General features: G+C 37.0%; 2 protein-coding genes across 4 annotated transcripts; both read right to left on the minus strand.

Annotated features, from left to right (window-relative positions):
• Positions 1 to 55,485: 55,485 nt before the first annotated feature.
• On the minus strand, positions 55,486 to 63,534 carry LOC117316770. Of its 2 annotated transcripts, none has more exons than XM_033871538.1 (3): positions 63,335 to 63,534; positions 56,435 to 56,911; positions 55,486 to 56,051 (listed from the first exon to the last, which is right to left on the minus strand). In XM_033871538.1, exons 1-3 carry the CDS (start codon positions 63,474 to 63,476, stop codon positions 55,579 to 55,581), a joined length of 1,092 nt encoding a protein of 363 aa, XP_033727429.1. In that variant the 5' UTR covers positions 63,477 to 63,534; the 3' UTR covers positions 55,486 to 55,578. The 2 variants fall into 2 exon arrangements, with proteins under 2 accessions (XP_033727429.1, XP_033727428.1); XM_033871537.1 differs by lacking the exon at positions 63,335 to 63,534 and adding an exon at positions 59,358 to 59,534.
• Positions 63,535 to 79,537: 16,003 nt separating this feature from the next.
• LOC117316615 (lens fiber membrane intrinsic protein-like) lies at positions 79,538 to 114,982 on the minus strand. Of its 2 annotated transcripts, none has more exons than XM_033871288.1 (3): positions 114,611 to 114,982; positions 94,750 to 94,896; positions 79,538 to 82,632 (listed from the first exon to the last, which is right to left on the minus strand). In XM_033871288.1, exons 1-3 carry the CDS (start codon positions 114,819 to 114,821, stop codon positions 82,481 to 82,483), a joined length of 510 nt encoding a protein of 169 aa, XP_033727179.1. In that variant the 5' UTR covers positions 114,822 to 114,982; the 3' UTR covers positions 79,538 to 82,480. The 2 variants fall into 2 exon arrangements, with proteins under 2 accessions (XP_033727179.1, XP_033727180.1); XM_033871289.1 differs by lacking the exon at positions 114,611 to 114,982 and adding an exon at positions 103,934 to 104,257 and having other exon boundaries at positions 82,229 to 82,632.
• Between the last annotated feature and the right edge of the window lie 10,556 nt (positions 114,983 to 125,538).

Here is a 125,538-nt window from a genome sequence, read left to right on the forward strand (position 1 = left end):
ATAAATTTATTCTTTCCTGGGGGTTGTTTTACACCGATGAGAATGGCACACTTAGGCCAATGTACAATCTTTTTTTTTCTTCATTTTTTCAATATTTCATTTTTCGTTTCGTTTGATTTCGTTTCGTTTCGTTTTGCTTTCGTTTCGCACTTTATAGGCACCCCAAATCTTTGCTATTTTTAAGGAATTTCTTTTATTTCTTTTTCTGTGTTAAGATTTCAGTGGGGTATTTTTCTATGACAACTATCAATTTCATTTCTTTTAATATGACGATAATGATAAAATCTTTACAAAATACACACACAGTGTTCTCTCGTCCTAACTTGTGGACTTACACGTTAATCCTGATTCAAGTAAGCATATCTTATGGCTAAAATGTTATTATAGTTACTTCATTTTTGTTAGTTAACAGCCTTAAATTCTAATATAAATATTAATTACCTTTAAGTACCATCAGTCGTGCAATATTCGACTTGTGGGTCATGGTACGGAGAATATGACCATTCTCCACACGGTGAGGCGGTGTCATCTTGACGTGGATTATATAGGGCACACGACGAACCAAGTATTTCAAGTATGGTCCTGTAGGCACGGCGTCTCCGTGAATAAGTATCAGACACGGTTTCTGGAATTTGTGGACACTGAGGAAACTCACCAACTGATAAAAAGTCATATTTCTGATACCAAACCAAATATAATGGACTATATTAGGAACTCTCTTTCCGTTGGTTTCTGGACAGTAGTTCCGAACAGCGCGTGAAAAACATTTGTCCTCAAAGTTTACTGAAGGGACCCTTTCGTCTTTGAAAGAGGTAAAATACAACGTAGGTTTCCTGTCCTCACATCTGAGATTCAGTTGGTCATGGATGGAGAATATGGCGGATTCTCTTTCTGTAACAATGACAGTGATAATCTAGAAATGTAAACAAATTAAATTGAAATATAGTTTTCTTTAATGAATTACAGATTCTAGGAGTCGCTTTCGTTTATAGCAAACCAAATATTTTACAGATCGAATAAGATTTGTTTGACATAAGGATGATATATTTATCTTATTTTGGTTTTTGACAGGCTTTAAACACACTTTGCTTGTTTGCTTTAAAATCTACAGATATGTCAATGTTAGTCGACTTTTAACATTTAAAAGATGAATATTTTTTTGTTCCCACATTTGTCAAAAACATTAGTAGTCCCCTCAGTCTATTATTTAGTAAAAATCTAGATTCAGGAATATTACCGAATGGTTGAAAACAAGCAAATATAAATGCCATATAGAAAAGGAATTGTTTATGTAATGTTGTTCTGAATTACAGACCAATCTCGATAACTTCATGTTCCAGTAAACTAATGGAAACATTGTATCAAATATCTATCTTAATTGAAAATTTTACCTTACCAGGCATCTGTCTTGCTTAAACCGGATGATTTAACTGTTAATCAACTATGGTTTATCTATAATAGAATTGTTGATAATCTCAAACAGGGAAGGGAGCTTAGACATAGTTTTTTGTGATATTATTAAAGCTTTCGACAAGGTATTGTATAAAGGCCCAAATTGTATGAAACAGATGGAAATTCGCTTATATGGTTTAAACATAGCCGCATGTTCCTCCATAGGGTTTATATCAGCTGTACATATATGAATGTGCTGAATTCGTAATGGAACGCCGGGTATCAGTAGAACCGAAACGGTTCGAATGGTTTCCTGAGGAACTCAACAGGCTTTACATCTTTTAGATTCTGTCCAGTTAGAAGCAGCTACAATTATAACAAGAACACCTCACAATATACTCTATGAAGAACGTGGTTGGGAAACACTATCTGTAAGAAAAATGTATAAAATGATGCACGGGCTGTCAACTCAGTACTTGCAAAATGCTGTAAATCATTGTATTAAAAATCAAAACGAAAACCCTCATTCCCTCGGAAAAGCAAGAATTTTCATTCCATCAATTTGCAGAACTAAAAAGTATTTCGATAGTTTCTTCCCTCCAATGTCGCACTTGTAACACTTCTGAAACTGACCTCTTTAACTCCCCTACTCCTTCGGTTTTTAAACACCAACATAATAAAGATGCCATTATTGAAAGTGAATTAACATAATTTTCAAAACAGAAGGGGAAGAATGGCTAATATTTTCTTTGTCATATTAGAAAGTATTGTATTGATTATTTATTTATTTAACAAACACTCCATTTTGTGCCTACTCTTTTGAATATGAAACGATTATCTTAGACTTTCTTCATATTCTTCATTTGTAGTCATTGAAATGCTAACCATATTGACACCATATTCTTTTCTACAAGGCTGTCCTGACAGTGGCGGAACTACAAACAGACAGTTACTTTATTGTTAAATTCAGCCGTTTTAATTTCTATATGATGTAATCAGCCATGCCTTTATGCTTTTGATTTTATTTTATATATCTTATTGTATACTACACAGGGAGCCTGAACTCGGAACCAACTTCAGGATCCCTACTACACAATAGAAAATATGCTCTGATAACTTTTAGGTAAATTATATTCTTATAAGGATATATTTAGAGTCTTGTTTGTGACTTTGCTTAATCATTTTTTACAGCATATACTTTATCCATTGAAGTATAAACTTGTTTTCTGTTTTAGATTAAATATTAAATAACTTAACATAAGTGTCCGCTATTGCAAGTGGGCAATGTTTGTCAATAACTGAGTGGCATGTAGTTAATACAATATTATCTTAATAGTAAAATAATACCTGTTATTGTATCATGTGTATGTCACATTTGTAAGTTATTATTAAGATATATGAAAAGGTTATCTCCCTTCGACTACTGCATTTTATTATTTTCATATCAAAATTCAATATCTGTAATTAACACAATGTCAATCTATTACTAGCCAACGTCGGAGAGAATTTATTTAGGCTTTGCCTATTATTCGATGATATTGATATTAATAATCTTTCTAAATAAAATTAGCTGAAATGAAACCTGACCTTTTTAAACGCATTTCTTTTAAAAGTGAAAACACATTTTGCGAAAACATGCAAGAATGTAACGTTTACAATGCATAAATATTGTTTTTGTAACTCTAATATGCTTTTAACTATCTATGATTAATATATGAAGCTTTTGTGACTTATCGTATTTTGAAATAAGTATAAAAACAATACATGTTGGCCATTTTCTGAACTGTAGCCGAGATGTTTTGAACAGTTTGATCCCGACTATCTTCTTTCAACAAATAACTTTAAAAATATATTCCCACTAATGTCTAAAATTTATAATTAATCGACCCGACATGATAATAACAATCGTGGTAAAATAAGAACGAGACTTTATTACTTAATCGAAGTGAATTGGCAACGCTGGTGTTGGTGAAAACCCCCCATTTATATCGAAGATTAGACTCCTCAAAATTAGTTGCATTCATACCCCGACGTAGAGTATGTTAAGTTTCCTCGTGGACATTTAATCTGATTGTATGCTACGGCATATATGTACAGTTCACATAGTATTAAATACAACCGTGAACAAGGGCCCGAATCGCTCACCTGCTATCCAGTGATCCTTTTCATACATAAACATAACTAAGAACAAGTGCATCAGAGACAATATATAAGATCTCAGGGTCTCGGAGTTATTTGAAAAGAAGGTGTCTTTTAAATATTGTGGCCAATTTAACTCTTTCAAACTTACATTATGATCAAGGTCATTCATTTGAACAGACTTTCTAGCCGTCATCCAAGAATGCTACAAGCCAGATATAAGGTCTCTGGACCTTTCAGTTATTGAAAATAAGTCATGGAAATATTTTAGTCTATTTAACTGCTCTCACCTTTAAAGGTCAATGTCATTCATTTGAACAACATAGTAGCCATTCAATCCAGCATGCTACAAACCAAATATCAACTCCCTGTGACTCTTGGTTATTGAGAAGAAGTCCTTTGAATATTTCAGCCTATTTGACCCCTGTGACCTTGAATCAGGGTCAAAGTCATTCATTTAAACAAACTTGGTAGTCCTTCAACCAAGCATACCACATGACTAATATCAACTCCCTGTGACTCTTGGTTATTGAGAAGAAGTCCTTTGAAGATTTCAGCTTATTTGACCCCTGTGACCTTGAATGAGGATCAAGGTCATTAATGTGAACAAACTTGATAGCCCTTCAACCAAGCATGCCACAGGCCTAATATCATCTCTCTGGGACCCTTTGTTTTTTTTTAGAAAGACAGTAAACAAAATTGTTTTGCTGCAACGTGAGGTTACGTTGATTGATAAGAGGAAGAACGTGTGATTTCAAGACCTGATCTCGCTATCTAACTGCTGAAAGATTACCATTGCTAACCACGAGGAGTGTTTTAACGCCATAAGATATTCCTGCCCATACCATAACCGACCCTACCCGAATCTGACGATTTTCGTTACGCATGCGTCAGAACATCGCTTACCACGACGTTGATGGACACGTTGTCGTCCATCTGACATGTAAAGCGTCAAACGAGACTCGTCAGTGATCAATACGTGTCTCTAATGGGCCAAACAAAACCGATTAAAATTCGGTGAAAATGACAACCCTTATTGTTCATTTTATAGTCAAGGAGGGAACACACTCTGTGACAGAAATTCGTTACCACCAACGTTTGTTGATGAACAACATATTTCTGTTGAGTGTAGGAAAACATGCTTAAAATCCTTGAAAAGATTGATAGTTTTTCTTTCAATAACACCCTTTATACACGTAGAATATATTCTCATTCCGTCGAATGCATCTTGGTACTCACATGTGTCGTAGTGACCAATAAGATCTTGAGATATACTGGATCAGAGGTCCTGATTCAAATCCATATTTGGTTGTATTTCATTCAGTTTCGAGAAGAACGTTCATTGAATCAATGTCCCATTTCACCCCCAACCCACAATATGCATATACAGATACATCTGGAGATATAATTTTTCCCCTCGAAAGTCTTGTTTTTTTTATTTGACAACCTAAATACCTACCCATAATAAGAATAGTTTGTTACTGATCAGTGAGAAAAGTTTTCTTATTTTTGCGCTCAGAGCCAAAAGATTATGACTACCAGCCAAAACCAAACTAGCTAAAGTCAATAGAGATCTGAGATCTTTACAACACCGACCATAAATATTACATACATAGGTATATACAAACGTACACAAATGCTCATTCAATCACACCGTCCGGCTGAGAGCTACACAGACACAAAAAATAAGACACAAAGACATACGACAAACAGACACCATGTCAGACACTGACCGACTCGAACCCTGTCACTGATAGTTATGAAGACCAACACACAGTTTACTGAGAGTCCAATAAAAAACACCATGTCAGACACTGACCGACTCGAACCCTGTCACTGATAGTTATAAAGACCAACACACAGTTTACTGAGAGTCCAATAAAAAACACCATGTCTGACGTTGACCGACTCGAACCCTGTCACTGATAGTTATAAAGACCAACATATAGTTTACTGAGAGTCCAATAAAAAACACCATGTCAGACACTGACCGACTCGAACCCTGTCACTAATAGTTATAAAGAGCAACATATAGTTTACTGAGAGTCCAATAAAAAACACAATGGTAGACACTGACCGACTCGAACCCTGTCACTGATAGTTATACAGACCAACATATAGTTTACTGAGAGTCCAATAAAAAACACCATGTCAGACACTGACCGACTCGAACCCTGTCACTGATAGTTATAAAGACCAACACACAGTTTACTGAGAGTCCAATAAAAAACACCATGTCAGACACTGACTGACTCGAACCCTGTCACTGATAGTTATAAAGACCAACACACAATTCACTGAGAGTCCAATAAAACACCATGGCAGACGCTGACCGACTCGAACCCTGTCACTGATAGTTATAAAGACCAACGCCACAATTCACTGAGAGTCCAATTAAACACACCACGGCCGACACTGACCGACTCGAACCCTGTCACTGATAGTTATTAAGACCAACACACATTCACTGAGAGTCCAATAAAAAACACCACGGCAGACACTGACCAACTCGGACCCTGTCACTGATAGTTATAAAGACCAACACACAATTCACTGAGAGTCCAATAAAAAACACCACGGCAGACACTGACCGACTCGGACCCTGTCACTGATAGTTATAAAGACCAACACACAGTTCACTGAGAGTCCAATAAAAACACCATGGCAGACACTGACCGACTCGAACCCTGTCACTGATAGTTATGAAGACCAACACACAATTCACTGAGAGTCCAATTAAACACACCACGGCCGACACTGACCGACTCGAACCCTGTCACTGATAGTTATTAAGACCAACACACAATTCACTGAGAGTCCAATAAAAAACACCACGGCAGACACTGACCGACTCGGACCCTGTCACTGATAGTTATAAAGACCAACACACAGTTCACTGAGAGTCCAATAAAAACTAAGGACTCTAATTTTTCTGTTATACTAGTCTTGACTATTTTAATATTCAACACATTTTCGATATTCATTTTAAAAATTGATAGGTCATTTCCATATTTTTCGTTAATTTTGGTACTATTTCCCAATTGGCTGCATTTCCGTTGGTAAGTCTTTTTATCCAACTTAACCTTAACATATCAATATGAGACTACTCCAAATCATTGTATCCCTCCTAACTTTTTCTCTCTGATCATCCCATAACAAAGCATAGATCGTTCAGTGAAGTTCTTTATCTAATCCTTTGTAAATGTTTGTGTACTATGTACATGTTATTTTCTCTCCTTCCCAATTTAAATTATTGCATACTTTTTGTTAGGTCCAAAATAGAATCCTAACGATTTAACTTCATCAGGTGTCCATTTAATTCCTTGTGTATTTTACTTTTGCTTTTGTTTATTTCCAACCATAACCCTTCTGATTTTCCCTTTTTAACTTCAGAGCAAATACATTTCTAAAATCTTCTATAATCTTCAAAGCTTTAAGTATGTCTAAGATTTTCAAAATAATGTAGTGTAGTCTGCCAACTGCTATTCTATTTATTTTAAAACCCGATATATCTATATCATTTCTGATTCTACAGGCCATCATCTCTACTTCTATGACAAAAATGAGACATGAGAGCGGACAGCCGAATTTCTCTTGTTATTTCATAATCTTCCGTTAACTAGTTATTTTTAACGCGACCCTTTAATTTCGAATAAAACGCCTTTACAAAATTGTAATTCTCGGTCATTTGTTATTGAGAAGAAGTTGTTTAAATTGAAAAGTTGACGCCGGACGGACGGACAGGTGAGCTAATAATATACTGTATCATTGATAAACTGTAAAAAAAAAAGAGATACAGTTTCGTGTGGTGTGTATACAGTAATAGTGTACCGGATGCTTTATCTCCTATGAGTGATAGGGTTATGCTTTCATTCGGCGGTGCCATAAATATTTAAATATCCCCATGAACGCCACAAACCGCTGTCACCACATATCGATCATACATTGATATATAGGAGGAAGTGCCTACGTACAGACACCGCGAGACAAGATTTCCAATGTACTGAAGTGTGCCTTGGTGCTCGTTTTGACATATCCAATAGTGATTCAGACACATTTCTAGTCTGCCTTAAAAAAAAGAAAAACAACCCCTTATGATTATCATTTGAAAGCGGTCAGCTTAGTAGAACAGCCAGATGATCAGAAAACACTAGATGGCGCTGCCGTGGTGTCATTAACGAAAGACAGTAAACAAAATAGTTTTCCTGCAACGTGAGGTTACTTTGATTGATAAGAGGAAGAACGTGTGATTTCAAGACCTGATCTCGCTATCTAACTGCTGAAACATTACCATCGCTAACCACGAGGAGTGTTTTTACGCCATAAGATATTCCTGCCCATACCGTAACAGACCCTACCCGAATCTGACGATTTTCGTTACGCATGCGTCAAAATATCGCTTACCACGACGTTGATAGACACGTTGTCGTCCATCAGACATGAACATGTAAAGCGTAAAGCGAGACTCGTCAGTGATCAATACGTGTCTCTAATGGGCCAAACAAAACCGATTAAAATCGGTGAAAATGACAACCCTTATTGTTCATTTTATAGTCGAGGAGGGAAACACTCAGTGACAGATATTCGTTACCACCAACGTTTGTTGATGAAAAACATATTTCTGTTGAGTGTAGGAAAACATGCTTAAAATCCTTGAAAAGATGGATAGTTTTTCTTTCAATAACACCCTTTATACACGTAGAATATATTCTCATTCCGTCGAATGCACCTCCGTTTCATCCAAAACCTTGCGCCATTTCCGCGATTTGGATAACATTCAATTTATTATGACATGACTAATGGTCATGAGGTTAAGCTGTTTTTGTGTTGAATACCGGTATATGTGACCTCTTGGTACTCACATGTGTCGTAGTGACCAATAAGATCTTGAGATATACTGGATCAGAGGTCCTGATTCAAATCCATATTTGGTTGTATTTCATTCAGTTTCGAGTAGAACGTTCATTGAATCAATGTCCCATTTCACCCCCAACCCACAATATGCATATACAGATACATCTGCAGATATAATTTTTCCCCTCGAAAGTCTTGTTTTTTTTTATTTGACAACCTAAATACCTACCCATAATAAGAATAGTTTGTTACTGATCAGTGAGAAAAGTTTTCTTTTTTTTTGCGCTCAGAGCCAAAAGATTATGACTACCAGCCAAAACCAAACTAGCTAAAGTCAATAGAGATCTGAGATCTTTACAACACCGACCATAAATAATACATACATAGGTACATACAAACGTACACAAATGCTCATTCAATCACACCGTCCGGCCGAGGCCTACACAGACACAAAAAATAAGACACAAAAACATACGACAAACAGACACCATGTCAAACACTGACCGACTCGAACCCTGTCACTGATAGTTATAAAGACCAACACACAATTCACTGAGAGTCCAATAAAAACACCATGGCAGACGCTGACCGACTCGAACCCTGTCACTGATAGTTATAAAGACCAACACACAGTTTACTGAGAGTCCAATAAAAAACACCATGTCAGACATTGACCGACTCGAACCCTGTCACTGATAGTTATAAAGACCAACACACTGTTTACTAAGAGTACAATAAAAAACACCATGTCAGACATTGACCGACTCGAACCCTGTCACTGATAGTAATAAAGACCAACACACAGTTTACTGAGAGTCCAATAAAAACTAAGGACTCTTATTTTTCTGTTATACTAGTCTTGAATATTTTAATATTCGATACATTTTCGATATTCATTTTAAAAATTGATAGGTCATTTCCATATTTTTCGTTAATTTTGGTACTATTTCCCAATTGGCTGCATTTCCGTTGGTAAATCTTTTTATCCAACTTAACCTTAACATATCAATATGAGACTACTCCAAATCATTGTATTCCTCCTAACTTTTTCTCTCTGATCATCCCATAACAAAGCATAGATCGTTCAGTGAAATTCTTTATCTATTCCTTTGTAAATGTTTGTGTACTATGTACATGATATTTTCTTTCCTTCCCAATTTAAATTATTGCATACTTTTTGTTAGGTCCAAAATAGACTCCTAACGATTTAACTTCATCAGGTGTCCATTTAATTCCTTGTGTATTTTACTTTTGCTTTTGTTTATTTCCAACCATAACCCTTCTGATTTTCCCTTTTTAACTTCAGAGCAAATACATTTCTAAAATCTTCTATAATCTTCAAAGCTTTAAGTATGTCTAAGATTTTCAAAATAATGTAGTGTAGTCTGCCAACTGCTATTCTATTTATTTTAAAACCCGATATATCTATATCATTTCTGATTCTACAGGCCATCATCTCTACTTCTATGACAAAAATGAGACATGAGAGCGGACAGCCGAATTTCTCTTGTTATTTCATAATCTTCCGTTAACCAGTTATTTTTAACTCGACCCTTTAATTTTGAATACAACGCCTTTACAAAATTGATCAAAAAAATTCCCAAACGAAATTATGATAAACAAGAAAACATGAAATCCTATTATATTGTGTCAAACGCCTTTGCAAGAAATCGAGAAAGAGTATATACGCGTCTACATTAAACTTTCCGAACAATCTTGAATTTGTTTAATATTATATCCAATAGATCTATTTTCATATAACCATTTTGGTATATGTGGACAGTTTTTGGCATTATTTCTTTTAATCTTGAAGCGAATACAAATGCAGCGATTTTACAATTTATGTTTGGTAAAGACAATTTTCAAGACTCAATTCATCATTTTGCTTGTAAATTAAGGAGACTAAACCTAGTTTTTGGGTTTCACTTAACCCTTGATGTTCGTACGCTTCATTTAGTGATTCTGTAAATATTTTTCCAATCTTGTCCCAAAAGAGTCGATAAAATTCTACAGAAAGTCCATCGGCTCCTCAAAGGTTATAAAGCCATCACAATATTTACTTTCTTGATCTATTGATTTATAATCTTATGATGTATTATCGACATATTCATCAATTTTATTTTTACATTATATAAAGAGTTGTCTCTAGGTTCCGATACTAGATATCCTGTTACATCTCTGATACTGCGAATTGCACCTTTAAATTGCCTCTGTTTTTCAAGGCCCAGAATTTTTGTTTCGCCCTGTTCTTACGATGTTCCTGACGCCCGTATTTGTGCTCCTCGTACACTTACCTCATACTATAGATACTATAGCTCTTTTACCTAAATATCAGCTTCTATTTCTTCTGCAGAAACATTATTTTTATTCTTCTTTGTTTCTGTCCTTTTTCCTTTTTTTTTTTTTTTAATATGTTCAATACATTGGTGCATGTTATGTTTCTATTCTTTGTTGTCTAAAATGCTCTGATAATTTTTCCAAATTCCTTTACCAGCTATAGTTTCTTTTTTTTATAAGTAGTTTCATGCTATTGCTAGGTGATCGGTAACTTTTACCTGGGCTGGTCTAACGTCCGCAGATTTCACAAAATTTGTAAATTTTCCTTCTATCAAAAAATAATCTATCCTGCTTGCTAAATATCTGTGTCCTCTGCATGTGTATTTGATGATTTTGCTTTTTCCTCGTCTCTCCATAAGTCTAACACTTTGTATGAGTGTCTTTTCTGTGTTTAACCGTATGAATTTCTTATTTTATAATTCCTTGTGCTACTTTTCCTGTCTTTCTCGTTAAGCACTTTATTTAAATCTTAGCATATTACGACGAATCCTTATTTGAAGTTTTCTATGTCTGTTTTCAATGTTTAGAAGTAAGGATTCCGTTTTTGTTTCATCGCTTGACACATAACATTTACTAACGTAATGATAGTTTTATCTATCTCCAGATTAATCAATACATACCTCCCTTCGTTTGACACTTTAAAATTAATTATTATCTACTATGATCGAATTTACCCCGTATGTAAATGAAGAATCTGGACAGGCTGAGGGTGCAGTTTGAAAAATGGTGTTTTGTTGGAGGAATTCGGCGATATTTTCACGGATTATTGTGTTTTGGATGTAACAATTCGTATTGAGTGACACGGTAGGTTGAAGAAAAATGTTTCTAGATGGCGGTAGTATATACATGTAGTATGCGCCGTGTCAGTTTGAATAAATGTGTTTTTAGTCGATTGAAGTGAGACGGGGTGCCGTTTCGCTCGTTGCGGAGTTGCCAACCTTGTACTTAACTGATTACACATACCACTGTCATATAAAAAATGAAAATCACATTTTCTATGCAAGCGCATGTGTGGATGGCTAGCGACCGGCCCACTAGTCAAAAACGTCAACTATAAGACCCCGACTCAAAGTGACCCTGGTTATTTATGGAGCAATAAGCGCCGAAAAGAAACAAACAAATCCCTAACCAGGAGTAAAACTAGGATTATAATCCCATCAACTTTTAATTAAGTTTGTACAGCTTGTAGCATAGTTTTCATTCCTTTCCTGTCTACTATATTTTTTGGCTAATCAGCTAAAGAGGTCGGTGCAACAGGAATTTAGGGTGGACCACGGGGCTTCACTTTCCCATTTGTAGTATAATGAAGTATTTCTCTATTTTCTTAGTGATCAATATGTTTTCACCAATTTTAGATTGTTGAAACAAGAGGCCTAGTTAGTAAGAAAAACGTTACTGACATTAATTTGAGACCTAGAACTGTTACGCCTACTATAGCGAGTGGGGAAGAAGAGAATTCAAGGATTATATGTTGTGTCAGACGTTATATGTCAAAAAGACATGAATATACAGTTGAAAAGATATATAAAGATGTACACGTGATACATATTCATGTTCCAGTAAGTATTCTACGTCGGTAAAGGCTGGAAACATCGCTGAAAGAAAATCATTTGAATAAATCACAGATAGAAAGATAGATACTTGTATTGGCAGATGTTGTGCTGGTTAGCTAAAACTAGTAGTTTGAATCAGTATATACATTTCTTCTGCTTCATTATGGTAAATCCTCTAAAGACGCACACACCAATTTATTATTAGTGGGGAGAGGCCATGGATAAGAGGTACATGTATATCAAGTATTTCCCTAGTGGAATGTAACCCGAGTTTCCTCTTGCCTCGACACCAAACATTGGACACTTTGATAGGCAGACGTCTGTTACCTTATAATGGTCTGACCATCAAATGTCAGGCATAAGGTCAAGAGGAAACTCTTTTTAAGAGGGTATGTAAAGATTTTTTCGAAATATTCGACATTTTAATCTCGATAGTTATTATTTTTTTCAACAAATATGGGAAAATAGAAACATTCCAAATGTATATTTTAAAAAAGGACCACGGAAAACAGGACTTTGATGCAAAACAGATAATAACTGCATTTATATACAGTTTATTTTGTATTTCATGCACTGCCGTTACTTTTAATGATAAGGTCTTGATTAGCCTCAATTTTACTAACAAGTCTTGTCTAAAACATTGAATGTTTTTTTTGATACCGATCATAATTAACTGCTATGCTATCCACATATATGAGCTTATGTATTGATAAGTTTCATTTTAAAATTTTCAAATTAGCAATATCTTACAACGTTATTCGGAATAATTCTGTAATGCCTTATAAATAAAATATTTTATAAGTGTATATATCTGGATGCTTATGGAAATGATTTTCTTCCATATCAAACATCATGTACATCAGCTCTTATACTTTATTTATATGGATATTTGAGGCATCTTTTGGCTATAATTACCCTCCTCTTACAATTTTCTATATCAATGATTAAAATTGTGCAACCTAATATTTGTGTGGGTGTTGTTTTTGAATTGCTACTTAACTGATAATAGAGTTTCGTTCTTAAGTAAATTGCTTTTTTTTTCAAAAACATGTACATAAATATATCATCCATACCAAAATTAATATAGCTTGCCATGCCAAACATAACAAATGTAGTTCAGACTTCTTTATATTCCATAACAAACCAACCGAAGTTATGGTGTTTATATTGATCGACTTGTTTGTCTGCCAAACTGAATTTTTCAATATGAAAATTTCATCAGTTCTTTTTGGGAACGTCTTAGCTTAGCTACTGTTTTAATTCTGGTACATCTCTACTTGGAAGGCCATAGGACATAGGATCACGAGCAAAGATGGTTTTAACATTTGAGTTGCATGAATTAAATTGTTTTATTTTATATCAGCATATTCTGATTTTAGTATAACATTGGTATTTTCATCTTTTTGATAATCACTTTTATTTTGTAAACAAGTGTCTAATGATGTTGAGTATTGAGAAACTAGAAGAAACAAAACAAGTGAAGTGGATATGAGATATCTAAATTGTAACCTGCTGAATTGGCAGCAATGACAACTAAAATGGATGACAGTGTACATATCGAGAGAGAAATTGCAATTTTACACTTTAAGCATAAATTTACATTGACAAAATCATCTTCATTATCATAATTGTGAAAATATGAATACAACTATAAAAAAAGGGTAATAAAAAGATTTTTCAAAAGATAACTTTACATAAATATACAACATGTTTTTTTATTAACATTCATAACCCTAGTACAGAATTCTAAGCTGCAAACACTTTTATATTGTTATTCAGATATCAGCACATGCACATGTTTTTCTAAGTTAGATATTACATTTTTATATAGTGTTCAATGCTGGTTGACATGGTAACATTTAAAAAAAAACGTCCCCTTTACAAGTTTTTCTATTAATATATATGGACTGCTGACTTAACCATTTTACCTGTAATACACAATAAAAGTTCACACAATAAAGGATAGGAAGATAAAATGGATAAAAACACTCATGCTTACTGATCCAAAATAAAGACCATGGACTTTTTGTTTTCTCGTGACTTGCTCATGCCGTCTCGTGTAATCTGTCATCATGAAGTGATTTGAATTGAAATATAATCCAAATTCGTACGAAATGTCATTGACAATACAAACAATGGTTATAGCAAGCCAATGTCTCTTTCACAGAATTGTATACAAATGACTTAATGTAACGAATGAATATTTTCGTCGTGAAATATAAGAGCAGCATTTCTATTCTGTAAAAGACAATGTTATAAGTGCATTCGCAATTTAATTTAGTGGATGATATCAGCACAATACAATAGAAACAACCCAAAACCCAAATGAACGTGATGTTAATGATGTTTAAAAACGCCAGTCATCACTTCCGGATATTAATTATTTTCTAGTGTGATAACAGTAGTAGAATACAAAAATTAAAAATGCATTAACGATATCCGGACACAATATTCGTTTTTTCCTCTAGTCAGAAATTAGATATAAAACATTACCAGACTGTATATAATGATACTCATCTCCAGCATTCTCTAATGTATCAATTTTTTTTGGAATGTTTTGTGATTTATAAATTCTAACTGAAAATTACAATTTACATGTATTGTGACGTATCCATTAAAGATCCATTCATGTATGTATAACAAATATAATTTATTTATTTTCGGAAATAACATCAGATATTTTTGAAAAGGAAACAGACTTTAATTTTTCAGATATAGGCATTTGGATTTGTGGGTAGCTTAATTACTTCAATCAATATACCTTTGTATACATGATGTGGATTTCCTTTGTTGAAATTGATGACATAATATAAACACCAGACGACTATTCCACCAAATAAAACGTCCACTATACGTGCAGAAATACTCCTTATCATCTCAGAAGTTCAGGGAATACTGTACATACATTAACCGCGCTAGGATGAAAATTAAGCAAACAGGTCAGAGCTTGATCGATTATGTACAAATTGTAAGCCTAGAAATTATGATTGATGTAAATGTAACCTGGGTATATATTATATATTCAGGTCAAAGGGTCACCGGTAGGTTTAGTAATACATATATCGTGAGCATGTGTACGTGCGATTAGCTAAACCACCCCATTCTTCTTTTCCCGCCACCTGTCCAACGTTTACCTGTACAAGTGTAATAGAATGAGTCCGTCCGGACCGACCGTTCCGGGTAAGCGTCGGCGAGACAAAACCAAGTGATCGTATATAGTGTTTAAATTCCAAAACTACCGACACTGGCCAGCGGACGTATTTTATCTATTTATGATAGATTGTAAGATAATGGGTGTTGTAACAATATGTTATAGTTATGTACATCAATAGTAGTCTTGTCGCTACATAGCAATTAGTATAACTGTTGATTCAAGAGTTATTAGGATGTTGATTTAAGCGTCTATGTCATGCTTGAAACTGTATAATAAACCAGTCACAGAGAAGTGGAGCTGACTCAGGTTGTCTGTGTATAAAGGCATAGTGCCTTGCCATCTTGATACATGGTGTCAGAAGTGGTCGCGAGTGATGTTTACGAACATTCAAGGTGAGAATTTGAATGAAAATAGACTGTGTTAAATCACAAGATCTTTGTTAATTCACGGATCGTCGTATGACAACTCGCCCCTTGTTATGCAGTCTGATTCTGGTGAAAATACTAACAGTCGGAACACTGAAAATACAGATATATCCAATATGGCACTTCACCGTAATATACCGATGCCGCCCCAACTACAGATGGGTTCTGGGTCTGAAGCCCCGCAAGCATGGAAAAAATGGAAGCAAATCTGGGACAGCTACGCAATCGTTTCAGATTTGGCGGGAAAAGATGCCAAGGGCCAAATAGCAACTTTCATAACCTGTATTGGACTTGAAGGTCTAGAAATTTACAATGGACTTCCTTTGGAGGATGGTGACAGAGAAAAGTTGGACAAAATTCTGGAGAAAATGAAAACTTACTTTGTGGGTAAAACAAATACCACATATGAACGTTACATATTTAATAACTGTGTACAGGGCCCAGATGAAAACGTGGAAACGTATGTATCAACACTACGGCGTAAAGCTTCTATCTGTGGGTACGGTGAATTAAAAAAGGAGCTTATTAGAGACAGGTTGATATGTGGGCTCGTGATGTGCAGTAAGAAAGAAGCTACTATAGGAACCGGCAGGTTTGACACTTCAAAAGTGCGTTGACATATGTAGGGCTGCAGAGTCAATGAAGAGGCAGAAAGAGAAATGTCCAGCATATCAGAAAACATGTGAAAATTGTGGTGAGAAGAATCACTTCAGGATAAAATGCCCGAAAAAGAAACCTAAGTTTAGGATGAAGGTGCACTATGTAGATGATGATTCAGAATCTGATGAGGAGTTGATGACTGTAACTACTGGAGTTGGACAGTATAAACGGAAAATCTATGCTAAACTTGACATAGAGGCTCAAAGGATCTCCTTTCTTCTCGATAGTGGAGCTACGTGCAACATTTTGACAAGAAAATATGTCAAGAACATTACAATAGACACAAGTCGCACATCTACACTTAAGATGTTTAACAAAACAAAGCTTCTCTCAGTAGGAACGTGTACAACAACGGTAACTTACCCAAAGACTGACCAACAGTACCAGGTGAAATTTTGTGTTGTTGACAATGATGCATTAGTCCCTATACTTGGATCAGAAACCATACAAAGAATGGGAATCCTGGGGATCAAGTATGAGAACATTTTGGCTGTGGATTGTACAGATACAATTCTAGAAACGTACACAGAAGTCTTTGAGGATGAAGAGAAATGGATGGAGAACTACATCTGGAAATCGACAGGAATGTACCTCCTGTACAACAACTTCCACTTAGAAGAGTTCCGATAGCCTTAAAACCACAACTAGAGACCGAGTTGAAGCGTCTGGAGACACTCGACGTCATCAAACGTATTGATGAGCCTTCAGAGTGGGTGTCAAGTCTCGTGGTAGTAAAGAAACCAAGTGGTAAACTGAGAATATGTATTGACTCCAAACCCTTCAACCAGGCACTTAAACGCAGTCATTACCACTTACCGGTAATAGACGATGTTCTACCAAAACTTGCAAATGCCAAAGTGTTCACTGTGTGTGACATCAAGAACGGTTTTTGGCACATTGTCCTGGATGAGGCGTCCAGCAAACTGACTACCTTTGAAACCCCATTCGGTCGTTTCCGTTGGCTTAGAATGTCCTTTGGCATTTCTCCCGCCCCAGAAATTTTCCAACAACGAGTTCATGCTTTGGTTATGGATCTGGAAGGTGTTGAGCCGGTATTTGATGGCATACTTGTGTATGGAGAAGGTCACACTGAGCAAGAAGCTATAGGGGACCATGACCGGAAACTGGAAAAACTGATGCAACGGTGCATTGACAGAGGTGTTAAACTTAATAAAAATAAGCTTACACTCCGAGCAAAGGAAATACCCTATATTGGCCACCTACTAACTTCAACAGGCCTCAAGCCTGAACCCGAGAAAGTGGCTGCAATACAGAATATGCCCTGTCCAAGTGACGTGAAAGGTGTGCAAAGACTTATGGGTGTTGTTAACTATCTGTCTAAATTTCTGAAAAATCTGAGTGATCTCTGTGAGCCTATCAGAAAACTTACAAACAAGGACGTGGAGTTCAAGTGAACATATGAACATGACAAAGCGCTACATATGATTAAGGATGCTGCTTCTCCTATTTTGAGGTACTTTGATCCTACACTGGGCGCAACGGTTCAGTGTGATGCGTCGCAGACAGGCCTTGGTGCTGTGTTAATGCAAGAGAACCAACCGGTCGCGTACGCTAGTCGCAGTCTAACAAAGACCGAACAACATTATGAACAGATAGAGAAAGAGCTGCTCGCAGTCGTCTTTGGGATGGAACGATTCCATCAATACACTTATGACCGTAACGTCACTGTTGAGAGTGACCACAAACCCCTACAGATTATAGCGGAAAAAACATTCATTTCAGCGCCCAAACGTCTACGAAGAATGTTTCTCAGGTTGCAGAAATATGACTTGACAATCATATACAAACCAGGCAAATTTCTGTACATCGCTGATACACTGTCACGTGCCTATGAAAAGAGAGTCGAGTCGAAAACAGTGTCCCGAAAAAGTGTTTGGTATACAGAGTGACATTGAGCGCGAAGTTCAGGATATCAACATGATGGACTACTTACCTATGACGGATCAAAAGAAATCCGAGATCCACAGTGAAACAGCCAACGATCGTGATTTTCAAATCTTAAAATCTATCATTCTACAAGGTTGGCCGGACGACAAAGATGAGGTCCCCTCAGAGATGAGACCCTACTTTCATATTAGAGATGAACTCTCGGTACAGAACGGCATAATATATCGTGGCTCAAGGGCAGTTATTCCTAAATCTCTGAGACATGACGTCATGAGGAAACTGCATGAGGGAACTCATGTATTGGCCGTTTATGAACTCTGAAGTACAGGATTTCATCAGCAAATGTGATACATGCAACACATTCAGTACTAAGCAGGCAAAAGAGCCCATACATCCACATGATACCCCATCTCGTCCATGGGCCAAAGTTGGTGTTGACATGTTCACTTTCAGTGATCTGAACTACCTAGTTACAGTAGACTACTACAGTCATTTTTTCGAAGTGGATCGATTGGATGAAAACACAACATCTCAGCCAGTAATACTCTGTCTGAAGTCCCAGTTTGCCAGACATGGGATACATGATGAAGTTATGTCGGATAACGGGCCCCAGTTTGCATCTGCAAAATTCAAAGCGTTTTCAAGGAAATGGGAGTTAACACACACACAACATCTAGCCCTTGCCATGCGCAATCAAATGGTAAAGCGGAAAATGCGGTAAAAACTGCCAAAACTCTGATGAAAAAAGCAAAACATGCTGGTGCTGACCCCTTCATTGCAATTTTAGATTGGAGAAACACTCCCACACAAGGGATGATGACAAGCCCGTCACAGAGACTAATGAATCGACGAACGAAGACCTTGCTCAACTTTTCTGAGATACCCCTCAAATCTGCTGTCATGGATAGCAAAATCGTAAAGAGAGATATACGCACTAATAAAAAACGGCAAGAGAGAAACTACAATGTCGGCTCGCATAGTCTTCCATCTCTACATAGAGTAGACCAGATAAGGCTTCAACCGTTTACCTAAAAACAGCCTTGGAAACGTGGGGTTATCGACAAACAAGTTGGAATTCGTTCCTATAATTTAGTCATTTCATTTCAACAAATTTTATTTCTCAAAGAAGATATTTCTGAAAGAAAAAGGATTGAACAACAGGCATAGCCTATGTAAGTTCTCTCCATTTAGTAACAATGAGTATATACATGTTAACATCATTCATATAATATATAATATAGTGAGATATCAGTTATGTAGGGACAACTCTGAATCGAGTATAATTTGTCGATTTTATTTAATATATTTCATCCAGTTTATTTTTATAAAAAAATTTAAAATCCTGTAATCAAAACAGGATTCCCTCCGCCTGTGGGATACCGACCAGTAAAGTCCATAACAGCTAGGTAGCTGCTGGTCATCCACTCATAAGCTTTGGGGACCAGTCATGGATACAACATTCTGAGTTTTAATTTGATAATGACAGTTAAGAAAGGCAAAATTAGTTAGATAATATATTTAGTGGATTCCGTAAGGTTGCATAGTTGGAGAGTGATTACTTGAATTTGATAGAAGTACGATTGAGAAATGATTATAAGAAAAATAATTAATATAGGGCACGATTATGAGCAATAGAAATATATAAGCAGTAAATATGCAACCATTTTTAATCCACTAATTAATAAGGTTGTCCATACTATATTTCATCTAGTAAGTGTACTAATTCATAACATTCATACTATCATAATTATAATATAAAATAGAATAAATAATATACGTCCATCGGGGGGGGGGGGGGGGGGGGGGGGGGGGGGGGGGGGGGGGCATGTAGTAAATAACTATAACTATATACTTGCTTGCCGGATAAATGTATATATATGGATGAAAGACAAGTATTTTCAATTTTAGGGTTCAGAATCTATTAGTATCTCTGATATATTCAGTAGTAGCTCCAAAGATAGATAAATTAGTTTGATGATCACACTCACCACAGCCTGATAAGAGTATGTCAAGGCTAAAGTGACTGTGATCTACATCAAACAATTTTTCTTTAAGGATATCTCGAGGTTCACTGTAGTTCCTACAACTTAGAAAAAAGTGAAAAACAGTTTCATATTCATTCCCACATGTACATGATGGTGAATCAATAAGATGATCTCTGTAAAGATCAGAGTTTATATTGCTAGACGAGTTTCGAAGCTGACAAAGTAAGATATTATATTTTCTATTACCTGCATTAATATAAGCAGGGTTTTGAGCAATGTCAAGTGGTATATCACTTACTGTGTTCGATAAAATTTGTTTAAATTGGTACAGCGATGTGATATTTGTCAAGTCAACCCTTGCTGCAAGTTTATTATAGTCATTAAGTGTTGCTGGAATAAAGCTTTTGACATATATATTTGTTCTACTCATAGGAGTAGTGAAGACTCTTTGATTTCGTAACATGTACAAGTCATTCATATTGTTATAGTGTGGTTCTACTAATTCATTTAAATAATTTGGGGCAGTGCCTGTAAGAATTTTGTAAAGAAGAGTAAGTCTATGTTTTTCCCTCCTTGCAGCAAGAGTGTCCCAACCAAGTTCATTATATAATTTATAATGTGAGGTTCCTCTACGCAGTCCGGTAATGGTTCGAGCCGCTTCTAATTGAATAGATTCAAGTAGAGTAGCCTCTTGCTGAGTACAATTATCAAAAATGATATCACCATATTCCAATATAGGCCGAATATAGGCTGTATATATAGTGTTAAGTGTTTTACGGCTCATTTTATATTTTACAGATTTCAATAAGTTTATACATTTATAAGCTTTTGTATAAATATAGTTAATATGGTGATGCCATTTACCATCTTGCGATAAGAATACTCCAAGATGCTTATGATTTGGCACATTTGATATTGTTTCATTTTGAAATATGATATCTGGACATACTATATCCCTTTTCCTGCTAAAGGTTACTGATTCTGTCTTAGAAGGATTGAATTTAATATCCCACTTTTTGGACCATATATTTATGTTTTCAAGATCACTAGCTAGACTATTAGCTGCATCAAGTGAATTGGTTTGTATTACCTTAGAAATTGAAGTATCATCAGCAAATAGCCGTTTCTCATTTGTTATACATTCAACAATATCATTTATATAAATTAGAAACAGAAAAGGACCGAGGACTGATCCCTGGGGGAGACCGGCACTTACCTGTCTATACGTGGAGCTGTAACCTTCTGTCATCACTCTATGTTTACGATTACTTAGATAACTCTTGAACCAATTAAGTAACTTACCTTTAATGCCATACATTTCAAGTTTAAATAACAAACCAGGATGCCAGACACGATCAAACGCTTTGCTCACATCACAAAATATTGACCTAATTTCCATTCCTTTATCAAGTTTGTTTATAATTGTATCATACATGGATAATAACTGATAAACAGTTGAGTCACCTGGAATGAACCCAGACTGGTATTTTGTTAATAATTCAAACTCTAATAAATGATTATATAAATGTTTGAAAATTATTTTTTCTAATATTTTACTGAAACAGGAAGTGATAGAAATTGGGCGATAGTTTGAAACATCATTTTTATCACCTTTGCCTTTATATATAGCATTAATATTAGCCAATTTCCAAGACAGAGGAACAGAACCAGTTGACATGGTTTTATTAAATAACATAGTGAGCGGAGTTACTATAGATGGTGTAAGGAGTTTTATAACTTTAGGTATCATTTCATCAGGCCCTGCAGGCTTCCTAGCATTAAGAACTGAAAGTTGATCTCTCACATCCTGTTCATGAAATAAAATGTTGTTAAGTATATTTGGAGACTCAGGAACAGGCGGCAAAGGATCAATATTATCAGAAGATGTAGAAATAGATGTAAAATAGTCAACAAGGCATTCAGCTTTATCAAATGGGTGAAACAGAGATGTGTTATTGTAGTTTAATGGTGGAATGGTAATTGATTTGTTGTTGATTTTAAGAATAGATTTAGCAGTTTTCCACCATTTTGATGATGAGAGATTTGAGTCATTCAGAGAGTTTTCTAATTTTTCAATGTATAAGGATGTAGAATCACGTATCAATCTGATAGTTTCATTTCTTATATTTCTGAAGCTGGCCCAGTGATTTGGACTATTGGTATGAAGTGCTTTTTTATGGATTCTATTCCTCTGTCTTAACTTTAGCCTTATCTCGTTCGACATCCATGGCTTATCATTAGGACGGATAATTATTTTTTTTTCTTGGTATACAGTCATCTACAGCTTTGTTAATAGTATCAACAAGTATGGTGTTAAGATCATCAACATCCTGCTCATCACTTATACTTACCCAGTTCATATCATCAAGTATTTGGTTCATTTTAATGACATCAGCATTATTATATTCTAAAACATATTTACTGTATGCATGTTGTTTAAATATAGAGTAGGCAATGCTAAAATTGATCACAGAATGGTCACTACATATTGGAGGAGTAACACTTACATTTCTCACAATATTGTCATTGTTGGAGAAGATAACATCAATTGAGGTAGAAGAATCTGGAGTTATTCTAGTAGGATCTTTTACATAACTAGACATACCATATTTTACAAGAAGTCTACTTAAGCGAGAGTTTGGTTGGATATTGCTCATATTTACATTTATGTCACCTGTAATAATTATGTCTGCATTTGATTGTCTAGAATTGTCAGTTACATAATGTAGGGAGTTATCGAGTCTGTTCCAATAGTCAATGTTACTGTCAGGAGGTCTATATATGCAACCTAATAAGGTTTTATTATTACCAACAGTTATTTCTGACCATAATAATTCTAAATCAGGCACCTCAAGATCCAGTCTTCTCCTCATACTGATGTTATCTTTATAATAAATTATAATGCCTCCCCCAGGTCGCAGACAACGGTCCTTTCTGAAATGTTGTTTAGAAAAATATTCAATTAACAATTCATTATCAGGTATAGTGTCATTAAGATGACTTTCAGTTAAACATACTATGTCTTTGTCACTCAATTCAGCTTCGACTATATCTAGTTTATTTCTAACTGAACGGATATTTACATGACCAATATCAAGACTGCATAGAGGACCTGGATTGTTTTCAATATCCATACTCTTAATAATTAGAATCAATAAAAATAAAAGCGAGAAATGATCATTTGAGTACATTGGGTAGATACCTATAATTATATAGCACGAGACATCGGTTCTGTTAATATTATAAACAATAGCTACGCCAGAGAATTTGCAACTGCCGAGAGGTACACACCATACTAGTGACCATATACTCTTAGTATACATCACAAGGGTAAATATATTAATAATAATAATTTAGTCATGGATGATGGATCATTGCTCCGCAGGAACCGGAAATACCTCAGGGCCACAAAAGAACCACCGGTATTTCGGGATCATGAAACAATTGCAGAACCACCAATTTCTGACTCAACTTCAAAGGGAGAGCACTCTGTGAATATTGGTAATGTACCACTGATACCATCAGAACCACCGAAATCATCCGAAACCACCACAACAAGGGAGTCACCACATGTGGTTACCACCAAAAGTGGACGGATATCCAAACCACCACCCAAGCTTGATCTATAAACGCCTGTGTATATAGTGGTGTTTCTGGCACAAAGTTCATTTTATTTGACTTTTCTTGTGGACAATAAGGCTAAATTGTGCACTAGACACAGTCGCGAGTTAATTTTCATTATTATCAATTTGTTTGTTATCCATTTGGAAACATAGCAAAAACTCTGTGAATTGGATAATAGTTGATATAGAATGTGTTTGAATTAGTATCAGAGACATTAATAAATAAGTCTTCAACGCATACCTTGGAATTTATACTTTAGAATTTATTCAAAAGTTCTTGTCTGTTCAGTTAATATATATATATATAATATATATTCAAACATTGATTTTCATAGAAAAAAGTAACTTTCATATAAATATAGCATATATAAAGCAAATTGCTGTTACACTATGTCTCTACATTCTTTCTAACAATTGTTAAACTTAAAAGGAAATTTGAGTTTTTGAAAAGAAAAGGGATGTAACAATATGTTATAATTATGTACATCAATAATAGTCTTGTCGGTAGTTGACGTACCTTGTCGCTACATAGCAATTAGTATAACTGTTGATTCACGAGTTATTAGGATGTTGATTCAAGCGTCTATGCCATGCTTGGAGCTGTATAACAAACCAGTCACAGAGAAGTGGAGCTGACTCAGGTTGTCTCTGTATAAAGGCATAGCGCCTTGCCATCCTGATACAGGTGTGAGAGAAATGTTTGTAAGAGTGTAATCGTGTTTCATTATACTGTTTTAGGTCTCTGACCGGACAATAAAAGGATTGTAACTAACAAAATATGTGTCATCGTTCATATTGGTTACAAAATGGCGCCCATGTAGATTGGTGAAACCAGGGGTTTACAAGAGGCATCCGGCATCTACGCTTATCATAAAAGACAGATGTGGAAGACAGATAAAATGAGCCGCTTGACTAAGAGGAAGCAAGCCGAAGCAACATTATTGTGTTCTACGTCATCACTTCATGTGCTGTACTATGTGTGTATTTTCTTTGTGTATTGAACGTGGGATGTCCAGTCTACAGTGTACGTATGCGGTAAAGGAACTGGTATACTTCTTCTTAGATGAATAAATTGGAACTTATCTGATTATCATTAATATTCATGCAGTAACATTGCCATGGATGGATATTATCGATGCTGAACATTATGCATCTTGATCTATGTAACGCATATACGTAATTTTACCTGAGTGACATTTCTGACGTCGTCGACCAAGTGGATCAGAAATGAACAGACCTTGCTGCTAGATACTTTTTCATCTATAATGATAATATATAGACATTGTGGACATTGTCATTTATCATGAAAATTATCTGTGAAAATTGCTGTGTTCATTTCAATATATACTGTATTTGTTAAAATTTGATTGGTGAAACAGATTGTGTACTGTATACGTAGATTGTGTTATGCCTACCGTAGTGTTAATAATGTTATAATTTCCAATTTCTTGTTTTCATCTGCAGATAATTACCAGGGATCAGTCACATAGAATACCCGTTACTGTTACCAGCCTTTTTTCTATGACCATTGCACTGCACTCATCATCATCACCATGATGAGAATGCACAGTTTAGTGGGTATGTTGAATGCCAGTGAGTGTGTAAGTTTTTTATCACATAAACTGGTGATCCTATGGCCTGATATTTACCTAGTTCTCTGTATTTCTATATCTATGAGTGTATCTAAATTACAAAAAAGAAAAAAAAGAAAAGACAAACCCTTTTCAGAGGTTCCTGCTAAATTTCCTGTAATATTTACAAGCAGTAGAGGATTTTCCTTGAAAAGGAACTTGGATCTTATCCAAGATTTAGGTTATAATGTCAAGTTCATCTGTAAGGCTGGCAGAAGGCTAGACACTGGAGATAAATAGTTGGGAAAAGCCTGTTGTAAGTTTCATATTTGTGTAATATTTGTATGTACAAATATGAAGCTTATGTTTGATAGTGTTTACTAACACAATTAGATATTGCAAATTTACATTATTTCAAGTTACCGCATCTATTTTACATGAACTATACGGCAAAATCTTTGTATACCATGACCAGTTTTAATTTGAGTACGGAGTAGGGATCTATAGATTTGTTGTACAGGTCTATACGATGTAATTGCTACAATCATGTTTTTAATGGATTGGTTTGTTTAAACCGTATCATATAGTTGGTCTCAACCCTTGTAAACTGGACAAATAAGTGTTTTATAAATCATGTACCCTACTATTATGACGTCATCAAACTATGACGTCATAGGATGTACCGAATAAAATTCATAATCCCCTGAAGAGCGCCAGAATGTAGCCGCGAAAGTACTAGGGAGACAGCAGATCTGTGTTTGGCTTTTTATTTTATATATATATAATTATATATATATATTATTTTCATAAATGCCAGAGACATTTATTTTCGGAGGGGGAATATGTAACCTGGGTATATATTATACCGTATATCGGGTTTTTTTAGCGTATGCCAAATTTCGCGTTTTCTGTACAAAATGACAAGTTTAATTTTTAGCGTATTTCATTTTTGGCGTTTTCACAACGTGTAATTCAAATTTTAGCGTACATTTGTTTCATATACAACAAAAAAATAAGAAGTACAGTAATAATAATTTATCTACACGTTTGTTTGCTTCAGCAAACTCAGGTCTGTCCCTGACCGGATTTTCTTTGTCCTTCCGTGTAACGATTACAAATCGTAGCATGGCCATGTTTCACTTGGCAATGCGACTCTCGTTATGATTTCAAATTATACAAAGGGCAAAACATATGGTCAACTGTGAGTACATTTTTATTGAATAATACAGTTCAGTCGAGTCACGGCCAATTAAGCACACCTGTATACGGCATGTGTAAACAGTTGATCGGTTCATGAAAACACCCCTACGAGGGAGCTAACTCTTACTGTCAAATGTGATTAATTTTAGCGATATCTGATAATTCGCGACCGAGTCTGGTCGCGAAAATAGCGAAAATTAGACACTCGCTAAAAAAACCCGATATACGGTATATTCAGGTCATGGGGTCACCGGTAGGTGTAGTAATACATATATCGTGAGCATGTGCGAGTGCGATTGGCTAAACAACCCCATTCTTCTTTTCCCGCCACCTGTCCAACGTTTACATGTACAGGTATCACTCTTTCGATACCTGCCCAGGTGAATGGACATGAGATTAGCAACACTCCCAGGATCCCTGGTAAGTCACTCTTATTTTCTTCTAAAATATTTTATCTATTTATGATAAAATTGTAAGATAATGTGTGTGAGAGGAATGTTTGTAAGAGTGTAATCGCGTTTTATTATACTGTTTTAGGTCTCTGACCGGACAATAAAAGGATTGTAACTAACAAAATATGTGTCATCGTTCATATTGGTTTTTCTAAATGGAATACATCAAATGGCAATGCCATTCCACTAGCTGATGAGAGATACAAGCTTTTTAAGAGAGTATCACTTTGGCTTAAGGAACTTGATTTTAAATACAGGATTATTATGCTATCAGTGAATAATACCAAGCAATACAATATTAATATTTATATAAATATTGAGTTGATTTTCAAGGTTTTTGCATGTGTGGTTATAGTGGTCTTTAATGAAAGTAAAGGTAATTTATTCAAACAAAACGATCGCATATAGTGTGCACAATAAATGTGTTTTTAGTCGATTGAAGTGAAATGGGCTGCCATTTTGCAGTGGATTTTATTTATTTGAAAGACATTTTATATATGTACTTTAATTTTACATTATTTCACAGGTAGCCACCTTGCTTCTGAAAATATATAACTTTATATAAAAAAAAAAACTACTGTATTAGTAAAGTGATGTTCCCAAATCCGGTGCACCTGTGTATAATTTCTGTGGTGTTTTATCATGTAATGGTATATTTTATCTGAGTTAATTACAATTTCTATGGTGTACTACTTTCAATTCTAAGTTTTGAACGTCAGGATGCCTTTGACACTTGCCGTTATAGTCGTGGTGGATAAATTTTGTTAGTCACACACACTTTTGTTTCCGGCTATCAACTTCTCTTTTCTGTAATACAAATGATATTCATCCGCAGCCTAATATAGTCCCTATTTTAACAGCAAATATTGACACGATTTAACTGATGGTTCCCATGTTTACTGCAATTATTTAAAACGAAATATGAATTTATTTTCGGTGTTCTAGATTAGTTTAGAGTATAAATATAAACATTTTCCTCATCAGTATATGCAATTTTGTTGGCTTAGGATTACGTAGTTCTGTCTAAATCCTGCCTTGAAAACGAAAGTTAAAAAATTCAGTTTGTTCGTCGTGGAAATTTACATGCGTCCTCAGAGAACCTATCCACATGTTCTCATATGTGGATCATATGTTCATCCTGAGATCATATGCAGGAACATTTCATATAAGCCTAAAACCAACCGTGTTTACGTAGTCAAATGTTTACAATTCTATAAATAGCTTTGCAGCGAAACAGAGATAACTTCAGCTGTCACATGACTAATCACGTGATCATTAGCCAAAATGGCGGTTATGTCTAATGTAACTAAACAAGCGACCGTTCGCAGTTTCATATTTATTTGTATGTCGCTAGAATGCGCAAGAAATGTTAATAGGAATTGAAGGGAAGTTGTAACAAACTACAATGCCGTTTTTCATGAGGATTTTATTAAATAAGATTATTATTTGTTTATTTGAAAAGAATCTAACGATTATGATTCGTGACTGATGTACCACAGTACTGGCATCTTGGTTGTCAAACCTATAGACCTATATATGTCTTGTCGGACAGCGTGACCGACAGCGCGACCGCAGTTTTATATCGGAGGTGAAATATTTGCATTTTCGATGTTACTAGGGATCATAAAATAGATGTTTGTTAGGCCTAATTAACATCTTACAATATAAATAAAAAAAACTTACGGTGTATACATCTTGGATTTTATCTCTGGTTGTAAAGTACATGTAACTGTTAATAAACCGATTTGTCCTTCACTTGATTTTTTTCAAAGGTTACAAGCAGCTTTACTGATTCAGAAGTATATCAATAAAATAGGTCAGGGAAAGAACTATACTCAGCTATTGGAAAGTTTTCAGCAGATAAATATGTTAATTATACATATTTTCTTAAATATACATAGAATAGGAATAACCAGATTAAGACATTTCATCTGATACAAATGTAGCTGTATGACTATAGATACAATTTTTATTTTCTTATTCTATGACCTCAGACCCTGACGTTTCTCAGGGCCTTTGGCCCTTTGATTCCCTGGCAGTTTTTATGTTAGATTTGTTCAGGACACTTATATGTTTCTGTCCAGCTTGAAATGTAAATCTGTTGGCAATTGATTATGACTGTTGTGAGAGGTCAGTTGAACCATTTACTTTGAAGATTGTGAGGTTATCTAGAGATTCAAATTGAATATCATAAATTATTTCAATTTCAATAATAGCTTGGATTTAATTAGTACTTTTTCGCTCTTTAGTCAAGATATTAGAGTTTAAGGATAGCATCACATACAATATGCTCGGGCATGATTAATGTACCCAGTTTGAAAAAAAAACAACATTGTTATGGTTCAACAGTGTTTTTCTTGTCAGATTTTGTTTTCATTTGACAACTTGAGCATTTATTACCATTTTTTCCAGTTGTCAGGAAGTGTTCTAAAACATACAGATCCACTGTGTAACTGTCAAAGTCTCTAGCTTTAAAAGTCAAATTCTTTGTTTTGAGCATTTTGTTAAGGATCATCTATATAGCAAAATAATATTGAATTTTAAACAGGAACAAACATCAAAATGTTTGGACAAAACTTGTCATATAATATACCAAAATGTGTGTCTTGACATGTAGTTTCTCAATATCTTCAATAAATCGCTGTAGATGCTGACACTTTCTTCTTATAAGTTACTTTGTGATAAGATGTGGCATGGAATGATTTTAAGTCAAAAAAATGGCCAAACCTGAAAAATAACAAGGCAAACATAAACCGTAGGTAATTTTCAAGAGAATAGGAGCAATGTATCAACCAAAATCACTACATCACATGATGATTTTCTGGCGTGTTTATGAGCTAGTTCTCAGGCCAGGAGGCCATTTTATTAATTGCTAAGGGGAATAACTCCCACATATATAAGTGCAACTACTTTTAATCAGAATTGTATGGAAGCCCATATATAACCATGATTTATGTTCTAATTCACCAGTTCAAACGAACATAAATTATTTATCAAATAAAACTCAACACACTGTGTTCAGAATACCGCTTACTGCAGCTGACGCTATTTAATTTTGCACTCATTTTCACACACAAAAATCACTACAATGTCCATAATCACACGCGATACCGCCATAATAGTCCTTGCTCTTCGACCTCATTACCACGTCCTTGTCCAGCTTACAGACCTGTAACACAGAAAACAAAACAACAACATCTTCTTCTCTATCCAAGATAAATTTGGTAGGGGGGGGGGGGGGGGGGGGGGGGGGGGGGGGGACACTATAGCGTCTGTCGAGGTGCGCTGCAAAAGCTCGAATGACCCACGTACCTAGTACACCTGTAGTAAAGCACGTGCATCTCACGCTACGTTACCCAATACACTCAATGCCCCATAGTCACCCCATGGGCGCCCCTCACTGTAAACACAGTGCAATCGTAACATTGATAAATTCAATTATCATAAGGGACATAAAATCAGTTGATACTTAGGGTTAATTGTTGGAGTACTAATAGTGAAACATCATACATGTTCCTTGAGTATTAACACCCATACCACCAAAGAACGTTTTTTTTTACATTTAAAATAAATTTAATGGATGTAGAACTGTACAATTCCAAAAATTGGTCCTGACCTAGGTATTACTCCTCAAAGTGAGAATTCATGAAATCCGCATTACATTACTGCTATAGCTCAACAGTGTACCTGCAAAAAATAGAAAAACTCCTGAACCCATATTAAAACTCCAAAATATTATCAAATTTCAACAATATCCCTTCCTATCCTCATACAAGACTTCAAATAGACTTCAATGGTAGAATTAAGTTTTAGATGATTGCTTTTCTTTCAGAAGTAGCCCTCCAGTGCTAGCGCACAATATGACGTTTGTTTGCAAAGCTCTGGCATCTATATCGACCATAGACACCAAAAAAAGACAGTGTAATCCTTAAATGTGTCTTACATAACAAAAATATTACCTCTTGATCGGCATGCTTCATATGAGCTTACTAAACATGTTTGTTGAATGTAATGTAACATTATTCTGAAAAAGAGCAATAGTATGTTACCATTTAAAACATAAATATATATCTGAATTAAGACTTCTTTAACAGTTTCTTTTTGTTTTTATATATAACTCTCTAAAAACTACCCTCATTTAACCGTTTAATTTACAAAATATTCCACATGCAGCTATTGTGCTTTATGATGCAATCCATTTGAATAAAGAATGTTAATTTGTTCACCTGTGTAAATTATGTTTATTGTATATTTGTAACTTCAATATCAGCTATACAGTTTTCGTGTATTTCCGTAAGTTACATGTGGTAAAATGAAGACTTTTATCTGTCTATCTGACCAGATGACAAGTACAATTGTTTACCTTAGTACCTACCTGTATAACTGAATGAGTCGACAAGTTTAGCAGCCTTCTTCACCACTTCCATTATAGTCCGGTTGCCAAACCCCGATTTCTCTCTTAACCTTGCATTTTCGTCCACATAATGTTTTTTTTAGTAATTTTTGTATGTTGGAGGGGTGCTGATCCCAGAACTGCTAGGTGCCACTCCGGCACCCTTGAGCATTTTGAAATATTCAAGATGGCTGAACAATCTAAAAATGGCAATAAGTTACTCATTTATTACTCCAGAGTTACATTGTCTGTGTCTATACTGGGGTCATAGATACCATTAAAATCATGTAAAATACAATGCAGTAATCAATTATTTAATTCAATCTAAAATAGTCGCCAAAATGGCCGCCGAAACCTCAAAATTGCAATAAGTCATTATTTCCCTAAAGTGGTCTTTGTTGTGTCTTTTTGCAGGTTTTATGAGGCAAGGGACACATTATGAACATATTAAAAACGAACTTCATTATGGAATGAGTCAAATCCAAGATTTTTAATGACCACCACGAAAATCAAAGTATCAAAATTACAATATACGAACTCAGAGCTCGCAATGACAATGGTTGTCGAAACTATAATCATGTTTATCAGTAAAATTATTTGTTTTTAAGTATTATACATTTTTGCGGGGGTATAAGCGTACCTATGACACCACGGCAACCCCAGCCGATACACATAAACTTCAAATGTATTTGGGTATAGGCGTAGTTATGACACCAACCTCAGTCCATACACATAAACTTGTATGGGGTATAGGCGTACCTATGACTACAACCACAGCCCATACACATAAACTTCAAATGTATTTGGATATAAGCGTACTTATGACACCAACCACAGTCCATACACATAAACTTCAAATGTATCGGGTATAGGCGTACCAATGACACCAACCACAGCCCAAAGACATAAACTTGTATGGGGGTATAGGAGAAAATATTTGTGTTACTTCCTCCTTTTACACGACTATTGTCCACTGATTCTCCCAGATGTGTTCCATGGCGCAGTCACAGAAAATTGTGCATGTCAACTGAGGCTTCTGACAGTCACACATAGCTGTTGCACACGTATGATCACTAGTGCAATCACATCTGATCATCTTCAGAATTCCAGGGGGAGTTGGGGGTACGTCGGAAGGCAGTGTAACGGATGAAAGAGCTTTTGACGCTTCATCCCGGATCCGGCCAAAGCCTCTCGTATCAAGATCATATGGGCCTTTCTCTAGTACTGCCTTCTATATGAACACCTGTATATGAGCACGTTTGACGTTTTTAGCAAATGACTTGATGTTGGTGGCAGTGACTTTAATTTCGGCGTTGCAGTAAGTTGTGTCTTTGCCAGTTAAGATACCAATATTAATTTTGATAGTGAGGTTTGAGATGTTATCTCTAATGTGAGCTCTGAAATTACTTAATTTATATCTGCTGCCTGCTCACCAAGCTATCTGAGTGTGTGTTCTTTTTTAAGAATCTTCAGTACTGCCCCTTTTCCAAAACATGTTGGCAATAGTGTCACATCCTGACAAAGCATGTGCTACCAAAAGATGTTGTACTACATTAGCATGTTTTTTTGCCGTTCGTTCATCTACTGATTACCTTCGTGAAGTGGTTGCTTCCATTATGACAGAGCATGTCGGATTCTGGATATAGTACAGGTAAACCAGTAAGATGAATACATAAGTATCGTCACTTTGCACTTTGACTCATTTGCGCCATTGTGTTGCAAGACACGTCATTTGCTGTGGAATAGTCACATTAAAATGTATATATAATGCGTGTGGGAAATTAAATTAGAAAACTTTCTAACAAAATGTATGTTTTTAAAACTGCATGTGTAACCACAGCTAATTTTTATGAGAATATAAGTTTATGAACACTAAAATTATCGGATAGAAGCAAATTTTCACAAGAATATTATGTTGTTTCTCTACAGAGCTTCATTGAGATATGTACATCATAAACAATTTTTGACTACATAAATAGCAACAACATATATGGTTTTTTTTATGAAATATATGACATATGTCCTATTGGGGTGAATACAACTAGAAGGATACGGATATGGAAAACGTATAAGTGTACGCATTTGCCAGGGAGTGTGCATTATTTCGATAATGATACCAAAACTTTTAAACAAAGCAAATGAATGCTTCAACGTGTACCAACTATTCGAAATTGTTATGTGTGAGTAGGGAAACGATAAAATATCTCGCCGTAGAGATGTAGAACCATCTATTGGTCTCATAGTGAAATCTATACACCTGGACTTTATCCGTGGACACACACCCGTATACACTAAGACAGCGAACGTTACACGTGCAGAGCCAGGTACGCTCATTCTATGGATGCTCGTTAGTGACAGTCTGAGACTATATTTAAGTAACGAATGTTTCAGCAATTGTTGTTATAGTCCTATAGCACACATTGCTATTGGTGACAAACATGATAAAGCCTGGTAATACATTTTTGGTCAGCAATACCAATGTGTGTTAAAGGAATGCAACATTTGCTAAAACGTTAAAAAAATCCCGCCTTTTTTAATGTCACACGGCCCACTGGGTGTTATAGCCTGAGGCATTGAGTGTTATAGGCGTATGGTGGCAACTGCCTCTTAGCATTGTGTCAATGGGGAAATGAGGAGCAAATGTAAATATAATCGTATTACAATATTTGCCTTCAGTTCGCATTACATTTGCTAAGGTAAAGTTGCTGGTTTTCCTGTGGAATATGTATCTCATGGGAAGTCCCATCTATACACCCCACAACTTCCGGTGACTTACCCCATCTTCCCCGAAGTTTACGCCACTGTTGGCGTGATGTCCATGTTATGTAACCAGCAAAATGTGTGTGCAATAGCGGCCATGCGTGCGTTACAATACGATGTACTGTTACGTCACTTATTTAAAAAATAACCGCCAATGTGTGATAACACGGATATGTTTAGAGCCACATAGCGTAATTACAATGTAGTAACATATTTCTCCTTGAAAAACTTTGGAGTTCGGTATTTCGGTGGTGAGGCCGGAGACAAATTCCCCGTATCTTCTGATGATTAAAAACTTGCTTTTACATATAAAGTTCGATGAGTAGTTTTGCAATTTTTCAACCAAACATAAAACTCAAAGCAAAAATAAAGCAAAAGAAAACCTATGATGTCATTTGTTCTTTTGTAATTGGCGTAGGCACGTAACAGTCCTGTTGACATTGTCTGAAATGTAAAACGTCAGGGAACGTGATAGAAAACGCATGTTAAAGAACTTCAAGTGCTTTATTTAAAACTAAACACCCTTCTTAGATTAATTGCACCTATAGCAAGGATATTTTAATTATTGTAAATTATTAAAGTCCACATAAATGACATTTTCACCAAAAACAAAAAATCGCTTTTCATCCGAAATAAACATGTAAGTTAAGGCAATTTGTAAACAAACTATGAAATGGAAATGGACATACCTTAAACGTTTTACAATAACTAAGTAATTATTTTACTCGGATAATTGGACTGAATGAACTAATTATTCTAGAGTCGCCAGTCAGGCGGCCTCTGTGAAGCGTCATGTATTATCGATGAGTCGACAGCACAGGAAAATACCATGTGTATGCCTGTACACGTGCGTGAGGCAGAGTGGATGGATACATGTACAAAGCTTAGTATATACACAGTGTATCTATATAATCATATCAATCTACTTGCTTCAGCATTTATTTGTGTTATTGAAAGAAATTAGGTATCATTATTGTAATAATACACGCTCCCTGGTAAATGCGTATACTTATACGTTTTCCATATCCGTATCCTGCTAGTTGTAATCACCCCAATACATGGTACCAATACCTGTTGTGACAAAGTGATGAACTTGGTAAGGACCCAGTACTCGTAGGAATATATTTTTCCTTGGCTTTATCTGTCACCTTGGAAGTATTAGAGGACTTTCGTCTACAGGATGCATTCACTTCATCATTTGACGTGGTTTGCTCACATTCTCGGGCTGTTAACTTCCTTTTTGCGAACTGCAATAAGACAGAAATGAACAAGATTTATATAAGAATGCCTTACTTTAAATGCATGTTATTACATAATTAAACTTGTCAATAAGAGGCCCAATGAGCCTGTAGCACTCATCTTCTTCAAATGTAACTTTGAAATTGATCTAGCTAGGTCATGTATGCTGATGCTAACCTTATAACCACCTGATTAAAATATAAGAATATGCTAACTTTATTTGTTTAAATAAATTGTGTAGCCCTTCACTCCAGATTACTGCTCATCCAATATCAGGTCTCTGGACCACTCTGTTATTGACAAAAAAATATTTAAAAGAGAATTTGATGCCTGACAGATAACCATGGATGGCGGACACAACTCCATGACATAAGCTCACTTGCCCAAATGGCAGGTGAGAAAATATTTGAAATATTGGAAGCTTACCCAAATGCATGGCTCTCTTATTCCAATGATAGTATTGTTTCTTGGTGAGGCTAACTCGGGCAATGATGCTTTGAAGTAAAAAGCTTGTAGTTTTGGTAGCGTATTGTCGGTCCATAGTATATGATCTGTATGTGTATGCGCTCTATATGAATTTGATAAGGATTTGTGGTCCTAACAACAAAGTCTGCCCATGATAATCCTGTAACATTTAACTGGCCTTGAACCTGATAGTAGTAGGGATGGTTGCGTTTCAAACGTAGTTCATTTGATGGTCCTACATGTTCAAGACAAAATGTCTTCAAATGTTTCACAGCTTCATGGAGGTTAACCGGCTTGGAATGTAATAGATTTTTTTTATTTCTAACAATCCCATCACCTCATTGCTGTCATTAACGACTGATATATTATCACCAACTTCTCCTTTTTACTGATGCATTCCTTGATGGTCATTGTTTCTTCTTGTATCCCTCTTCTGGTTAAAGAAGACACTGCACCAACTTCTTAACACCAATAGAGGGATTTCTCTTGATTACAGCTGGCATATAGGAAGCTGTAATTCTTTTTCTCCTCTCATCCATCCACACTGATGATGATGACTGTTGCTTTGTCAAGCATTCAATTGCTTCCAAATTGTCATCTGACAAATTGATGTGTTTGTACAAGAATACTGTCTTCTGCTTTTCCAATTCATCTGGTGGTATATCTGGTATACTATCAACAGCTTCCGGTCCGTATTCTTGTCTTGCCTTTTTAGTCCCAGATTGCTGCTCGCCTTGGTATTTTCTCTTCATCCGACGACTTTGAACATCTGACTTCATTTTGGTTTTTTTTACAGGTTCTCAGTGTACATTCACGTCTGTCATAGAGTTTCTTGAAAAAGAATCCTGCCTGAGTCGATGTTGCTTTCTGCCAGGTAATTGGGGACCATAGTGGACCAAGATTCCTTCTCAAGCAACCACCAAAACATCTTGAGTGCCAAGAACCTCTGTTACACCTGTTGTACAATTTTTCACCATCAAATTCTGCTCTAATAGCCATCCAGGATTCTGCCAAGTTTGTTGTAAAGTTTCCAAGGAGTCTGGTACTTTTTGAGGCTACACGGTCTAAAAGTATGTTAATGTCTTTGATCATCATGAAATCAATATCACATGAATTGAATGTTGATTTACCCCTCGATTCCTCTTGTTCTCTTAAGGATGTGCCTTCAGTCCAAAACGATGATAATTCGTCAATGATGTTTGGAACAGAATTTAAATCATGTGTACATGTGTTCTCATTGTTGTCGCTGCTGAGGTCAACATTGCTATCGTTCTTTGATTTTGATGATATATCTTGACTTCTCGGGCCTTACAAAAATCAGAACATCTATCATGGTTGCCTAAGATATGGTATATTGAATTGCGAATGTCGTGGTCTAACTGCTTAGCAGCATTTTTTTTGGTTTGATTCCTTTTATCTCACACTTATCGCACATCTTACAGCAGTTGTTATTCTTACCCTCTATGCTTTAGTAAGTCTTTGTTTTCTCTTGTGCATAAGGTTTTGATCAACCAGCTTTTCAAGACTGTTCCTTAAACATTTGCAAACATGGTTAGCACACTCCAGCTTTTTCACACCTTTGCCCCATATAGGTACTTGTTGTTCCTGTATCTTGGCATACACAGATGAGTCACCATCTGCTATCACAGTTTTATACCTTAGGCCATGCGTCTTTTCTGCCTGTTGGAAAACCTCTACACTTGATTCCATTGCTTGAGAGCTTTCTGACCAATTTTTATAACATTCATGTGGTCTGGGCTGAGTGTTGTTGGCTTCAGACTGTGAACAAATGTAACAGTGTTTGTTACGGACGCTTATATGCAGCAATTTCCCAGTCTCTGCACCGATGGCATTATAAGAATGTTTATTTGAGCGCTTGCTCCAGCCAACATCACAAATAACAGTAATACATGGGATTCCATTGTGGTGATTTCCCTTCTCTATGGCTATTCGTCTCTCCTCAGCTCCAGCTGCCGACGAATCATCTTTAACGGATAGATACCACAGATCTCCTATTTCTTGTTCTATGTTAGAAGAAGTTACTTGTGATATACCTTGGGCATTTATAGTAGCCATACATTCGTTTAAGTGTGCGGCCCCGCTACGAGTTACCCTACTTTCCCAGACTGCTCTTACGTCTAATAATATGATGATTAGTTCGACCATTGTGAATTTGGGGACTTGTATCCAACCTAAAACGTTCACTGCCTCCTTGACACTTAGCCTCAATGACACGGGCAAGTCCAAGTGTTCTCACTTCTGATGTCGATTTCACCGAGTACACTATCTTACAAACTTTAACACAATTATCAACATGAATGGTGATAGTATCTATGTGTTGCTGTAAGAGTTGTAGGTTCATTAGTCTATAGCCATCATATGAATTGGATGGAACTGCTTATTTTAAAAGCAAATGGCTTGTCTAAAGACACTCTCTGGATGTTGAAAAAAGATGTAGGTTGCTTTTGGAACAGCAACCGATGTACACATTTTGCTAATGATGTACTTGTGTAATATGGAGCGAATGAGCCTAGTTCTGTTGCCAGTGTTTTGATGAACTTTAACATTATGTTTACTAAAGTGATTTAATTTAGAACCGTATGTATGTTTGCGTTGGTAGATTATTTTCTTATTGACAGTGTGTTTGCCTCCTGCTTGACCAAACCTATTGTATCGTCGTCTGTGATGTCTACGGTTGATACCCATGATACAATCGTAAATACAAACTGAGCATGTTCCCTCGATGATTATTATACGCGTGCCACGTATACTGCCTATGGGCTGCTTTACTTTTTGTTTGTGTCGTTATACGAACTAAAAGACATAAAAAACGTATATTTAAGTGAAGTGTCAATAGTTGTATTATACTCGTATGGGAAATATACATATGACCCATTTGAAATGTTTACAAAAAGTGAAATAACATGGTAAACAAATACGACATGCGATGTGTCAACATCAAAATGTAACTGTCAGTACTTACCTAAACATCGACTCTGTCTCAAATGAAACTTAAGATCGGTGAAATCAACAGCTTCGTACAGGTCAAGCAGCACAAATGTAGTTTACCTCCGTAAAGTTATATTTAGAGATAATTACGTGAAATAAGTTTTCTGCGAAAATCTCGAAAAATACATATCCAAACAACACTTCCGGTAGTAACTAGATAAGCTTACGCGTAGAATATAGGACTAATTTGATGATTATATATTTTGAAGCATATCATAAAATGCTGAAATTATCTGATAAATTCAATGGAATTGTTGGTGTCATTCACAAAATATACTATAATATATCAGTTTTGTGTCGTAAGCATGGCTTTCTTACTTGCATATCAGTATGTATTCATCCGCCATCATATTGAGTTTTCGGAAGGAGAGGACGACAGTGTCAGCTTGGAAAGAAATTGCGTTTCTGATGATCTGAATCATCCGATTACGGTTTATTTTGTAAACAATGAAGCTATGACCAGGTCAAATTATTTGCTGTTTCGGTTTGCATATCTGCGGCGCAAAACAAGTTTGTTATCACTTCAAGTTATGCTAAGTGAAGTCGGCCATTTTTTTTGCATTGAGTGGACTATAGCTACTATCGACATTTATTGGTCAACATGTATATTTATGACAGTTTTGTAAACAAATCAATTGCTTCTACATTGTGCTATGGACATCGCTTGGACAATTTGTTGTAGAACGGATGAGAAACACTGCAATTTAAAGACGGGCAGTTTTTACAGCCTTATTCCTCCACATCACATACTATGACCCGCAACCTTTCACAGCCAAACATTATTCACATCTGCTTGAGGGCACCGTATCAGAACATATGAATAGCCTATTTTATTTCAAAATGATATTCATAATATAATAATTATAAGAAATCTGTCACTTTATTCACAAGACAGACAGGAAAGTGTGAAAGAGAAAAGAGGTAAGGAAAGATAGTGGAAAAAAGACAAATAAATACTAGTAATAATAAAGGTGGGGAGGAGACCAGATAAAGTATGTTTGGCTTTGTTAAGGGCTGGGTGGGAGAAGTAAAAAGGGTGCTTCTTTTGAGGTGTAAAAATGATATCAATAATAGTTGTAATAGTAGTACATGTAGTTGAACTTTATTTTAAGTGTCCTTTATTGTGTTGATTAAGGAAATTACATGTATTGGATTGTAAGAACACCTCATTCTATATAGATATTGCTTAATCATAATGGTAATTTCATTATCAATCATATTTATAAGTGAATAATTAACAGAAATCTTTAAGTAGTTTGGAACAATCTTCTAATTAAATTTAATTTTAATTAAAAATCAAATACAGTAATAGGATAGAAGACAAGAATTCAATTTCTTCAGAATTTGTTTCACTTGGATTGCGGAGTGAAATAAAAAGGTGATTGAACTGTGATACCATCAGTGATTTAATTATATATGATATCTAACAACAGTTAATGACCTTCTTCTCCAGGTTTTAATGAATGATTTTAGTTTATTTAAAAAATAAAAATTCAGTTGGTTCAGCAGACCAGAGATTAAAATCACTGGGTCAACAGTCAATGTCACTGTTAAAATGTCTAGTCATCTCTGGTTTTGTTTTTTGTTTGTCCACTGGTACACATTTTGTGTTAGCTGTAGCATGAAACAAAGTTAGTTTGTCAATGTTCAGGTTTTCATATATGCCAAGCTTTCCTTCACCAGCCTAGGAGGCAATTTTCCATCACCTCAATATTTTTATTTTTTTTCTGGTATGTACATTGATGTAATCATATAAAAAATAAAATCCCTTAACTTTAAACAAATAGAAACACAAGAAGATAGGAAAAAACACATTTCTGGAGACACAGAAGAAAATTTGGATGACTGGATAATGATTTACCATTAGTAAACTTTATTCTCTATCATAATATAAAAATAGAAGCATACCAAATTGATATGCTTAGGGGTTAACTATCTATTTTTATGTCTTATATTTTATTTCATCATTCTTAAAAGGATTTTGTATTATTTGAAATAATGTTCCAATATGAATTTCATTTGCTTATTAAAAACAATAACCACATTCCTAAAAATCATCCTGGTCCATTTGCCTTTGTGGATGACACATGGTTGTGTTCTGTAGAATGCTGATGAAAGTTATATAATAGTAGTATAATGGCAAAGTTTGTTAATAATATTGAAACAATATAGACTTTATCAAAGTGGTATGATCCTTACCCTCTATACAATGTATGAGTGCATAATCCAGCTGTGGGAGAACAGTACAGATATTCTGGGTCTGGTATAATATGAATCAGACTATAATCCAGCTGTCGGAGAACAGTACATATATTCTGGGTCTGGTATAATAAGGAATCAGACTATAATCCAGCTGTGGGAGAACAGTACATATATTCTGGGTCTGGTATAATATGAATCAGACTATAATCCAGCTGTGGGAGAACAGTACAGATATTCTGGGTCTGGTATAATATAAATCAGACTATAATCCAGCTGTGGGAGAACAGTACAGATATTCTGGGTCTGGTGTAATATAAATCAGACTATAATCCAGCTGTGGGAGAACAGTACAGATATTCTGGGTCTGGTATAATATGAATCAGACTATAACTGCTGTCACTTCATTTTTATGATTTTCAAGTTAGAGAAAGGAGATCACACCTTTCATGAAAACATATCTCGGCCGTGTTTACTGGAGTTTTCTGGATTTCACTTTCGTGCTGATTTCATGTTATAATTGATATGTATTTACATAACATTCCTGCATACATGTAAATCAGATATTGCAGAGGTACTTTATGTTCTAGTGATAATTTGGATCTACATTGTGTATATCAATTAAAAATTGCTTAAAATATCATAACATTCATGTAAGTTCCTCCATATTATGAGTCTTAAATTTCAGTGTTTTTACATATACATATACATATATATACAAAAATATCATATGTGAAGGTGATAATGCAGTTCTGAAAATCTTGCAATTGATAAAATGTGGCTGTCATAATGAGATGGTAGGAATACCGATGTTTATAGATACCTTGCTATTACACAAAATTTGGCATATATTGATGTACATAATATATTATATCAGACCTGCCACGACAAATATATATATATCTTTAAAGATTAAAGAATCAGGGATTAGATCTGTCGAAACTATTTAAGAAAATTAGGTATTTATTAACAGAAATACCCTACTTGACACTCGAAACAACGATGACAAAACAAAACATAACCTTTCCTTTTACACAGTACATATACTACTGATATCATTTTTTCTAGTTCTCATTTTCTATACAAGCGCATGTGGCTACGATTGGTGACGAGGACTGTGCGTTCGAGGGCTGGACAGGGCAAGGTAAAGAAAAACAAATTCGCTGATAAGAAATAAGCCAATATCTTTGAGCCCGACAGGTAATTTTATAACAATTATCTATTGTTAAAGGTTATATAATTTGGATTCTATAGTGCCAATAAATGTACATAACAAGAGCTGTTGTAGAACAGCATAGCTCGTCTCGCAAATGTTTCTCAATAAATAATCAAAATACAGAGTGTATATCAATTTGTATTGTTTTGAATATTAGATAATAAAGTTATATTGTGTACTTAAAATTAATTTGTGATACTCAACCATAATTGACATCATTCATAAATAGCTGAAAAATATCTGATATCTTCAAAAACATGTCATAAACCAATTTTTTGCTCTCTCCAAAAATCCCTTTGTTTTACTCCGGTAGTGTATGGTCAAATCCCAAAGGGACTCTAATGTCATTTATCAGTATCCTAGTACAATTATAAAGTGATGTGTTAATGCCGTTCAACACTTGCACCAAAAACTTTCTGTTTGAAAACCGACGCCGGAGTGACAACATAAGTTCTTCCTCTTCTTCAAAGAGACGAGCTAAAACACGTTCACGAACAGAAACGACAATGGCGTGCACGGCTCCCCGAGTAAGTGATTAGCTAGTTGGTAAATCGGCGAGAAAAGGGGGATACGCCAAGATAACGAACGTTTTAAAAATCGTATAAATATCGACAACTAGTTGGAAAGATGGAAGAGAGCGAAGGAGACCCCGTCAGTCGAGTCGAACGAGGAATTCGCAATGCTTCTGGAAAGTTCTACGGGATAATTTGAGAGTCGACGCAACAAACTGACAGGTTCGTAGTGAAGCCCTGCTTAAAGTTATACTTGCTACCGTGCTGACAAATCACAGACACTAGAACTAAATATTACCTCATCGAACCACACGTGTTTGCACCCTGTGGCGAGTAATTGAGGTAAAACGGATATTATTTGGTTATTATCATCAACAAAAACGTTATACCTACATATGTACATCGCTGGCTATGTGATATCGCTGTGATTTGTGTACGGTTGTCTGTGGTGTCACATGATATCTGTGGTGTCACATGATGTCTGTGGTGTCACATGATGTCTGTGGTGTCACATGATATCTTAATGAAGCGTAGAAGGCGTGACTGAATCTTCCATTGCAGATGCAGAGCGGCAGAGTTTTGCGTCTTTTCTGTACAAATATAATATTTATTCCATCACAGTTAATCATAAATATGAGTATAAGCTTCTTTTATTCCTAATCTTATAAATTACTGTACAACACACATCTGGCGTTCGAACAAAACAATGCCCCTTTAAGGTAATACATATTAGATTTCCAATCCTAACATTTTTTCCTTCATAATTGGTATAAAATAGGAGTGTTTTATGGGTGTCATCTCCACTTTATTTTGTAGGAATTAGGAGGGTGACCTTGACCTTGAGATATCGCAAGTCATCTATCTATAGAAGTACATTGTATGACGCTATAGGCGAGAAACCCTAGATATACCTGGAATGAATGGAGGGATGCCGTGAGGTAACCTCCCCTTATTGGGACGTATGATACAATAGAAGCTGACGCGGGAAAACCCTGAATATGTCTGGAATGTGTGGAGGAATGCTGCAAGGTAACCTCCCCTTTTTGGGATGTATGATACAAACGGATCGTCCTTGAAATAAACCCGAGGCGTAGGTAAGTTGGGAAAACTCGCCACTAGCAAACGCTGTGTATATCGGTATACTCAACAAATCGTTTAGTCACGGAACATTAGCGAGAATATCACAGCTACCACGGTTTTGATATGATTGTGTTTTTAACGACAGAGAACGCTATGTATAGCAATGCAATAGCTGAAGACAATAATCACCAGTTAGACAAATCTCGTTATTATACTCAAATATACTGAAACGAAAAAGAAACGCAACTTCAAATTGTAGGTTTAATAAAATAATACTTGTGAGCATTATGTTTAAATTTCATATGTAATAGTTAATATTGAATATTGATGTAACATCCTTTAAATGTTTAGAGATTTTTAAGAACAGGTCACTTTGCTAGAAGGTCATGATTGGTAGTACCCTACGTGAATCCAAGTTGAAATGGCAGCAGTTTTGAAACCGTGCCCTAATATCGTGTGTGTCCTCCTCGAACAGTTATCACATCTCTAATTCTTTGTTGCATTGAGTTCATCAGGGCATTGACTTTCCGTATTGGAATGTTATTCCATTCTTGGACGAGTGCATTTGCTAACTGAGGGAGGGTATTTGGGGGGTTACGGCGATTTCGAATTCTTCTGTCTAATTCATCCCACAAATGCTCGATTGGGGACAGGTCGGGGCTATATGGAGGCCAATCTATAGGATTAATGTTCTGTGTCGCAAGAAAGTCTCTACAGACTCTTGCAACGTGTGGTCTCGCGTTATCTTGCTGAAAGGTTAGATGATGCTGCCTAACAAACGGCACAACATGGGGCCTAAGGATCTCATCCCGATAGCGTACGGCCGTTAAATTCCCATTGACTATCACCAAAGGCGTCTTCAAACCATGGGAGATTCCCGCCCAAAACATAACTGATCCACCCCCAAATCGGTCGTGTTCCAAAACACAGGCGTCAGCAAAACGTTCGCCTCGACGCCGGTACACACGTTGACGGCCATCTGCTCGAAATAACGTGAATCGAGATTCATCGGTGAAGAGCATAGACCTCCAACGTCTCATAGGAAAACGTCTGGGCATATGTGCCGTTGCCCATTGCATACGACGTGCTCGACGTTGCGGTGTTAGTGGTAAACCAACGTACTGTCGCCTTGCACGCAAATTAGCCTCACGCAGTCTGTTGATCACTGTTTGGGGATGAATTCGACGGTTATGATTACCAATCGTATTCCTTGCCGTTTCAGCGGCCGTTAATCTCCTGTTACGCAGGTGTGCCAACCTAAGAACCCGGTCTTGACGTCGCGACGTTACGCGTGGACGTCCTGATCTCGGCTGGTCATCGACTCTTCCTGTTGCGTTAAGACGTGAAACTAATCGACTAATAGTCGATTTGTGAACTCTGAATTGTCGAGCGACGTGAAGTTGCGTGTTCCCTGCCAGAAGCATCGCAACCTTTGATAACCGTGGCATAATTGTAAAAGGAATTATTGTTTGCAAAAGTATTGGCGATGATGTGGCTCAATGTTAGTGATGAATTGATACTGGTTTGAATGAAAAAAGAACGCATATGTTTGTACAGGCACGGTTTTTGATGTTTTTACCGCGCCGGAAGTGCATAGGTCTCTAGTCACACTTGGGTGATTTTGAAGATTGGTATGGGTGTTAGGCAGGGTGCATGTTTATTTCCGCGATTTTTATACAGATATGTATATTTAATACAAAATTAATCACAATTTTCCATGTTGCGTTTCTTTTTCGTTTCAGTATATTAAACGTCAGGCCAAATTAAAAGAGAAGACAGAACAAGTATGTGTTATCAAATATTTCTGTATTCAGATTAAAATTAAGGGAACCACACTCCATTCCGAGTCTAGCTTGATGTATCTGACCGTCTGGTAACACTCACTGGGAGACACGAATGTCCTAGTTTTTTCATATTTTCTCCTAATTTAGAATTTTTCACCAATTTAACCAAATAAGCACTAATTTAGCACAGCACAGACTATTTTTTCAGAAACATATCTAATTATGAAATTCACACACTAGTTTTTTGCCTTCAAGCCGAATTTTGTGAAATGTATCTAATACTTCTGTGATAGGCACTAATATTGTTTTCAGTGTCTATTATTTCCCTCGATGTCTAAAAAAAGATGTATACTATCTAATTCTCTCGTTACTGTCTAAAACTAGGTGATGTGTCCTATTATTCTTCAATTTTGACTATTTTTCCTGGTCGGTACTAGAAATATTGGACAGTGTCTAAAATTGGAGAAAACGACTAGTTTTCTTGGGACAAGGACTAATTTTGACAGATTTGCCTCGGGCTATTTTATGGCACAGCAACACCAGCACTGCTAGCTGTATACTACCTTACCTGGACAGCAGTATTCCTTGACCACCAAGCTCAGTGGCTAGCCCTGGCCTGGAGCGCTCATCCATGAAGCTGTCTTATATAATTACCTAATTGATGGATCAGGTCTTGAAATAATTAGGACACAATAGGGAAATATTTCATCATTGTGATAATTTATTTGTGAAAATTAAAACACATACGTCTAAAGTTTAGTGATATGAAAAGAACTACCAAAAAAGCTGATGAATATTTCATCAATTAAAGGATTTATTCAGAAAAATGGAGAACAAACTTTATTCAACATAATCATAGACGTATATATCACAATATTGTATATGTTTTAGTGACTAAATGCTATATCTATCTTTGATAACACAATAGCTTAGCAGATAATGACAATTAGTCAGCGACAGTGATACATGCATGTATACAGGATAATACAATGATGCAGCTCACGACAGAAGTGGATATTTCACACTTTTCAAGTTAGCGTTGTGCCACTGTATTTCATTGCATCATGAACACAATATGACGGCTAATAGCTTATCTATCAACATACTTTATGAGTATAAATAGTAATATAATAGTATATAGTTACGTAGTAACTGTATATATTCAAAGTGGCAACATTTTGCATTCCATGCATAGGACTTTCAGGTTATGATATGCAGTAGGAGAAATTGTCAAAACATCATCTCATATTAAAGTTGGATAGGACATAGTGATAGCATACATATAGTAGAATATAAGAAAATTATGGTAGCAGATAAAATCACCTCTTTCAGATCACAAAGTAACTTATGTCATCACTTTCTGTTAGTAAACAACTCAAAAATAAGACCCTGTTACAAAGTGACACTTTAATCACGAAACAAAAGAAGCCTACCCCTTTCTATCCTTGACTTTTGTTTCAGGTTGGCAAGATATCACACCTTCACGCCTGAGTGAGCCTCCCAAAGTTTTTTTGCTCTATAGGTAAATGCCAACCAACACCAGATAAACAGATAAGGTTTAGACAAATTACCCATTCTAATTTTTTGTTTGTTTCATTTTTCGTTGAAACACTGTGACAAATATCGTAGTTCAACAGTTACACTTAAAAGAAAATATATTCATTGAATTATCATATTGGTCACAATGTTACAGAGAGAAACAAAAAATGAAACATGTTTAATATATATAGGTGTTAATATTTCCCTGTAAAGCAGGGGACTGAGGGAGGCCCACTCAGGCGTGATGGTGTGTTACCTGGGCAAACCGAAGCATGTTTAGCAATTGAAGTGCTATTTTAAAGAGTGTTACATAATATCAATTTTCATTTGCTTTAGGAATTTTGCATTACATATGATATTATATAATACTATCAATTATTTTTAAATAAAATAGTTAAAACTTAAGAATTTATGATTTTTTTTTTTTATTGGGTAAATAGAATCCGGAGTAAATTATTATTCCAAAAATTATTATTAAAAAAAAAATAATCGAGTGTCTATACTGTTAATCCGAAATGTGGAAGAAGGGGGGGGGGGGGGGGGGGGGGGGGGGGGGGGGGGGGGGGGGGGGGGGCTTTTGTCCTACACTCATATAAACGTAAGGCAAAAGTTTAAATATTACTATCAATAATGAATAACCTATCATGAAAAATGTACATGAAAACTTCAACTTTGAATCTTGAAAATGATAAGATGCTGGCGAATGTCGCTTTCCATGAAAAGAACCTGGTGATCATGCAAAAAAAATTTTTCACAAAATTATTTAACGATTAACTACTATTATATTAACTACATTAATATATTATAAAGTTATATTTCAAGCTATGAACTATCAAATTGGTCAGTGTTTTAGAGGGAAAAAAAAACAAAACAAAAAAAACAATTAGAATAAATAATTGGTTTAATACTGATCTCCTTATACTGGTGTTGGTATTTACCTGTAGAGCTAGGGACTAGGAGGGGCTCACTCAGGCGTAAAGGTGTGATACCTGGGTGAGCTGAAACAAAAGCCAAGGATAGGAAAGGTTACACTTCTTTTGTTTATTGACTGAAGTGTCACTTTATAACAGGGTCTTATTTTTGGGTTATTTACTGACATAAGTGATGATATAAGTTACATTGTGATCTAAAAAATATACCTTCACCCTGCTTTTATGTAATACTATCAAAATCTGCTTCTTCATGTATATGGAGAAAAGTTTGATTATATATCTTTTACGTTTATCACTACGTCCTATCCAACTTAAATATGAGCTGATGTTTTGACAATTTCTCCTACTGCATACCATAACCTATAAGTCCTATGCATGGAATGCAAAATGTTGAAACTTTGAATATATACACTGTAAACTAAACTGTTATTTTGACAATTTCTGCTATTCTATTCACAACAATTACTACATACCATAACCTTATACCAAGTCCTTTACATGGAATACAAACCATTATAACTTTTAATATCTATAATAAAGTAGCCTATATCATTGATAAATTAAGTAGTCCAATAGTCTTTTACAGATATACCCAGCTATAAGATACACTTGAAACTAATTATACAGATACTGTAAAGGGAGATGTTTTAGGAACCTGATAGCACCATGTAATCGATCAGTATTGATAAAATACAACTTGTATTATAACACAACTATTTAAAATGAATTATACTACTATTTATACTTTGACGTATGATGACAGATAAGCTATTTGCAGACATATACTTTTGCTTATGATGCAATGAAATACAGTGTCACAATGCAAACTTGAAAAGTGTGAAATATTGTATTATCCTGTATACATGTACCACTGTCGCTGACTAATTGTCATTATCTGCTAAGCTATTGTGTTATCAAAGATAGATATAGCATTTAGTCACTAAAACACATACAATATTGTGATATATACGTCTATGATTATGTTCAATATAACAGTTTGTTCTCCATTTTTCTGAATAAATCCTTTAATTGATGAAATATTCATCAGCGCTCTACCCCGTGATGAAAGAGTTCCGTCAGCAAGGGAAACGGGTAAAATTAGTCCGCGATCGCCTCATTGTCGACGGTAAACTTTATGCATCCTCCGACGCTGGTACAACTGCTAATGACGCCAGCGGGAATCGAAAATACAGTGACGTCACTAGGTCACAGCCCACCGCCGTTGGATCAAAGTCATCTAACCTGCCTAACCAACAGTATCCACCAACGTCATTTGCAACGCCCAAGTCATACCCGACGTCATACGATAAATCTAATAAGTCTACTTATCAGACTCACAAAGTAACACCACCTGCTAAACGTCCCAAACATGGAGGTGACCACGACGAAGTCGATCCTGATGAAACCTGTGTTAAAAATGTATAGTATGCCGCGGAGGGAGTCCACATAGACTGTAATAATAAAAAACAATTTAAAATCCTGAGTATTAATGTCAATGGTCTTGTTGGTAAGCTTAAGTGTCCCGATTTTATTGAGTATCTTTCCAGCTATGACTTAATATGTCTTACCGAAACTAAAACTGATAATGCTGACCCCATTGATATAAATGGTTATACAGCGTTTTGTAAACACAGAAAATGTTTGTCCACTGTGAAATCTGGTGGTATAGTTGTTTACTGTAAACATGAATATATGAAACATGTAAATGTAATCAAAACTGATTGTAGTCACGTTTTATGGCTCCAAATGAAGGGGGACGTCTTTAAACACAAAGGGCATATGCTATTTGGAATCGTCTATATCCCGCCCAGTAGCTCCAAGTATTCCTCACCTGACCTTTTTGATGACGTTGAAAATGATTTATTATCTTTCAAAACACAAAATAACAAGTATGTTTGCCTGCTTGGGGATTTCAATGGTAGGACGGCGGATCTTCCAGATTTCTTTGAACCCGAAAGTGGTGACTATGGCTATTTTTCAGATGTTGATAATCTAATTGATATTAATGTACCTAGAACAAGGTCATCAAAAGATATTTTATATAATGATTATGGGAAGCGGTTAATTGAGCTATGTAAACATTGTAATATATTTATACTCAATGGCCGAATGGGAGATGATAATGGTATAGGAAATACGACATGCAAAAATGTAAGTGTAATTGATTACTGTATAGGTAATATTGATACATTTAGTATTGTGGATGAATTTACTATTAACGAGTTTTCTCCCCTACTATCCGACGTACATTCTCCGATACATATAGGCCTACTATTGTGTGTAACAAATAACGTAGGCGATCACTTTGATACAGATGTTGGATATAATACATGCAAACCCAGAAAGTGGAATGATGATCAGAAAGATGTTTTTGTAAATTTTCTAACTGAAAAAAGCTCCTGTATAAATAAACTTGTAAATAAATTACACAATCATATAACTGTTGACGATAACAATGATTTCATCGACTCTATAGTAGATGATATATGCAATCTTTTTATAGATGGTGCCAAACATGCATTTGGAACTATATACACTAAACCAAACTCTGTAAATGAACATGCATTTAAATTTAAAAAAACGTGGTTTAATAGAGAGTGTCAGTCTGCTAGACAAAACTACAGAAAAGCAAAGCGATTGTATAAAAAGTTTGGTAATGATTACCTCAGAGAGGAAATGTATGTAAAAGAAAAGTCATATAAAAAGACAATAAATCGATGTGTAAATAATCATAAAGTATATATTAAAAATAAACTCCGATCACTGAGATCAAGAAATCCTAAGGAGTACTGGAAAATAATTAATAATGGCTGCTCCAAAAAAAGTAGTTGTAAAGCTGATATTGAAGATCTTTTCAAATTTTTTAAGACATGTTTTAACAAAAATTTTGAAGGTGAAGATAATCACGTGTTGAGCTCTCTACACTTGAAGGTAATGGTTTTATCAATGAACCAATACTACCGAATGAAATAATGAATTGTGTCAAAATGCTTAAAAATAATAAGGCTGTTGGTGACGATATGCTATGTAACGAGTATATCAAATCAACTATTGATTTATTGATGCCATTATATGTAGAATTATTCAATTATATTTTGAATACTGGTCATGTGCCCGAATCCTGGCTTATGGGAAATATTATCCCTGTTTTTAAAAATAATGGTAGTTTGTATGATCCCCATAATTACCGACCTATTACTTTGATTAGTTGCCTGGGTAAATTGTTTATAGCTATAATTAACGAACGTTTAAATAAATATGCTGATAATGTTGAACTCATTCTCGAAAATCAGGCAGGGTTTCGAAGAAACCACTCCACAACTGACCATATTTTCACGCTCTATACATTAATTGAGTTATCTAAACATTTTAAAAAGCAATTATTTTGTGCCTTTATAGATTTTGAAAAGGCATTTGATAGTGTATGGCGAATTGGTCTTTGGAATAAACTTTTGATAAATAATATAGATGGTAAATGCTTTCGGATTATTAAGAATATGTACAATGGTATCAAGGCCAAAATAAGTAAAGATGGTGTATTCTCAAATGTATTTTTGTGTACATCCGGTGTCCGGCAAGGCGATAACCTATCCCCGTTTTTATTTTCACTATTTCTTAACGATTTAGAAGATTTTATTAAGTCACATGATTGTAAAGGTTTGTCTTATATAAGTGACAAATTAGAACAAGAATTGAATATATATTTGAAATTGTATGTATTGTTATATGCTGATGACACTATTTTACTATCAGAAAATGCTGATGACTTGCAAAAGCAGCTAAATATATTTTTGAAATATTCTAAACTTTGGCATCTTAAAGTTAATACCAGTAAAACCAAAGTAATGATTTTTGGAAGGAAAAGAATTCCTAACGATCTGAATTTTATATACGGTGAATATAATCTAGAAATAACCAAAGAATTTAAGTATCTTGGGGTTTATTTTACCCAAACTGGTTTAACACAATTCAATATCAAGCAGCTTTATAAAAAGGGGATTAAAGCAATGTATGGTGCTATTGCTAAATGTAGAGATCATAATTTGTCTATAGATTGTCAACTTGATATATTTGATAAAGCTATCAAACCAATTGTTTTATATGGATGTGGAGTTTGGGGTTTCTGTAACTATAAACTTATTGAACGTTTGCACCTAAAATTTTGTAAACATATTCTTAATGTTAAAACATCTACGCCAAATTTTATGGCATATGGAGAACTTGGTCGGTTCCCACTTGATATTAATGTTAAAGTCAGAATGATTGGATTATGGGCTAAATTGACAAAAAATAATCAGAATAAGTTGAGCAACAAACTCTTAACGATTATGTCATATTATAACTCGTCTTGGTTGAGACATGTGAAAAATATATTTGTAGAATGTAGATTATTAGATATATTTAACAGCCAAGAGTTTTCAAGTATAAATTGGCTGAAGAGTACAATATTTTATAAACTTAAGGCAATTTTTTTTAGCAAACTGGAGAAATGAAATTTTTACTTCCACGAAAGGTATCAATTATAGAATTTACAAGACCGAACTTTGTTTAGAGAATTATTTATTAGAACTCCCTCCCAAATTAGCCAAAGCGTACTGTAAATTTAGAGTAGGTAATACAAAAATTCCAATTGAAAGTGGTATATGGACTAATATACCACGGGAACATAAAATATGTACTTTATGTAATTTAAGAGAAATAGGCGACCAATTCCATTATTTATTTAACTGTGATCAGCAATTTATAATCAATAGCAGACGGAAATATATGTCTAGATATTATTACGAAAGACCAAATACATTTAAATTTCATACATTATTCAATTACGTAACTAAAAATGAACTTATTTCATTGGCTAAATTTATTATTGATATAATTATAAGTAATTCACAATCCTGATGTCCATCCTGTTTTACCATGTTTTATTATTATCCATTTGTCTGTATTATTATTCTCTACACTGTACTGTTTACGAGAATAAACAAATTGTCATTGTCATTGGGTAGTCCTTTTCATATCACTAAACTTTAGACATATGTGTTTTAATTTTCACAAATAAATTATCACAATGATGAAATATTTCCCTATTGTGTCCTAATTATTTCAAGACCTGATCCATCAATTAGGTAATTATATAAGACAGCTTCATGGATGAGCGCTCCAGGCCAGGGCTAGCCACTGAGCTTGGTGGTCAAGGATTACTGCTGTCCAGGTAAGGTAGTATACAGCTAGCAGTGCTGGTGTTGCTGTGCCATAAAATAGCCCGAGGCAAATCTGTCAAAATTAGTCCTTGTCCCAAGAAAACTAGTCGTTTTCTCCAATTTTAGACACTGTCCAATATTTCTAGTACCGACCAGGAAAAATAGTCAAAATTGAAGAATAATAGGACACATCACCTAGTTTTAGACAGTAACGCGAGAATTAGATAGTATACATCTTTTTTTAGACATCGAGGGAAATAATAGACACTGAAAACAATATTAGTGCCTATCACAGAAGTATTAGGTACATTTCACAAAATTCGGCTTGAAAGCAAAAAACTAGTGTGTGAATTTCATAATTAGATATGTTTCTGAAAAAATAGTCTGTGCTGTGCTAAATTAGTGCTTATTTGGTAAAATTGGTAAAAAATTCTAAATTAGGAGAAAATATGAAAAAACTAGGACATTCGTGTCTCCCAGTGACTGTAGTAAAAAGATTTGTTAGCAAGTTTATGCAGATGGGTTTTGAACTGATAAATTAAGAGTTCGTTCATGATATTGTCTGACTATATAAGTCGTCCAGTATTTTAATCACGACAATATTTAATTGTCTAACATCTTGATTGCATGATATACGCCAATTTTAAATTTGACAACACTGATGAAGGCCAAGGAACGCACCATTGAAAGCAAGAGACATCACTTTTGAAGGTTAAGGACAGCCCTGCTGAAAAACCAGGGACATCACTATTGAAGGCCAAGGACAGTCCTGTTGAAGGCCAGTGCCATCACTATTGAAGGTCAAGGACAGCACTGTTGAGGGCAAAGGAGATCACCATTGAAGGTTAAGGACAGCCCTGCTAAAAAACCAGGGACATCACTATTGAAGGCCAAGGACAGTCCTGTTGAAGGCCAGTGCCATCACTATTGAAGGTCAAAGACAGCACTGTTGAGAGCAAAGAACATCACCATTGAAGGCTAAGGACAGCACTGTTGATGGCCCTTGGCATCACTATTGAAGGCCAAGGACAGTCCTGTTGAAGGCCAGTGCCATCATTATTGAAGGTCAAGGACAGCACTGTTGAGGGCAAAGGAGATCACCATTGAAGGTTAAGGACAGCCCTGCTAAAAAACCAGGGACATCACTATTGAAGGCCAAAGGACAGTCCTGTTGAAGGCCAGTGCCATCACTATTGAAGGTCAAAGACAGCACTGTTGAGAGCAAAGAACATCACCATTGAAGGCTAAGGACAGCACTGTTGATGGCCCTTGGCATCACTATTGAAGGCCAAGGACATCACTATTCAAGACCAAGCCATACCTATCGAAGATTAAGGACAGCACTGTTCAAAGCCAATGATATCACTATCTAAGGCCAAGAACACCACTATTGAAGGCCAAGGATAGACCTATCGAAGAACAAGGACAGCACTGTTGAAGGCTAAGGATATCAATATTGAAGGCCAAGGACACCTCTAGTGAATGGACAGTCCTGTCGAAGAACAAGGACTGCACTGTTAAAGGTCAAGGACATCACTATTGAAGGCCAAGGTCAGCCCTGTCACGTAGACCAGGGAAAGCAATATTGAAGGCCAGGGACAGCCCTATTGAAGGCCAAGAACACGCTTGACAAAGGCCAAGGATAGAAGTGATAAAGGCAAAGGGCAGCCCTATTGAAACGTGAAGGCTAGCACTGTTGATGGCCAAGGACAATCATGTTGAGGAAGAAGTTAGCTTACTTATGACCAAGGATTGTGAAGACAATTGTACGTCATGAAAGAGCAGGGAAGTTTTGACATAAAATGGTCGGAATCTGTTAGCAAGATAACGCAAATATTCTTCATTTTTCTTCCAATCAACAAGAACACATCTCTAAAAAACAAAAACCATTAGACAATTCACAAACATAAACTAGACTTTATTCTAAATGTAGTATGGGTGTATGTTTTCGATAGCTTTTAGCTTCGCCTTCACACTGTTCGCAGTAACAGGACAGCTAGTCTTCTAACAATGTCTTTGTATCATACAAGATAAGGCGTGCAAGTGATCCTATTGTCGTGTTCAGCCGACGCACACTTGTGACGTCATCATTTTGTTTGTAATACCTGATATACAGATGCATAGCATAGTTCTGCTTCCAATCGAAGTTTTCATTGAAGATTTGATTAACTTTGTTTCCTGGAGGAGTACAAAATGTCATGTTTTCCACGTGTATCCACGACGGGTGTGCCTTAGCGATTCTAGTCGGCAAGAACAGAGAAAATTCAAAGTATTTCTTAGGGTCATAGTAGTATTGTTTGTGGAAAAGGTTGATCCAGTGTCGAATAAATACGGGATCTCGTTCAGCTATAATGAGGCCGTTCCATAAGTTAGACCAGTATTCCAGGCTCATGGTGACGGGGAAGTCCATCAGCGGATCTAAGGAGCGGAGCAAGACAGTGTCCAGGTCCAGATATACCCCACCGTATTCTGAAAAAAATCTTGAGTACTAGGACCGTTCATCAAACATATTTAACTTAAAAAACATTTTCATATCAACACGTTATTTGACGTAAGGGAATTTTTTTTTAAGGAATTTCGTTTATACCAACTATGTAGTGCTTCTTCTATGTTAAGATTTCAGTGGGGTAAGGTATTTTTCTCTGACAACTATTTGATCGATTTCATTTCTCTTAATATGATGATAATGATAAAATCTTTACAAAATGCATACCCACTCTTCTTCCGTCCTAGCTTGCCGATTTGCACGTTAATCCTGATTGAAGGAAGCACATACAATGGCTAAATGCTAGTATAGTCACTTCATTTTTGTCAGTTAACAACCTTACATTCTAATAATAAATATTAATTACCTTTAAGTACCATCAGTCGTGCAATATTCGACTTGTGGGTCATGGTACGGAGAATATGACCATTCTCCACACGGTGAGGCGGTGTCATATTGACGTGGATTATATAGGGCACACGACGAACCAAGTATTTCAAGTATGGTCCTGTGGGCACGACGTCTCCGTGAACAAGTATCAGACACGGTTTCTGGAATTTGTGGACACTGAGGAAACTCACCAACTGATAAAAAGTCATATTTCTGATACCAAACCAAATATAATGGACTATATTAGGAACTCTCTTTCCGTTGGTTTCTGGACAGTAGTTCCGAACAGCGCGTGAAAAACATTTGTCCTCAAAGTTTACTGTAGGGATTTTATCGTCTTCTGAAGAGGTAAAATATAACGTAGGATTCCTGTCCTCACATCTTAAACAGAGTTGGTCACGAATGGAAAATATGGCGGGCTCTCGTGCAGCGACAGCTCCTGGGCGTTTGGATTCTAGAAGTGTATAGAAAATAAATTGAAATTAAAGTGTCTTAGAGGAATATAATTCTACGGGTTGCTTTCGTTATTAAAATTCTAACGATTTTTGACCGATAGATCATTGAAATAATGATGGGACAATTATCATATTTTGATTTCTGATCAGTCCTTAAAAACACTTTACAGGCCTGTTAACATCTACAGGTCCGTCAAACTTAAGCAAGACATTTTACATTTATAATTACATCAGTGTGACATTGAAGCCACTCACTATACAAACTTTGAAGTTTGTGGTGCGAGAGTCTAATACAGTTTATTTCCTACACAGGATGCTGAATCCCCTCTTGTAAATATTTCAAAAGATTTTGTACAGAGATGCTCAGTTAAATCTAAATACAGGTTTATCTCGTTCTAGTTTGAAACTTAAGCCATATCGAAACGACTAAAATGTTAATGATAATTTTATAAACAACTTATTATTTTAAAGACAGAGGGTAAGTATACTGAATCCAGTAGACATCTATGTATAAAATGTACGCTAAATTGTACAGAAATGAAGATAGTATATAAAATTGCCCTGTCAAATTCTTCATTAAAAAAATTATCTTTTATTCTTTTATCAACTAAATTATTTACAATTACAGGTCGAAGGTAATGGTGAAAAGGTGAGCAGGTCCGCAAATGTTTTACTAATAGGAAGGTCCTATCGAAAGGAACACACATGTAAAATATCTAAGCTATGTCATCATAAGTATTGGCATCAGACTGTTTTATATAATCGATAGCTAACGTCTACGAACACCGACGACGCCGGGGTATAGAAGTAGCTCCACTGGACTTGGTCCCGGCGAGTTCAAACCCAATTTCATACGAAGATAATATCTACAAAATTACATTTTAGAATTGTTAGTCTACATCATAAACTAACGAAAAACAAACTCAAAATGAGAAACAACGTTAAAGTGATACTTAAAATTTGTATTGCATATTTAAATGAAAGAGCTCATCTAAGGGATACCTGATTCATATCATGTCCCTGTGCTATAGCCAGTATTGGTACATCATTTTCTCAGTATTAATGACTAATTACCATGTCCCTGTGCTATAGTCAGTAATGATTTATCATTTTCTGAGTGTTGATAACTAATTACCATGTCCCTGTGTTATAGCCAGTATTGGTTTATCATTTTCTGAGTGTTGATAGCTAATGACCATGTCCCTGTGTTATAGCCAGTATTGGTTTATCATTTTCTGAGTGTTGATAACTAATTACCATGTCCCTGTGTTATAGCCAGTAATGGTTTATCATTTTCTGAGTGTTAATAACTAATTACCATGTCCCTGTGTTATAGCCAGTATTGGTTTATCATTTTCTGAGTGTTGATAACTAATTACCATGTCCCTGTGTTATAGCCAGTATTGGTTTATCATTTTCTCAGTGTCAATAACTAATTACCATGTCCCTGTGCTATAGCCAGTAATGGTTTATCATTTTCTGAGTGTTAATAACTAATTACCATGTCCCTGTGTTATAGCCAGTATTGGTTTATCATTTTCTGAGTGTTGATAGCTAATTACCATGTCCCTGTGCTATAGCCAGTAATGGTTTATCATTTTCTGAGTGTTAATAACTAATTACCATGTCCCTGTGTTATAGCCAGTATTGGTTTATCATTTTCTGAGTGTTGATAACTAATTACCATGTCCCTGTGTTATAGCCAGTATTGGTTTATCATTTTCTCAGTGTCAATAACTAATTACCATGTCCCTGTGCTATAGTCAGTATTGGTTTATCATTTTCTGAGAGTTAATAACTAATAAACATGTCCCTATGCTATAGTCAGTATTTATACATCATTTTCTGAGTGTTAATAACTAATTATCATGTCCCTGTGCTATAGTCAGTAATGGTTTATCATTTTCTGAGTGTTAATAACTAATTATCAAGCCCCTGTGCTATAGCCAGTATTGATACATCATGTTCTGAGTGTTAATATATTTAATTAGCATGTCCCTGTGCTATAGTCGGTATTGGGCTGTCGTTTTCTGAGTGTTGATACATTTAATTATCATGTCCCTGTGCTATAGTCGGTATTGGGCTGTCGTTTTCTCAGTGTTGATAACTAATTATCAGATCTCGGTTCCGAGATAAGTAATTCTCAGTTCCCTGTGGTTAATCGATAAAAAAGTGGTGTCATTCAACAGGGATTCGGCACGATTTCTCTTTCTATATATCATATACATCAAGCCTTTATGTTAAAAGTTACTCAATACTTAGTCAATTTCTTCAAAAAAGAGAGATATAACGATAACAACTGTCCGGTTCTCTTCGGCTGAGTTACCACTGTTTACACATAATACAAATATACGAACCGTGGGTTAGGTATTCGTGTCGAATACCTGTGCTATTTTTAGCGAATGTTTTATCCGACACGTGCACGCTTAGCAGTAAGTTGATTACCTGGTGAAGTTATTAGAGTCGATTTTCGGATGATTTCTGTCAGTCCTCCGTCCTGGCCAAGGAGGTGTGTGACGAGGATCAAAGCAAGGAATGTTACGAGGAATAGTGTTGGACAAACACAAGATAACCGTCGCCACGCCATTTTAACGGAAACAAATAACGAGCGACACGGTTCAGTGGTTTCAACACGAATCGCCGCGAAATGGCATACATTTGTAACTACCAGGACACAGGGGCTTGGCACGATTTTCCAAATGATAGTCTATATATATATGTATATAGTATCAAGGGTAGTAACTACAAGGAGGGGGAAGACGAACGTATTTAAAAAAAAAATAATTTGTCGTATTCTGCGGGTCAAAAATCTTAGTGACACATACATTACCTTAAAGAGAAATGTTTTATCTTTCCAATGAGTGTTCGATGAACAAAATTGGCCAAGTATTATCCAAGTTATGACCTGACGAATTCGGAAATAGATGCTGAAATGGCTAGGTCGGAATCTCCCTGTCCGGTTGAATAGTCGCCTCGCCTCTAATGGGTACCTCAATAACCATTCAGAAATCGAAAAATCGACGCTTGCAGCGGTATACAGTAACCATAACTATGCCAATATAGGATGTCGGTTGGTTATGTTATCCGTCATGTGCCGTAGCCAATTCTATATTACATCAACGAGCTTACCGTCTTCAAAAAGAACGGCCATCTTTCCCTAACCTTTCGTGACTTTGTTTACGATAATGTTAGAAGTTAGCCAGTGGTCGTACATCCAAGAAGCGTTCCGAATGAAGGGAAAGATGGCCGTTCTTTTTGAAGACGGTAAGCTCGGTGATGTAATATGGAATTGGCTACGGCACATGACGGATAACATAACCAACCGACATCCTATATTGGCATAGTTATGGTTACTGTATACCGCTGCAAGCGTCGATTTTTCGATTTCTGAATGGTTATTGAGGTACCCATTAGAGGCGAGGCGACTATTCAACCGGACAGGGAGATTCCGACCTAGCCATTTCAGCATCTATTTCCGAATTCGTCAGGTCATAACTTGGATAATACTTGGCCAATTTTGTTCATCGAACACTCATTGGAAAGATAAAACATTTCTCTTTAAGGTAATGTATGTGTCACTAAGATTTTTGACCCGCAGAATACGACAAATTTTTTTTTTTTAAATACGTTCGTCTTCCCCCTCTTTGTAGTTACTACCCTTGATACTATATACATATATATATAGACTATCATTTGGAAAATCGTGCCAAGCCCCTGTGTACCAGGAGGGCGAAAAAGGCAACATCTCCAAAGTAGCCTTTTCGAATGTTATAAATAATCGAACTATTTGTTTTAATTGCTGTTCTTTGTCTTTTATTTTTGTTTCCTTATTTTCACAGCTATAATTTCTTTTGATATTTAATTTATACTTGTGAAACGGTAGTAGTTTTACGTACGGTTCCGAGGATTCCGGGTAGTTATCATCCGGAAAGCTTTGTAGCTTTTCATTACCCATGTTTTAATCCTCAGTTACCCGACCGTTATAAATACATCGCCACACGATGTCTCCTTCCAGTCATAGTGAGTCTAATACAGTTTATTTCCTACACAGGATGATGAATCCCCTCTTGCAAATATTTCAAAAGATTTTGTACAGAGATGCTCAGCTAAATCTAAATACAGGTTTATCTCGTTGTAGTTTGAAACTTAAGCCATATCGAAACGACTAAAATGTTAATGATAATTTTATAAACAACTTATTATTTTAAAGACAGAGGGTAAGTATACTGAATCCAGTAGACATCTATGTATAAAATGTACGCTAAATTGTACAGAAATGAAGATAGTATATAAAACTGCCCTGTCAAATTCTTCATTAAAAAAACAATCTTTTATTCTTTTATCAACTAAATTATTTACAATTAATGATTGAAAACATACAGTACAGTATACTGAATTGAAGTAATTGATTATTTTATGTTTCTTTCTTATTTAAAGTTAATTTCTGGATTCCAGGTCGGAATTCCTTTCCAATTATTATCAAATTACAACATTCCTCGCCGAGTGGGTGGAAATTCGAAATTTATTATTTTTGTTTTGTTTTTTTTGTTTTGTTTTGTTTAAGCAGGTGAAAAGTCACAGCCAAAGTCAGCAGGTCCACAAATATAGTACCGATGGAAAGGTCATGTCACAAGGTATACACATGTCAAGTACGAAAACCAGATCTCATACGGTTAACATACTGTGGGCAAGTTTTTTTTGTTTTTTTTTTTAAAGGAGGTCGAAGGTAATGGTGAAAAGGTGAGCAGGTCCGCAAATGTTTTACTAATAGAAAGGTCCTATCGAAAGGAACACACATGTAAAATATCTAAGCTATGTCATCATAAGTATTGGCATCAGACTGTTTTATATAATCGATAGCTAACGTCTACGAACACCGACGACGCCGGGGTATAGAAGTAGCTCCACTGGACTTGGTCCCGGCGAGTTCAAACCCAATTTCATACGAAGATAATATCTACAAAATTACATTTTAGAATTGTTAGTCTACATCATAAACTAACGAAAAACAAACTCAAAATGAGAAACAACGTTAAAGTGATACTTAAAATTTGTATTGCATATTTAAATGAAAGAGCTCATCTAAGGGATACCTGATTCATATCATGTCCCTGTGCTATAGCCAGTATTGGTACATCATTTTCTCAGTATTAATGACTAATTACCATGTCCCTGTGCTATAGTCAGTAATGATTTATCATTTTCTGAGTGTTAATAACTAATTACCATGTCCCTGTGCTATACATCATTTTCTCAGTATTAATGACTAATTACCATGTCCCTGTGTTATAGCCAGTATTGGTTTATCATTTTCTGAGTGTTGATAACTAATAACCATGTCCCTGTGTTATAGTCAGTGATGGTTTATTATTTTCTGAGTGTTAATAACTAATTACCATGTCCCTGTGTTATAGCCAGTATTGGTTTATCATTTTCTCAGTGTCAATAACTAATTACCATGTCCCTGTGTTATAGCCAGTATTGGTTTATCATTTTCTGAGTGTTAATAACTAATTACCATGTCCCTGTGCTATAGTCAGTATTGGTTTATCATTTTCTGAGAGTTAATAACTAATTAGCATGTCCCTATGCTATAGTCAGTATTTATACATCATTTTCTGAGTGTTAATAACTAATTATCATGTCCCTGTGCTATAGTCAGTAATGGTTTATCATTTTCTGAGTATTAATAACTAATTATCATGCCCCTGTGCTATAGCCAGTATTGATATATCATGTTCTGAGTGTTAATACATTTAATTATCATGTCCCTGTGCTATAGTCGGTATTGGGCTGTCGTTTTCTGAGTGTTATAACTAATTATCATGCCCCTGTGCTATAGCCAGTATTGATACATCATGTTCTGAGTGTTAATATATTTAATTAGCATGTCCCTGTGCTATAGTCGGTATTGGGCTGTCGTTTTCTGAGTGTTGATACATTTAATTATCATGTCCCTGTGCTATAGTCGGTATTGGGCTGTCGTTTTCTGAGTGTTATAACTAATTAGCATATCCCTGTGCTATAGTCGGTATTGGGCTGTCGTTTTCTCAGTGTTGATAACTAATTATCAGATCTCGGTTCCGAGATAAGTAATTCTCAGTTCCCTGTGGTTAATCGATAAAAAAGTGGTGTCATTCAACAGGGATTCGGCACGATTTCTCTTTCTATATATCATATACATCAAGCCTTTATGTTAAAAGTTACTCAATACTTAGTCAATTTCTTCAAAAAAGAGAGATATAACGATAACAACTGTCCGGTTCTCTTCGGCTGAGTTACCACTGTTTACACATAATACAAATATACGAACCGTGGGTTAGGTATTCGTGTCGAATACCTGTGCTATTTTTAGCGAATGTTTTATCCGACACGTGCACGCTTAGCAGTAAGTTCAGTTCAGTTCAGTTGATTATAATTACCTGGTGAAGTTATTAGAGTCGATTTTCGGATGATTTCTGTCAGTCCTCCGTCCTGGCCAAGGAGGTGTGTGACGAGGATCAAAGCAAGGAATGTTACGAGGATTAGTGTTGGACTAACACAAGATAACCGTCGCCACGCCATTTTAACAGAAACAAAAAACGAGCGACACGGTTCAGTGGTTTCAACACGAATCGCCGCGAGATGGCATACATTTGTAACTACCAGGAGGGCGAAAAAGGCAACATCTCCAAAGTAGCCTTTTCGAATGTTATAAATAATCGAACTATTTGTTTTAATTGCTGTTCTTTGTCTTTTATTTTTGTTTCCTTATTTTCACAGCTATAATTTCTTTTGATATTTAATTTATACTTGTGAAACGGTAGTAGTTTTACGTACGGTTCCGAGGATTCCGGGTAGTTATCATCCGGAAAGCTGTGTAGCTTTTCATTACCCATGTTTTAATCCTCAGTTACCCGACCGTTATAATTACATCGCCACACGATGTCTCCTTCCAGTCATATCACACCACTCCATTTACAACAATTCCAATATTGCAGACTTTCGTTTCTGTATTTTTACATTCTCGTATAAGCTACATTGTTTTATTTTTTTCTTAGATTTAGCCGGCCTTTTTTTGTAATGATCTTAAAACTTTTGTTGTAATCTCGCTTCATTTCTTCAATATTTTAAAAGAGGTATGGCGCATATTTGCATGCTTCGTCCTAATGGTGACCGTTTTCAAAATATAAAAAAAAATGTTTAAAAATGAGTTTTTGAATACAAACCTTATATCTATATCATGTAAATATTCTTATTTGCTAAAAATGTGTGTTTTTATTGTAATGGATATTCATTAAATGACAGTTAAGTGGCATCATCGAGCTATTTGAAAATTTCTAGAGGGGCTTTCCCGCATTCAAATCTTTTTTGATTTATCTATTTATTTGCGCATCGGAAAATCAACTTTTACAATGTCTAATTTAATTTTATGTACCAAAAGACAAGTAAACTTATACTCTTAAAAGTGGTCCTCTAATACACTGGTATTGACAAATTGAAAAAAAAAGTAGTGGATGACATATTTTAATTTAGCAATAACTGTTAAATTTGATTCATTTATTACTTTCAACCTTACGATTTATCGGTACAAATATATACATTACTTACATGACAGATAATTACACTTAATATGGACAAAAGGTAGCTTATAAACACTCCTCCTCCTCCTCCTCCTCCTCCATCATCATCATAAAATAAATTTACATATATTATGTCGATACACAAATCTACATGTTTAACATCACTCGTGCCTTAGACTGACAATACTCGTTAACATCAACTCCACCTCATAGTGTATGGTAGAAGCATTTCTTAGCAGATCGAAGCCGGTTCGGAGTTTGAATCACCATAGAATCTTTTCATATTTTGTTATGTTTCTTAAACCCATTTAATATCTCTTGATCGTATTTGAAAGATAGTTTCAACATTAAATGCATATTTAATATTTTAGTACAAAGATAAAATAAATATGATGACATAAAAATGTTCACTCGGATCAAAAAGAGTAAAAATAACCGATTGATGTATATAAAAAATATAAATATAAAATAATTGCAGCGTCAACAATAAACATGCAGGGATTGTAGGGAAAAAATCCCTATTTGATATGTCAATTTTGCTTTATTTGATATGATATTGATTTACATAATCCGTTCACACGCACAGCGCGCCAATGGACCATGACGATCTATTTCGTTACTGTGGGAATGACTGGTGTCACCAGATAGTTTACCTATAAATGGCGTAGGTCAGCGAAGGCAGAAAACGACCATACTTCAATCGATGTTTTTTATTTGCATTTTGTATCCGACCTATCCAACAAAAGGCAGTGAAATCTCAAGATAACAGGTCAAACAAGTGCAATATTTTTTTTTACATGGCAACAACTTATAAACTATTAAAGAATAAAGATATATATTGTTATATACAACGTAACTTTATCATACAGTAAAAATTATGACCTTGGCCTGCAGGTCAAAATTTTAAAAAAGTCCTAGTTATGTCGGGCAATAAGTTACTTCTAAACCGTTAAACAGATAAAGAAATCTTGATGAAACATAAAACATAGGCGATGTGCAGTGGCCTAACACTTTATAACCGGGTCACTTCTAGAGTGTACCACACTGTTTAACCGGGTCACTGCTACAGTGTACTGCACTGTATAACCGGGTCACTGCTACAGTGTACTACACTGTATAACTGGGTCACTGCTATAATGTACTACACTGTATAACCGGGTCACTGCTATAATGTACTACACTGTATAACCGGGTCACAACAACAGTGTACTACACTGTATAACCGGGTCACTGCTGTAATGTACTATACTGTATAACTGTGTCACTGCTGTAGTGTACTACACTGTTTAACCGGGTCACTGCTACAGTGTACTACACTGTATAACCGGGTCACTGCTGTAGTGTACTATACTGTATAACTGTGTCACTGCTGTAGTGTACTACACTGTATAACCAGGTCACAACACAGTGTACTACACTGTATAACCGGGTCACTGCTGTAGTGTACTACACTGTATAACCGGGTCACTGCTGTAGTGTACTACACTGTATAACCGGGTCACTGCTGTAGTGTACTACACTGTATAACCGGGTCACTGCTGTAGTGTACTATACTGTATAACTGTGTCACTGCTACAGTGTACTACACTGTATAACCGGGTCACAACACAGTGTACTACACTGTATAACTGGGTCACTGCTACAGTGTACTACACTGTATAACCGGGTCACTGCTACAGTGTACTACACTGTATAACCGGGTCACTGCTACAGTGTACTACACTGTATAACCGGGTCACAACACAGTGTACTACACTGTATAACCGGGTCACTGCTACAGTGTACTACACTGTATAACTGTGTCACTGCTACATTGTACTACACTGTATAACTGGGTCACAACACAGAGTACCACACTGTATAACCGGGTCACTGCTGTAGTGTACTACACTGTATAACCGGGTCACTGCTACAGTGTACTACACTGTATAACTAGGTCACAAAGACAGAGTACCACACTGTATAACTGGGTCACAACGACAGTGTACTATATTGTATAACCGGGTCACTGCTACAGTGTACTAAACTATATAACCTGGTCACTGCTACAGTGTACTTCACTATATAACCGGTTCATTGCTACAGTGTACTATATTGTAAAACCAGATCACTGCTACAGTGTACTACACTGTATAACGGGGTCACTGCTGTAGTGTACCTAACTGTATAACTGTGTCACTGCTACATTATACCACACTGTACAACCGGGTCACTGCTACAGTGTACTAAACTGTATAACCGGGTCACAACGACAGTGTACCACACTGTATAACCGGGTCACTGCTACAGTGTACTACACTGTTTAACCGGTTCACAACAACAGTGTACTACATTGCATAAACGGGTCACTGCTGTAGTGTACTACATTGTATAACAGGGTCACTGCTACAGTGTACTAAACTGTATAACCTTGTCACTGCTACAGTGTACTAAACTGTATAACCGGGTCACTGCTACAGTGTACTACACTGTATAACCGGGTCACTGCTGTAGTGTACTACACTGTATAACTGTGTCACTGCTACATTGTACTACACTGTATAACTGGGTCACAACACAGTGTACCACACTGTATAACCGGGTCACTGCTGTAGTGTACAATACTGTATAACCGGGTCACTGCTACATTGTACTACACTGTATAACCGGGTCACTGCTGTAGTGTACCACACTGTATAACCGGGTCACTGCTGTAGTGTACCACACTGTATAACCGGGTCACTGCTACAGTGTACTACACTGTATAACCGGGTCACTGCTGTAGTGTACTACATTGTATAACCGGTTCACTGCTACATTGTACTACACTGTATAACCGGGTCACTGCTACATTGTACTACACTGTATAACCGGGTCACAACACAGTGTACTACACTGTATAACTGGGTCACTGCTGTAGTGTACAACACTGTATAACCGGGTCACTGCTGTAGTGTACTACATTGTATAACAGGGTCACTGCTGTAGTGTACTACATTGTATAACCGGGTCACTGCTACAGTGTACCACACTGTATAACTGGGTCACTGCTGTAGTGTACTACATTGTATAACCGGGTCACTGCTACAGTGTACTAGACTGTATAACCGGGTCACAACACAGTGTACTACACTGTATAACCGGGTCACTGCTGTAGTGTACTACATTGTATAACAGGGTCACTACTACAGTGTACTAAACTGTATAACCGGGTCACTGCTACAGTGTACTAGACTGTATAACCGGGTCACAACACAGAGTACTACACTGTATAACCGGGTCACTGCTGTAGTGTACTACACTGTATAACCGGGTCACTGCTGTAGTGTACAACACTGTATAACTGGGTCACTGCTGTAGTGTACAACACTGTATAACCGGGTCACTGCTGTAGTGTACTACACTGTATAACCGGGTCACTGCTGTAGTGTACTACACTGTATAACTGGGTCACTGCTGTAGTGCACCACATTGTATAACTGCGTCACTGCTGTAGTGTACAACACTGTATAACTGGGGTCACTGCTGTAGTGTACAACACTGTATAACCGGGTCACTGCTGTAGTGCACCACATTGTATAACTGCGTCACTGCTGTAGTGCACCACATTGTATAACTGCGTCACTGCTGTAGTGTACAACACTGTATAACCGGGTCACTGCTGTAGTGCACCACACTGTATAACTGGGTCACTGCTGTAGTGTACCACAGTGTATAACCGGGTCACTGCTGTAGTGTACTACACTGTATAACTGTTTCACTGCTACATTGTACTACACTGTATAACTAGGTCACAACGACAGAGTACTACACTGTATAACCGGGTCACTGCTACAGTGTACATTTGTACTACACTGTATAACCGGGTCACTGCTGTAGTGTACTACATTGTATAACCGGGTCACTGCTACAGTGTACCACACTGTATAACTGCGTCACTGCTGTAGTGTACAACACTGTATAACTGGGTCACTGCTGTAGTGTACTACACTGTATAACCGGGTCACTGCTGTAGTGTACTACACTGTATAACTGGGTCACTGCTGTAGTGTACTACACTGTATAACCGGGTCACTGCTGTAGTGTACTACACTGTATAACCGGGTCACTGCTGTAGTGTACTACACTGTATAACTGCGTCACTGCTGTAGTGTACAACACTGTATAACTGGGTCACTGCTGTAGTGCACCACATTTATATACTGCGTCACTGCTGTAGTGTACTACACTGTATAACTGGGTCACTGCTGTAGTGTACAACACTGTATAACTGGGTCACTGCTGTAGTGTACTACACTGATATATAACTAGGTCACAACACAGTGTACTACACTGTATAACTGCGTCACTGCTGTAGTGTACTACACTGTATAACTGGGTCACTGCTGTAGTGTACCACATTGTATAACTGCGTCACTGCTGTAGTGTACAACCTGTATAACCGGGTCACTGCTGAAGTGTACTACACGGGAAAACCGGGTTCACCAAGTGACACACTTTTATAACGGGTCACTGTTGAGTGAAACAAAACTTTTTAAAACCGGGTCCCTGGTAGTGTCCCAACGGAAACCCGGGGTCACGGCTTAGGGGTACTACACTGAAAAACGGGCACGGACAGTGTACTAATTATAACCGGGTAAATGTTAAGTGTATTTAAAATTTTTAAGGGGGGCACGGCCCCCTTGACTACATTTGTTAACGGGGTCACTGTTTAAAGGGGACACCACTGAAAAAAAGGGGGTTTCACGGGGTTAGGGGTCCCTAACTGTAAAAACCCGGGTCACTGTTTACATTGTACACATTTTTTTAAAACCCGGTCAAACACAGGGTACTACCCCTGTTAAACGGGTAAAACGGCAGTGTCAAACATTTAAAACCGGTCGGGGGGCTACAGTGTACTAAACTGTATAACCGGGTCACTGCTACAGTGAAATTTAAAATTAAACCCGGGTTCATGCTGTAGTGTACTATACTGTATAACTGGGTCACTGCTACAGTGTACTACACTGTATAACCGGGTCACTGCTGTAGTGTACTACACTGTATAACGGGGTCACTGCTGTAGTGTACCTAACTGTATAACTGGGTCACTGCTACAGTGTACTACACTGTATAACCGGGTCACTGCTGTAGTGTACTACACTGTATAACGGGGTCACTGCTGTAGTGTACCACACTGTTTAACTGGGTCACTGCTGTAGTGTACCACACTGTTTAACTGGGTCACTGCTGTAGTGTACTACACTGTATAACTGTGTCACTGCTACATTGTACTACACTGTATAACCGGGTCACAACACAGAGTACTACACTGTATAACTGGGTCACAACGACAGTGTACTACACTGTATAACCGGGTCACTGTTGTAGTGTACCACACTGTATAACTGTGTCACTGCTACATTGTACTACACTGTATAACCGGGTCACTACTGTAGTGTACCTAACTGTATAACTGTGTCACTGCTACATTGTACTACACTGTATAACCGGGTCACAACACAGTGTACTACACTGTATAACCGGGTCACTGCTGTAGTGTACCACACTGTATAACGGGGTCACTGCTGTAGTGTACTATACTGTATAACTGGGTCACTGCTACAGTGTACCTACATTGTGTAATCGGGTCACTGCTACAGTGTCACACTGTATACCGGGTCACTGCTGCAGTGTATCACACTGTATAACTGTGGCACTGCTACATTGTAACTACACTGTAATAACTAGTCACAAAGACAGAGTACTACACTGTATAACTGGGTCACAACGACAGTGTACTACATTGTATAACCGGGTCACTGCTACAGTGTACTACACCGGAGACTGTGTCACTGCTACAGTGTACTTCACTATATAACCGGGTCATGCTACAGTGTACCACACTATATAATCGGGACACTGTCACAGTGTACTACACTGTCTAACTGGGTCACTGCTATAATGTACTACACTGTATAAACGGGTCACTGCTGTAGTGTACCTAACTGTATAACTGTGTCACTGCTACATTGTACTACACTGTATAACTAGGTCACAACGACAGAGTACCACACTGTATAACTGGGTCACAACGACAGTGTACTACATTGTATAACCGGTCACTGTTGTAGTGTACCACACTGTATAACCGGGTCACTGCTACAGTGTACTACACTGTTTAAACCGGTCACAACAACAGTGTACTACATTGCATAAACGGGTCACTGCTACAGTGTACTACACTGTATAACCGGGTCACTGCTACAGTGTACCACACTGTATAACCGGGTCACTGCTACAGTGTACCACACTATATAATCGGGACACTGCCACAGTGTACTACACTGTCTAACTGGGTCACTGCTATAATGTACTACACTGTATAAACGGGTCACTGCTGTAGTGTACCTAACTGTATAACTGTGTCACTGCTACATTGTACTACACTGTTAACGGGTCACAACAAGGTTACACTGTATAACGGGGTCCCAAGGACATGTATCCCCATTGTTTTAAAAACCCGGGTTTTCACTGTTGTAGTGTCCCACACTGAACCCGGGTCCTGCTGAACAATTTTGGTCCTTTACACTGTTTAAACCCGGGGCCCAAAACAACAGTGTACACATTGAAAAACGGGTCCTTTTTAAGTTTACTACATTTATAACCGGGTCACAACACAGTGTACTAACTGTATAACCGGGCCCACTGCTAAACAATGAAAACCCACCCCTTTTATAACCCGGGTCACGTTTAAGTGTACCTAATTTAATAATGGGCCCCACTTTCACAGGTTGGGCCCAAACCCAATCCCACCACTTTTAAAACCGGGGCCCTGTTTAAAAATTTTACCTGTAAAAACCCGGTCACTGTTTAAGGTACCATTTGTATAACTGGGTCACTGCTACATTTTTACACACTGTAAAATAGGTCAAAAAGGCCCGAGTCCCACCTGTAAAATTTGGGTAAACAACGACGGGTTACAAATTTTTTTTAAAAAGGGTTTCACACAAAGTGTACTAAATTAAAAAAGGGGGGTCACTGTTTAACAGTGTATTTAACATTCTTGTAAACTTTTTTTCCCCGCTACAGTGTACACCGAAAAATACCGGGTTTTAAACTTGCTACTTTAAACCCAAACCCCTGTATAACCGGGTCACTGCTGTAGTGTACACACTGTATAACCGGGTCACAACACAGTGTCCATGGTATCCCGGTCACTGCTAAGTGTATTTACACTTTTACCGGTCCCAACGTGTACTACATTGAAAAAGGGTTCCGGGGCTACAGGGGTATCCCCACTGCTCCCGTGTACTCTGTATTTGGTCCCCAAAAGGGAAAAAAACCCTGTAAAAACCGGGTAATGTTTACATGTCCCTTACACTGAAAACCCCCGGGGTCACTGCTTTTAGTGTCCCAAACCCGGTATTAAAAAATAAACCCGGGGTAAACGCTTTTACTTCCCCCTTGTAAAAGGGGTCACCACAGTGTACTAAACGTAAAACCCGGTCATTTTTTAAGGGGTACAAAAGTAAACCCGGGCCCCTGTTAAGTGTCCCACACTTTAAAAACCGGGTACTGTTTAGTGTCCCTAACTTTAAAAACCCGGGTCACTGTTTAAAGTGGCCCAACTGTATAACCGGTCACCCATTTTTACTAATTGTAAAAACCGGGTCACCCACTTGTACTCCCACGGTAAAAAACCCGGGGTTCACAAAAACATTCCCACATTGTAAAAACCGGGGTCACGCTGTATTGTACCACTGTAAAACCCCGGGTCCCCTGCTGTAGTTACTAAAATTTATAACCGGGTCCTGCTTTGGGGTTTTGGGGTGGGGGTTGGGGGTCCAATGTTTTGGGTTTGTTTTGTTTGTAAAATTTTTTATGTGGGGGGATTGGGTGTCGGGGTTAATGTTTTGGGTTTTTGAGGTAAATGGGAAAAAGGGGAAAAGGTTAAAGGGGAAAAAGGGTAATGTTTTGTTTTCTTTGGAAAACCAAGGGTTTTTCCGGGAGCGAGGCTCGAAAGGGGGGGAGTTGGTGAAAAGAAATTGGGCATTTTTTGTTGTTGGGTTTTTAGTTTTTGGTTTTGGGTTTTTTTTTTGTTTTTTTTTTGGGGTTTTGTTAAATTTTTTGGGTTGGTTTTTTTTTGGTTGGGTTTGTTTGCCCCCCGCCCCCACCCCCGGAAAACTTGGCCCCAAATGGGGAGGAAAGAAAAAGGGGGCCATGGGGGGGGGTAGTTTTAAAACCGAAAAGGGGGGTGGGGGGCCCAGGGATGGGGGGGTGTGTGGTTAAAAGGGTTTAAAGGGTATGGCTTGTAGGTTTTTGGGGGGGTATTGTTTCAGGGACCTTTTGGGTTTGGGGGAAAAAAGGAAAAGAAGAGTCTTGGGGGGCCCTTTTGGGACAGGGGGGGTACAAACCTTTAAAAAAAGGGGCAGGGGAAGGGTCTTTTTGGGATGGGGAGTGTTAAGGGAAAAGGGGGGTTGGGGTAGGTAACAGGGGGTTAAAAAAGGGAGGAAGGGTGCCCAATTTTTAAAATTTTATTGTTTTGTTTTTAAAAGGTTTTGTGGGGTGTTTTGGTTTTTAAAAAGGGTTTTTTGTTTTGTTTTTTTGGGGGGCCCCCTTTTTTTCCCCCCCACCCCGTTCCCCCCTCCCCCCCGGGGCCCCCCCGGGTTTCCCCCCCCCCCTCCCCCGGGCCCCCCCCCCCCGCCCCCCCCCCGGCCCCCCCCCTTTAAAGGGCCCCTTTTTCCCCCCCCCGCCCCCCAGGCCCCCCTTTTGGGCCCACCCGTTTTCCCCCCCCCAAAAAAGGGACCCCCCAACCGCCCCCCCCAGGAAACCCCCTTTCCCCGGGTCCCCCCCCCTTTGCCCCCCCCCCGCCCCCCCTTCCCCGGGCCCCCCGCCCCCCGGGCCCCCCCCCATTGGCCCCCCCCCCTTTGGGTCCCCCCCCCGACCCCCCCCGTTCCGGGGCCCCCCTTTTGGGCCCCCCCCGTTAACCCCCCCTTTTTAACCCCCCCGTAAAACCCCGGGGCCCCCCCCCCCCCCCCCCGGGGCCCCCCCGGGAAACCCACGAAATTTTCCCCCCCCGGGAACCCCCCGGGGGCCCCCTTTAGGCCCCCCCCGAACCGGGGTCCGTACGGCCCCCCGTTCCCCCCCCCACCCCCCGGCCCCCCCCCCGCCCCCCCCCCCTCCCCCCAGGCCCCCGGCCGGCGCCCCGGACTCCCCCACCCCCCCCCCCCAAACCCCCCCCTCCCCCCCCCCCCCACCCCCCCCACCCCCCCCCCCCTCCCCCCCCCCCCCAAAAAAAAAAACAAAAAAAAAAAAAACAAAAAAAAAAAAAAACCCCCCCTTCCCCCTTTTTTCCCCCCTTTTTCTTTAAGCTTTCAAAAATCCATAAAAACCCCACCCCCTAATTTTCGAACCCCCCCCCCCCCCCCCCCCCCCCCCCCCCCCCCCCCCCCCCGTTCCCCCCCCCCTTCCCCCCCCCCCCCCCCCCCCCCCCTTATCCTTTTTTCCTTTATTTACCCTGTAAAACTTTTCCTTTTTTAAAATCCCCCTTATTCTGGGGTCCCCCCCAACATGCCAACTTTTTTAACCTCCCCCCCCCGGTTTCCCTCCCTGTTCCGGGTCCCTTGGCCCCCTTTAAATGGCCCTTAGTTTCCCACCTTTATAACGGGTCACCCAGTTCCTACCCCCCGGAAAAACCTCCCCCCCCCCCTAATGCCCCCCCTGTATTAAATTTTCCCCCACCCTCCATTAAAACCCCCCTTTAAGGGGCCCTTCCCCCTTCAACCACCCTTTATTCCCCCTTTTCCACATTCCCCCCTCCCCCCTTCAACCCCCTTCCCCCCTATCCCCTGCCATTTAAAAGGGGTCCCTCCCGCTTGTAAAACACCGGGTCACCACATTGTACAACTTTTAAAACCCAGGTCACTCAAGTCCCAACTGTATAACGGGTCACCCAAAAGTTCTCCATTTTTTAAAACCCGGGGGTAATGTTAAGTGTAACATGTAAAACCCCGGGTCACTGTTTTAAGTGTATTTCCCCTTTTAAAACCCTTCAAACAACAGTGATTTAACATTTAAAGGGGGGCATGGAGTGAAATACAGGTAAAAAGGGGGTCACCAAAGTGCCCTAACTGTTTTAAAGGGGGGTTTCACGGGTTTACGGTCCCACACTGTAAACCCGGGTCACTGCTAAGTGTCCCAAAACTTATAACGGGAAAACTGCACTTGTACTACACTTTTTAAAACCCGGGGTCACCAAATGTACTACACTGTAAACCCGGGCCTGCTGAGTGTCCCTAACTTTTATAACGTGTCACTGCTACATGTCTACACTGTATAACTATTTAAAAAAAGGGACAGATTTAATAACTGTAAAACTGGGTCAAAAACGACAGTGTATTTAAATTTTAAATACCGGTTCCCAACAAACTTGTACGACTTTGAATAAACTGGGGTCACCCCCCGGGTACTACACTTAAAAACCGGGTAACCACAGGTACAACTGTAAACCGGGTCACTGTTTGTAGTGTCCCAACTTTTTAAAAAGGGGGCCAACCACATTGTACTACCGGGAAAAACCGGGTCCGACAGGGTACTACACGTATAAGGGGCCCAACACAGTGTACTACATTGTATAACCGGGTCCCGCTACAGGGTACCCCCACCGTAAAACCCGGGTCACTTTTTTAAGGGTACCACACGTAAAACCGGGTCACTGCTACGTTTTTACTACACTTTTTAAAAACCGGGTCCCCTTGTATACATGTTTTAAACCGGGTACTCCCACGGGAAAACCCACTTTTAAACCGGGTAAAACCAAACAGGGGCCCACATGTAAAAAACCGGGGGTCATTTTTTTAAAGTGTACCCCTTATAAGGGGGCCTCCCCAAGTGTACTACACTTTTAAAAACCTGGTAACTGTTTAAATGATAACGTATAAACGGGTCACTGCTGTAGTGTACCTAACTGTATAACTGTGTCACCAATTTGTATTTTACACTTTTTAAAACCCGGTCACAAGAAGGTACTAAAACTGTAAAACCCGGGGAAAAACAAACAGTGTACACATTTTTTAAAACCGGTCATTTTTTTCAGTGTCCCAAAACTGATACCCGGGTAAATGTTTAAAGGTCTCCATTTTAAAACCGGTCACCCAAAGTGTACTACATGAAAAAAGGGGGCCACTGCTGTGTGTCCCCACATTTTTAAAAACCGGGTCACCCGATTGTACTCCCCTTTAAAACCCGGGGCCACTGTTAAATGTCCCACACTGTAAAAAAGGGTCACGGGGCTTTTGTACCAACTTAAAACGGGCACTGTACAGGGGTATACACTTTAACTGGGTCACTGCTTTGTACTCCCTGTAAAAACGGGTCACTGCTGTATTTACCAAAAATGTAAAAATGGGAAATTTTATTGAAACCTAACTGTATAACCGGGTCACAACACAGTGTACTACACTGTATAACCGGGTCACTGTTGTAGTGTACTACACTGTATAACCGGGTCACAACACAGTGTACTACACTGTATAACCGGGTCACTGCTACAGTGTACTACACTGTATAACTGGGTCACTGCTGTAGTGTATCACACTGTATAACCGGGTCACTGCTGTAGTGTACTACACTTTATAACTAGGTCACAACGACAGAGTACTACACTGTATAACCGGGTCACTGCTGTAGTGTATCACACTGTATAACCGGGTCACTGCTGTAGTGTACTACACTGTATAACTGGGTCACTGCTGTAGTGTATCACACTGTATAACCGGGTCACTGCTGTAGTGTACCACACTGTATAACCGGGTCACTGCTACAGTGTACATTTGTACTACACTGTATAACCGGGTCACTGCTACAGTGTACCACACTGTATAACTGCGTCACTGCTGTAGTGTACAACACTGTATAACTGGGTCACTGCTGTAGTGTACTACACTGTATAACCGGGTCACTGCTGTAGTGTACTACACTGTATAACTGGGTCACTGCTGTAGTGTACTACACTGTATAACCGGGTCACTGCTGTAGTGTACTACACTGTATAACCGGGTCACTGCTGTAGTGTACTACACTGTATAACTGCGTCACTGCTGTAGTGTACAACACTGTATAACTGGGTCACTGCTGTAGTGCACCACATTGTATAACTGCGTCACTGCTGTAGTGTACTACACTGTATAACTGGGTCACTGCTGTAGTGTACAACACTGTATAACTGGGTCACTGCTGTAGTGTACTACACTGTATAACTAGGTCACAACACAGTGTACTACACTGTATAACTGCGTCACTGCTGTAGTGTACTACACTGTATAACTGGGTCACTGCTGTAGTGTACCACATTGTATAACTGCGTCACTGCTGTAGTGTACAACACTGTATAACCGGGTCACTGCTGTAGTGTACTACACTGTATAACTGGGTCACTGCTGTAGTGCACCACACTGTATAACCGGGTCACTGTTGTAGTGTACTACACTGTATAACCGGGTCACTGTTGTAGTGTACTACACTGTATAACCGGGTCACTGCTGTAGTGTACTACACTGTATAACGGGGTCACTGCTGTAGTGTACTACACTGTATAACTGGGTCACTGCTACAGTGTACTACACTGTATAACCGGGTCACTGTTGTAGTGTACTACACTGTATAACCGGGTCACTGCTACAGTGTACTACACTGTATAACTGGGTCACTGCTACAGTGTACTACACTGTATAACCGGGTCACTGTTGTAGTGTACTACACTGTATAACCGGGTCACTGCTACAGTGTACTACACTGTATAACCGGGTCACAACACAGTGTACTACACTGTATAACCGGGTCACTGCTGTAGTGTACTACATTGTATAACCGGGTCACTGCTACAGTGTACTACACTGTATAACTGGGTCACTGCTACAGTGTACTACACTGTATAACTGGGTCACTGCTGTAGTGTACTATACTGTATAACTGGGTCACTGCTACAGTGTACTACACTGTATAACCGGGTCACTGCTGTAGTGTACTACACTGTATAACGGGGTCACTGCTGTAGTGTACCTAACTGTATAACTGGGTCACTGCTACAGTGTACTACACTGTATAACTAGGTCACAACGACAGAGTACTACACTGTATAACCGGGTCACAACACAGTGTACTACATTGTATAACCGGGTCACTGCTACAGTGTACTACACTGTATAACTGGGTCACTGCTGTAGTGTACTATACTGTATAACTGTGTCACTGCTACATTGTACTACACTGTATAACCGGGTCACTGCTGTAGTGTACCTAACTGTATAACTGTGTCACTGCTACATTGTACTACACTGTATAACCGGGTCACAACACAGTGTACTACACTGTATAACCGGGTCACTGCTGTAGTGTACTACACTGTATAACTGTGTCACTGCTACATTGTACTACACTGTATAACCGGGTCACAACACAGTGTACTACACTGTATAACCGGGTCACTGTTGTAGTGTACCACACTGTATAACCGGGTCACTGCTACATTGTACTACACTGTATAACCGGGTCACAACACAGTGTACTACACTGTATAACCGGGTCACTGCTGTAGTGTACCACACTGTATAACGGGGTCACTGCTGTAGTGTACTATACTGTATAACTGGGTCACTGCTACAGTGTACTACATTGTGTAATCGGGTCACTGCTACAGTGTACTACACTGTATAACCGGGTCACTGCTGCAGTGTATCACACTGTATAACTGTGGCACTGCTACATTGTACTACACTGTATAACTAGGTCACAAAGACAGAGTACTACACTGTATAACTGGGTCAAAACGACAGTGTACTACATTGTATAACCGGGTCACTGCTACAGTGTACTACACCGTATAACTGTGTCACTGCTACAGTGTACTTCACTATATAACCGGGTCACTGCTACAGTGTACCACACTATATAATCGGGACACTGTCACAGTGTACTACACTGTCTAACTGGGTCACTGCTATAATGTACTACACTGTATAAACGGGTCACTGCTGTAGTGTACCTAACTGTATAACTGTGTCACTGCTACATTGTACTACACTGTATAACTAGGTCACAACGACAGAGTACTACACTGTATAACTGGGTCACAACGACAGTGTACTACATTGTATAACCGGGTCACTGTTGTAGTGTACCACACTGTATAACCGGGTCACTGCTACAGTGTACTACACTGTTTAACCGGTTCACAACAACAGTGTACTACATTGCATAAACGGGTCACTGCTACAGTGTACTACACTGTATAACCGGGTCACTGCTACAGTGTACCACACTGTATAACCGGGTCACTGCTACAGTGTACCACACTATATAATCGGGACACTGCCACAGTGTACTACACTGTCTAACTGGGTCACTGCTATAATGTACTACACTGTATAAACGGGTCACTGCTGTAGTGTACTATACTGTATAACTGTGTCACTGCTACATTGTACTACACTGTATAACTAGGTCACAACGACAGAGTACTACACTGTATAACTGGGTCACAACGACAGTGTACTACATTGTTTAACCGGGTCACTGTTGTAGTGTACCACACTGTATACCCGGGTCACTGCTACAGTGTACTACACTGTTTAACCGGTTCACAACAACAGTGTACTACATTGCATAAACGGGTCACTGCTGTAGTGTACTACATTGTATAACAGGGTCACTGCTACAGTGTACTAAACTGTATAACCTTGTCACTGCTACAGTGTACTAAACTGTATAACCGGGTCACTGCTACAGTGTACTACATTGTATAACAGGGTCACTGCTACAGTGTACTAAACTGTATAACCTTGTCACTGCTACAGTGTACTAAACTGTATAGCCGGGTCACTGCTACAGTGTACTACACAGTATAACAGGGCTACTGCTGCAGTGCTAGATTAAAATTCATCAAAAATGACATATTTTGTGTTCATTAGTGATTTTTACCAAATTTTAATTAAATTTTATTATTGTATTGGTGAAAGACTTTAATTAGCCATCAAACGGAATATAATTTTGAACTGAAATGTGTAAGATTCGAGGAAGAGCAATATAAATGATAAACAAGGTAGATGAAATATATATTTTTTTTATTTATTTAAAATAAGCATCACTAAGGCATAAATGGTATAGGAAGTATCGATACAAAGCTGTTTAAAATTGTAATGCTTACTTAAAAGCTCTAAACCTCGCACACTTATCTCCCTTAGTATACAAAGTCATCGCCTTCTTTTTTTATTTTTTAAAACTCCTCGTACAATGTACGTCAAAAAGCTCAGTTTCCATTGTTCAGAAGAATGGCAAGACGTTCCTAACACTTAAAACCACGCTTTCAGGCTCTAGATCAAATATTTCCTTAACTTAAAAAAGGTCATGAAACTAAAGGTTAATTCCGAACTTATTATAAGCCATATTTATCAAATTCTGCTCAACGAGTCTCACATACTCGAAAATGTGTTTCCCCCTACAAATGACAAAAGTGGATACATTTTTGGCTACTGTACCCAACAATAGGGACACATTCAGTTTTATTAATCAGCACCAGGTTCATGTGAATGTCTTGACGTTACAAAAAAAAGAATAATTTTTGATTTGTCGTTTAGAATGATCACGTCTTAAAGACATCACGAAGCTGAATAGACGCCCCTCCCGCCCCGCCCCGCCGTTTAAAGTCCTACATGTACATGTAGATGTAGACAAAAGGCAAATATGATTTCACTTAAGATAAGTATCGAGGGTTCTTGCGGCATCCTTATTGTGTAGAGGGGTGGTATATGTTGACAGACTTAGAACACTATTGATCATGTGGTTATCGTTGTGACGTCATTATGTCATCACTGATATAGCTATTCCAAAATCTTCATAAAGTGGCGCTAAACAGATGATACCTACAAATAAAAGCATTTATTACATTTTTACCAGTGAAATATTAAAAATTATTCATTTGATAAAATTGATATTTTTCACTAGTGAAGAATATCATATTTTTCACTAGTGAAAAATATCACTTTTGCTGATTTGACCAATCAAATTAATGATTAGAAAATACCATGCGCACTTGTGAAAAATATCAAAATATTAGCCCCACTCGTGAAATATATTTGGTATTACTGAAGACACTGTTAGATATCCTCTATATCTAGGCTACATTACATGACTCGGAACTCCACGGACGTGACATCGGACATAACGAGGAAGCTTCCACTTTGTCACTAGGGAACTATTTTTCAAAACAACATGTTTCTTGTAGTCGATGGTAGACCTAATACTGACAAAGAATCGTTTCATTTTTATATAAGTATTATGTTTTAATTACATGTAGGGTTTATCGTATAATCATTATTGCGATTTATAAACTATTCAAACTGTTTTTCTCTCCGCGCCATTCGGAAGTAATTTAACGCTTTCCAGCGAACAAAATGTTTGAATTACTCAGATATTCATACACCTCACACCCAAGGAGTTCCGATTGACATATTGGAATGGCAAAACACGACACGTGCATACTAGTGTTATTAATTATAAAACAATGGTGGGCTTCATTAAGTGTGTCAGCAAATAATAACGGGTACTGCAGGACCATACGGTGATTGGCTTACAATATCGCTATTTTATACTATTAAACAAAGAGTAATATCCTTTGCTGCCGTTTTATTTGGTATTGAAAACAACACAATTTACACAATTATAAAAAAAAAAGTTAGATAACAAATATTAAAATTTAATCTAAACTAATGATAAACTATTTCAAAGTGTGTTATTGACAAGGAGACCATTAACGTGTCATTAGCAGACAGAACTGGTGATGGTAGATGAATAGCTCGTCATAACCAGTTGGTAAGTCATGTTTGCCGCTGTTCGGGAAACTACAACATGATGGAGGGGGAACAACTCCGTCAATAATGAGTGTCGCAAGACGATTGGAATGAAAGTGAAAAAACAATTAAAATCGAAGATATAGATGGTCACTATTTCATATTTTGTTTTCGACACCTAATACATGTTTTTATCTGAAATTCGACAGCTATTTTTAAGGGGTCTACACCTGAACCAATACACCAATTTCATCTCCATATGATTCTTCTATTTAGAGAATGGAGTTTTCATCTTCCGGTAATTTTACCCACATTGTGCCTCGTATGTTTTCTAAGAATTGTCCTCGTATGAATAAAAATAATACATGTACTTGTAGTCAAATCTGAGCCAGGTGTCTTGTATTAATAGTTCACGGGTCATGTGAGAGTAATTTATAAGTTCTCAAAGGATACAGCATCACCTCAAAATATTACCGACATTTTTCTGTAGGACCCTGGCTTCTGTGAGGGCGTTATTCCCCAAACGAAGAACACGTGTATGTGTGCCATTAATGAAGTACAAGTAAATACTTAATTGAGAACCACTCTAGCTAGTCAGTACAGCTTGAATGTACGTTGACATAACTGTCTCCCGAACTGGTTATGGGAAATCCCACTACGCCATTGTGGTATGGTTATTGTGGACTAGACAAGCGTTTAAGATTTACCAATTTCCGGTATGGAACTAATTCCATTCGTACAAAGGTGGTCATTCCTTACTTCAATCGTTTTACCATAACGTTCATACCCGTGTTTTGTTGAGGAATTTGAGTAGTTGAGATGATTAAGACACATGGGGCCGCAACACGACTCCGACTTATGTTGCATCACAATTAATAAATTAAGCCCCGTTCAAAACTTGGCTAAATTTATAAAATAAATGAATGAAGATAGATTCAAACATGAAAAATGAATTTCAAGATCATTTTTATCCGTTCACTGGAAAGATCACATTGTTAGGTTTTGAAGATTTGTTCTGCTTAGATCATTAATTACTTACATAGGGAAAACTAAAATATATATGGCAGAAAGCGATGAAAAGACTTAACAGGGAGATAGTTTCTGCAAGAATTACGACGGCAAATGTTTATAAAGATATACTTGATATGTTAATAAAGAAAGTTATGTAAATGTAGATTAAAACATAATTCCGATCCAACTTCTACTGTGGTTTGTTCTGGAATCTGTTGACGCCCATTAGAACTCCTGCGACACCGTGAAATATCATCCCAACGATGGAAAGTCCGAATGACCACGATAGTCCGTTGGTGATCTTAGATCCGAAAATAACCACGGCCAGGAAGATACATCCCGCTGTTAAAAGATAGAACAGAAATCAAAAATTAACACGATGCATTGTGATATGTTCATATACGTCACAAGGTCTTGATACGAATTCCCAACCCACAGTCCGTACATGCAATAAAGCTTCTACATGTATATACTATAATACATATTGAAGAAAGGTAATTCCCACATAAAAAGTACTGTAAACGTATACATTTTAGCGGTTGTCTTAATTTAGCGGTTATCTTATTTTTCGTGTTTTTCGCTCTTGAAGCGTTGCGCTTAATTATGATTGCGTTAATTACATTATATTACATTATATATTGTATCAGAAAATATGATCATGCGCTCATTCTTCCTTGCGCTAATTTGCTATAATTTAGGAAATGCGCGAAAATTTTAGTGCGCCAAAATTAATACGTATACAGTATACAAGCAACAACATCTTCAGTTCAGTTTTAACAGTAAATAGTAACAAACTAGAAGATACATATATATATATATCGTGGGTTGTGAATTCGTGCCGAGTAGCTGTACGGTAATGTATGAAACACAGTCACATAATATAATACAATAATATAACGTCATTTCATACAGTAACATAGTCATCTCAAAGCGGTTCACAAATTATTATCCGTGGTTATTGGGCATTTAGCGCAACCAATCAATGTTTTTTCTCAACTGTCTGGTAAGCATGCCGCCGGAGCTGCCATTTCGGCACTAACAGCTTACACACAACATTTCTTACACTGCCCTACAACATACTCATTTACAGCTGAGTCGACTGGAACACAGCGGAGTAAAGTATCTTGTTCAAGGTTATAACACAGCGCCCTTGCCGGGACTCGAACTAGCGGTCCGTCGGTCACGCGGAAAGAGGATGTACATGTAATACATACACTAGAGGTAAGTTATTATAGTCTAATACAAAATATTAGGCAGGTTTACACAGCAGATATGGAACCTGCCTGTCATCCCAGCACAAACAATTTAACACACGTGCAGGGCTGAAGCTTTGGAGATTTATGGTTCTCCTTGCTGACCAGTACAGGTCATGCCAAGGCTAAATATAAACATCATCACAGGACATCTTATGTCTGCTTGTCAACTGCACACATGTGCAAATCTATACTCAAAGTACCTGCTGGTTTTTATGTTATCTGTCTCTCAGCTATACAAACCTTATCAAAGCAACTTCCCAGTCTGAGTAATGGGTACAGATGGGGGAATCTTATTACCCTTATCACCCAGTCTTGACCAGTCCGGCACCAGTTATGACCTTCATGACCTGACAGTTATATATGAAGGGAGTTTTCACTCCATCACCTAATTCAAATATTCTAATTAGATAGCCCCTTACTTACAGGGTAAGGTTGTCAAGAGATCCAATCAGAAGAACACGCTCGGTCACATGGCTAACTAACATTTCTCCTCAGAAATTCTAACCAAATTGCTATTGTTGTTCTAACTGCTGGAACAAACAGTCAGTTAAAACGTCGAACCGATATTTCACCGCGACAACAGGCCAAAACCACATATTTTTTTACCGCGCAAACACGCCAACCGTTATCAGCCACCATATCTGAATTAAACCTCAAACAAGGAAAACCTACTTATATCCAAAAGTAAACTAGCTGATTATACCGTGGGACATGTGAACATTTACCTTGATATTTCAATATAAAGTTTTAACTGTTTAGTCCATGCTCGATTATCCTACCGTGGATTTTCTGGATAGCAAAACAATCGCCTCAAGTAATTTCTTACGAACCCTCAAAGGGCGTAACAGCTTTTGGTAGTAACAGCTGTATGATACAATTTTGTTATCACATAACCGGCCTATTAATTATACAGTTATACGTCAGTGCAATATTTTGCATATATCAATAGTATAATATACCCTAGAGCGTTTTACATTAGATGTGTCGGTCGAAAATCTATGGCGATATCATGAATTGTGAATGGCACAACCAAACGGCTGTCTCCGTTTGAGTAAGCCCGCCACATTTTGACATCAAAATGGCTGTCTCTGTTTGAGTAAGCCCGCCACATTTTGACAACAAAATGGCTGTCACCGTTTGAGTAAGCCCGCCACATTTTGACAACAAAATGGCTGTCACCGTTTGAGTAAGCCCGCCACATTTTGACAACAAAATGGCTGTCTCTGTTTGAGTAAGCCCGCCACATTTTGACAACAAAATGGCTGTCACCGTTTGAGTAAGCCCGCCACATTTTGACAACAAAATGGCTGTCTCTGTTTGAGTAAGCCCGCCACATTTTGACAACAAAATGGATGTTTTCTGATTTAGGTAATTAAAAGTATCTTCAATTTGTTTTCATTTTCATACGAGATTATATAAAAACTCGACTCGCAAAGGCTCGCAAAAATAATAATAAAAAGAATCTAAGACACTTTCATAACATCTCATATGAAATGAGAGATTATTTCAGATTTTAAGAACACGGATGTATATCTTTTACTTGGCCGATACTGTCAATATTGATTACAACTGTTCTTTAATATTAATCATTTGTGTGACGTTTGAGTAACCGGACCAAGTCAATGTCCAGTATTAAAAATGTACCAGGTTTATTATAAGTGTTTGGGACCTATTCTATGAAATTTTAAGTTTTGTTTACCGCGTTCTAATCTCCTAACTTTTCTTCTGAATTACTGCACTTTGAGCTCCTAGCATCACCAAAGTTCTCTAGAAAGGACTAAGATTAAATGGTTTGTTCATGTACATATATTGCGTCCGAATTGTACTTTCTTGTAAGTATAATGTGACTGAGTGGGTTGTCCTGCTGGGTGTCTTCGGCAGTATGCGTCAGTCAAGATAGCCCTATAATGCTGGCATATGTTCTATGTTATAACAAGGAGACAAAAAACGAATATACCGCAGCCTCCCAAAACACACGTACACACATACAACTCAGACATTCATCTCGCATACACCAGTGGCCGTGTTTAAATGACCTTAGCTGTTGATAGGACGTTAAATGTTTTATACCAAATCGACTCTAAGAACATGATTCTGATTTCCAGGACGCGATATTACCTGAATTAGACCTAGATTTGTATATGGGGCATCGTTGATTAAACCCAGGATGCTTACCCTCCGCGAACACCTGGTCGTGATATTTTTGTATTGTTTCGGTAGCTTTTAACAATTTTAGATTTCAATTTGCCATCGTTTGAACTATTTTGAGTTTCTTTAGATACACATATGGTACTTGTTATTCAAAACTAGTGTTTCATTCTATATGCATGCATGGTTATAGATAATGTAGCTACCTTGGTGCATTGAAGCTATTTATGTTGGAGGGTTAAGGTGGTAAATATCTTATGACATAGAGACCAAAACCAGTAACCCCCTGTAACTGTTATTAAAGACAGACAGGCAATTATTTCGAAGTAATTTGAAACGTGACTGATTACGACATTTAGCAGGACAAATACTGTCAGGTAAACACAAGCCCAAGGTCTTCATACAAAGTAAGCTCAGATTAACGCACAAACTCATATTATAATTTTGTTCGAGATGATTTTTTTTACAATCACTGAATTGCATGTGTTTATTGTGAATTGTAAACTTCAACGCACTGTTAATTCACAGTAAGGCAATCGTACATTAACATGAAAAAAACTATGAAAGAGTTAACAACCAAAACATTTAGAATAATTTGAGAATGTTTTGCGTTATAAGGCCTCACAAAATGATAATAAACCTGCAATAGAGATATGTACATACAACGTAAACCGAGGTTACAAATAGCCCGAGTTTCCTCTGGCCCTGACCCATGGTGTCAGGGCCAGAGGAAACTCGGCCTAGCGTTTAAAATACACATGTTATGTACATGTACGGGGATGGCACTGTACATCAAAGTATTATATTATAGAAAGTTGTTTATGTCCGGGATCTAAAATTATATTTAACATCAGTTAACCATTTACGTACACGTCTCTCCCGCCTGTCAATACGCATACCACCAACAATGTATCAGAAATGTTAGAATGCTGCCGCTTCCTTGAACAGGTCCCATCAGCTATACATGCTGCTTTCTTAGCGAAATTCTAGAGATTTCATTTGTCCATTGGTACAGTAACCCGTTTTAACCTGATTCACCTGGGAGACCTTTTTTCGTTAACAGGTGAGCTGTGTGTTCTGTGCACACTTTATCATATATAAACAATGACGAGAGATTTCCCTTTTATGATTTTTAATTAGCATAGTTATGCACATAATTCAGTGAAAACCAATTATCTTTGTCCAAATAAAAGTACATTGTATGCAAAAATAGTATTAACGTAATGTCGTTTTAATCAACAGAAAACGCTCTATTAATTCCATCAACAACTTTGGACTTGGACGTCAATTGGAATTTCTTAATTTCATATCTGTATGTTCAACTATGAAATTAGTTCATATCTGCAGTATGTGTCTTTTTGTATAAGCCTTTGATATACTTTTGAGTTTTAATAAGCAATAAATAATTTGTAACAATCAAATGCGAACAAATAAGTGTTTACTAAAAAAGTCCCCACAGGGCATCCGTACATGTACCTAGCCAAGCTTCCAAGTGGGACGAACCAGCTGTACGATGTCCCTAACATCACTGACGAGTCCTAGAGGTACGAAACAGCTGTGAGATGTCCCTAACATCACTGACGAGTCCTAGAGGGACGAAACAGCTGTATGATGTCCCTAACATCACTGATGAGTCCTAGAGGGACGAAACAGCTGCATGATGTCCCTTACATCACTGACAAGTCCTAGAGGGACGAAGCAGCTGTGTGATGTCCTTAATATCTCTGACGAGTCCTAGAGGGACGAAGCAGCTGTATGATGTCCCTAACATCACTGACGAGTCCTAGAGGGACGAAACAGCTGTATGATGTCCCAAACATCACTGACGAGTCCTAGAGGGACGAAACAGCTGTATCATTTCCCTTACATCACTGACGAGTCCTAGAGGGACGAAACATCTGTATGATGTCCCTAACATCACTGACGAGTCCTAGTAGGACGAAACAGTTGTATGATGTCCCTAACATCACTGACGAGTCCTAGAGAGACGAAACAGTTGTATGATGTCCCTAACATCACTGACGAGTCCTAGAGGGACGTAACAGCTGTATGATGTCCCTAACATCACTGACGAGTCCTAGAGGGACGTAACAGCTGTATGGTGTCCCTAACATCACTGACGAGTCCTAAGGAGACGTAACAGCTGTATGATGTCCCTAACATCACCGACGAGTCCTAGAGGGGCGTAACAGCTGTATGGTGTCCCTAACATCACTGACGAGTCCTAGAGGGACGTAACAGCTGTATGGTGTCCCTAACATCACTGACGAGTCCTAAGGAGACGTAACAGCTGTATGATGTCCCTAACATCACCGACGAGTCCAAAGGGGCGTAACAGCTGTATGATGTCCCTAACATCACTGACGAGTCCTAGAGGGGCGTAACAGCTGTATGATGTCCCTAACATCACTGACGAGTCCTAGAGGGACGAAACAGCTGTATGATGTCCCAAACACCACCGACGAGTCCTAGAGGGACGAAACAGCTGTATGATGTCCCTAACATCACTGACGAGTCCTAGAAGGACGAAACAGCTGCATGATGTCCCTAACATCACTGACGAGTCCTAGAGGGACGAAACAGCTGCAAGGTGTCCCTAACATCACTGACGAGTCCTAGAAGGACGAAACAGCTGTATGATGTCCCTAACATAACTGACGAGTTCTAGTAGGACGTTACATTTGTATGATGTCCCTAACATCACTGACGATATCTCCAGACTAAACAGCTGTATGATGTCCCTAACATCACTGACGAGTCCTAGAAGGACGGCACAGTTGTATGATGTCCCTAACATCACTGATGTGTCCTAGAAGAAGGGAACAGTTGTGTGATGTCCCTACCATCACTGACGAGTCCTAAAAAGACGAAAAAGCTGTGTGATGTCCCTAACATCACTGACGAGAACTAGAAGGACGGAACAGCTGTATGATGTCCCTAACAACACTGACGAGTCATAGAAGGACGGAACAGCTGTATGATGTCCCTAACATCACTGACGAGTCCTAAAGGGACGAAACAGCTATATCATTTTCCTTACATCACTGACGAGTCCTAGAGGGACGAAACAGCTGTATGATGTCCCTAACATCACTGACGAGTCCTAGAGGGACAGAACAGTTGTATGATGTCCCTAGCATCACTGACGAGTCCTAGAAGGACGAAACAGATGTATGATGTCCTTAACATCACTGAGGAGTCCTAGTAGGACGTTACATCTGTATGATGTCCCTAACATCACTGACGAGTTCTAGAAGGACAAACAGCTGCATGGTGTCCTTTACATCACTGAGGAGTCCTAGCCGGACAGAACAGCTGTATGATGTCATAAACATCACTGTGGAGTACTAGCCGTACTTAACAGCTGCATGGTGTCCTTAACATCACTGAGGAGTCCTAGCCGGACAGAACAGCTGTATGATGTCCTAAACATCACTGACGAGTCCTAGAGGGACGAAACAGCTGTATGATGTCCCTAACATAACTGACGTGTTCTAGTAGGACGTAACATCTGTATAATGTCCTTAACATCACCGACGAGTCCTAGCCGGACAGAACAGCTGTATGATGTCCTAAACATCACTGACGAGTCCTAGAGGGACGAAACAGCTGTATGATGTCACTAACATCACTGACGAGTCCTAGAAGGACAAACAGCTGTATGATGTCCCTAACATCACTGACGAGTCCTAGAAGGACAAACAGCTGTATGATGTCCCTAACATCACTGACGAGTCCTAGAAGGACAAACAGCTGTATGATGTCCCTAACATCACTGACGAGTCCTAGAGGGACGAAACAGCTGTATGATGTCCCTAACATCACTGACGAGTCCTAGAGGGACGAAACAGCCGTATGATGTTCCTTACATAACTGACGAGTTCTAGTAGGACGTTACATCTGTATGATGTCCTTAACATCACTGAGGAGTCCTAGCCGGACAGAACAGCTGTATGATGTCATAAACATCACTGTGGAGTACTAGCCGTACTAAACAGTTGTATGATGTCCTTAACATCACTGTCGAGTACTAGCCGTACTAAACAGCTGCATGGTGTCCTTTACATCACTGAGGAGTCCTAGCCGGACAGAACAGCTGTATGATGTCCTAAACATCACTGACGAGTCCTAGAGGGACGTAACATCTGTATGATGCTGTTTCATATTAATAATTAGCCACATACTGTATTTGAATTCTTAATTCATTTACTTTTTCATTTGAAAATTCGATCATTATCTGATATGATGTATTTGTATTTATCTATTATTTGTACTACATTATACAATCTATGTGTAATGGTACTTTTACAGTTTATCTTTATTGTGTACCTGGGTATGATACTGTGTGCGAGTTTAGCTGTACGATGAATTTGCAATAGTATTAAGAGATGATGACATCTTGACTGACATTTCTACAACATTTGTCTCGTTTGTGGCTCTAAGGGTGGACAACTCTCTCGGTAACGTCGATGTCGTTATATTGGTACTGATATCATTGGCTGTTCCGATCACTACCTTTTGATGTCGACAGGTAAACAAGCACGTGATATTAATGCAAATATACCTCGCCCATTTGACAAGCGATCGATTAAAATGACATTCTTGCTCTACTTCATCTGTGGCTTTATGGAAACCGGGAGATAACAAATGAGCAGGCCTGCAACGGTAAAATCTACAGCTAATCGATATATTTAATATGAAATTGGTTCTATTTCAAAGTTTATAAAACACAGTGACCTGGCATACGTCCATGTATACACTCAGGCGCTTGTATCCGTTATGTATATTTCACGGAAGACTGTCCCTACTATAACATAACGTTACCCACTCTAAAGCCCAGAAGTAGTTCGTCATCTTAGATTCACTTTGAGATCGGGTTATCCAGACGAGTTTTACTACGTGACCCTGATTAATGCTCTTGACTACTTCTGTCGTATGAAAATGAATGTTAGATGTGAAGACGGACCCGCTTTGGTACAGCTAGCGGACGATACGTCGACTGTGTAATTGAAGAAGGAAATCTATATGTAAACGTATGTTAGGGGTGTTAAATTTAAAATATATTATTATTCTTTTTTTATTTTATTTTGTACCGTCCTTTTTGCACGGCTGTTTAATATGCTTTATTTATTTATTTCTTTATTTATTTTGCCAATCGTTATGCAGAAACCCTGCAGGTAACGTGATTTTACCCCATTTCCATATTGCATAATCGTTAGGGAGAAATAAATGTGGGATAAACGATTCTATTCTTCCTTATGTCTCCTTTGACATTGCCTGACTTTTGACGTGGCTGATTCCCTGAACGCCTACATTTTGAAATAACACCCTACTGAGTATGTTTGTACAATAATTATAGTCTGTTCTGGTGAAGTCACTCAAGTCACCTGTATTTTACCTGTGTGTGTTAAATGTACCTGTAGATTGTATAGTATTTCTCATCAAAATCAAAGGTTAATATTCAATGAATAAATACTGCACAAAAATATAATATTTTAGAATTACCTATATGCACATGATATTTGTCAATACTTATTTAAACAAATAAGAAATTATCAAATTAATAAATATCAATAATTATCAAATTAATATTAATTAATAATTCATTGCATTAAATATTAATTAATAATTCATTGAAATTAATATTGTAAAATATTCATTAATAATTCTTTAATTATCAATTTTATCAAACCAAAATGTAAATCAAATACTTTGCTTTGTTCTTAATTACAAGTTATACTCAAACGGCTATCTTTTCTCATTTGAACACCTCTCTGATATCACGAAAACTGAAGATAATGATGTTGATAAGTAAAAATCGCTCACTTTACTGGTCGAGATAAGTAAAAACGATGAGCTGTGATGTAGCCCTGGCTACGGGATGGCATAACACTTGAAGATGATTACCGGAGCTACATGTATGTATCTATATACTACACCAATGAAAAGACGTAAGGTTCCGAGCACAAAAGGATAGAGGGAGACAGAACCGTTGAAACCACTACGACAACGACCAAGGACGACCAAAGAAGCCTGGCACAGGAAATTCAAAAAGATTGTACACCATGCATGTACATCCCAACATCTTCACCATTATACGGACATTAAAGGACATACAGGCTACTAATGAGATGACTAGAATCCAACGTTGTGCTGAAGGTACAGAAACATCGACACTTGCCTTGTCCTTAAACAGAGACTAGATAACCAAACTATTGATATCATATCTTACGCCGATGCAGCCTCCGAACTCCATTTAAGTAAAATGTGTGTAGTGATGTAACATATGGACATTGCTCTATCGTGTATGTATCAAAGACGCTGTCAACAATATGCGATTTTCATGCACGTCGCCTCTCTGCAAGTAAATTATGCCATTGGTACAATGTGTTTTGCATCTATATCTTAATGTATTTTATTACACTGTGAAAATATATTTGTTAATTTGTTCCAACTGCGTACATGTATATTTACATGTCTGTTACAGTTTTCTGTGTCTATTTGTTGATTTTAATTTTGTCCGTCCTGTAACGTTACATTATGTTTCTAATAGTGTTATTCCTATCAAAATATGTTATAGTATAAAAAATGTAGCATTCTAAGATTATGATAGTGTATTCCAAAATGCATTAGCATATATGTACATGTACATTTCAAGTGCTCAATATATTATTAAGATTCTCATAGTGTTGTTTTCAAAATAAGATATAAAGATATATTAACTTGCAGAATTATTATGCTCTTATAACTTATATATCAATGTGATTAATATTATACTATAAAATTCACAATTCTATTTAAATAAAATGTTGAAATGTATATGCTAGTGTCTTGGTTTTCTTTAGTTGTCAAGTGATTTCTACAGGTAAAATACAGGTAAAATATCTCGGGTAAATACAGAACATGTATGAAACAGACTATAATTACCCTTCCTTTGATGTCTCTGTCTATTGTTCTAAATATGTAGGCGTTCGGGGAACACACCTTTGACGTATAGTTGAGCGTTTGTCCCTGTCTCGGGGACATTTGATGATGTCCCAAAGATAAAAATGATATCACAGTATCAAAAAACAGTAGTTCCTACTTCTGATTAACAGTTATGATGGGACAACGTGTTCGCCCCTTGCTTGGCGTCTTCGGCAGTATGTTTCCAGTGGGGTATCACTTTCATTTCAAAATATTTTATTAACAATACACATATAAAATACAGTATTTTCAAAAGAATAAGACAACAGGCTAGGCCTATATAAGTCTTACTTCTGAAGATATTCCGGTTGGACCTGGCAGAAAGATGTTATGTTCCATATTTAGATACTAAAATTAATGATATATTGCTAGAAAAAGCACTATTGGTTACTGAATAGACGTTAGTATAGTATTAGTTATATCAAATTAGAAATAATTACAATTAATGGAATAATTCTCCAAAATAGAATTGGTCAATAGTTAAGTGGAACCATAACATCAATGCCAGACCCAAAAATGAAAACTAGTATGTAATACATAGATACATATTTGTAAACACTAAGAACTCACTCAAACATTCATTCACACATTTGTACTAGAATGGTATAATGTTACAGTATTAAAATATAAGGATAAGAAACTTGCTGCAAATTTTATATGCATAATGACAGAATTTTTACTACATGTAGTTTATTATGTATACATAGAAAACCGCTTTGAAGATTTAATATATAGATTAACATGATAAAGAATAGAATTATTCAAATGATCAGGTGCATTGATGATACCAGATACTAAACAGTGAAGATTTACATAACCTAACAAATTATAAATGGATGTAATATGATGTCTTGAATTGGAATATAAAGAACATTGGAAAAAAAAAGCACTGTATCCTCTTTAGGAGCACCACATGGACAGGAAGCATTATCAATCAGGTGATCTTGGAACCTATCATAATTAAGATTAATTTTAAAATTTCTTAGCTGGCATAAGATTATATTAAGTTTTCTCGGAACAGAATTAATAAAAAAAATCAGATACAGTAATATCAATAGTTGTTTTTAGTTTACGTTTAAAGGAAGAAATTGAGACAGAGTCCCTTAGGGGAACTATCAAGTGCATTCCACATAGTCATATAGCTATTAGTTCGTGCTTGAGGTACATTAAAGACTCTGTTATTTCTGAAGGTATATATATTGTTTACATTTAGAAGTGGTTGTATTATATTGAAAAGATATGATGGAGTGTAATTATTAATAATTTTAAACATAAGCATTAGTTTATGGTTTCGTCTTCTTGTACTTAAAGACTCGAGTTGCGTTTCATTGTATAGAATGTGATGAGAAGTACCTCTTCTGAGACCCGTTATAATGCGCATAGCTTCAAGTTGGACAGATTCAAGAAGGTCAGATTCAGTTTGAGAACAATTGTCCCACACAACATCAGAGTATTCTAAAACTGGTCGTATATATGAAGTATATAAAGTTTTTAAAGTTTTCCTATCAACTAAATTTTTTAGAACACGAAGTATACTTAGCCTAGAGTTAGCTTTATGATAGATATTAGAAATATGATCCGCCCACGTACCTTTACTATTAAAGGTTAGACCTAAGTGGTTGTGGTTATCATTTTGTACAATTGGGTTATTGTTAAAAAAAAATGAGGGTATCACTATGACACAAACTGTAACATACCGCAACTTCCTGAAACAAACTCAACCGACACACGCATGCATTTCGCACAAAGGGATCCGTCCTTAGATAAACTGTTGATAGGGTGTTTAACAATACCAAAACACAACTAAAATAATCTTTAAGCAGATGATGACAATACATATTTTTATATTAAGAATAATCATTGAAGCGTACGATGTATGCCGAATTAGAATCTGTAATTTAACTATCTAACAGATACATTTTGCATTGTATCACATTAAGAGACAAATTAAATACATATCTAGATTAATGTGCATTCAATGCATGTGTAATGCCACAGAAACCTGATGAATGCCCCCTGAACCGGATATGAATGTATTGTGAACGCCCCCTATCGGAAGAATAGGTAACATGTTATATACAGTACTCACCTGCAGCAAGGTTACCTACGGCTGCCACTATGTAAAAAATGTCCTTCCTCAGCTGTTCCACGAACACATACAATATGGCAAGAACTATAGCTGCAAGACCGGCCAGGAATCCTAGTATTGCAAACGCTTGGGCAGCCTCCAACCAACCTAGTAAAACAAGCATGCATTTGACTCATTACCACTGTTATCACAAACATCTAGGTATTCCTATTTATGGAACTAATGTTTAGCCATGTCTATTGCCCTGTATGAAATTGATACTCAATCGTCACATTTGCATGTAACGCCTCAGTTGGGCTGCAACCTCGCGACGCATATAATCTGCGACTGACGCAAACATATCTCCTGATTTAGAGTGACATTGCTATATTGTACAAGGTTTTTCTCCCAAATCTACATACCCAAAAGTTCTATGATGTTTTGTTTGTGGCACCTCATGCGTTAACGATATAATTGTAATTCATTGAAAACACCTTGATTGTTTTGATTAACGCTAAAAGAATACGACAATACTGGCGTCCTTTCGGTAAACAATCTCAAAAGTAGAATCATCTCAGGGCGCATGATGCCTTTAAAATCTACAACATGCTCGAGAACCGTAATGTTAAAAATACACCCTCTTCCAACTAACAATTTTGAAATAAATGCAAATGCCAAGTTAGAAGCCAAACAGCGGCTTTATAAGTATAACACATGTAGTAAAAGTAGTATAGTTTGTGCGTTTCGCGCTCTAAATATGTATTCAAAATGTTGGCACATCTGCTGACGTCACATCCGTCACGTCACGTCCAATTCGGCATATCCGTCACGTCTCTTCCCGTATTTCACCACAAAATGAAAACACCGGATTCTGGTTATTTTTAGGTAAAATACCGATAGACTCATGTATCAGTAGTTTTCTGTTGTGTTAGAATATCGATAGATTCCCGCTTTGATACTTTTCTGTTCGTCCTAGTATTGTCATTTTGGATTAGATAAAACACAACTCTTCAAATGAAAACATATTAATTTAATCAGCTTTTGTAAAACTCTACAGCAATCCACAATAAACGATGCCTGATGCCCTCTGATGATTCTTATTAATGATACATGCTGTATATCCTGCTCTATGCGTATCAAATCCATTATTTATTCGCGAACGGCGTGTAGACTACATCGCCAGTTCCATCCCATTCGAAAAAGTTGACTTCGTTCGCGTATATCTCTCCGACATGCCTGTTGGGCAGGTACAAGGCACCCATTCGTCTTGATAGAAACGCACCACGTCCATGTAAGCCTTCAGTGAGGACAATACCGTTTTAGGGGTCTAGAGCAGAATTGTTTGTTTCTTCACGAGTGAGTCTTACTTTCTATTCTTCTTCACGCGGCGACTCGCCAGGGTTTGAATGATCGTCTTGGAGGGACGCAACTTCCTGACGTGATGACCTCATCCAAGGTGCCAATCTGTTATTCGGTGATGCTCTGTAGTACTACTTTGTTTGGGCGTCCACACGTTGGAAAACTTCGAGATACGACCAGTGTGTCCTCGCGTTCCAACTCATTCTGAATGAATTCATCACGCCGTACTGATATACATCGGACATTAAGTGTTTATAAAGATTACTCCCCCATGTTCTCCTGGAATTGTTGTTTGTATTTCAAAAATTGACATGTATACAGCATTGAGAGTATCATAACCATTTCATCTTTACTTTTCAACACATTCCATAATTTTCGATTGTAATTTTCTACCTTTCAGTCGTACGTGTAAGATATTCAAGAGAGTCTGATCATATTAATTAGGGATCCAATCAGATCTGTCTCTTTCATATTTTCGTCGACTTATCTCTCAGTATCTTTGTTTAAACATTGTTTTCCTTTGTACGTGTCTTTCAGTTTTTCCTTAGAATCCGATTCCTCATCCTCCGCTTCGATATCGGCGGTTTCTGGGTCAATGAAAATATTCATCCTCTGAGTTTTACAGGCGTTCATCTTCATCCTGTTTTCTTTTCACATTCTGCTTTTCTTGACACCGTCGTTTAGCGTGTCTTTGCAAATCATGCACACTTTCACACAGTACACCACAATATTTACATTATATTTCTTCAGTATACACTTTTGGATATTGATGATTGCTATGTGTCGATTGATCCTGAAAGAGTTTTTGAAAATCTTTTTGCTTGTTGTCGACGTCATCTAATATGATGAGAGTATTTCCTGGACGAAAAGAATTCCACCGCTGGTAAAACCGTTGCCTTGATGACGTTAAATATTGGTTGCCATTTTGGTTTGGGTGAAGTCCTTGAGGTGTTTTCATGGAATAACATTTCCCCACAAGCTCCTCCTCCTCCTCCTCCTCCTCCTCCTCCTCCTATGACGACGACGACGACTATACGTAATTTTCACAAGTATTACCTCGGGTTAATTGCTCCGTGCAAACATTACAGTTATGCATGTTACCGCTGTAAGGGGTACTGCCGAGTACAATGGCCGAAATAAGGTAAAAACAGCATAAACGCGGTTTTTTATACAAAATCAATTATTTACTGACGTTAATGGAGGATAAAATAATGAGGAAATGTTGGCAAAAAGGAAATTTGTCGTTTGCATTAAAAGTTGTCACATATTTTGTCGGTGTTCACGGGGCTGCAGTACATGTTTTTCCGTTTCACGAAAGATAAATTATTATCTTAGCTTTACGTATATGATCCTGTCTTATGTAATTTGTCAACCTATCAAGTTTTTTGGGGAAAACTTGGAAAGAAACATCACAAAATCACATTCATTTTACTGTCCACAATTTCCAAAACTGTGACCGAAATTTATTTTGAAAACATTGCAATGATTGTAATATACGGGAAAAAACAAGACGTGATGGATATGAGCGTACTGGTTCTGAGATGACGGAAATGACGTCACCGGAAGTGCCGCTACACTGCATACACCGTGATATAAAGAAGAGCATAACTATTACATGTACGTCAGCTAGCTAATCTTATATAGATAAATGCGCTAATAATTCTCTAATTGGTTTCACCTCGCTTGCTTGAGTAAAATAACGAAACAAATTACACATAAATAAAAATATGAATTAAACAAGCACACGATGTTATTTTATTTCCAGGTAATAGCATTCACATGTTTTAATAATTGTCGAGCTATGTATATGCTACAGTATAATGCTAGGTATGAGGTGGATATGTGCTGATATAAACCTAAGAAAAAACAATAACCGAATTACAGACATGACCTATATAATTTTTTATTTCATAGCAGGTGCATACGTGTTTTTATAAACCTAAGAAAAAACATTAACCGAATTACAGACATGACTTATATAATTTTTTATTTCATATCAGGTGCATACGTGTTTTTATAAACCTGAGGAAAAACATTAACCGAATCAAAAACATGACCTATACATGTATAAAGTCTTATTCTGTATGAGGAGAATATGTGTATGGAAGAAACGTCAACTGAACTTAAGCCATGGTCATAAAGATATAGGTTATAAATCACAGCGAAATATACCGGCGTACTACTTAAACTAGTTATTGATGTAAATGCTGAATCAACATGATGGATTTATCAATAAAGGAATGTAACCATTTTCATTCAGTATTATTCTTTATATGAGTGAAGAGACATTTAATATATTTAATTTGATTTATCATGACGGAAAATGTATATCGGTCTTGGAAACTTAAATTAACCTGCCTTATTTACCTATTGATGATATTCAACTGTACATCACACACTGCATCAATTGACCTTTAAGCGTGTCATTGTATACAGTACAAATCCATCGATGCAAACTATAAGTTTTATTAAGTATGACAAGAATGTTATAAAACCCTCTGCAACAAATGACAACTACCTTATCAGGAAATTTCTCGTATTAACACAGGTACATATCTTAGAGGAAATCAAACACTCTCCAACATAATTTCTATGTTGCATAAACAAATTGTTATTGTACAAATACGTCGTACACAAACATTGGAGAAACAACAAACTTTCTCGCATGAATGCTTCTTTACCAGGTTTTACAAACACGGACACACATCTGGAAGGATCGATAAGCAGAGAAGAAACAGTTGAATTATTGAAAGTAAAACAAGATGATACTGACGAGATAACGAAACCTCCGAATCCTCCAAAAAACCAAAATGGAGCAAGGTATCGAATAAACGATGGAACTTGAAAAGGAACAATGAGAGTAAAAGAAAGGCATTCAGGGAGGTAAGCGTCTTCTTCATCGATGCTGTTGGATTTTGACCATGTACACTATTGTAGGAGCCTCACAGAGATGAGTTCAATTTGGTGCTGAAATGACCCATAACGTACATTGTGTTGGAGCCGGAGTGTTTAGTTTAGCAGCCTAACTGAATATAGACGGGGTTTCAAGGTGACTATTCTATACTGTTACAAGAGATAAGATTTGGTAAATTAAGTTAATGTCTCATTGTCGATATACGAAACAGGGTAATGACAACGCATCATTTAACATATCACTTAACATCGAAAACAAAAGAAAGGCTTGCCTAGGTCTTTGTTCTAATAAGCTCATTGATAGACAAAGTTAGACTTATACGAAAGCAAAACAAAAGTCGGCGAAGATACAGGCGAATTTGTTACCTTGGGTAAGTCAGTGTCTGTCGAAAACTCTTGTAACAAAAGTTAACAAAGGTATTGTTAACAGAACCATTCTTCCGATTTCATCCTAAGTATATGTCATCTGACGTTAAACCAGGTAACTGATATCGCCTTGTATCATTGTTCTAAAAAAAGTCTAAAAACAGAATGGATGTGTTCTCGAGGTTTGGATCTGAGGAAAATAATGACAAAGTGTAGAACATGAAAATTGCAGGGGAGGTTTTTTTTCTTATTAAGAAGATCTTGTAAACAGAAAATGTAATAATGTTTGCAGACAAGAATCAATTAAGATGTTTAATATGCAGCATGTATATCATATTGATCGTTGAGGGTGACGTTGACGTCGATTTGTAAAGTGTGTTCACTTTTATTGCTAAGTTTATAGTCCTTCAATAGATGACGACCAGGAAAATTTTACAAGATCATTTTGAAATATAAATTTTTTTTTAAAATACTTTTTAACTTATTTTTAAAAATTTCAGAATGAGGTTAACCCAGATATGACAAAGATTTGTATGGTGTGTATAATCGATGTAGCAGACGACACTTACTCTTCCGGAATACCTGGTATTATTCCCATTTACATCTCCATGGGGTATCCATGCAAATCCGTATATTTTGTTCTTTAGTTCAAATCTGTACCCAATATTACCAGTAGTAGATACAATGTTCCTTTAACGAAAAAAACCTGTACTTAACATAATTTGTAATCTGTGAGCAGAAAAACCCGACCTGTGTTCAACAAAAGTTGCAGTCCTTGTGCAGAAACCTGAACTGAGACATGGTGCTATCTTGTATTTAACATAATGTGTAACTGTGAAAAAACCCCAACGAAAACGAGACATGGTCGAAATTAAATTCAACAAAATGTGTACTGATGTGGAGAAAACTGAAAACGCTACCCGACAAAAAACCGTATGATATTTTCACTTGATGTGACTGGAAAACAGAAGGCCCAATATCAGACAAAAAAAGGGTTGTTTTACGCAAATACAAGCCGGAAGGGATTGCATAATTATGCTGACATAAAATAAACATGAAAATATTTTTTATCATAAAACCTGCCAATACATTAATTGTTGACTACATATTCAAGCTGACAAGGCTTCAGTAAACCTGTTTACAACCGCGCTATTCCTTTATTAACTGCGCCTTTACATCTTGGACGTATTAAGAAATTTGATATTCCGTGGATTTAAATACGAATCGTTTGTGTATAAAACGTATCCGATATCTCCACGGTAACGAAATGTGACGAACAAATATGTGAGATTCACTCGATTAACCGATCGGAAGGAAGCGGGCCGGTCAGCGAGGGATTAAACTGTAGACGCCATCTACTAACTGACATGACCACTCGCTGTTGTAGTAGTGGCTAATTACCTACACAATCACTGCCACACTATACATATATCATTTTCATTTATGCCTTAAAACTAGCTTTAGATTACGAAAGTTTATAAAATTAATAAAGTTTTATCTACATTCTCAACATTGACATCAATAGCATAATTAGTTTTCACCGGTGAAAAAAAAAATATCTTTACACCAATGAAAAACCAGAGAATAAACATATAATAACGGTTTAAAATTGACAAATCAGAGAGTTCAATATAAAAGTTAACGGGGAATATTTTTAGAATCTGTTGAAGAATGAAGTGTAAAAAGTATTAGCTTCTCGAAAACCTAAGAGGATTACCATCGACCTTATTTATTAGTAAGCAGTTGAAGTAAAGTTTCAGAGATAGATGCCTGGGTATGCTGAAGCTTGCGTTGTAAAGCTGTGAAACCTAACTTTAATGATATAGTAGTACACAGTATACCTGGATTATCCACCTGTTAATCACATTATTCCACATTTGTTAAATGTTGGATAAATTAAATTTCATTACAACACTTGTTGAATATCAACTGGAAGGATTTGGTTTTGGGCAGATTTGATACTTGTTATTAATATGTTTTCTTTTCTCTCTTTTATTTTTTCTCTATCTCTTTTTTGTTGTTTTTTGTGGTTTTTTCTTTTTATGATATTACCATCAAAATGAAGTAACTCCTTTCAATCGGATTAAGAAATTATCAAATTATCTGCAAGAGTTGGTGTAACCCTACTTTAAAAATATATATCTTTGTTGAAATTGGCTTTTGAACCTCATCAGTGGATGGCCAGTGTGTTATGCATATGGACTGTGTGGCCTGTATCTGTTGAGGGGATAAATTCAAAATCACCAAATATTTATGCTTAACAGTATACTTATATGAATATTAATATTTTATTGTTTTCTATTATTCACTGATAATATAATAAACCAGTATTTAAAATTAAGTACCCTTATCCAAAGAGTAACTCTCCTAAACAACATTTATATCAACCTCAAGGAGTTACTTCCCCTTAAGTCAACCTGTAATACATTGTATATCAATGTGTACATATACATTATATTTGTCTGTATGTCTTACCATCCGTTGCTTTAAAGGAGAAGACTCAGATAGGCTATGCCTGATGTCTAATCCTATTGACTTTCCATCCATGTCAATAAAATGTGTTCAAATTGAAATTGAAAGCTGCGAATTTATTTATGAGAGATATAATTTATTGTTAAGTACGTAAATCTTTTACGTCACATAAGCATGTCGCTCGGATTTGTTTCGATTTCTGTTCTAATTTATCTTGTTTGCAAATAATTTCCCCAAAAACCATGAGGAATTATGACTTGACAGACAGCAATTATGCCATCCAATTATTGTGTGTAAATACAGCTAACGAGCCATGCAATCAAAGAATACAGACTACCATCCCAGCAATATGGCTGGTACAGCGACCAATTATTGGATGGTAGCAATAAAAAGAATATCCAAAGCGTCTTCAGTTACAACAATGAAAGATGTGAAAAATACCGAATATAAGGCATGCTTTTGAAATAGATGTAAGTACTGAAGAACATACATAAATCATTCTTAGTGGAGTATATTATTCAGACCCGCAGCAATGTAAGTCTGCCAACATCAACGATTTATAATGTTCTGGTCTAAAATCAGGTAATTGTAACGAAACTTTTACTTTGCAACCTGCTGGAAGGTATGTAAATGTTACGGTACGTAGGTATATGTATATCATAGGGCGTATTTAGGCTAAGACATTGGTCACACGATACAATAATTCAGTGAAAAGAAATGACTGATGACCTAATTATACTGGAATGTTGTGGTTGTAGTGACATTTACATAAATGAATTGGCTGCCGTGATTGTTACCTGTGTGTTTATGTAATATGTAAATTAAAGTACGAGCTTAGAATTCAAACTGGTTGAACATTTGCCAACAAAACAAATACTTTGACATGAATCGATTATTCTACCGTCAGGGCAACTTCAGTTATACTCTCATAGATGAAGCTGCTTTTGGTAGGGATTTACTAGTAATATATAAGGGCATTGCCACACCAAATGTAAATATTAAACATTAAATATCAGGTTCCGATATAGACCATTTTTGAGCATGTGGGAACGTGTGGTTACTTTTTAACTGTAGACTTTTTAAGTTTTACATGTCACAAAAGCTCAATTTTGTAAGGAAATGTTTGCAGTTCTTATGATCAGTAAAAACTTAACTTTAATCAAGTTAAAGTCAACATATAAACGATACGGCCCTTATACCACACGTGTTCAGTTGATATTTCTTGTTACATTAATATTTCTACTGGATGATTCCAATGTATGTAGTTGATCTGGTATAGTACTAATAATTCTACATACTATTTGGACCATTTCTGCTATTGTAAGTGGTCACATTTTTCACCATCCAGAGATCGATATTCCATAATGATACATAGAAGACACACAATTTACAATAATCTACAAAATATACAAATCCCACACGGTGCAATATATATCACAGACATACAGAAGGTGGTAGTGATTGTTTTAATATATATATCTACTGTGAAGAATACTTTATGGACATAGAACCATATTTTATGTATAGGTCTCCATACATACTTCAATAATAGTTCCATAGTAACTTATTCCTCCATTTTTACCTGTGACAATCTGAATTGAACTTATGTGACCTATATCAAAGGGTTTGGGCTCTGTACACCAGCATTCTATGTCAGTTAATTATGTTCTTCCATCAGTTATAGGTATTGAAATCATTATTTTTGATATCTTCTCCACAAAATATTGATCAAACTGTGAATGACTTATTTATAAAACAATCACTGTCAGTATGATTATTAGTGCATTCTCCACGCATTTCCCTAACATTTGATGTATGGCATATATCACGCAATAATAATATAATATTTGTCATGTATGTCTTTGCACAATATCCTCGATTTAGCGGAACCTTAATCCTATGTACAACCATACCAACTTCATGGTCTCACATTATAGAACAATGTCAATTTTCCAACAACAACAACAACAACAACAACAACAACAACAACGCGACATTCAAATTTTGCCCACAAAATGGAAATAGAACAAACACATAATTTTATCATAATAATAATATCCTTGGCTAGTAATAATTCGACAGTTGTAGTACTCACTTGCTGGGTTAGATACAGTGCCGCATACATTCCCCGAACATCCCCGCCACAAACCAGTGTGGACGTCTACCTCAAAAATTGTACCGCCAGCTATTGTTATCGAGGTCCAGTAAGGTGTAGCTAAGCCAACAAGATGGAATAAAAAGCCTGCTATTCCACATCCTAGTGCAATCTTAAACAGTAGCGGAGTGTCTCCTAGTCCCATTTTGAATTTTAGATGTGATGCCGACAATGTGTGATTTTGTACAGATAGCCTATCCGCTTTTACACATACACACGTACATGTAGCGTGTATAAAATGTACTTGGTCACTCAGCTGGGACCACTCACATCCCAAACATTATATTATCTCGAGTATAGCCTACGGCTGCAACGTATGACTTGTTATAAAGGAGAACACTAACTGTAGGAGATAATGTACCACCGTCAATTTTATAAACTTGTTACCGGAATCGTTTGGAGGGTTCTGAAATTATTTTGCGCATTTTTAATCACATTGATTTTGATCTGAACAGGAAGAAGACTTTAGACGACCAGGCAGATTGCTTACAGTTTGTGGAATTGCCTACAAGCGTAATTCTTATCTACTATCACAGTAAATAAAAGGGCGTGTTTTCATGGCTGGTAGTTACAAAATGTACGTCCCAGTCATGCCTGCGTTGGATGTGATTTTGCTCCCCGATAATGACACGCTTACAATTCTGTTGTACTACGTGGCTAATATAATATTGACTATGGTAGCTAGACTTGAGCGAGTGGTACACACGGAAAAGACACGAGGGCAATTCAGGAAATAATGTGCGTACCCAAACACCACACAAATCGCTAATTAGTAACGCGCGTGCAAACTTAGCAAAATCTGACAACAATTAGGCAGGTTAAGCATTGATGTACACTCCTTGAAAATAACATGGTTTAGATGCTGAAATTATGACTAATTGGTTCCCGTTTTTGTCATCTTAGTTCTCAGCTTGAGAATGTGACTAACCTAGATTTAACCTAGATGTGTATGGTTGGTGTGGTCGATGAAATAGAAGATGCTTATCATCCCTCCCTGACCACGCGATCTTATTCTCACTCTACTTTTTCAAAGGTCTCCATGTGAATCTACTTTGATATAGAATTATGGTTGCGTTATTATGTCGCTATATTAAACGCACGATGTTTTACGTATAAATCAAGATGTTCATGTTAAGTTCTGCAGTCAAAATGGATGCTTTTGTCGTTTCTATGAAAACAATTTCGAAGACGGATAGAATTGACATAAAAAAGGAATCACAGTCAAGTAGGCTAGCTTTTTTTTACCATTAATAAGAATATTGCTGATCGGAAAATATTGTTTGAGCAGGACGATCATTGGACTGTCTCCTAGGTAACTCTTTGATCGATGGTTTCAAAACGTATAAATCTTAATCATGATACGAAGTTATGTTTTACGGAAAAAAATTGTTTAAACTAATTATTTCAGTATTTGAGTTTATGTCCGGAGATCATAATATAAGCTGTTGTGTTTCTTTGAAAAGAATTTTGAATTGACTATTTTTGCAAAAGCTATTGTACGTTATTAATTTCGGTATTTGAACGTTGGCCGAGGATTTCTTCTTAATATGAAGTTTTGTTTCTCTTAAAAGAATTTTTATTCCGTTATCTTTACTGACATGTTTTTTTTTTATTTAAGTGTTTGTTTTTGTCCAAAGATCTACATTTTTCAACCTATTTTTCTGAAACTTAGAATGCATTAGTCAATTATTTTTCTCAAAAATTTTGAAAGGTCGTTTTTCAGAACTTTTTGTCCTTTGTTTATTTTAAGCACAAACGCAATGTACCTGAATCTTGCAGGATATGTCCTTTTATGGTATCCCTGAATTTCTTTGAGACTTGGCAACCTTTATCATCATGATAACAAGTTGTGTTTAATGAAATGAAAATTTTGATCGCTAGTTTTTCTCAAGTTGTTAGAAAATTGAACATTCACGTTGTAGTCAAAGGTGACGTTTATAGCATGGCAACTTGCCACTCTTAAGGTAATGCAAATATTATTTTAATGCAAGATAGTATATATAGAGGTTACACAACGAGTGGTTGTTGGATATGGGATTTATTTCACACGAGTAAGTTATTTTTTAAAAGTTACAAAAGACACGAGCTTTAGCGAGTGTTTTTTGCAACTTTTAAAAAATAACTTACTCGTGTGAAATAAATCCCATATCCAACAATTTCGAGTCGTGTGACCTGTTTCTACCACAATAATATCGGCTGGAATCAAATATGCAAATAAAGTGTACCGGTGACGTCCGGAACCCGGTGATGTGACGTCATTAGATTATTGATGACGTCGATAACAATTGCAGCTTGGGTCAAAGTTCACCGTGTTAGCCAATCGAAATGCGTACAGAGTTTATACCACGTGTGGTATAAACAGATTGTTAATCAACAGCTGTAATGATTAACTGATGGTCTGAGAGTTGAATAACACGGGGTATTGTGGTAGAAAACACTTTACTGCCTTCGACGGGCGCATATTGTTCCACCCCGCATTATTTTGGTGTCTTGTCCTTGGAAGACGAGATAAAATATCGTTATTTCCTTCTTTAAAGATATTTTATCTTAGCAACAATTCAAAACATATCAGTTAACCCAACGGCTCTCGAAAGTTAAGAGTAGAACGCCGGGATTATGATAAGAAAAAAGACAGATAAAATACTTATCCAGTGGATACGCTTTTCGCATGAAACAAAATGACTATATACATGTACCTCTACTAATTGTAAGCTTCTTTCTTGTCGCAACAAGGCCTGCATTGAAGCAACACAATATAAAAAAACCTTTCAATTCAAAGTCCCAGTTAGATAAAATACGAAATGAAACATCCAAAACGAAATTAATGTAATCTTACTTCCATTTTGTCCTTCAAAGAGTCCGCAGTGATGCTAAGAGAACAAAAAGTGTTTATGCTTGCAAAACAGAAAATAAAATCAGTTCGAAAAATGTATATTTAGAAGGGGAAATAGATGTGTTTGTTCATGATTTTAAAATTTTAATTAGTTTAGCAGGAAAAAAACATCTTATATTGTCAGTTTGTCAATTGCAATCCCATAAGGAAATCGTATTTTGTAGGAAATTATTATGGTAAACATGAGTGTTAAGTGTCCAGATGGTTTCAATCGAGATTGTTTACGATATACGGAAATCAAACGTTTCATATCTGATAACGCTGTTCATTGATACCTGGTGGAGAGGTGATGAGATAATTGAAGAGGACTTGATAAAACGATAAACAGACATCCTAAGATTATGATTATGGGAAACTTGGCTGTTAAAAGAAAGAGCGGGATATTAAAAATGATTTGTGTGGTATTACATAAATTTGTTAATTATTTAATAATAGTGACTTAACTGAATCAGAAGGTCAAAGTAATTCATTTGATTTAAACGTGTTTTATTTGTCAAAACACAAACTGGATTAGTCACAAGTATAATCCGAAACGTGAATGGCTAAGAAATTTACAAATGTTTGGGATCAATCTGATTAAAATCAGCTGTTACATGGCTACGTTTACTATGCACTACGCCTGAACATCTGAAGGTGGTCCGATCAGGTGACCTTTCGATTATCTGTCCAGCGCTTCGATATTCCTCGTGACGATTTCCTAGGTGTCGTTGACGTAGTTACCTAGGAAATCGCACGGGCTTTGTAACTTTTGCATACTTTGTGGTTTTGCCTTTACGCCAACGTTCACTCACACATCTGGAACAACATCAGTTAGAATGTTTTATGAACGTAGTGCATAGTAAACGTAGCCATGTAACAGCTGATTTTAATCTGATTGGTTTGGGATGGGAAGGGGCATTGTTACATGTTCTGCCACCAACGAAAAATTCATTATTGTCTATGAATTATTATATTACTCACTGTAACTAAATTCCCTCACTTTTTTAACAGCATCCAACCAACAAATTAACCGTAATTGTCATTTTTGACGGAGGACGTACCAAGAAGAAGAAGAAGAAGATTTCCATCTCTCACTTCTTCAGCTTAGTAAACTCTGACTGCGTGTGACGTTACCGGACATCAATTAGACGGCGCCATTTTCAAAGGACTGATCAACGCAATTTTAGCATTTCCCCTGTTACCCGATTATCTCTGTTAAAAAAGCTAACGCCAAGTGAGTATTTTTTTCCAAAACTAAACTGAAGATTGCGAAAAAGAGTGAAAATTTAACTTGTTCACGAGGTGAGCTAACAACAAATGGCTGAAGCGTACAGTTCCTATAGAACAATCGACCACGTCACTACCATATCTATGGCAATACCCGCTCTGCTTGGTAATCATAGCTAATGCGAGACGGAAATTGTGGACTGTGAATATGTCAATGAATTGAAAACCTAAAAGGCATTACACAAAAATGTTGAGCTGTTTCTTTTGATTTTGTTAACAATAATGGTGTCTTTACGTAGATTCACTGAAACTATATTATCATAGCAACCACGACTGACGTAGTTACCAACGTCACGACTTTTATTTTCTTCGTACGGCATTTCAACGAATTGTGTGCTGTAAATATATGCTTTGAACGGTGTTTTTATTGCGTTTACGGTGGTATGAACACAATGGGATGCAGACATGGACAGAGTTTAATAGACTGAATTCTTGAATGTTTTAACATTTACATTTTGTTGAATTTTAAGCAATAATAAATAAACAATTTTAAATTAATTGCTGACTTTGACTTATTAATTGTCATTTTTCTCCAGTCGATCCGTATTATTTTTTCAATCCTATGACAGGTAATGATAATCATTCTGTAATATGAAAATGTTGCAGTTTTGTCATATAATAAAGCAGTTATAGACCTGTTTTCAGGTGAATACGATGACCTTCGGTCTCGGGAAATATCGTTTTCTCGAGTTTATAAATCATCATATTCACCTGAAAACAGGTCGATAATTGTATAATATCACGAAACATTTGCGTTATTATGCGAAGCAGGTTATATCAGACGATGAAATGGTTTCAGAGTATCAGATACTGACTTTAAAGATTAAGGGCGAGAACGAAGGGTTTTTTTCTTTCCAGAATTTTGTAATTCATTGAGAATGAGTAATGCAACATCGGATATATCCGAGAACTTATTTCCTTATTGTTAAACAAGATCGTTTCAAATATCGTTTAAGTGTTGAATTGCTTAAAACAGCTCTATCCACTATTGTTAAAAAAAATCAGTTTCAGCTTGGGATAGGCCAAGATCAAAATAAAATCTCATCAACTGTCGTGCCTCATGTCGATAATCTTCAAAAGTAGCCTATACTTCTTATATCTTTATATATATATATATATTCGTGATATAACGCGTTAGTTTCGCGTAATAACGCGTTAGTTTCGCGATATAACGCGTTAGTATTGCGTAATAAAGCGGAAACAAATTCTTCTTCGATATGCGATGTAAAGTGGAATTACATAGATACTCAGTATTACGAAGAATACTTTACAATGTCTTAAACTATTTGACATTGTTGACACTAAGCGGCAAAATGATATCAAGTTTATGAAAATCGAAGTCAAGTAAGCAAATAATACGGTTTCAAAAATTTGAATAAAAAAGGGTCAAAATAAAATGATACTCATCCTCAATATTTCGATAATCACACAGTGATCAATCTGTATGCAAGTCCCGAGTCTTGTATGTACTCATACAATTTTGATGGGACTCGAAGAACTTCTGGGAACTATTAAATCTAACATTGTCGGACTCATGAAAATAAATTGAAGATGGATCACTGATCACATAACGTACAAATCGTTTGGCAGGTCCGAAGTATGAACTTCGCATTTGACGACGACATGATATTTGTAAAATTTGTAGAAATAAATGAACAGGTCTGGATTAAGCAATGTTGGTACACATGTATACGTTCCAGTAACCTGATGACAGTCTTATTCGTGATACACTTTTCTTTTTGTTCGTCCTGATTTCAGTAAACTGACAAAAGTTAATAAATCACTAGGTATTTTGCTCTACCTTTGTGACAAAAGTATGCTAATCCATTTCCCTTTTATCATTTTATTGTTTTTAAATATTCAAGTATGAAATGTCTAGGTCTACTACGTGAATGTGATTGAAGAATAGGCAATTCTTGACTTCGTTTGCTCTTCCTGTGTACTGTCATATTCGGTGCACGGTACTCTCGCGTTCAAAATAATATATAAATGATTATAAAACATCGTGCATCCGACGAAACTCTTTAACTAATCGTAAAGACGAAACTCATCAACGAGCCGAAGCGTTTTCCGAGCAAAATGCATGCGGAGATGACCCCAAAAAGTGTACCTGACGACAGACGATTATATAAACGCATGACCTTTCAACTACGTAAAAAATGTATGTAAATGAGGAATCTGGACAGGCTGAGGGAGCAGTTTGAAAAATAGGGTTCTGAGCGAGGAATTCGGCGAAGTTTTCACGGATTATTGTGTTTTGGATGTAACAATTCGTATTGGGTGACACGGTAGGTTAAAGATAAATGTTTCTAGATGATGGTAGTACGTGTATATAGTATGCGCCGTGTCAGTTTGAATAAATGTGTTTTTTAGTCAATTGAAGTGAGATGGGGTGCCGTTTCGCTCATGGCGGAGTTGCCAACCTTGTACTTTACAGAGTGCACATACCACTGTCATGTATAAAAAAATGAAAATCACATTTTCTATCCAAGCGCCTGTGGTCAGATACTGTCAGTTGCTCGACTATTTGCTGATGATAGTGCAATAGCACATTCAACAAGAAAGGCGGAGTTTGGGCAAGCTATATATTTTGATTTTGAACAGCTAAAACTTTGGTCTGACAAATAGTTAATAGCTCATCATCCACTTAAAATGAATCTTTGTTTATCTCGTATCTAACCTGACCTTGTGAACCCACATTTAACAATAACGGAACTCCGACCCAATAATCGGTTCGCGGGAGTAGCGCTATTGAAAACACACAATATAAAACCAATTACAGGTTTGTCCATCTTTACAAGTAAATTTCGACTATATTAGGAATTGAACTGACAAAAAGGGTTTGTTTAAGAGTACGGTCTATGGAGAGTGAACATTTATGTCGTATTCGTAATAATGTTAGTAATCTGAATACTGATTTATCACGTGTCAACCTAGCTGACAGTCCTTTCTGTCGATGCGGACAAAGTAAAGAGGACGGGAAACATGTCATTTTTCATTGTCCATTGTATAATATTTACATTTGCTCCGCATTTCCCCATTGACACAATGCTTAGAGGCAGTTGCCACCATACAATGTACGCCTATAACACCCAGTGCCCCAGGCTATAACACCCAGTGGGTCATGTGACATTAAAAAAGGCGGGATTTTTTGTGTTGGTTTAGTTTTTTTCAAAGTTGACGAACTTGGTAAGACAATGTAAATATAAGTATTGAACAGCGATTTTAATGTTGTTATAGTCGATATGGCAGCAAGATGTATGGTGGGCAAATGTAGCATGGAAACCCTAACGGGTTTGTACATCTTGCTGCCATATCGACTATAACAACATTAAAACCACTGTTCATTGCTTAAATGTACAAAAATACAACGCTTAGATACTAATTTGGGACACTGTTCTGCAATTGTGGGACACTGTTCTGCTGTTGTGGGACACTGTTCTGCTGTTGTGGGACACTTTTCTGCTGTTGTGGGACACTGTTCTACTTTTGTGGAACACTGTTCTACTGTTGTGGGACACTGTTCTACTTTTGTGGAACACTGTTCTACTGTTGTGGGACACTGTTCTGCTGTTGTGGGACACTGTTCTGCTGTTGTGGGACACTGTTCTACTTTTGTGGAACACTGTTCTACTGTTGTGGGACACTGTTCTGCTGTTGTGGGACACTGTTCTGCTGTTGTGGAACACTGTTCTGCTGTTGTGGGACACTTCTGCTATTGTGGAACACTGTTCTGCTGTTGTGGGACACTGTTCTGCTGTTGTGGGACACTGTTCTGCTGTTGTGGGACACTGTTCTGCTGTTGTGGGACACTATTCTACTTTTGTGGAACACTGTTCTACTGTTGTGGGACACTGTTCTGCTGTTGTGGGACACTGTTCTGCTGTTGTGGGACACTGTTCTGCTGTTGTGGGATTCTGTTTTGTTATTGTGGGACACTGTTCTACTGTTGTGGGACACTTTTCTGCTGTTGTGGGACACTGTTCTACTGTTGTGGGACACTGTTCTGCTGTTGTGGGACACTGTTCTGTTATTGTGGGACACTGTTCTGATATTGTGGGACACTGTTCTGATATTGTGGGACACTGTTCTGCTGTTGTGGGACACTGTTCTACTGTTGTGGGACACTGTTCTACTTTTGTGGAACACTGTTCTACTGTTGTGGGACACTGTTCTACTGTTGTGGGACACTGTTCTGCTGTTGTGGGACACTGTTCTGCTGTTGTGGGACACTGTTCTACTTTTGTGGAACACTGTTCTACTGTTGTGGGACACTGTTCTGCTGTTGTGGGACACTGTTCTGCTGTTGTGGGACACTGTTCTGCTGTTGTGGGATTCTGTTTTGCTATTGTGGGACACTGTTCTACTGTTGTGGGACACTTTTCTGCTGTTGTGGGACACTGTTCTACTGTTGTGGGACACTGTTCTGCTGTTGTGGGACACTGTTCTGTTATTGTGGGACACTGTTCTGATATTGTGGGACACTGTTCTGATATTGTGGGACACTGTTCTGATATTGTGGGACACTGTTCTGCTGTTGTGGGACACTGTTCTACTGTTGTGGGACACTGTTCTACTTTTGTGGAACACTGTTCTACTGTTGTGGGACACTGTTCTACTGTTGTGGGACACTGTTCTGCTGTTGTGGGACACTGTTCTGCTGTTGTGGGACACTGTTCTACTTTTGTGGAACACTGTTCTGCTGTTGTGGGACACTGTTCTGCTGTTGTGGGACACTGTTCTGCTGTTGTGGGACACTGTTCTGCTGTTGTGGAACACTGTTCTGCTGTTGTGGGACACTTCTGCTATTGTGGGACACTGTTCTGCTGTTGTGGGACACTGTTCTGCTGTTGTGGGACACTGTTCTGCTGTTGTGGGACACTGTTCTGCTGTTGTGGGACACTATTCTACTTTTGTGGAACACTGTTCTACTGTTGTGGGACACTGTTCTGCTGTTGTGGGACACTGTTCTGTTATTGTGGGACACTGTTCTGATATTGTGGGACACTGTTCTGATATTGTGGGACACTGTTCTGCTGTTGTGGGACACTGTTCTGCTGTTGTGGGACACTGTTTTGCTATTCTTGGACACTGTTCTGCTGTTGTGGGATACTGTTCTGATATTGTGGGACACTGTTCTACTATTATGTGACATTGTTCTACTGCTTCGGGACACTGTTCTACTGTTGTGGGATTCTGTTTTGCTATTGTGGGACACTGTTCTACTATTGTTGGACACTGTTCTGCTATTGTGGGACACTGTTCTACTATTGTGGGACATTGTTCTGCTGTTGTGGGATTCTGTTTTGCTATCGTGGGACACTGTTCTACTGTTGTGGGACACTGTTCTACTATTGTGGGACACTGTTCTGATACCCCATGCCCCGTAATACTGTTGTAATCGATAAAATCACAAAACTCGAAAGTACCATCTGACCAACAGATAAACAGTTTGTTGATCCTAGACGCACTGATCTACCTCAAATATTTTACATACCCATCTATCTCAAACTTTATTATAACTGCTTTCTAATAAATAATGCTGTCGGTAACCCTATCATATTTCGGAAAAATGTTTCCCTGTTATTACAAGGACTTTCTGTTGTATAAATAATACATGCTGAATTTGTCTCAACATATCAAAATAGCAACAATAGAATACTTCAAAGGATTCTAGGCAGTCCATAAGATGCTGATAATTTTTGGTTATTTACAGGTTTTCAGCTTACAAGTTAAGCTTCTTTTCATCAGTGTACTTCCGGAGGCAAACATGAGTGTGGCCATTATCTCCCCTCCCGAGATGTGGACAAAACAATCATTTCATAGATATGAAGAGAGTGTTTAATTCTGTACAAAACAAATAAAAAAGATCGCACGTGGTATTACTAAAGGCACTTCTAAATATTATAATTATTAAATTGATAGTGCCTGAATATTCATAGAAAAAAAACAAGTGTATCCAATATTTGTATAGTCATGTGCAATTCCTGTCAACGTGTTATGTTTCATTGATGCAGAATCAAAGAGGTTTTTTTTTCTAAGACTACTCGCGCGTTTTCATCTGGGTTTGGTTTGTATTGTTTAACGTCCTATTAACAGCCAGGGTCATTTAATTAGGACGCACAAGGTTTGGGAGGTGGAGGAAAGCCGGAGTACCCGGAAAAAAACCACCGGCCTACGGTCAGTACCAGGAAACTGCCCCACGTGGGTTTCGAATCCGCGACCCAGAGGTGGAGGGCTAGTGATAAATTGTCGGGACACCTTAACCACTCGACCACCGCGGCCCCGTTTTCCATCTGGGCGCTAGAGTGATTAGATAAGCTGATATAACTTGTTTCTTTATTGTTGTAAAACAGATAACAAAAAGGGTAGAAGATTTAATATACCTTACTTAGCATCAAATATAATCATAAAGCTCTGGATATATTTAAACAAACAAATAAAACAAAACAACTTACTTTGAACCTTTCCGTAACCGTCACATTCTTTCCCTGCACAATAATACCAAAGGCCAAAATGAATATCAATTCCAAAAATCGAAAAGTATTTTGCTGTCGACCAATAGGGTGTGGCAAAACCAAGCAGATGGAGAAACCACCCAACACATGCTATTCCGATGGCTATCTTCAGCAATAACGGCGCCCTGCTAAACGATTCCGATATAGACATACTTCCAACTTCGTAATTTTTCACTAATGTCAAAATCGTAAATATCACCTTTTTTAGGTTAATTGTGATTGCGATCAGTTTTCTGTCAACTCCTCCAGTTCCAAGGTATAAAGGTATTTACGATTAAATTAACAATCAATCCCAATGCAAGATGGCCGTCTGTTCGTAGCTGAAGGTGACGATAGATAGGGTATTCCTAAAAACTGTTTCAAAAAGATTGGTCAACTTCATGTCGACCGCGAATTATAAAGCTAGTTCTTTATCACAACCAGACCGAAATCATTGGCAATAACACACAATGATTTGATCGTTTTTGCCATACAATGTTAGAATCTAAATGAAGTTTTATTCACTTTTAGGTTGTAGTTTATATTCTTATCGGTCGCATTTCGTAGGTATCGCCAAATTAGTGTATCTTTACACACAAACTTAATTACTTTTATATTGGAGCTTTTAAAATGAAGTGACTTTTTGAAAATAAAAGCAATAAATTTATCGTTTTGTAAATGTTTAAATGACTGAAAAGGCGTTCATAAGCTGACAGTTCATTACACATCAAGCCAATTTTATCGATCATAGTAAACTTGCTATAAATTTAATATCAGTAGATTAAATTATTCAGGTTCGATTTAGCTAACAATGCTTTTTTTTAAATGTTAATGTTTTCATAAATATGACAAATCTTATCCCAATTATCGTACAATTTATATAAATAAGAATTTCATTTAAAACAAAATACTACAAATGTGAGCACATTATTTCAAATATTTTATCATATGTATTGATTTACTGTAGATGGTACATTATTCAATAGGTTACCTGATATAAGGGATCTGCCAACAACAATAGGTTATTTATTAAACCATCACCCAACAATGAAAATATCACAGTGTAATATAAACAATATTTCAATAGTTCAAGTTAACAAAACGGAATGTCACATTCGTCTGGTGCCCATGCGCAGCGACCTATCTAGGACTGTAAGCAGGTAATGTTTACTTTGCCATTCTGATACCATCGAATTGAGGATTACATCGTTTCCAACTCTAACACGGCCTAGATACATACGTCACCCCCGAGGTATGTGGAGGTACACCATACGTACAGAGTGACCAGGTGATTAGTTACAATAAACAGATATATGGACCAGGCGTCTGTGTTGAAGTTAACATTTGAATGGTTCAGAAAAAAAACAACGGAAATTAAGGTATCTACTCTCAAAATATATATATATTTTTTAAATACTCCACCTTATAACAGATACGCCATACTCGATGTAATAATCATAATTCTGTTAAGTAAACATTCAACTCGATCTTGTTGCTTGTATCCTGGATTTTTACGATAGAAAAAAACCCCATAAAAACCCCAAGAAAAAGACAATTCTGCAAAAGCTTTTTAAAATAAATAGATAAATAAATAAATAAAAGATAAATAAATAGATCAAATAAATAAATAAATAAAAAAGTAATTCTGATCTGTTTGGTTTATTTAAAGAAAGATAACTCGCATAACAAATGGTATTTGAATCAGAGGGATTTAGAAACTCAGACATTTGATACAAATAAAAGTAATATAAAGAAAAGATTTAATCATATATATTTGCATTATTCAATCAAATCACTGATATGGAAGCTTACCATTTGCTGAAGTACATTGTACGAAAGTGATGGGATATTTGAACGCACTATACGTGAAGTATGTGTATAATAATGTGTCTTCGCTTGAGCTTGACCACATTATACATCAAGTTTGAGTATGAACAATTGAAAATGTCCCTATGCATAAGGTTTGTGTATGATAATGATTACGTTTGTGTATAATAATAAGTTTGTGTTTGATCTTGAATACATTATACATGATGTTAGTGTATAATAATAAGTCTGTGTTTGATCTTGAATACATTATACATGATGTCAGTGTATAATTATAATTACGTTTATGTATGATATTGATTTTGTGCTTGAACACATTTTACATGCAATTTGAGTATGATAATGAGTCCATACATAAGTTGATCACAGTATACATGACGATTGTGTATAATAATAATTCTGTGCTGTATTTTGAGTACATTATGCATTTAAGTTGAAGTATGGTCAATCACTCACCGTATTTTCTACAAGCACATATAACACAGTGAAATTCTGCATACGAAGCGAGTGGCTATCCTTATGTATTTGTTGAAATTTCTGTCACAAATGTGACCCCCTCATAGGGACTTTGTTCATTATAGTACTTAATGGCGACTTTCCAATGCTAACATTCAAATCGTACAGCAAAAGCATCGTTGCTATGGTAATAACGTAAATAAAGATGTATGTCATTGTTGTCCGGTTTTCTACTTGTAGAATATTTTATGGTCTATTTTATATGTTGCAAGATGTTTGACACTTTAATAATCAATTGAAATTAGAATCCGTCATCCACGACAAATGTTATCCATTAGGTACATTCTGGAATTTGGTTTGTTTTTGTTTAACTTCCTATTAACAGCCAGGGTCATTTAAGGACGTGCCAGGTTCTGGAGGTGGAGGAAAGCCGGAGTACTCGGAGAAAAACCACCGGCCTACAGTCAGTACTTGGCAACTGCCCCACGGGCTAGTGTTAAAGTGTCGGGACACCTTAACCACTCGGCCACCGCCGCCCCCAGGAAGCAGAATGATCTATATATATATGTATAACAAAGAAGAACGCCGATGTGGCGCAGCGGTATAAGCTGCGGATATTTCTGGCTAGGCGATTGGGTGCCGTAGATCGTGAGTTCGAGGCCCGGTCAGGGCACGAGTCAAAAAGTTGTCTTCCTTCGTCATTTGTGTTGCTAAGTTATATACATATTTATTAGCACAATGTATCATATACACTATGTGTTGGCGATCCGAAGATATATATATTTCCTGTCGTAGTTGTACCGAGAGATATACATATATAAAGAAGATATATACACTGTAGGATTTCGACAGCTTTTAAAGTCAAAATGTGGAATATTTAATGAAGCGGCCATTTTGTTGCGACATTATGAATTTATTATGTCACGTGGTTGTCATTATTTGACGTCACAATGAAGGTCTGAGTGGAGCAGCCATTAAACGCTACGTACATGTATATTATTTTAGATTAATACCACACTAAATATATTTTTGTATATCTACAAACAGATGGAAGCAGGAAATCCAACTTTAAAGTTTTTCTTCCTTTTCATTAACTACAATCAGAGACATATATCTATATATGTCTCTGTTACAATGTATTTAATTATTTGATCAAATTCCAACTGATGTTTTCACATTAGACTCTATTGACATTATGATACAATGTGTTTATCATGTCTATACTGTTATATAACGTCAATCTATATCATATAAGTATATCATGGGTGTCTGTGCGATAGTCCAGAATATTTGACCCTCGGTACTGGTAATCGAGCAATGTTCTATTCCACGAGGCCGAGGGCCAGCAATAGAACATCGGTCGAATACCAGTACCGAGGGTCAAATAAATGTATTCTGGACTATTGCACAGACACCCATGATATACTTGTTTTATTATATATTCACTATATAAAAGACACTATAATCACTGAAATCTCGACTGTCCCGTTGGCCTAGAAGTCACCATGACTGTCGTCGGCAGTGTTAAGGGTCATCTATATAACAGAATAATGATGAATTTCAAATATCTTTAAGTTTGCACAAAAATAGTCATGTAATATACCAAAATGTTTGTTTGGACATGTAGTGTCTTAAAATCACAAATAATTTTATGTAGATGTTAACAATTTCTTCTATAGAGTTACTTTGTGGTTAGTTGTAGCATGGAATAATTCTAAGTCACAAAAATAACCAAACCTGAAAAATAGCCCAGCTGTCATGTTCACAAGTGTCTATTCCACAGGGTAGGAGCATTTCTTTGACCGGATTTGACTTTATGTAGGTATAAACACATATTTTGTTTTGACCTTGAAATGCAAATGGCGGCTGTGGATGATATTACACAAATATGGCATAAAGAGAGGCATTTCAGCCATTAAAAATGCTCCCTTATCATACTTTTAAGACATCTGATTATAGTAAGAATGACCTTTTTAAGACAAATTGTCAAAATGGTGATTTTTGGGCCTTTTTCAGAAATATATATCTTTTACCCCAAACTCAACGGATGAACATTTTCCCTTAAAACAGTCTTCCTGCCATGTCTAGAGTTCTCTATAGTATCTAATATGAGCATTTTTGACGTTTGAAATACATTCTTATATGCCATAATTGTGTGATACTATTCACAACCGCCATTTGCATTTCAAGGTCTTAATAAAATCAGTGTTAATACATATCATAAAGTCCAATCTAGTCAAACCAATGCTCCTATCTTGTGCTTTAGACCCTTGTGAGCAACACGACATGACTGTTTTGCACAATAAATGCGATACAAATAAGTTAATTATGTCCCCCTGAAACGCATTTTTCTCATGTTTTGTTGAAATTTACGAACTACTGAACAAATTAAATGTGAACAGCAAGGCCCACAGTTTGACATGATCCATATCAAAATTTTATCAAGTTACTTCTATTAAATTGCATCCTAGTAGGGATGTATAGCCTTGTAAAATATCACTGTTTTGGCTGGATTTGCTGTTTAGATGCCCCTTAACATCTGAGTGACATCGACGCTTGAAAGGGTATGATGAAATTCCGAAACGTCAAATGTGTTCAATAGTACGCACATGACCAAATTACAAAGCGCCACATGTGTTCAATAGCCGTACAATAGTATAGAGTTGTCTCATGCCTCATCAGTCAACAGTCAAAACTCTCTCCCGAGGTGTTGGGACCAACCCGATGAACTATTTCCCGAGGCCGCAGTGGACAGTCGACAATTGCATTGTTACCTGAATAATCCGTAAGATTTCACATATAGGATATTTTATTAGGCCGAAGAACGCGTAAACAATCTCAAGTAAACTGTTTGTTCAAAAGTTGACGTTCCTTTGGTCTCGCAGTCAGGGCACGAGTCCTAAAGTTGTCTTCCTTCGTCAATTGTGTTCCTTTGTCATGCACGTCCGATAGAGAAACTGAATCCTGGTCACTAGGTGAAAGGCAAGTGTGTTACCAATGTAACACTCGTCCAACCGTGGAAGCACATTAGGAACAGTTGTATAACAAAGCTACAAATAATATAAGGATTCTAGTAAAGTTTTTACTTATAAATGATTTGTACAATACAAAGGAAAATATATATGTCGACAATAAAATAAAAGCTGTCCTGAAAATTATGTTTTGTCAGCTTAATGAAATAAAGACCATTATCACCAACATTACAGAAGTTGTGTCGTCAATTTCATCAGGAAAAGTCTATGACTTAGAAAATTTACATATAATTCAATTTACGATCAGTTTCGTTGTTACTAATCCATCTAAAGGTGGGGAAATTTAATGTATGAAACATTGGTAACCTAGTGCATTATTAGTTTCAAATCAAATTAAAATTCAGTTAATTTCCGAATGTAGTACAACATGCAGGAATTATATAATGCATCATTATAACGACATCACGGTAAACAACTGTTGATGATACACAGAACACCTGCTGTGAGTGCTAGGACGGCGGCTGCTACATCTAATCCGAACGACCAGGACACGAGGGAGTTGACTACGGAACTGAAGCTCACACCATACACAATCAGTCCCGCTATGATGGCGCAACCTGTGGAGAGAAGGACAAGGATGATAATTTTATTGATTTCGCTCACGACTTCGTATACGTTTTATTCTGTTAAAGTACACGTTTCAGATGTTATCTTATTTGAACGTTTTTCTCGCTGAGCGTGTTCCAGTAAATTGTCAGTACGCCTCATTGCCGATCGGTACATATTTATCAAGTATTGTACGTTAGCCGTCTCATCTTTGCCGTTAATATATCTAAATTCGATTATTGATTATAAGTTCACCTCTCCAAAACAAAACAAAAAAACCAAAAGAACATTTAGAGTAGTCGGCCGACCATCCATGTCGCTCAAGATCCTCCATACATCGTCTCGCACCTGTTACATGTACATATTTATTATATAATTAGGACAGATGTTCAGGTAGTAACTACATGTACATAAAAGACTACAGGTGAGAAAGTAAGATAGACAGCAGATAGGGCATGCACGTTAACCTATATTCAAATTCAAATTTTTATCAAACCATAAAGTGGGCCCACGAAGGGGCAAGTGGACAATATGATGTGAAACATGCATACTCATACAATACAAACATATTAGAAATTATACAATACAAACAAGTTTGAAGTGACAACCTACAGTAAGGCCTTGCTAAAGGTAAAAACTGGGTGTACAGTACTTGCATACATTAGAAGACAATAAGTGATGATTTATAGTTTATATTTGTGCCCAGGTGGGTCGGCTAAAAGTTTATTCTTTAAATTTACTCCTTTTTTCAAAGGCATTGATTATATACTTGGCAACATTTGTTAAAATAGTTTCGTCTTCATTTGTGACCAGCCATATAAATTTAGAATTATCCGGTAAAGCAACTAAGTTTGGATATCTTTTGAACAATGGCTGCATGAGTTCATTTCTAAGTTCATCATAAAATATACAGTTGGTGAGAAAATGACTTTCATCTTCAACTAGATTTGAAGAGCAGTATATACAAATTCGCTATGATCTTTCCAATAAGGGTTTTGTGTGCCGCCCTGTTTCAACCCTTAGGCAATGTGCCGAAATCCTTAGTTTACATGATGCCTGTCTATGTCTAAAGTCTTTTATTTTCAGGTAAGGTTCCATTTTGAAACAGTTTTTAATGTTAAAGTAGGTATCAAGTTTGCCACTTTTGGACTCTATGTTGGTTTTTTTGGTGACATTCCATGCAAGTAAAAAACTTTTTCGTAAATTGGTTTGAACATGGCATTTTAGCTTCATGACCGATAATGTAGTTTTCGGTACATTAAGCTGATTTAATAAATAATCAACAGAGGAATACCATGTTTGTAACTGTCTATTACAGGTATATGCATCATACAGCAGACCCTCTGTGAGCTCCTATAATAATTATTCATGGATAAAATTATAGTGAAATAGAGGGGAAAGCGACCAGTTTCTGACATAACTGCAATATTACTTGTTGTTTTGTTCACTCCCAATATGTATATCAGGTATTTTATATGCGATATAGAAAGGAGTTGTAAATATAAATGATTTGATAAAGGATCATAATGCTGGTACATTTTATACGTTTCAAGATTTTACACAACTGTATCGAATACGGACTAATTTTCTCCAATATCATAGTGTCATTTCAGCTGTAAAAAAGTTCAATCCCAATCCTGTTCTCCCCATGCTGGAAATAACACGTCCATTTATTCCAGTAAACTTTGAATTTTTTTTTAAACATTCCAAAGGGTCAAAACACTTTTATAACATTATGGTCAGAAATGATATTGTGCCCTCAGGACAAAGAAAATGGAATTCAATTTTTGATAGAAGCAATATTTACTGGAGTCAGGTTTTCAAACTTCCGTTTATTGTAACTAATAACACAAAATTCCAATGGTTTCAATATAGAATCAATCACCATATTCTTACAACAAACTCTCTTTTATTTAAAACTCGAATGGTGCCATCGCCTTTGTGTACACTGTGTAACTCAGAGATTGAAACCATTATTCATATTTTATGGGAATGTCAGGAGGTTCAAAATCTTCTTCTTAGCTTTGAAACTCTTTTAGATACACTCCTTATTCCTTTTGGTTTTAATAAAGAATCATTTTTATTCGGTCTTCTCACACAAAATGTAAATGGTAAAATTGATAATGAAATTCTCATTGTAATTAAACAGTACATATATAAAATGCGCTGTCTGCATAAGTCCTTAAATTTAAATGCTTTAATAAATACTATACAGGACTATTTTAATATACAAAGATGTGTAGCTTATAGCAAAGGAGGTATGTATAAGGAGAGATTTAGAAACGAATGGCTAAAATGGGAAAAATTAATTAGACTCATCCGACCAGTGCTCGAACACAAAACATAGTTTTTTGTTGTTTTATTTCCAATACCTATTGAAAAGTTAAAGTTTAATTGTGATTATACAGGACAGACTTACCGTTAGTAATTTCAAGCCTATCACCGTAACTTTTGCACGTTGGTTTATTTTTGGCAGCAGGTCACATGACACCTGTGCAATGGCGGGTATTTACGTAAGTACAGACCAGTGCTCGAACACCCCTATAAAATTGTTGATTTCAGTTTTTTTGTGGTAAAGTCGGTTATATTGTAATGTACATACATCCTTTCTTAAAAAAAATATTGTTCAGATTATCAAACATCCCGTGGGATAAAAATAGATCGGAACACAGCGGAAGCTGACATTTTGGACCAGTGCGCATATCTTCCGATTCAGATCATAGTAGCATTGACGAGTAAAGATGTCCCATACCAATTATATATTGCTAGAAATGTCAAAACTTATTCCTCTTGTCTACATCTGGTACACAAACATTGGTACTCGTCGACAATCAAGCTAAGGTCAACCTTTGTTGGGACAAGTGACGGTAGACAATCGTAGTGGTACCACCTGTCGCACCCAACTCAGAATCCGTCTTCGTCCGTCATTTTGATATTTTTTTCAAAACCGTGTCAGATCTACATTTGAATCATTACTTTTCTTTTAAATTATGTATTTTGCTATAATTCTTTCAAAATACAGATTTTTCCATGAATGCTAACCTTTCCGGAAACGATGTTTGTTTGATGATATTTGATTTTACACTAGATGATGACCATTGTCGTCTGCTCAAATTTGGATTATCGTCCTTGATAGAGAGCTATCGCTACCGGAGGTAAGAAAGTGCTGTTACACCCCATAATACTCATGTGGAAAGAACGGACGGAAAGTACGATTTAGGAAATGAGAAGCAAAAATAAACAAAGTGTTCGAGCACTGGTCCTGTTCGAGCACTGGTCAGTATAGTCTAGGTTATAGCTTTCATTTCATAATATATTTAACTGACATGTCTCCTAGGCTCTAAAACACTAAACTGGTCAATAATTTTGCTTTGTTGCTCTGATAATATATTGTGATTTTTCCATCCCCCTTTTCTCCTTTTTTGTCTATTTATCTTTCTATTTATGTATGTCAATACTGTTTGTATGTCTGTGTCTCTGTTTAGTCTGTCTGTGTCTTTCTGTCTAAGTAGGTTGGTGTAAGTCTATGTATCTGTTTGTCTGTATATGTCTGTCAGTCTTTCTGTATATGTCTGTGTCTCTGTTTAGTCTGTCTGTGTCTTTTTGTCTAAGTATGTTGGTGTTGTTAGTCTATGTATCTGTCTGTCTGTGTGTATGTCTGTCAGTCTTTCTGTATATGTCTGTGTCTCTGTTTAGTCTGTCTGTGTCTTTTTGTCTAAGTAGGTTGGTGTTGTTAGTCTATGTATCTGTCTGTCTGTGTGTATGTCTGTCAGTCTTTCTGTATATGTCTGTGTCTCTGTTTAGTCTGTCTGTATCTTTCTGTCTAAGTAGGTTGGTGTTGGTTTATGTATCTGTCTGTCTGTGTGTATGTCTGTGTGTATGTCTGTCTGTTTGTCTGTCTGTTTGTCTGTACATGGATGAATAGCAGGATAATAGAAACAGAATGTGTGTTTAATATGCATTTTCTTATATATGTATGTATACAATAATATATACAACATGTGTAGTATGTGTGCACTTGTATGGGTGTATTTGAGTTGTAGTAGGTGCGGTATGTGGATATGTTTTCATGTAAGTGCTGTGTGTACATGCCAATGGATGGATATCAAAATAGTACATGTATGTGTAGTAAAGCATGTGTGCTCATTGTCATATGCAATAGTTAGTATATGACTATATGTAGTACGTATGAACATGTATATGTGTATAGTATTGTGTACATGTATGTATATGTACTAGAACATTCATGTGTGTGGGAAGGTGTTTGCGTGGGGTGTGTCATTCTCATTCATCAGAGTTACTTCCCTTCGTTTCCTATGTCACTCGGTCAGTACGGTGGTATAGCGTAGCTTAGCAGACTCTGGGGGGCGAGAATGGGTGTGTGTATGTGTGTGTGTAAGCTTGTGCGTAGTAAATTATAATAGAAATAAACATCAGTGCTATAAGGTGTGAATGACCATAAAATGTAGATGTCTTGTGTTTGTTGATAATATATGTTTAACTGAATAAAATATAAATTACAAAAAAAAAAAATTTTATATGCGATATCTCTGGTTTTGTTTTTCCATATACATTTTCACCAATAAAGTTATTTACTTTGTTACACGCAGCAGAATTTGTTTTGAACATCCCCCAGATTCCACACCCATACAAGAGAATCGGCTTGATTGTATGGTCATAAAGGTGTAACAATGTCTATATTAAGTAACCGTTGTAAGATGTGTGTCAACCCAGCTAACAACTAGACATAGGTAATGACCATCCGCTAATATACTTTGTTTAACAGACCTAGTGACCATCCGCTAATATGCTTTGTTTAACAGACGTAATGACCATCCGCTAATATACTTTGTTTAACAGACCTAGTGACCATCCGCTAATATGCTTTGTTTAGCATACGTATTGACCATCCGCTAATATGCTTTGTTTAACAGACGTAATGACCATCCGCTAATATGCTTTGTTTAGCATACGTATTGACCATCCGCTAATGTGCTTTGTTTAACAGACCTAGTGACACTCGCCTAA

The sequence above is a fragment of the Pecten maximus genome, chromosome 18, assembly GCF_902652985.1.
Source record: "Pecten maximus chromosome 18, xPecMax1.1, whole genome shotgun sequence".
Classification (NCBI taxonomy): Eukaryota; Metazoa; Mollusca; class Bivalvia; order Pectinida; family Pectinidae; genus Pecten; species Pecten maximus.

Excerpts from the sequence above, each read along its gene's own strand:
- LOC117316770 (XM_033871538.1), bottom strand. The coding sequence starts at position 63,476 with ATGGCGTGGCGACGGTTATCTTGTGTTAGTCCAACACTAATCCTCGTA. Across the intron at positions 56,912-63,334 it reads GACTCTAATAACTTCACCAG|AATCCAAACGCCCAGGAGCT; the intron begins GTAATTATAATC and ends ATACACTTCTAG. Across the intron at positions 56,052-56,434 it reads ACGACTGATGGTACTTAAAG|AATACGGTGGGGTATATCTG; the intron begins GTAATTAATATT and ends GATTTTTTTCAG.
- LOC117316615 (XM_033871288.1), bottom strand. The coding sequence starts at position 114,821 with ATGTCTATATCGGAATCGTTTAGCAGGGCGCCGTTATTGCTGAAGATA. Across the intron at positions 94,897-114,610 it reads CGGTTACGGAAAGGTTCAAA|GTTGGTTGGAGGCTGCCCAA; the intron begins GTAAGTTGTTTT and ends TTGTTTTACTAG. Across the intron at positions 82,633-94,749 it reads CGTAGGTAACCTTGCTGCAG|CGGGATGTATCTTCCTGGCC; the intron begins GTGAGTACTGTA and ends ATCTTTTAACAG.